The sequence below is a fragment of the Cervus canadensis genome, chromosome 25, assembly GCF_019320065.1.
Source record: "Cervus canadensis isolate Bull #8, Minnesota chromosome 25, ASM1932006v1, whole genome shotgun sequence".
NCBI classification, from domain to species: Eukaryota; Metazoa; Chordata; class Mammalia; order Artiodactyla; family Cervidae; genus Cervus; species Cervus canadensis.
Genome location: NC_057410.1, coordinates 12,313,006 through 12,457,184, shown reverse-complemented (window position 1 = coordinate 12,457,184; position 144,179 = coordinate 12,313,006). Strand labels below are relative to the sequence as shown.

The following is a 144,179-nucleotide window of genomic DNA, read 5'->3' as shown; positions in this document are numbered from 1 at the left end:
ATGAACTCAGTCAGACTGGGCCCCCCTCCATCCTGTTTTCTGCCTTTTTAAAAAATCAATCCACTAATCTCAGGTGATCAGTTCAGTTCAGTTCAGTCTCTCAGTCGTGTCCAACTCTTTGAGACCCCCTGAATCGCAGCACGCCAGGCCTCCCTGTCCATCACCAACTCCCAGAGTTTACTCAAACTCCTGTCCATTGAGTCGGTGATGCCATCCAGCCATCTCATCCTCTGTGGTCCACTTCTCCTCCTGCCCCCAATCCCTCCCAGCATCAGGGTCTTTTCCAATGAGTCAACTCTTCACATGAGGTGGCCAAAGTATTGGAGTTTCAGCTTCAGCATCAGTCGTTCCAAAGAACACCCAGGACTGATCTTTAGGATGGACTGGTTGGATCTGCTTGCAGTCCAAAGGATTCTCAAGAGTCTTCTCCAACACCACAGTTCAAAAGCATCAATTTTTCGGCGCTCAGCTTTCTTCATAGTGCAACTCTCACATCCATACATGACTACTGGATAAACCATAGCCTTGACCAGACGGACCTTTGTTGGCAAAGTAATGTCTCTGCTTTTAAATATGCTATCTAGGTTGGTCATAACTTTCCTTCCGAGGAGTAAGCGTCTTTTAATTTCATGGATGCAGTCACTATCTGTAGTGATTTTGGAGCCCAAAAAAATAAAGTCAGCCACTGTTTCCACTGTCTCCCCATCTATTTCCCATGAAGTGATGGGACCAGATGCCATGATCTTAGTTTTCTGAATGTTGAACATTAAGCCAACTTTTCCACTCTCCTCTTTCACTTTCATCAAGAGGCTTTTTAGTTCCTCTTCACTTTCTGCCATAAGGGTGGTATCATCTGCATATCTGAGGTTACTGATATTTCTCCCAGCAATCTTGATTCCAGCTTGTGCTTCTTCCAGCCCAGCGTTTCTCATGATGTACTCTGCATATAAGTTAAATAAGCAGGGTGACAATATACAGCCTTGACGTACTCCTTTTCCTATTTGGAACCAGTCTGTTCCATGTTCAGTTCTAACTGTTGCTTCCTGACCTGCAGGTTTCTCAAGAGGCAGGTCAGGTGGTCTGGTATTCCCATCTCTTTCAGAATTGTCCACAGTTTATTGTGATCTCAGGTGATAACCATTTACTAATAGGCAACTAGAACATGTTAGGTGACCCTACTTACTAAGGAACCTGGAATGCCCCAGAAAGAGGGATTCTAAATGAAGATTTTAGGGCTTCTAAAAATCTGCCACAGATCCATCTTTCTTTTGTTTGCATGACTGAATAATAGACCAATCAGTTTGGGCAAGGGAGACTCTAGGAACGGTTTATACAAGATCAGTTGCTGTTTTGTGAACTCTTTATGGTCAAGGGTCTTGAATATGATTCTCAGGGTTTGCCATTTTGTTTCCTGCATTCATGATTTTGGGCTTCACCAGGTCCTATGAACACATGCACAAGCTGATAAAGTTCTGGCGTCCTAGGATTGTAGGCCCCAATAATGAGTCTAAACTCATAAAAAAACAAAAACCTTTTGGGGATCCTCCATAGGTTTAGGAAATTTCTTAACTATGATCCTTAGTTCAGTCTTTGATCAACGGGAGAAAGATACCTGAGGTGGTTTGTCTGCAACCTCAGGTATTTTTATCTTAAAAAGTAACCGTTTAATAAAAGTATTTTTAGTTTAAAAAGTAACTGTTTATTTTAAAGTAATCTGTTTAAAAAAATAAATAAATAAAGTAATCTGTTTAATTCCATTTAGCAGTCTCTTCAGAGTAGAAAGGCAGTTCAGACAGAGAATCATAAAAAGTGAGGCAAAGAAGGATAGACAGGAGCAGTGTCATGTTAGTCCTGTTGTCTTTTATTTTAGGTACCTCTTTTATTTTTAATTTTTTATTAACCCATTTTAACAAGTTTTTATATGAAGCTACTTTGGATCTTGAAGACTTTTGGAAGTTTCTGTATCCCAATTCAAATAGGTATACCATTCTGTTTAATTCAGGAAACTACTTTCAAATGCACTTCCTAAATGAATGATTTTATCTAATTGGAGCATTCCCCATAACGGCCATTGTAATTTGTTGGGAGCTGCCGGGATGCACCCAGTCCGTGACAAGGTCATGGGATGAGAGAGGAACCTGCAAGGCAGCTCTTCCTCACACGGGGCTGCCCTGGGGGCCCAATATATCCCCTCCGGAGCCGCGGGGACGAGAAAGGAAACTGCAAGGCAGCTCTTGCCCTCGAGGTTGTCCCAGGGGCCCGGTATGTCCCTTTCTTCCTTCTGTCTTACTCTTGTTGGGCTTTCTATTAATTTTTGGAAATGATGATATATAGTAATAAGGTGTGGCTGGAAAAGTCCAAGCCTTTTTGGAAATGCTCAAGATTGCTCTGGCTCAGAACACGACCATAAACATCAAGTCATAAAAGAAAAGGCCACAGGTATAGTTTGGCTGCTTGCTTAAAAGATTATAATGTTCTAGAATAGAAAAGAGTAGAGGTATTTAGATTTAGAAGTAGATATACTGCTTTAGTTTACTTGCTTCTTGGTTGAAAGGGTTTTCACTATTGCTATTTCCTTGCTGCTATTTGTTCATTGTTTCCCTTTCTTTAAACAACATGGGATATTATGGGTATTTTTGTAAAATTAGAAAATGGGGTATATAGGATTTTAATAGAAGATTTATATTAACCAGTTTTACTGCCATTATCTTACTATTAATAGAGGTGTTTTGCTGCTTTAGAGGTGTTTTTGCTGTTTAATAGTTAATCATTGTAAATTGAGATTTTGTGGTTTCAGGTAAAGAAAAATATCAGGTTTTTCTCATGGTACTATTTTCAGAAATGTCAAACATGTTACTGTAACCCTTCCCATGTATTGTTTTATTGTCCAAAGAATTTACACTATATCTGAGACTTGTGGAACATTGTTTTTGTTAGAGTGAGAATGTTCAGCCATTGAGGCAAGAAGATTATGTATGGGACATTTAAGTATAAACCCTGTAATTGGAAACGTTCTAGATGAATGCTTAGGGGAAAAACATGGGGAAAAAAATATTGACGGAAGCACAAACCAATATCTGATGTAATATGTGGTGACTTAAGGGGGAGGTAACATTCATTCTATAAAAACTGAGCTATCCTAAAAATAAAAAAAAAATGCTACCTCTTCTACGCAACGTCTGTGTGTGTCTGTCTGTCTTCTTCCTCGCCGACGCTACTCATCCCTTGGGTACTCCTAGTCCTGCCAGGGCTGGACCTCGGCAGTAATTCTAGGTTGTTTTAATATTATTTTTCCTATTTTTGTGGATATTTACAGCTTCCAGGATTATAGTTCTTGGACATAAAATAAACAGGTGTGCTGGAAGGTAGCACACTTGGTTCTTTAGAAATTAAAGATCCAATCTCTTTTAGCTGGTCTTTACCTACACAAGACAAACAAATATGTGCACTTTACTGCAGTTTGGGCAAGAAAAAGGGTCTGTGTGTACCACGAACAGTTCCCAACATGGAACCTGGGCCTGGGAAAAAGGATTGAATAAGCAGACCTCAAATAAAATTGCAAACTGATTCCAAATAAATGAGGAATCACAGCTGCTACCAGCAGTTCTCAGGAATCTGGGAACAGAATCAAGGGCTGGGAATTTCCAATCAAATGGGCAATTATGGCTTGGACTACCAGGAGCTCTGATTGTGGAATTCGTGATTCTAGAAAAATAGGGAATGGGCTGGAAAGCCAGTTAGATCAGGAGCTCGACACAAAGAGAGAAACTTACCCACAGCTTTTGAAAATGATGAGAAGGATAATGAACTCAGGTTCACGGGTACCATGCCTGTATTTCTTCTTGTCCCAAATGCCATCAGACATTCACTTCATATCCCACTGCTGTCACCAAATCTGTTCTAAAAACGAAAACTTTAAAGTAAGTTTTAAAGATCTGATTGGCTTTGTTAAATATTCAAGAATCAGGTAGCATCCCACCTACCAAGTGAAAGAGAGTTCCAAAGGGCTATGGGAAGGGAAGGCGTTTTAAAGGCAGGACAAGGAAGTCATAAAGAGAAAAAAGAATTATTTCAGATTAGGTCCTCTTCCTTTTGGGAAAACAAAGTCTTAGTAGTTGAGTTAGCTCATCTTCCTTCAGAGGATAGAGAGGACTTTCCTGGTGGCTAAGATGGTAAAGAATCCGCCTGCAGCGCAAGAGACCCATGTTCCATTCCTGGATTAGGAAGAACCCCTGGAGAAGGGAATGGCTACCTACTCTAGTATTTTTATTTTATTGTATTTATTTGTTTGTTTCGACTATTGTGGGTCTTTGCTGCTGCTTGGGTTTTTCTCTAGTTGGAGTGAGCGGGAGCTACTCTTCATTGTAGGCTCCTCATTGCAGTGGCTTCTCCTGTTGCAGAGCACAGGCTCTAGGGCTCAAGAGCTCAGTAGCTGTGGTTCCTGGGCTGTTGAACACAGGCTCAGTAGTTGTGGCACACAGGCTTAGTTGCTCCATGGCAAGTGGGATCTTCCCCAACGAGGAATCAAACTTGAGTCTCCTGCCTTGGCAGGTAGATTCTTTACCACTGAGCCACCAGGAAAGCCCCCCTACTCCGGTATTCTTGCCTGGAGAATTCTGTGGACAGAGGAGCCTGGCAGGCTATATATAGTCCATGGGGTCGCAAAGAGTCAGATAGGACTGAGTGATTAACACTTTCACTTTCATGAGAAAGATTACCTTATTGGTGTTGACCAGAAGATTCCTGATGGACTGGTTAAGACTACATTTCTGGGGGAAGTTGGAGCTTCACTTAGATTAGTTATTAATCTCTGGTTAATGTGTGGCCTAGCATACGTGACTCTGTTTTGAGCCTGCGCTTTTCTCTTTAAAATGTGAAAGCAGCCGTAGGCAATATGTGAACAAATGAATAAAGTTGTATTTTAATAACTTTTTTATGGACCCCAAAATTGAAATTTTGTATAATTTTCATGTGTCATGAAATACTCTTCTTATTTGGATTTTCATGTGTCATAAAATATCATTCTTCTTTGAATTCATAATCATTTAGAAAGGGCTCTACAGAAACAGGCAACTGGTTGGATTTGACCATTAGGCTATTGTTTGCTGATGCCTGACTTCGTCACTTTCCCAAGGCCATAAAGCTAAAAATGGTAGACCCGAAGCATTAGATCCGTGTGGTGTGACTGTAATCTACACATTTAATGACATCTGCCTCTCATTTTGTAAAAATGTACTACTGTTGATGAATTGAGTTAGTAAGACCGAAAGGAAACATTTAGTCAAAATCAGCAAAAAGGACTACTGGATAGCCTTTCAGTGGAGTGCTGGAGTCTCCAAGAAGGTAGCTGGGCTATTTTATAATTCTCTATGTTGTAGCATAGCAATAGCTATGCAAATAATTCTTGACTAAAGGCAGGCAGCTAAATTCTATCTGGTGGAGGGGCAGTACTACCCTACTGTGAAAAAGTCAGCTCTGTATCCACTTATAAATTCATTTCAATATTCCTTATCTATACATATGTCTATCCTTTTTCCAAAGGATAAAGTGAGAGTCAGAATTTTACCCTTTTGAAATTATCCTCCTAACAGTTTTGAAGGTCTTCATGAGATGCCCAATGGATTCACCCAACAAAGCTGGCTGAAATTTGCTTACTCTCTGTTTTTTTTAATTTTAATTGTATTTCTATGAATTTTGTGTTTTGATTTGTTTATGGCCAATAAATCTTTCCCCATTGGTAACAGAAATGATTGGGAATTTTATTTATGGTCTATTTAGTAATTTTGTAAAGGGATTATTGGATTATAGAGATCTACAGATATTTGTTCATTCTTTTTATGTTTGTATAGCTAATGGACTATTTTGAACTAAATCAAAAGTGAGAGAGATTGGAGATGCTACATTGCTGGCTTTGGAGACAGGGTAAAGGGCTGCAATCCAAGGAACACAGGTAGCCTCTAGAGCGTCCAGAATGAATGCAGCCCCTTTATTTCACCTCTTTTCAGCCTCCAGACCTCCAGAAAATAGCAAATTTGTGTTTTTAAACAAATAAGTTTGTGGTAGTTTGTTACAACAGCAATAGGAAACTATTACAGATTCTTTGACAATATGCCCTCCTTTAACCAGGATATAATTGGCAGGAGAAAGAAGAGCTGGGAGGAGCTGTTACAACAAAGAATCCGTTGGAGGACCCTGAGAGTTCGAAATGTAGTGGCTTTTCATTGGCTGAGCTGTGATACTCTCTCATTGACTGAGCTTTTGCCAGGCAAGGAGAAATTATTCTTCCTCCGGCTGTGTTGTGAAACAGTAACTTTCTATTGAAGTTGCAAAGAATATATTTTCCTGTTGGGTCTGCAGTTACGGTCAATTGATAAGACATAAGAGCTCCCCTTTCTGGACTTTCAACTCCATTTTGTTTTGTTTTTTTGAAGTTCAAACTCCATTTTAAATGAAGTTTCCGTTCATTAATTTTTACTCTGCCATCTGAAGCTTGTCAGTCTTTCCTCTTCTCCTGGCTGACTTTTCCACTTTTTTTCTGTTTGAGCATAGTGTCCTGACTGGACTGCCCACCAAGTTCCTCTTTCTAGTCTGAGAATGACCTCAACACTGGTAGAGAACAGAGATGAGGATGTACACACCTTGAGTGGAAGGAAGTCCTTCCTGAACCAGCGCTCCAGCTGTGCACATCCCAAAAGACGTCCTCCTCTAACTGTGCTCTTGTGACATAATAAGAAATATATATTGGGTCTTCCTCCCCAGTTTCTGGCACAGATCTCCTAAAACCCTTGTAATTTCCTAAGTGATAAGAGGTGAAGGACCATCTTTTGTTATAGTATTTAGTTTTTGTCCCCGGTTCCTGAAATAGCTCTTAGAGCAATAGAGGTGGAAGTAGTGTATTTTGTTATTCATAACAAGCCGCTTCCTACCAGAAATAAGTTTATGTTAATGAAGTGATTTTTGAAAATCCACTAAGGATGGGAGCTTTTCGCCAGGGAAACTGTGTGATTAGAGGATTGGAACTTTCAGCTCCACCTCCCCACCTCAAAGGAGGGGAGAGGAACTGGACATTGAGTTAATCACTAATGGCCAATAGTTTAGTCAATCATGACTACCAAAGGAAACCTCCAGAACAGTCCTAATCAAATGGGTTTGAAGTGTCCAAGTGGTGAACACATTCACATGTGGGGAAGATGGCATGCCTGGAGAAGGCTTGGAAGCCCTCTGCTCCTTCCTGCATACCTTGCCCTATTCATCTCTTCTGCTTCGCTGTTCCTGAGTTGTATGTTGTATCACTTTTTTACAGTTGATTTACAACTTTTTTTAAGTTTCAGGTGCACTGCAAAGTGATTCAGTTACTTATATATATAAGAATCTGCAGATTCTTTTCCACTATAGTTAATTACAAGATATTGAATATAGTTCCCTGTGCTATACAGTAAGACCTTGTTGTTTATCTGAGTTGTATCTTTTATAATAAAGTGGTAAATGTGTTTCGCTGAGTTCTATCAGCTGTTTTAGCAAATTATTGAACCTAAGGGAAGAGACATGGAAAACTTCAGTTTGTTGCCAAGTAGGACAGGAGTTGTGGATAACCTGGGAACCTACTGCTTGGGATTGGCGTCTGAAGTGGGGACAGTCTTCTGGGACTGAGCCTTTACCCTATGAATTCTGACGCTATCTTTAGGAAGATAGCGTCAGAATTGAATTGAATTGTAAGACATCCATTGGTGTCTGCAAAGAACTGGAGAAGAGTTTGGTGTGGAAAATCCACTGGTTTTGGTCTCGTTAGTGTTGTGAGTGAGTAGAAAGAGAAATGAAGCTTTTCTTTCAGCCGTTCTTCCCTCCCTCAATTCTACAAAATAGGACAGTCCTTCAAACTGTCATTTTCAGTCAGTCAAGTTCAGTTCAGTCGCTCAGTCGTGTCAGACTCTTTGTGACCCCATGGACCGCAGCACGCCAGGCCTCCCTGTCCATCACCAACTCCCGGAGTTTACTCAAACTCATGTCCATTGAGTCGGTGATGCCATCTAATCATTTCATCCTCTGTCGTCCCCTTCTCCTCCTGCCTTCAATCTTTCCCAGCATCAGAGTCTTTTCCAATGAGTCAGTTCTTCACATCAGGTGGCCAAAGTATTGGAGTTTTAGCTTCAGCATCAGTCCTTCCAATGAACACCCAGGACTGATCTCTTTTAGGATGGGCTGGTTGGATCTCCTTGCAGTCCAAGGGACTCTCAAGAGTCTTCTCTTACACCACAGTTCAAAAGCATCAATTCTTCTGTGCTCAGCTTTCTTCAGAGTCCAACTTTCACATCCATACATGACTACTGGAAAAACCATAGCTTTGACTAGACGGACCTTTGTTGGCAAAGTAATGTCTCTGCTTTTTAATATGCTGTCTAGGTTGGTCATAACTTTTCTTCCAAGGAGTAAGCATCTTTTAATATCATGGCTGCAATACCATCTGCAGTGATTTTGGAGCCTAAGAAAATAAAGTCTGTCACTGTTTCCATTATTTCCCCATCTACTTCCCATGAAGTGATGGGACCAGATACCATGATCTTAGTTTTCTGAATGTTGAGCTTTAAGCCAACTTTTTCACTCTCCTCTTTCACCTTCATCAAGAGGCTTTTTCCTCTTCACTTTCTGCCATAAGGGTGGTGTCAACTGCACATCTGAGGTTATTGTTATTTCTCCTGGCAATCTTGATTCCAGCTTGTGCTTCTTCCAGCCCAGACTTTCTCATGATGTACTCTGCATATGTTAAATAAGCAGGGTGACAATATACAGCCTTGACGTACTCCTTTTCCTATTTGGAACCAGTCTGTTATTCCATGTCCAGTTCAAAATGTTGCTTCCTGACCTGCATACAGGTTTCTCAAGAGGCAGGTCAGGTGGTCTGGTATTTCCATCTCTTTCAGAATTTTCCACAGTTTATTGTGATCCACACAGTCAAAGGCTTTGACATAGTCAATAAAGCAGGAATAGATGTTTTTCTGGAACTCTCTTGCTTTTTCAATGATCCAGCAGATGTTGGCAATTTGATCTCTGGTTCCTCTGCCTTTTCTAAACCCAGCTTGAACATCTGGAAGTTCACGGTTCACGAGTTGTTGAAGCCTGACTTGGAGAATTTTGAGCATTACTTTACTAGCGTGTGAGATGAGTGCAATTGTGTGGTAGTTTGAGCATTCTTTGGCATAGCCTTCCCTAGGGATTGGAATGAAGATTGACCTTTTCCAGTCCTGTGGCCACTGCTGAGTTTTCCAAATTTGCTGGCATATTGAGTGCAGCACTTTCACAGCATCATCTTTTAGGATTTGAAATAGCTCAACTGGAATTCCATCACCTCCACTAGCTTTGTTTGTAGTGACACTTCCTAAGGCCCACTTGACTTCACATTCCAGGAAGTCTGGCTCTAGGTGAGTGATCACACCATTGTGATTATCTGGGTCATGAAAATTTTTTTTTTTTTTTAATTAACTTTATTTTAAACTTAGTCCTGAAGTGAAGTTGCTCAGTCACGTCCAACCCTTTGTGACCCGATGGACAGTAGCCTGCACCAGGCTCCTCTGTTCATGGGATTTTCTAGGCAAGAGTACTGGAGTGGGTTGCCATTTCCTTCTCCAGAAAATTTTTTTTTGTATAGTTCTTCTGTGTATTCTTGCCACCTAAAATGTTGTTTTAGATTCACATGTAAAACAGAAACACTTCCTTATTATATATTTCTATGTTTTCTGGTCTCCATACAATATAGTTGGGGGGAAGAGCTATTTTTATTTAGAAACAAAAAAGAAAAATTTATGAGACAGCAATATCAGTTTTGTTAAAAAAGAAAAAAAAAAGAGGAAAAAATGTGTGTCTGTAATACGTCATCTACATTGAACGAGTGCAGCGGGAGAAGGCTAATGGCACAACTGACCATGTGGGCATTCACCCCAGCAAGGTGGTTATCACCAGACTAAAACTGGATAAAGACCGCAAAAAGATCCTCGAACGTAAAGCCAAATCTCGCCAAGTAGGAAAGGAAAAGGGCAAATGTAAGGAAGAAACAATTGAGAAGATGCAGGAATAAAGTCATCTTGTCTACAACTTTCATTAAATACTGTTAAAATGAAAAAAAAAAAATGTGTGTCTGTGTACATATAAGAAGACACTGACATTTATGGTGGTCACTGCCAGTGATAGGGTTACAACTGATTTTAATGGTTCACTTGCCTTTTCATCATTTTCTAGCTTATTACAAAAATAATAAAAAGGATACATCATACATAGCATCCTCATATTTTTAATTTTTTCATGGTGCCTCAATAATCCTCCAAATTGTAAGAAATTTGTAAATGAATGAGAAGCATGCAAGTCAGACTGATTTGTCCAGGGACAAGAAATGCCTCAAATAATCCTGAAAACACTTATCAGAGCTTCAAAAACAATGCTAAAGAACTAAGTATCTGGACCCAAAGCCAGACCATGCAGCTGTATTCCTGGTAGATTCCCATGACCCAGAGATGGTACTAAGTAAATGTGCAAGTATTCTGAGTGGGATCTATCATGCAGAAGTTATCTTTTATCACACTGTGCATGGATTTTGCTCTCTTTTTGCTTTCTAAACCATTTCCTTGCACCAATCTCTCTCTCTCTTGGGGTGAGGTCCAGACAAGAGTATGAGAATTCTTAGTTGCCTCATGAATGCCTCATTGGAGTGAAGAAAATGAGATTTCATTTGTGAGGAGGAACCCAAGAGGAGCGATCATTCTCTTCTAACAGCTTATAAAGATGTGAATAGAATTGTTTTTGTTTTCACTTCTTTCTTCAGGACTCTCTCAACAGTACTGATAGGAGACTATGGTCAGCAACACCGTCCCCACTGTACGGGAACAGAATTGACCACCCTATAATATGTCTCTTTGGCAGATTAGTTGTGTTTTGTTTTGTTTTGTTTACCACAGCAAGTGCTTTTAATAAGAACACAAAATTTGCACAAGAGGCACATTCTGGGGAATGTAAACAAACTATCACAAGTAGTAATTCTGCTGGAAGTATAAAATAAGGCTCTCTCAGAGTACAAATATACAGGAGGAAATGATTTAAAATGTGTTTATGATTTATAGTCACATTACATTGTCTTAAACACTGAAAACAAGCATACTAATTAAAAAGCCAGCTAAATGGCAGTTGAACATATATACAAATCTTAGTCCACAAAGTTCATGTAAACAGTTTTAAGTACTTCATTTCAACACAAAAGTAATGAACAAGTGAAGAGATACATCTCAAAGTATTAATTTATGACTATGACAAAAATCAAGAGAACTTATATTGGAAGAGGGTTACATTACTGATAAAACCATGCAGAAGACAGACCACATAACACAAAACCAATAGTGCTGAGCTGTTTTAAGCTGGTTATTTTCTAAGAAGCAGCAGACTTGGGAAGAGGTCTGAAAACCAAGAAGCAAAAGGAGTTGCTGTTTTGTAGGAAATATTTTCTGTAAGGAAAATCTTCATTTGCAAGGGTGTTCCCCTCTCTGTGCCTTGAAAAGGATGACCAAGTCTCTAGAAACATTGATCAATGGAGAAGGCAAAGACAAATCTGTATCAGAATCACCTTTGTTTACTGTGCTTTTCCTGGTAGCCACTCATGACTGACTCTCCCTACCTTTAGCCTCTCTTTTGTCTTTAGCTGAGGATGGTATTTAAGGTGAGAGCTTTGGCCATCTGGGAGAGTTACTCAGTTTTTCTGTTTTTCTATCGTGTATATGCTTCCCATGTGGCTCAGCTGGTAAAGAATCCACCTGCAATGCAGGAGACCTGAATTCGATCCCTGAATTGGGAAGATTCCCTGGAGAAGGGAAAGGCTACCCACTCCAGTATTCTGGCCTGGAGAATTCCATGCACTATACCGTTGCAGAGAGCTGGACACGACTGAGCGACTTTCACTTTGGCTTCCCTGATAACTCAGTTGAAGTATTAAGTTATTGGGTGGGGCTTCCCAGGTGGCGCTAGTGGTAAAGAACCCACTTGCCAACACAGGAGACACAAGAGGTTTGATCCCTGGGTCAGGAAGAACCCCTGGATGAGGACATGGCAATCCATTCCAGTATTTTTGCCTAGAGAATCCCATGGAGAGAGGAACCTGGTAGGCTACAGTCCATAGGGTCACAGAGTCGAACACAATTGAAGAAACTTAGCACACATGCACACATATATATTATTAAATTTTGTTTCATTTTCTCCCGTTAATTTGCTTTATGTCAATTTTAGTTCTTAGATCAGAAAAATCTAGAAAAGTATAGGAATATTTCTTCCTCCCAAGCATTGGTTTCTCTAGGCTGATAACATGGCTCTCTCTACCTGACTTCATTTCCCCCAGAGGCCTCCTTGACTCTTGCTTTGATCCTTTCCTGGAGAGAATTTCCTATACCAAACTTCTGGACGTGCCTCACTCCTGAGTCCTTAGATGTTCAGGAGGAACCCCTGCTACATGGTAACTAATATACAGGCAGAGCAAAAAATATGCTATTTTAAAAATCACATCTCTGCAATTAAGCCCTAGGCTCTTTAACTCTACCCCCAAGGAATGTGATTGTAAGACTCATCACTTCTTGAGTCATCCTCTCAGACACTTTATAATGTGTCAACTGTTTTTAAAAAAAATATTTTGACACTTGTTAAAATGTTAAGGAAGACTTTATGCAAGACTATTGCAATGGAGGTGTTGTAACAGGGGAGAACTATTCAGCTCACCTCCAAATACAGCCAAGACAGCTGAGAATGTATAGCCCATGAGCTGAGTAAGAAATCAGTGGGTGGAAAATTACTAGGAGGCAACATCAAAGGTAGGAAGATTCTAAATAAACTGACTTAGCAGGATTCTTACTACAACTGAGGTACGTATGCTAAAGATAGGACATGGGCCAAGGCCAAACCCTAGTTGAAAATAGGGCTCAGAGGAACCTAAGTTTGGTCAAGGAGAGAATCTTTGTCACAATATTTCCTGTTTTAAGATGTGAGTCCTAGAACTGAATGATGTAACACAGACATGATCTGATCAATACAGGGTCTAGAGGGTTCTGTCCTTTCTTGGTGTGAACGCTAAATTTCTCCAGTTTATAAGGTTGATGTGAGATTTCTGGGTAGTCACAGAGCCCCCTTTTATGGTTGGTTCATAATTAACATTGCAGACAGGTGTTTACTCACAAGAACTCTCTTTCAATCTTTCCATCATCTTACTACTGATGCTAAAAGCTAGACCTCTGTGCAGTGGTGCTGAATCAAATCTCATAGACAGATTTTTGGGTGAAGTAGAAAAAAATAGCTTTATTGCTTTGCCAGGCAAAGGGGGACACAGTGGACTTGTGTCCTTCAAAACTGTGTGTCCCAACCTGGGAGGATTTGGTGAGGAATTTTATAGGAATGGTTCAAGGGTGGAGCTACTGATAAGATTAGGGTGTGTGCACTCCTTTAATCTAACCTCACATGATCTCCTGATGAACTTTTCTGGTTCCTTTAATCTGGTCTCTGATGGTCTTCTCTGGAATGAAGAATGCTAGCATCTTCCATTTATTGAGGGTTTTAGTTCTATAAACAGTTCAAAGATATTGTTATGGGAATCCCTTGAGTAGAAACCAGGACCCTGCCCAAAGACTACACTGTTGTTTCTTGACTGCTCTTCCCTTGTCTCTGCAACTCCTCCCTTCCTTGATCAGCAACTGTTGGTGTCTTCCCTTTGGGACTCAGAGGAGGTCTTGGAAGCAGGAGTCTATCTCCTACAGACAAGAAATGGGGGACAGAAAGGCTTCCATGTCCAGGAAGCCCAGGGGGTCCTGCTCTTTTTCAGAAGTGGCTCCACTCTGGGCCTAGGAATTTATTTCAATAACTGGACATTACCATCCTCATTCGCTGTTCTACACTGCTTTGTGCAATATTTCACAAGTGTATGCCATGATGAGGGATGCTGCACAATTAAATGCTAATCCTGTGAACTTCCTTGAGCTTACAGTTGCTGCAATATCTGACCAGATGCTGTGCTTCAAGTTTTCAAATGTCCTGTTGCATCCCTGTGAGTTTGCTACAGCACTTCAGGGCACCTTGAAGCACAGCTCCAGAATCATGGCCTTGGTAGACACTTCATCCCTTTTATAAATTGGAAAAGGAGTACATCAAGGCTGTATATTGTCACCCGGCTTATTTAACTTATATGCAGAGTACATCATTCGAAACACTGAGCTGGATAAAGCACAAGCTGGAATCAAGATTGCCGGGAGAAATATCAATAACCTCAGATATGCAGATGATACCATCTTTATGGCAGAAAGTGAAGAAGAACTAAAGAGCCTCTTGATGAAAGTGAAAGAGGAGAGTGAAAAAGTTAGCTTAAAGCTCAACATTCAGACAACTAAGATCATGGCATCTGGTCCCATCACTTCATGGCAAATAGATGGGGAAATAGTGGCTGGCGGATTTTATTTTTGGGGGCTCCAAAATCACTGCAGGTGGTGTTGCAGCCATGAAATTAAAAGACACTTACTCCTTGGAAGAAAGTTATGACCAACCTAGACAGCATATTAAAAAGCAGAGACATTACTTTGCCAACAAAGGTCCATCTGGTCAAGGCTATGGTTTTTCCAGTAGTTATGTATGGATGTGAGAGTTGGACTATAAAGAAAGCTGAGAGCCGAAGAATTAATGCTTTTGAACTGTGGTGTTGGAGAACACTCTTGAGAGTCCCTTGGACTGCAAGGAGATCCAACCAGTCCATCCTAAAGGAAATCAGTCCTGAATATTCATTGGAAGGACTGATGTTGAAGCTGAAACTGCAATACTTTGGCCACCTGATGCGAAGAGCTGACTCATTTGAAAATACCCTGATTCAGGGAAAGATTGAAGGCAGGAGGAGAAGGGGACAAGAGATGGTTGGATGGCATCACTGACTCAATGGACATAGGTTTGGGTAAACTCCGGAAGCTGGTGATGGACAGGGAGGCCTGGCGTGCTGCGGTTCATGGGGTCGCAAAGAGTCGGTCACGACTGAGCGACTGAACTGAACTGAATTGATACTAATATCTCTCTGAACAAGGAACTGCCATTCCAGTAAACAAAGGATGTTGCCTGCCATCCCAGTTCTACAAGGATCAAGCCATTAGTCACTGTAGCCACCCACCAATGGTGCACCCTCAGGGGCATTCAGGATGAAGAGAAAAAGGAAGCATTCTGTGCTTTGGGGACTGGCCCTAAATAGTTAAGATGCATATCTAAGGAATAATTTCAATAAATCCAGAGTTTTTTCATCTTCCCATACAAATAAAAGCACTTAAAGCATAAGCTTGAGAGGACGATTTTTTTGTGATTAGCAGTAGTCTTTTGTCATTTGCAGTAATATTTTGATGTTCAACTACATGATTTTTTCCAGCCCAAAGCCCCACTATATAGCCTGACTCCTCCCTTCTCTCTTCAAAACAGTTCCTCAGATCTACCTGAAAGGCTATACTCCTGGCTAGAGACCTCGATAAGTTATAAACTTAACTCCCAACTTTTAAGTTGTAAGGTTTTCTTCAGTCAAAGTTTAAAAAAATTTTTTTCGGTTTTGTTATTTGAAGACTTATTGGCCAGAGCACTCAACTAGTAACTTCTGTACAAAGAGCAGAAAAAGATAATATTTGGGACATTAGAAGTTAATGTCAGTGAAAATAATGAAACATGGGAGAAAGATGAACTAAGAAGGTCTTAGAAAATGAGATGAGAAACCTTGATCTTACTAAATCATTCAACACATGTCAAAGTGTATCACAGAAGACATTTTTTTCTTTTGAATTAGGGCCAGCTTTGGTTATTTGGCTTTGATTGACAGCTGGGATAGTCTGGAATGAAAGGGAGCTGATGAAACTACACTCCCATAGCAAAACATAGGGTTGTTTTGTTTTTAATATTTAAAAACCAAGTGTTAGAAGGAAATAAGAAGCCCAAAATGGGATAATTTGCCCCTTACTACAGCAAGTCAGGACTTAATTGCTATCTCAACCCTTCCCAGAAATATGGCCTTTAAAATAGTCCATCTGAAGTTTCCTGATTATCAGTGAAATGACCTGTATGATAAAGACCCCTGACTTTCCCCACACCAGAAAAGATGATATCCTGGCCCCAAATGATCTTTTCATTTTTTTCCCAGCTAATGGCTTCCTTGTCCCCACCCCTGCTTCTAGAGAAGTTTTCCATTTTGTGCTGCTCCTCTGAGGCCCCTTTTGGTTCCTAGATGGGCTGCTTTCCTTTCACAAATCACTTCATATAGCCAATTAGATCTTCCAACTTACTGGGGGTTGACTTTGTTTTTTAGTACAAGGAAGAGAGAGAAGGACAAAGTGGGGAAGGGAAGAGGAAATTATTGCTCCCTCACATTATATGTGCTTAATCACTCATTTTGTAATCATCTATGTTCCCTTGCTTAGAGGTAATCATGTTTGTACCAAGTGCATTAATACAGGATGTTAAAGAGGCTAAGCCTGGGTCAGAGTTTAGGATAAATAGGATAAAAAAGTCTTTGGGCTTACACGGAGCTTCCCTCTGCCCCATTTCTGTCCCAGTCTTGGTGAAGTGGCCTTGTCCACGCCTGTTCAATTCTTTCTTTAGTTCCATTTTAGGCATCTTTGTACCCTACTCTCTGGGTCCATCTGGACCGGAACATGGTGAAGCAAAGCCTCACAGCAGGAAGGCTTTGACTGTGCTCATAGTTGCTCACTGGGCTCCCCAGTCTCTCCAGAAATAGGGACTGTTGTTCTTACCCAGGAGGAACTTTAATTATCCAAGTGACTGGGGCCTTCATGAGTGGTTTCTTAACAACTCCATGAGTCATACATTCAAAAAATGGAAAAAGCAGATCCTGAAATCCATGAGTAATAGCACTGTTTCAGAATCAGGGGCACATTTTTGCTTCCAGATTCCTGAACTTAGGTTTCACTATTTTAGAAATCTGAGCTGGTGGTAAAAGGAGCAAAAATGAATGTGTTATGCGCCCCTTGGTTCATGATCAGCATTTTCACATAGCTCAGCCTTAGAACAAGAAGCAGTGGCAAGGTTTTGTTCTCATCTCACAAAGCAGCTGCGCTGATACTTAAAGCAGCTGGCTCTAATGTCAGCAATCGACTTGACAACTTGACGTTGGTAATTTCACAAGCTGACTTAAACACTCCAGACTGGCTCACAAGCACTGGAAACAAGGGAAGTACTCGGCAGTCAGTGAGAAGAACCAGCCCCTCATACTCCAGAGGAGAAAGTTTCCCTTGTTATAAACTAAAAGGGAAAAAAGGCAAGGCGTTATATTTTAAATTACTAATTAGCTATTTCATGCTGCAGCCAAAGCACTTATCTGTTGAACCAAATATATCACTGTAATGGTTTTGTTTAACGATGTTTGGAAAGTTGAAAGTCGACAATGTGAAATATTCAACTCATTTGCACCATCATTAAGAATGAATTAGGGCCATGGCATTTAAGAGTTGGATGTTTTGCTGTGACACTAAAAAGAAACATCCTTTGAGCCTTTCCCCAGAGCCCAGACAGGCCTCCTGATTTCAGGAACCCAGAATGACTAAATAAGTGGGATTATGAAAGGTATGGAAATCCAAACATCTGTCCTGAACTGTCTCCTTTTACTTTAGGAGCTTTCAATTTCCAGAGCCAAACTGAAGCATAAACATTTTTTAAGTGGCTCATACAAGGACTAGTTTGCCGCTAACCAAGGGTGACATTAAATAAGCCCACGAATGAGGTGCCTGGCAGGGATACAACTGCACCATTAGAAAAAGTGGGCAGGCAGTTCTGAGGCCTCAGATGGAGTCTAGTTTAAACAGTTAAGAAAGTTAACTTAAGATCAGGGAAAATGGAAAAATATAGGTTCCCAGCCTTTGAATTCCACCAAAGAAGAGAAACAAGAAAGGAATGTATAATATAATTATCTAAACCATACAGACCTTAACATTCAGAAAACTCACCATTCAGAAAACAGAAAACTAAGATCATGGAACCCAGTCCCATCACTTTATGGCAAATAGACGGGGAAACAATGGAAACAGTGCTCCAAAATCACTGCAGATGGTGACTACAGCCATGAACTTAAAAGACTCTTGCTTCTTGGAAGAAAAGCTATGACCAACCTAGACAGCATATTAAAAAGCAGAGACATTACTTTGCCAACAAAGGTCCGTCTAGTCAAAGCTATGGTTTTTCCAGTGGTCATGTATGGATGCGAGAGTTGGACTATAAAGAAAGCTGAGTGCTGAAGAATTGATGCTTTTGAACTGTGGTGTTGGAGAAGACTCTTGAGAGTCCCTGGAACTGCAAGGAGATCCAACCAGTCCATGCTAAAGGAGATCAGTCCTGAATGTTCATTGGAAGCACTGGTGCTGAAGCTGAAGCTCCAATACTTTGACCACCTGATGCGAAGAACTGACTCATTGGAAAAGACCCTGATGCTGGGCAAGATTGAAGGCAGGAGGAGAAGGGGACAACAGAGGATGAGATGGTTGGATGGCATCACCGACTCAATGGACATGAGTTTGAGCAAACTCCGGAAGTTGGTGATGGACAGGGAGGCCTGGCGTGCTGCGGTCCATGGGGTCACAAAGAGTCAGACACGACTGAGCGACTGAACTGAACTAAACTGAACGGATACAGACCTCTGAGGGTCCATGGAGGAAGCCAATAACCACAGGCATTTCCAGGGGCCAAAGGGACAGTGACCCTGCATGGCTCCCAGACATAGAATGGAGAAGAAAGGAGTAAGTGGAGACCTCAGGTTGGGATCTCAGGTGCAGATTCTGTTAGCAACACGATGATAGCAGCACACAAATTCTTTCCCCCCTCACGGCCTCTGAACTTATCCTTCCAGAAGGGCATGCCTCCTATTTTCACATGGCTGGCTGCTTTTAGTCATTCACCCTTCCATGAGCTTTCCCCAACCACTGGGCAATCTCCAGCACATCACTCTGCTTTAATGCCTTCACGGATTTTACCACCATCTGGATTCATCATAGTTGTTATCTCAGTATCTATTAGTGGTCTGCTATGGGGGGGGGGGTGGCGGGGGAGGAGGGAAAGTCAATACATGTAGCACATAACTTCCAAATAATGAAAAATAAAATCTGTAATATTCTTTATTGTATGTGCCATATAGTCAATTGATTTTCTCAGAACGTCATTGAAGATTTTTGCCAAACTCAACTGTGGTTGCATTTCAACTGTGATTTAACAGAGTTGCATCCCATTCCCAATAAAAGTATTGTCATTAAACATGATATGTCATCTGCTATTAGACTATTTCTCAGCCTCAACACACAGATTATGTTCATTAAATTGGCACTTCTTTCGGCTTGGGCACTATTGCTTACAAGAGTGCTAGTCATAGTTTTAGCTTCTTGTGCAGTTGCAAGGTTTGAAATGTTGTTTATCAATAGTTTTCAAAATTCTTGACAATATAATGATCCACTCTCATGGACCAACACAAGCTCTATGCCTCTCCAACCAGATGGTAGAAAGTTTTATGAGAGGATGAAGGACATCTGGAATGTGTCACATGTACAAAGAGCCTTTCCTAATACAAAACATACTAATATCTTCATTTTGATGCTCTTAAAATCTTTCTCTACCTGATTCTTAATCTTTCTGGGATGGAAAGACTGGGAAAAGTGCTGTCATCCCAACTACAGTTGCCCAGCTACTAAAGATGACAATTACCACACTAATTATTAGAGGATTCTAATGTCCAGAGATTTTGGTCAGAGGTGAAACCTGGAGCTACAGACATCTGAAGCAATTCTTTTCACTGACAGACCATCTTTTTATAGGTGTTGTGTCATAGATTTCAAAACGCTGAAAGCATTTTGGTCTCCTGACTCACACTGCTTAACTTTGCCTACTCACAGAGGTCTGCAACTTCCACTCAGTCTGGTCATGTGATACGATGTGGCATTTCTTTAGCTTTTAGGATATGGCAATGTATTTGTTTGCTAAGGAACCATAACAAAATACCACAAACTGGATTGTTTAAATAACAGAAATTGATTATCCCAGAGGTCTGAAGACTAGAAATCTGAAATCAAGCTTTTGTTGGGTTGGTTCCTTCTGAGAGCTGTGAGGGAGAATCTACTCCAGGTCTCTCTCCTAACTTCTAATGGTTGGCTGGCAGCCTTGCACATTCCTTGGCTTGTGGACCCATCACCCTGATCTCTGCATTCAGCTTCACATGGTATTCTCCCCAGGGGCCTGTGTCCAAATTTCTCATTTTAACAAGGACACCAGGCATGTTAAAGAAGGGGCCGAGTACTCCAGCTTGACCTCATCTTAAATTATGTCTGCAGTGACCCTATTTCCAAGGTTGCCATCTTAGGCACCAGGGTTAGGGCTTCAATATGTGAATTTGCAGAGGAGACACAGTTCAGCCCAAAATAGTAGATGCTTTTCTTTCTTTCTTCTTCTTTTTTTTTTTTTTGGTCTAATTCTAAAGACCTTTACGCTAGATGGAATTCTAAGACAAGTAAATGTATTCTCTATCTAGTTAAGAATTTTTAAACTTTATGGGATCTTTCATAGCGTTGGGCTCTTACAACTCTTAGAGATATTTAAAGATAGGTCCTCATGCAGCTCTGTTTTGGAGTCAAGAACTCAGGAGATCACTCTTCTGACAACTCCGTTCAAATCAACAGTGTTCAGTGCTGGATAACATGCTGTAAATGTATATTACATCTTTGAAATACACTCTGAAACCTCTACTGTTTTATTCCCACAGTCCCTCTAGAAATTCAATAAACAGCTCAGTGATTACTTGCTATAAATCAATTCTAAGTTGAGTATTTCCCCCTACAGTTGAACATTTCTGAAATCACAATCTGTTTATGATTTTTTGCACACTGTAGTTTAATTAGCAACATCTTTTTTCATGGGAGGTAAAATAATGATATGATCTTAACTGTGGTGTCTTACTTTCAATGATATGCAGTATTGAACATCTACTATTTTCAAGTGCTACTAAGTACTTAGAATCTAATGAATAGTCACAGAAAGAATAGCCTTCACAGTCTCTTAGGAGAGACAAGTAATAATCTTCACTGTAGTAATGTGGGGAGATAGTTTTTTCTGGGGAGATAGTTCTTTTCAGACTCCTGATTCTCACTTACCTACTGCCCTTTCCATCCACGTTGCATTGTGATTATTGGTTTTCTTGACTGTCTTCTCCTCTAGCAACTGGAGGGCAACTGTCCTGATTTACTCATCCTTATATCCTCATTGCCCCAGACTGAGCATGGCCCATAGTCAATGCTAAATGATTAGATAAATGAAAGCAGCTCTAAGCCTACATTGTGTTAGAAAATCTCACTAAAGAAAACTTAGAATTTATGATTAACTATGAAAACAAACTCAAGTTTATCTGCTTACAGGACTTTCAAGTAGGACTGCCTAGAACGCATATCATTAAATGGCTTTTTTGCTGTGGTGATCCTTGGTAAAAGTTGGAAAATCATAGCAAAGTGTAAGGGTTCTTCTTTGGTTTGCAGTTTTCACAGCCAGCCATCAGTTGGATTGTAAAATCATTCAGGAATGTAGGGGTGTGGAGTGAGGTCTTCCCTGTATTCCAGGGTCCTATATCTCTCTTCCTTATCCTCAGGTTCAGACAAAATTGAGCCTAAGTGAGCTTTGACTAGCATTTTGAAGAAGTGAATAGATGGGCAGTAGCTGAACAGAACAAGATTGAGATTTAATAATGCAAGTACAGCATAAGGTATGTGTGTTAGTTTTCTACTGCTGCGTAACAAATGATTATAAACTTAGCAGTTTAATACAACACATATTTATTATCCCACAGGTTCTGTGGGCCAAGAGCTGGGCATGGCTTAGCTGGGTCCCCTGCTTAGGGTCTTATAAGGCTACAAACAAGGTGTTAGCCTGGCTCAACTGGACAACGATCTGCTTCCAAACTCCTTCAGGTCGTTGATAGACCTCATCTGCTTATGGCTGAAGTCATACAACCAGTTTACTTGCTGGTTACAGCTAGGGCTGCTCTCAGCTCTAGAGGCAACTGCAGCTGCCTATCACATGCCCTCTCCTTAGGCTTTCTCACAACATGGCACTCTACTTCAGAGCCAGCAATGGAGAGAGAATCTCTGACCGAAGGGAGAGCCCAATCCTCTGTTAAGGACATTTACCTGATTGAGTCAAGTCCATCCATGACAATCTCCCTTTTGACTTACTCAGAATCAACTGATTTGGGACTTCAATTACATCCATAAAATCCCTTCCTCTTTGTCATATTCTGTTGGCTAAAAGCAGGTCACTAGTCCCACCGAAACTCAAGGGGAGGGGAGATTACGTAGGGTGTGAACATTAGGGAGAGAATCAGGGGATCCGTTCTAGGATTCTATCTATCTCACCATAGATATCTCCTCACTATAATAACTTGGAAGTTAACTTCACGGAATTCCAGGGCTGGAAAGGACTTCCACAGACTTTAAGTAGATCAGAAAAAGTGAATGCTTATCCCTTTCTAGATCTTCAAGGAAAGTGAGATTCTTTATAATCAATCTTTGTGAATAATAAAAGCTAACACATGTAGGAGGGAAATATGATTCTTACCAGGTCCAATTCCTTGGTAGAGGCTTTCTAGTTTTCTGAGATATGGAGTTGGGAAGGTTGTGAAACTCAGTGTTCAGAGTTAAGTGGAAAAGAATTCCAGGATCAATTATTGATGTCTGCCCAGGAAAGGCTATTGGAAACAAACATATGACATAGTTGCCAATGTTGCAATGAGAAAAGAACCAGGAGGGATGAATGGTCTGCTCCAGACCCATTTCCACTCTAGCAGGTGACTTTGAGAAATCACTTTGCCTCTCAACTCTTGTTTCTTAATCTGTTTAAAAAAAAAAAAAAGAAAGAAAAGGAAAAAAAAAAAAAGTTGCCTCTTAGGGTTTTCTTGACGATTAAATGACATACCTCAGATGAAGTTGTTCTGTAAATATAAACATTAAACAAGTGTAAGATGTTATTGCCATCTAACTTCTTGAAAGAAATTATTCCAGTACATCTTCTGACATAACCTTTGTCCCCAGCACCTTGTTTCTGCTTTCTTCAAATCTCAGGTAGAAAATATATTTCTCAAATTTGCACTTGGTGAGCTGACAACTCCCTGGAATAGATGTCTGTCTTATCAAACTGATGAACAGGATGACAACACCATTGTAACTACGGAGTCAACCCTAACGTGTTCTAACTCCTTTGAGTTTGGTATGTTAAGATCAAGGTTCACCAAAACAAACAAACAACTTTATTTTAGAATCATGTGTGAACCCTAGGATTGCTAGCAGCGTGGCTGTACAGGTACAATAGAGAATCTTGGGATCAGAAAAGCAAGTTATTTGTAAAGTAAATGCAGTGCAACTGCCTTGAACTCTTTTTAAATATAGGAAGTGTCAATTCAGGAGCTCATACCTACAGGCTCAGCTTGTGTCCCTGTCTTCAGTAATTGTTTTTTCTGATATTAAGCTGAGTATGTGAGTGAGGAAACAGTTACCATCCATCAAATCGTGACTACTCAAAAGTGGTCTGTGGACCAGAAGTACTGGCATCACCTGAAAGTTTGTTAGAAATACAGACTCTCGACCTGCAACTCAGACTTGTTTAATCTGAATCTGCATTTGAATGCGATCTCAAGGTCATTCACTCACAGGTTACAGTTTAAGAGACTTGTACTAAACTTTCAAGAGCAAGGTACCTGGGACCATCCCAAACAGCTTGGGGCATCCAGCCTCTTATAATTGGTCTCTATTTTGCAGAAACTACTGTCAATTTATTATTATGTGTTATTGTTGTGATACTATTTTTTAAAAATTATTTTCCAGCTTTACTGACATATTGACTTAACAATGTATAAGTTTAAGAATATAAGTATATGATAGGATATACGTATGTATCGTAAAATGATTACCACAATAAGATTAGTTTACACATTCATCACATCACATACTTACATATTGTGTGCTTGTATGTGGTAAGAGCTTTTAAAATCTATTCTCTTAGCAATGTTCAAACATATAGTATTGGGAACTATAGTCACCATGCTGTACATGGATCCCCAGAGCTTATTCATCTTATAATGAATGCATTCCTAAGTCAAGATTTATAAATGGGTAACTAGTCTTGTGGGAGCCAGGAACACATCAGCAAAAGTTTGCATCATTGTTTGGGAGTTACCTGGCCCTAATGATCATTAAACAATTATTATTGTTATTATTGATTATTAACTACAAAGCCCTGGATGATAGAGAAATGATTTGCTACAAAGTATATTCCTGGGTAGGGTCAACAAGAGGACTTAGGAAACTGTAAGGGCCCAAGACTGTGTCATGCTTCCCAAGTGGCACTAGTTATGAAGAATCTGCCTGCCAATGCAGGAGACACAGAGTCACAGGTTCAATCCATGGGTCGGGAAGATCCCCTGGTGTAGGAAATGGCACCCCACTCCAGTATTCACCTGGAAAATTCCATGGGCAGAAGAACCTGGCAGGCTACAGTTCATGAGGCCACAAAGAGCTGGACACAATTCAGCAACTGAGCACACACACACAAGATTGTGTCAGTTATGCTCACAACCATGCAAAAGGTTGACTTGCCCAAAAGGCACAGATTTCTGCCAGATCTGTGAGGCTCAGGAGCCCTTTCTCTTCTATAAACTGCATCCTCAAAAGTAGAATATGTGATCAAATCTCAAATTCTAAAGGAAAAGGGGAGAATATAGCACAGATAATAGGAGCGAAGAAAGGAGAGGGGAAGACAGGAAAGAGAATTCGATGTTGAAGGAGGTATATGAAAGCAGCAGTAGGAAGCTGGGAAGGTGCCTCCTCTGGTCCCATCTACAACAGTGGCTAGCGGAGACTACTCACCCTCTGCTGTGTGCTGCCCTTGGTTGCTCAGTCGTGTCTGACTCTTTGCAACCCCATGGATTGTACCCTGCCAGGCTCCTCTATCCATGGGGATTCTCCAGGCAAGAATACTGGAGTGGATTGCAATTCCCTCCACCAGGGGATCTTCCCAACCCAGGGATCGAACCCAGGTCTCCCTCATTGCAGGCAGATTCTTCACAGTCTGAGCCACCAAGGAAGCCTTTGCTCTCGTTAGAGCTTTCTGCACATGTGTGCTAGGTCACTTCAGTCATGTCCAACTCTGTGACCCTGTGGACGGCAGCCTGCCATACTCTTCTGTCCATGGGATTCTCTGGGCAAGAATACTAGAGGGGGTTGCCATTCCCTCCTCCAGGGAATCTTCCCGAACCCAGAGATCCAACCCATATCTCTTACGTCTCCTGCATTGGCAGGCAGGTTCTTTACCACTGGTGTCACCTGGGAAGCCCTACTAAGCACCTAAGCTCACCCTTATCGCCTTTGTGATATGCAAATTAGCATCACTTCAGTGGCTTACCACAACAAATGATCTTGCCCTCTCCTTTGAGAAGCTCAGATAGAAGTATTTTTGCCTTTTGTGCACAACTTATTTCTTGGTGTTTCTTTTAAATTTGTACTACCCAATAATTGTCTCATGTGGGTTCATCTCATCCCCAATAGCAGACCGTAAAACAGTGCATGTATTTTGGCTTACCCTTCTGTGAGAAGGTAGTCACTGATGAGAACACATTAAATTTCATGAAAGTTTTCTAAGAAGAAACTTAAAAACATTAGTGTTGGAAAGAGAGAGTTAGTAGGGTAAAGTCATAGAGTAGAGAGTCCAGACATAAACCCACACATATATGCTACACTAATTTTTGACAATGGTGTCAAAGTTACACAAGGGAAAGATAGTTTCTTCAATAAATGGTGCTTGGAAAACTGGCCATCCTCATGCAAAAGAATAAAACCAGGATGCCTGTCTTATACCACTCATAAAAATTAACTAAAAATGGATCAAAGACTTCAATTTATGACCAGAAACCATGAAACTCTTAGAAGAAAATATAGGGGAAAAGATCCCTGACACTGGTCTTGGCAATGATTTATTGGATAAGACAACAAGAGCATAGGCAACAAAAAATAAAGAAGTGGGACTACATTAAGCTAAAGAACTTCTGCACAGCTAAGGAAGCAATCAATAAAGGTAAAAGGCAGCCTACAGAATGGGAGAAAATATTCACAAATCATGTATCTGATCAGGGGTTAATATCAAAATATATGAAGAACTCATACAACTCAATAGCAAAAAGCAAATAATCAAGTTAAAAATAAGCAAAGGACTCAAATAGATATTTTTTCAAAGAAGGCATACAAATGGCCAATAGGTATATGAAAAGATGCTCAACATCACTAATCATCAGGAAAATGCATATCAAAATCATAGTGAAATATTACTTCATGCCTGTTAAGATGGCTATTATCAAGAAAAGACAAGAAATAACAAATGTTGGCAAAGATGTGGAGGAAAGGGAATATGTATACAGTGTTGATAGGAATGTAAAATGGTATAGGCCGTTATGGAAAGTAGTATGGCAACTCCTCAAAATATTAAAAGCTGAACTACCATATGATTCAGCAATCTCTTTCCTAGGTATTGCTGGATATCCAGCAATTGAACTAAAATCAGTATCTCAAATTGAAATGAGATACAAAGGAATTGAAATTAGTATCTTAAACAGATATCTGCATACCCATGTTCATTGTAGCTTTTATTCACAATAGTCAAGATATGGAAAAAACCTAAGTGTCCATCAATGGACGGATGGATAAAGAAGATGTAGTGTTACATACACAATGCAATAGTATTCAACCATGAGAAAGAAGGAATTCCTGCCATTTGTGAAAACATGGATGGACACTGAAGGCATTATGGTAAGTGAAATAAGTTATACACAGAAAGACAAATGCAGTATGATTTCATATGAAGAGCCTAAGAAAGCCAAACTCACAAAAACTGAGTGTACAGTGGGGTTAGCAGGGGTTGGGGCGGGGGTGGGAATTAAGCAGATGTTATTTAAGGGTACAAATTTGCAACTAGGAGATCAGGTTCTGGAGATCTAATGCAAAGTGATCTTAGTCAATAATGCTGTATTATAAAGTTCAAAGTTGCTAAAAGACTAGATCTTAATTGCTCTCACCACAAAAAAGGATGGTAATTATGTGATGTGACTGAGGTGTGAGCTAAGGCTTCCACAGTAATCATATTGCAATATATATGTGTATCAAACCAAGGTGTTGTATTCCTTAAACTTACAGTGTTATATGTCAATTATATCTCAACTTAAAAATTCAAGAATAATGAAGAGTAAGTAAGATAGATTTTGGAAATATACTGCCAGATATTATAAACTTATCTTATGGCTCCCAGAGAAGTGAGGGTGTCCCAAAGGGAATGACCAGTCCTCAGCTACCGTGGGAAGAGGTCGGTTTGAGGGTGGGGACCAGACTTTGGAGGAGGTGCGTGCGTGGTGGGGGAGGAGAGCAACACGTGGCCCCCTCCCAGGCCGTGGGACCTGGAGCACTCCTGTTGGTAGGGGGTGACTGTTCCTAGTTGGTGACCGGGGAGGGAGGCAGAAGTGGGCAGAGAAAAAGGTCTCAGGTTAGATCTTGACTCTGCAGGATCTCTGAATCATTCTCTGCGCCACATGTCCTTTCGACATCCACACAGTCTGTTCTGCACTGGATCAGGGAGGGTCACACCCACAGTTGGGTCAGAGTGATGCAGGGAAATGCTGGGTTCCCTCCCTGAGGTCAGAGAAGGTGCCAGCAAGGAAGAAATGGGCTCAGCTGGGCACTCCCTAGGGGTGTTCCTTGGAAGAATGCACTTAGTCAAAGCACTGTCTCAGTTCCCCATTTGTAACAGGAAAAGAAACAGTATCTTCCTTTTGGGGTTGTCATGAGGATTAGAAAAAAATATGTGCAGAGTGACTGGAATTTATATATTCATTCAGCGTTTACTCATCTCAGGTAATAGGGGTATGCAGTAGGCAAGACAGATTAAGTGCCCACTCTCTTGACTTTACATCCTGGAGAGAAGAGGAGACAGACCATCAGCAGATAAAACACTGTCAGCCAGAGACTCTCAGACGTTGTGTTTGCACCCATCATGTACAGCCAGCACTTCCAGAGCCCAGATTTAGCTGATAAGAGCTTCCCAAAGCAACTTTCAGTTGCTTCCCTTGCTGTCCACCCTGGTCACCTATATCCCTAACAGATACAGCCAGTCATTCGTCATTATGCTTGATTCTCTGAAGCCCCAGTTCTATAACTAGCCCCACTTCTATAACACAGAATTGGGCCTGATGAATTCAGAAGAACTACTGCCATTTGGGTGCATGTGATTTATTCAGAAGAAACCTGTCAAGGGTGAGGGAACCTGTATGGAGATGAGAAGAAGCTAAGCAAGAGCAAGCTCAGATCAAAGCTCACCTCGGCCTGATCACTGGGGACTCTGGCATGCAAACTGCGTCTTCCACTTGTACTTTGAAGGAAGGGGATGAAGCTTTTGTAGCCCTGTCTATCAGTCCTTGGCTGCCCCAAATGAAGAGGCTCCTTAGTCAAGGACGAGTCTGCAGAGAAGGTCATAGGCATAGGCTGCAGCGGTGCCATTCACAGGGGGGAGTCTACGGGCTCACCCCGGTGAAGGGGCTCTAGGCAGAGCGTCCATGCCCTCTATGAATAGTCACAAGGGAAGACGTCAGAGTGACAAGTGTCAAGAGAGAATGAACATTCAGTAACATGAGGGAGACCATGCAGTGACTTTAGCTTGGCTGGCCAGGAAACAACGGGTAGGCTCAGATTTTTTAGAACCTGAGGCTTACTGTTTGGGAGGTAGACGGGGGGGTCTTCTAAAGTAAAAGAATATAAAATCATAAATACAACACTAACACAAATGTGAAGATTTATTCAAAATGAGAAATCATAACAAATTACAAATACTAAAAGCTAATAAATACCTCAAACATCACAAAATCCAGAAAAAAAAAAAACCCAGATGTTCATGTTAATTAACTCCCTGACATATTTCTGTAATACCTTTTCCTCCATGTTTTGATGGTACATTTTTTAACTACTTCTCCATTAGATATTTGATAATAAATTATCTGTTAAGAGAATTAAAGACATCTTGATCTTTCATGCCTAACATGGTAGAGGAAAAAACATTTTTTTTTTTAATTAGTGATATTTTGTTAAAGCTTCTTTCAGTTTCAGAACTTGGTATTTGGTAAAATCATGTGACTTTTGAGGATTATTGTCAAATTTGAGAAAGTCTCTGTTAAGTTTCTTTCATAAATGAGCCATGAACTTTGGGAAGATATACTGCAGACTGGCTTCTGACTCCGCACATTTCAAACTCACTCTCCTCCCATGCTCCTCATTCTTTGGTTGCTGGGCATCATGGAGCATATTCATAGCAAGATGCCTATATATAACGAGGATAAGCAGTCATAAGTGAATCCAGGAAATCCTTGTTATGCGGAGTACATCTAGCAATAATGTACTTCCACAAGGAAATGGCTGCAGATTACTTAAATATCTCCCCTAAACTCAAATGAAATGAGTCCCTAAATCAACTTCCTTTTAGCCAGGTCCTGAAAATGCCCATAGCCATTCTGATGCCACCTGACCAGAGGAAGCAAAAAAGTGGGATATTTGGAGTAAAAAGAGAGTAACTTTTCATTTTTACTGATTGTGCTTAAAATATTTTACAGCATGTATAAAAACACAGAAGCAAGTGAATAGATCACCAGAGTCCTTCCCAAGGCTTAGAAAGGGCCCATGGAAATGAGTCTAGAGTAGGAAATGGCAACCGACTCCAGTATTCTTGCCTGGAGAATCCCACGGAAAGAGGAGCCTGGCAGGCTACAGTCTATGGAGAGGCAGAGTCAGAAACAACTGCGCATGCACGCATGCATGGAAATGAGGGGCTCTGAAATGTAAGCTTCATGCACATCACCTTAAATCTGCCAGGCAGTGAGGGCCTCTTGAAAGAGGTGCCATAGAAGATGAAAACACTTAGTTGACACCCAAAATGTTATTATTAACTGGAGACTTGGGGTGAATCCACTGTGATATTGCAGGGAACTTTGGTGCTATCCTGATCAAATGACTCAGATCAAATGGCAAAAGGACAGGAACATAACCCCTCCCCTGGAAGGCCTCTTTTAAAATAGAAGTGGCCCACATCAGAGATCCTCCCTGAAGTACCCCATTTATGGTTTTCAACCACCCAGCATACAGGCAGTGAATGCTAGCTGTCTAGGTATCTGTTGACTGTTGGTTGCAATCAGTAAAGATTTAAAATCAGTGCATATTACTATAGATGCTCCTTGGAAGGAAAGCTACGACAAACCTATAGCCTAGTAAAAAGCAGAGACATCACTTTGCCAACAAAAGTCTGTATAGTCAAAGCTATGGTTTTTCCAGTAGTCATGTATGGATGTGAGAGTTGGACCATAAAGTGCCAAAGAATTGATGCTTTCGAATTGTGGTGCTGGAGAAGACTCTTGAGAGTCCCTTAAACTGCAAGGAGATCAAACCAGTCAAACTTAAAGAAAGTCAACCCTGAATATTCATTGGAAGGGCTGATGCTGAAGCTGAAGCTCCAATAGTTTGGCCACCTGATGTGAAGAGCTGACTCACTGGAAAAGACCCTGATGCTGGGAGGGATGGAAGGTAAAAGGACAGAAGATGGGATGGTGAGACAGCATCACTGATTCAATGGACATGAATCTGAGCAAACTCCGGGAGATAGTGAAGGACAAGGGAGCCTGTAGTGTGCTGTAGTCCACGGGGGTCACAAAGAGCTGGACACGACTTAGCAACTGAACAGTTAACAGTAAATAGATAGCTAATGAGAACTGACTGTATGGCACAGGGAGCTCTACCCAGTTCTCTGTGGTGACCTAACTGAGAAGGAAATCCAAAAAACCGCGGTTACATGTATATGTAAAGCTGATTCACTTTGCTATACAGCAGAAACTAACACAATGTTGAAAAGCAAGTATACTCAGTAAAATAAAATCAGTATGTTATTTCACTGTGATTTGCATCTTCTCTTCCTTTGCTGGCTCGGGGTCTCTGGAAAGGGTGGTGGGAGTAGAGAGAGTCTCTTGTGCCTTCCAGGTGTTCCTGATTAGGACACGAGTCTCCCAGCTTTGTGATTATTTGTTTACTTGCCTTCCAAAAATAAGCTGTGCCAGGGCAGGGGCCCTGTCTTACTTTATGCATCCAGCACACAGCCCAAGGCATTTGATTCAGGTTACGAGATGAATACATTATTGCCCGCCCATGAATGTATAAAGAAGGAAGATCATTTCACCAGTGTCTTCCTTTTATCTCAAATTCCCCAAGAGCAGGTAAGTTAATACTTTGTTCAATCTGTTCAGTCCTGTAACTCTTGACCCTGAGTGACTTCTCATTTACATAAATAATGTTCACTGTTGGCTGGAAAGCGATTGCAGAATCAAGGAGAAATAACACACAATATGCAGTTTTCATTCTAGTGACTCTGCACCAAAATATGAAACAGATTCTCTTTCTTATTTTTGAGAAAGACAAGAGAGCTGCTTGTCTAGAATCACTGTTCTCTTTGTCAATGAATGAAAGGTTCTTGTGTTTGCAAGGGTTTCACATGATGTACTAAAAAAAAAAAAAAAAAAGAAAGGAAAAAGGCGTGTAAAGTTTTCCATAGCAAGTGTGCTTACCAAATTTGTGTGAACTACTTAATTGCAGAGAATTCAGAGGGATAAACCGCACTTCTGGGCAGAGTTAACAGAAAGGGTGCAGGATGCTGTGGTGTTTTTCCTTTGGTTTCCCCTTTCCTCCCTAGCTTTCACAGATCCAAAAACAACAAAAGCAGCAGCAGCAGCAACAATAACAAAAACCTACAAATTATTTTTTAATTAAATCTGAAATTTTGAAGCTTATTTCCAAGGGACTAACAATATTTGTCATCAAGCTAAATTAATAGCAGGAAAATAAAAATTTTTTTCTTGTCCTTAAAGTACCAACAGTGTTTAATAGAAGCAACTTAAATCCTTCAAAAACTTTCTACGGTTCTCAAATAAACCCCGGATTGAGATAAAAGCCTTCTTAACTCCAAAGATTTCAAAAGAATTACACAAATAACTATTTTTGTAAAATATTAAAATCTAGATGAATCCTGAAACTAGTAAATGAAGATTAACTCTGGATATTTAGAAAAGATCTATATGCGTCAAATATCTATGTGTGTAAAGCAAGATGGGCATTGTCGTTGTTTAGTGGCTCAGTCATGTCTGACTCTTTAGCGACTTCGGACTATAGCTCACCAGGCTTCCCTGTCCACGGGATTCCCCAGGCATGAATACTGGAGTGGGCTGTCATTTCCCTCTCCAAGAAGAGCATTAGTTTCATTAATTAATGAACCAGCAGGGGTGGTAAATGGAATTTTAATAAGTAGAAGTTAATTTATGTTAAAAAATAAATAAGTTAATCCAAGTAGCTTCAGATGACAACCCTCTAAACCAACTGCCCTATTTCTAAGGGTAATTATGAATGATACTAAAAGGTTTTGCTTAACTCCACTCAATGATTTTTCTGTATACTGGTCTACTATGTATGTGAAAATCTGGCACCAGCCTCAAGATTGGGCTTTCTAAAATAAGTTAGCTTCTATCAATCATTAATACTTTGTTTGAGTTGGCATCTGAGCTAGCATGATGTGAAGGCAAGAACTCTTGGTAGGAAGGTAGACTGCAGGGGTCAGGAAAGGTGAACACAAAAACTGGTTTAAGAAAAAAAAAAAAAAAGCAACTGTCTCTGTCAGCAGAGACCTCCTTGGGTGGAACATTTAGAGTGAAATCATACCCTGGACTGTGGCCAGCTCACCCAAGTCAATGGCAGCTTCTAAGGCTTTTCAGGAGATGGCAGATAATCTTTTCTTGGCACATGTTCTCTCCTCTCTCCATGTGGCCCTGGCATAGGGCAGAGGTCAAGCCCATAGTCTGTGTGGCCAGACTTACAATTCAGCTGTATGACCTTGGACAAAGATTTTTTGTCCAAGGTCAAAATTTAGTTTTCATTTATGCATGTTTGCTCCATTAAAATGCAACTTTCATGAGGGTGAGAACTTTCTCTAGTTTGTGATCATAGAAGAGGACCTAGTGCATAGTAGGTGCTCAGTTCTTAGTTTTTTCACAACTTAATTGCTCTGTGCCTTTATTTTGTGTGTGTGTTAGTTGCTCAGTCATGTCTAACCCTTTGCAGCCCCATGGACTGTAACCCGCCAGGCTCCTCTGTTCACGGGATTTCCCAGACAAGAATACTGGAGTGGGTAGCCTTTCCCTTCTACAGGGGATCTTCCTGACTCAGGGATCGAATCTAGGTCTCCTGCATTGCAGGCAGATTCTTTACCATCTGAGCCACCGGGGAAGCCCATGCCTTTATTAGCTAATATTAATAAAGCAAAAAGGGGACAAAAGTTCAAAAACACTTTATATAGTTTTACAAGATGCATGGCAGGGGAAAAAAGTGACTAAGAAGGACCAACAGTATCCTAGGGTCCCAGTGGATGCATTCCTGGGGGAAGTGGGCCTCTAATTTCTGGTGGAGGAGGTCTCATTCCTGGATGGAAAATGCCTACTGGTGTCTCTCAAGTAGGGGAAAGCCCAATGGATGGGCCCAAGGGTGGTCTCATATCATTAGAGAAGCCATAATGCCATGTAATCCATCCCCAATTCAAAAGAGTCCATAGTCTTTCATTAAAAACCAGTATCTAAAAATGGGAAGTATATTCCATAAGTACTTAGGCTGAGTCTTAATTCAGTATCTTCAGAGTAATTTTAGCCATCACTTCCTCACAATGATACAATCTCTTCACAAACCCATACTTATTCACTAAATGAGTGAATGAAGCATTTAACCTCTCTGGGCCTAGTTTTCTCATGTTTAAAATGAGGATAATGGTAGTGAAATATGACACATACACAGGTAACGACCTCTGTCAAAATGTAAGAATAGGGTTTACCCATCCGAGGGGCCCTTCCTGTTCAGAGGAGCATGGTCTCAGGATGTGCAGCTGCTGACAAAAGGGGGCAAATAAAGTCATTGCAGGTGGGTCCTGTTATGTGCATTGTTTAATTGTGTTTACTTGGAGTTCACTCGGCTCTTTCAAGAAAGAGACTTGATCATACAGATGTCCTTATGCTCCTATTTTTGTTTTCTTGACACTAATATTTAGTGAAATGAAAGTGACTCAAATGAAATGTGATTGAGGAAGGAAGAGGGATGGAAGTGAAAATTGTCAGTTGCATTCTGAAGCCCTCATTCTCATTTGACTTCCATGTGGGTGGGAAAATATTTTTAGAATTCAGTATGCTCAGTTACAAAATAAGTGTATAAACATTGGAATCTTTCCTACAGATGGTTGTGTTCCGTTGGGGGAAAAAAATAATGGAAATATTTTTGCAATAGCAAAACTAAATATTAAACACCAATGAATAAATTTAAGAAATACAAAGGCCTACATGAAGAATCCTCTGCAACTTTATTCAGAGGCATAAAGAAGACATTTATATGAAGAGACACACTTTATGGATGAGAAGATTCATTATTATAAAGGCATCAATTCCCTAATTCATTTATAAATTTAATGTGAAACTTTCCACAATATTTTTCTTGGACCTATTCAAAATAATTTTAAATATCAATTTTTTAGACTAAACTTATAAAAATAACCAATATAGTTTTAGCAAGACAGAAGAATATGATAAAGGAAGGATTTGTCTTATCAATTGTCTAACAAAACATATTAAAAAGCATAATACTTAAAGTATAATAAGTAAGACTGCTAGTCATAACCCCCAACATTTATTTTATGGCCTGCTAAGGCTCATGAACAGTAGTGTGAAAAACACTGGTTTACAGATATTTAAAATGGGCAATTTGGTTAAATATAGTATAGCGATAATGTAGAATACATACAGCTATTAAAAATAATGTGATAGAACTATATTTATTGGCATAGAAAGGTGTTGACAACATATTGGTAACTTAGACCTACTAGAATTAATCCATTTTGAAAGAACAACAAAAATATATGCAGAGAAAAAAAATATGAACAGATGAGTGCCTATATGTTAACAAAGGTATAGCCCATTTGTCTTTAGCTTAAACATTTTTTCTAATTTTTTGCTGTTATAAATAACAGTATAAATACTAACTTTATGAAAAAAACATGTTTTGAAATTCCAAATGATGCTTTTGGGATAGGTTTCTAGAAATAGAATTACCATAATACACATTTTTAAGGTTATATTGTAAAATTATTTTCCTAAAGGGTTGCAGCAATTTTCATTCCTATCAGCAATATGTGAACCAACATGTCCTTTTAATCATATTCATATTAAGCATCTCATTTTAAAAACTAATAGATATAAAATTCTAAATATATGCATTTGCTATTTAGATAGGCTAAATTATTTTCACTGTAGTTTTAATTTATATTTCTTTTATTTCCAGTGAGGTTAATCACTTTTCCACACATCAGTTATTTGTATTTCCTCTTTTGTGTATTGTTGCAAATGCTTTCTGGCATTTCCTTTTGAGTAAGAATGAACATTCACACCATGATGACTGCTATGACTCAATTCTTTTTTTAATTTTAATTTTATTCGAGTATATTGATTATATGTTTGTTAGTGTGAGGTACACAGCAAAGTGATTCAATTATACATATACACATATTCATTGTTTTTTTAATTATTTCATAAGTATACAGAATAGTGAGTAGAATTCCCAGTGCTATTTACTTGTCATTTACTTTGACTTGACTCTTTTTGTTTCTAGAGAATATATTATTCTATAACCCCGTATCAAAACTCAGTGTCTAAAATCTTCTCTCATCTAAAGTCCTACCTCATCATACGAAACGTTTTACATTATCTAGGGACCTATATGTTCTACAAATGTATTAAAATCATCCATTGCCATAGATATCTTTCATCCACTCTTGATTTGTTGTTGCTGTCGCTAAGTCATGTCTGACTCTTTGTGACCTCGTGGACTGCAGCATGCCGGGCTTCCCTGTCCTCTACTTCCCTTCCCCTCCACTTTCCTGGATAGTGGAGCAATGTGAACTGCTCAAATTCACATCCACTGAGTTGGTGATGCTCTCTGACCATCTCATCTTCTGCCACCCTCTTCTCCTCCTGCCCTCAATCTTTCCCAGCATCAGGGTCTTTTACAATGAGTCAGCTCTTTGCATCAGGTGGCCAAAGTATTGAAGCTTCAGCATCAATCCTTCCAATGAATATTCAGAATTGATTTCCTTTAGGATGGACTGGTTTGATCTCCTTGCAGTTTGATCTTGATACTTCTAACATAATGGCTTTTATTTATTTCCTTATTTTTGAACTTTTTTTTGTATTGGGGTATAGCCAACTAACAACACTGTGATCGTTTCAGGCGGACAGCAAAGGGACTCAGCCACACAGACACATGTTCTGTCCTCCCCCAAATCCCTCTCCTATCCAGGCTGCCACATAACATTGAGCGGAGTTCCATGTGCTATATAGTAATTCCCTGTTGGTTATCCATTTTAAATATAGCAATGTGTACATGACCATCCCAAACTCCCTAACTGTCCCTTCCCCAGCAATTGTAAGTTTGCTTTCGAAGTCTGAGTCTCTTTTTGTTTTTTAAGTAAGTTCATTTGTATTACTTCCTTTTAGATTACACTTACAAGGGATGTCGGATGATATTTCTCCTTCTCCGTCTAACTTACTTCACTCAGTGTGATACTCTCTAGGTCCGTCCATGTTGCTATAAATGTCATTATTTCATTCTTTTTAAAATTTACATTTCTTTTTTCCCCTCTAAGTGTGCCTCCCCAAAGTAATTTTAACTAATATGTTGGACCATTACTCTATGACTTTTATTTACACAGCATAAAACCCCCCTATGAACAACATTAAACAAAGTTGTTTAGAAAAAAATTGTGCCCAATAGACCTAAAAAAGTTGAATAAGCTTATTGCTGCTGCTGCTGCTAAATCGCTTCAGTCGTGTCCGACTCTGTGCGACTCCATAGACGGCAGCCCACCAGGCTCCGCCCTCCCTGGGATTCTCCAGGTAAGAACACTGGAGTGGGTTGCCATTTCCTTCTCCAATGCATGAAAGTGAAAAGTGAAAGTAAAGTTGCTCAGTCGTGTCCGACTCTTCGCGACCCCATGGACTGCAGCCCACCAGGCTCCTCGGTCCATGGAATTTTCCAGGCAAGAGTACTGGAGTGGGGTGCCATTGCCTTCTCTGAATAAGCTTATTGGCTGGAACTAATTCTTGGTCTATTTTCAGCAATCAATAGAGCTATGGTGGAACTTTCAGGACATACTTGTAAAGCCATAGTAAAGACAGCTATTATTTTATTTTCATGAGTTGGGTATTTTATCAAGTAAAAGCATTTTAGATCAAAGTTTTTCGAACTGTGAGTAGGTAATGAAATCAGTTAAGTGGGTTAGACTGGCTTTTTTTTTTTAATGAAATGAAATTGAAGGGAAACAAAGGGAAAAACAAGAAAAGAGTATTGCATGTAATAAAGGTTAGTGTTAACTTCATAGGATGGGCCAGGTTGCTGTGTCCAATGTATCTCTATTATGGGCTGTGTCACATAGGTATGAAAGCTCAAGACTATAGATAATAGTCAGTGTTCTTCTCACTAAGAAAAATCCTTAATTAACTATGCCCTTACTTCAGCAATTACCCTCCATTAACATAGTCCTTCTAAATTGTTTTATTTTTAAAATTTTTATTGGCGTATAGTTGATTTACAGTGTTATGTTAGTTTCAGGTGTATAGCAGAGTGAATCTGTTGTTCATGCACGTAGATATCCCCCCTTTTAAGACTCTTTTCCCACACAGGCCATTGCAGGGTGTTAAGAGGAGTTCCCTGTGCTATGCACTAGGTCCTTATTAGTTGCCTGTTATATGCAGTGGTGTGTATAAATCTCTCCCAATCTTCCAATTTATCCCTCCTTCCCTTAAGTTTGTTTTCTATGATCTGTAACTGTTTCTGCTTAATAACTTAAATTTGTTTTAACGGGGGTTATTCATTTGCTGTTACCACATGTTAGGCATTGTTCTAGGCACTGAGGATGTCGTGGTAATACTGAGATGCATACTCTCATAGAGGTCCTATAGAACAGAAGAAAGATGATGTACGGCGTCAGTGGTTCTATAAGCAGCATAACAAGAAGGAGCTTAAAGGGAATGCGCGTGACTCAGGTTCAACTTTAGAAAGGATGGTCGGGGAAGGAATCGCTGAGAAGGCAACATCTGAACAGAGTTCAATATTTAATTTTTTAACCTGGCATTTTAAATATTATTTTAAATATAAATGAGCATCTTCAGAAATAATGGTGGACATCTACTGAGATTAAAAAACATATAATCTATTTAATACCCTATTATGATATTTACATTTTCATTCATTTATATATTTAGCAATATCTACAAACTGAGAAAAAGAAAAACTTTGTTCCCGCTCTCAAAAAATGTCCAGTCTAGCTAAGGGGGGGAGGGGAAAAAAAAAAAAATGTCCAGTCTACTGGGCATAAATACTGGGGTATTTATGCAAAGGAAATAGGCAAAGGCACTCAGGATGCAATAAGTATATAAGAGGAGGGGGATACACATTGTAGTTCCCTTCTTGGAGGATCAGGGAAGGCTTCTGGAAGGAATGATGACCTTACTGAATTATGAAAGGTGAAATAAACAATAAATTTAAATAAAGGTAAATAAATCAAAGGTGAAATAAATTTGTTGTAAGTTCCCGGTTTGGGTTGTTTTTTTTTTTTAACTAATCCTCAAAGCTGTAGTTGTGATCATGAGCATTTCAATAGTGTATAATGAGAAACTTTGAGTCGTGACAAGTGCTTTTAACTTCCCATAATACTGGATTAGACATCACCTGCACTTAAAAAATTACAGAAGGTTAGAGAATGTTTACACATCTGTTTCCATTAAATTTAAGTTAAATCTATCTGTAATTCTTTATCTTAGGTTTCCCTCTCTCTGTTCACTAAGAAGGGCAGAGGCATGTTTTTTCCTTGGAGGGACTGTTGCTTCATAACCTGGAGACTATGGAAGTTTATGCTGCAGAACTACATTCTACATGTCAGGATGTTGTTGCAGAGAATTGTGTCTCTTCACTTGAGGTTGTAAAGTGTTTGTCACAGGAGGTTAAACTAGCTCACCAACCTTGTGATAATTAACCTGTAAGACCTCAATGATGCTGTTAAAATTAACTCAACCAGGATAAAAGACTGTGGTTTTTCTGGTCAGAAAACATCTAAAGCTTTTTCCTCCTTGCTCTGATTATGCAAATAAATAAAACTAAATGGGTAAACCTAAAGCAATTAATTTTAAGCACAACTCCAAATCTCATTCTTCCTCCAAAGTCAGCACGCAAGGTGGAGTGGAGGAGTCCCTCATTCCAGATCAAAGAATTGAATACTGTGACTCCTAGGCACTAGCACAGGCAAGTTTGAGGAATTGAAAGTCATTGAGAAGCAAAGCTTGCAGAGGCAGATGAAGATGGCAGATTGAATAGATGCCTGTGATTTCCCTCCCCAACCCACACTAAATCTACCATTGCAAAATGCTCCGGAAATGCCATTTCATAACCACCACCACCCAACTTTTATGTAAAGCATTTAGACAAAAAGATATGCCACTGAAAGATGAACTTCCCAGGTCAGTAGGTGCCCAATATGCTACTGGAGAAGAGTGGAGAAATAGCTCCAGAAAGAATGAATAGGCTGAGTCAAAAAGTGGAAACAAAGCCCAGTTGTGGATTTGTCTGGTGGTGAAAGTAAAGTCCAATGTTGTAAAGAACAATATTGCATAGGAATCTAGAATGTTAGATCCATGAATCAAGGTAAATTGTAAGTGGTCAAACAGGAGATGGCAAGAGTGAACATCAACATTTTAGGAATCAGTGAACTAAAATGGACTTGAATGGGTGAATTTAATTCACATGACCATTATATCTACTACTGCAGGCAAGAATTCCTTAGAAGAAATGGAGTAGCCCTCATAGTCAACAAAGGAATCTGAAAAGGAGTACTTGGGTGGAATATCAGAAACAACAGAATGATCTCTGTTTGTTTCCAAGGCAAGCCATTCAATATCCCATTAATCCAAGCCTATGCCCCAACCTCTAATGCCAAAGAAGTTGAAGTTGAATGGTTCTATGAAGACCTACATGAAGTTATAGAATGAACACCCAAAAAAGATGTCCTTTTCATCATAGGGGACTGGCATGCAAAAGTAAGAAGTCAAGAGATACCTAGAGTAACAGGCAAGTTTGGCCTTGGCGTACAAAATGAAGCAGGGCAAAGGCTAACAGAGTTTTGCCAAGAGAACGCACTGATCATAGAAAACACCCTCTTCCAACCACACAAGAGATGATTCTACACATGGATGTCACCAGATGGTCAATACCAAAATCAGATTGATTATATTCTTTGCAGCCGAAGAGGGAGAAGCTCTATACAGTCAGCAAAATCAAGACCAGGAGCTGACTGTGGCTCAGGTCATGAATTCCTTGTTGCCAAATTCAGACTTAAATCGAAGAAAGTAGGGAAAAACCACTAGGCCGTTCAGGTATGCATGCGTGCGTGCATGCTCAGTCGCTTCAGTTGTGTCTGACTCTTTGTGACCCTATGGAGGTATGACCTAAATCAAATCCCTTACAATTATACAGTGGGAGTGACAAATAGATTCAAGGGATTAAGTCTGACAGAGTGCCTGAAGAACTATGAACAGAGGTTCATAACATTGTACAGGACGTGGTGATCAAAACAATCCCCAAGAAAAAGAAATGCAAAAAGGCAAAATGGTTGTCTGAGGAAGCCTTACAAATAGCTGAGAAAAGAAGAGAAGAAAAAGGCAAAGGAGAAACAGAAAGATATATCCCTCTGAATGGAGTTTCAAAGAATAGCAAGGAGAGATAAGAAAGCCTTCCTGAGTGATGAGTGCAAAGAAATAGAGGAAAACAATAGAACAGAAAAGACTAGAGATCTCTTCAAGAAAATTAGAGATACCAAGGGAACATTTCACGCAAAGGTGGGCACAATAAAGGACAGAAGCAGTATGGACTAACATAAGCAGAATAGATTATGAAGAGTTGGCAAGAGTACATAGGAGAACTATAAAAGAAAGATCTTATTGACCCAGACAACCACGATGGTGTGATCACTCATCTAGAGCCAGACATCCCGCAGTGTGAAGTCAAGTGGATCTTAGGAAGCATCACAACAAACAAAGCTAATGGAGGTGATGGAATTCCAGTTGAGCTATTTCAAATCCTGAAAGATGATGCTGTGAAAGTGCTGCACTCAATATGTCAGCAAATTTGGAAAACTCAGCAGTGACCACAGGACTGGAAAAGGTCAGTCTTCATTCCAATCCCAAAGAAAGGCAATCCCAAAGAATGCTCGAACTACTGCACAGGTGCACTCATCTAACACGCTAGCAAAGTAATGCTCAAGATTCTCCAAGCCAGGTTTCAACACTATGTGAACCATGAACTTCCAGATGTTCAAGCTGGATTTAGAAAAGGCAGAGGAACCAGGGATCAAATTGCCAACATCAGTTGGATCATCAAAAAAGCAAGAGAGTTCCAGAAAAACATCTATTTCTGCTTTATTGACTATGCCAAAGCCTTTGACTGTGTGGACCACAATAAACTGTGGAAAATTCTGAAAGAGATGGGAATACCAGACCACCTGACCTGCCTCTTGAGAAACCTGTATGCAGGTCAGGAAGCAACAGTTAGAACTGGACATGGAACAACAGACTGGTTCCAAATCGGAAAAGGAGTACATCAAGGCTGTATATTGTCACCCTGCTTATTTAACATATGCAGAGTACATCATGAGAAAGTCTGGGCTGGAAGAAGCACAAGCTGGAATCAAGATTGCCAGGAGAAATAACAATAACCTCAGATATGCAGATGACACCACCCTTATGGCAGAGAGTGAAGAAATATTAAAGAGCCTCTTGATGAAAGTGAAGGATGAGAGTGAAAAAGTTGGCTTAAAGCTCAACATTCAGAATACTAAGGTCATGGCATCTGGTCCCATCACTTCATAGCAAATTAGAGATACCAAGGGAACATTTCATGCAAAGGTGGGCACAATAAGGACAGAAACAGTATGGACTAACATAAGCAGAATATATTATGCCACCCCATGGCAAAGGTGGGGAAGCAATGGAAACAGTGACAGACTTTATTTTGGGGGACTCCAAAATCAGTGTAGATGGTGACTGCAGCCATGAAATTAAAACACACTTGCTCCTTGGAAGAAAAGTTATGACCAACCTAGACAGCATATTAAAAAGCAGAGACATTACTTTGCCAACAAAGGTCCGTCTAGTCAAAGCTATGGTTTTTCCAGTAGTCATGTATGCATGTGAGAGTTGGACTATAAAGAAAGTTGAGCACCAAAGAATTGATGCTTTTGAACTGTGGTGTTGGAGAAGACTCTTGAGAGTCCCTTGGACTGCAAGGAGATCCAACCAGTCCATCCTAAAGGAAATCAGCTCTGAATATTCATTGGAAGGACTGATACTAAAGCTGAAACTCAAGTACTTTGACCAGCTGATGTGAAGAACTGACTCATTGGAAAAGACCTGATGCTGGGAGGGATTAGGGGCAAGAGGAGAAGGGGACGACAGAGGATGAGATGGTTGGATGGCATCACTGACTTGATGGACATGAGTTTGAGCAAGCTCTGGGAGTTGGTGAAGGACAGGGAAGCCTGGCATGCTGCAGTCCATGGATCACAAACAGCGGACACAACTGAGCGACTGAACAGTAACAACAAAATGCTACATATTTTACACACTTGTTTTCTGCTCAACTCTGGGAGCAGAATTGACATTAGAATGTCAACTCATAGAAAAAAGTACTTTTGTCTGTTTTGCTCATTAGCACCCTCAGTTGAGAATAGGAGACTGATTGGAAGTTCAAAAAGAAGGCTTTGATCTTCAGTCTAGGTCCAGGGTGAAATGGCTGGATATCTTGCTCAGTCTCCTCTCCCTACCCTCTAACCTCCATATTAGAATTTTCAAATATTTCACTGCGGACTGGTCAGAAATTTCATGACAAAAGTATTCCTATCTCCTATCTTGAGGGTAAGGTTGGGCAAATTATCAGATTCTGGGAGCTGAGTGGAGAGAGAGGTCTCGGAGTTTCTCTATTCAGTGTATTTTAAATCAACTTTTTCTCATTGGTTAGTAGATTCATGGTAGAAAATCCATGTCCCAGTTATCTCGGCTCAAGAAATAGAAGTAAAAAATTGATTATGTGTCCTATGCCTTCCCATTCTATGTCTTCAGTGTCTGCCAGTTCCTTTAGCAATCTCTCCTCGGTCCAGTTTATCAACTTGAACATGAAGATATGTCTTTCACTTACTTTAACTCTTTAACAATGCTCTGTGTGAATATTTGATCCAAGGCTTCCTCACTCATTCTTCCTTGTCTTTCTACTCTCAATGAGCCCCATCTGTTCTTCTTAGTTAGGGCAGGACCTATTCTATACAGAAGTCTAGTTTCCTTTACACAAGGCAAGCAGAAGCCTCATACAAGATGGAAGCTGCATGTATCTCTAAGCAAAGAGAATGAAATGGACAGAAAAGGAAACAGGGAACTAACTAGAAGGCTGGGAGTGCCGTAACAGCATATTTGGATGTTTACAGAAAGTTCACAGAGTTTCTTAATTCTACCACATGTATAGAAATGTTCCAGCTGAGGTTACATGAGCTTGATGAACTTCACTTTTCTGTGAGGTGATCCTGGTAAGAAAAATGGTCTTCAAAATCAAGTCCTTCTTTGCTGAACTCTTCATTAATTTCTCTGGTTCCAAGCTACTGTGCACAGATGAGCTGCAAAGATGAGTCAAGGTCACTATACCAGCATTTACCAGTGGGGACCCTGGAACTCTTAGACTCATGATGTTACCTTCCTTAAACAGTAGCAATATTTTACCTAATGATGGCTTGACTTGCTTTCCAGTCGAAACAGATTTGCTGTTGATGTTAACAGAGAAATTTTATTCAGTGGGATTCTTTTTGAGGAGAACACTGCACTTATTTTGAAGGAATATCTTGACTAAGGCCTTTCGGGAGTACAAAATAAAAGACTGGCAACCCATATGTCCATCAACAGATGAATGAATTGATCAATGAAATGTTGTGTGTACATATGATGGAGCCTGTGCACATATGATTCATCCTTAAAAAGGAAGGAAATTCTGACATATGCTACAAGATGGATGAAATTTGAGGACATTGTACAAAGTTAACTAAGCCAGTTACACACCAAAAAAACAAATATTGTGTGATTCCACTTGTATAAGGTATCTAGAGTTGGTATCTAGAGGTATCTATAAGGTATCTAGAATTTGATAAGGTATCAAATTCAGAGAAGAAAGTAGAATAGGGGTTATCATGGACTGAGGGAGGAGAAAATGGGTTGTTCAATGGGTAAAGACTTTCATTTTCACAACATGAAAAAAGCCTGGATATTGGTTATACAACAATGTGAATATATATAGTTAACAACTGAACTGTAAACTTAAAAATGTTTATGTTGGTACATTTTATGTGAATTTTACCACAACTAAAAATTTTTTAAAGCTACTTGAAAAGACCATGAGGACTCACAAAAACCTACTTGAAAAGACCTGGTGACTCCTGGAAAATTCCACATATTGTGGAACAACTAAGCCCATGTGCCACAACTACTGAGCCCACACTCTAGAGTTCCGGCAAGCCGCAGCTACTGAAGCCTACAAGCCCCAGAGCCTGCACTCCACACCAAGAGAAGCCGTGCAGTGAGAAGCCCACAATACAAAGAGTAGCCCCTGCTCGGCGCAGCGAGAGAAAGCCTGTGCTCAGCATCAAAGACCCAGTGCAGCTAAAATAAAAATAAAAAAATTTTTTTAAAAAACAGGTGGTGAAACACACTATTTAAAATAACCTGATTTTTTTTTTTTTTTTTTTTTGCCTCAGTGTGTGACTGTGGGATCTTAGTTCCAGTGACCTCTGCCGTGAAAGGACAAAGTCTTAACCACTGGACCCCAGGGTGAGTTCCAGAATTTGTGTTTTTTAAATGGTCTCCAAGTATTTATGATGATCAGCCAAGTCTGGTAACCACTAGATGGTAGGACAGGTACTAAAATATTTGCCTGGGCTAGTAAATACTTGGGACTAATATTCTGAAGGGATTTTGAAGTTCTTACTAAAAGATTTGCGAGTTTAAATTAGATGACCCTTGTCAGGAGAAACCCTTATACTAGAAAATTGTTTTACAGTTTTTATTTTCTTTTACTTAAACATCGCAATTACAAAAACAACTTGATTTCCTTCTTCAGATGTTATAGGTAATCAGTATGCTTAATTGTAAGAATATAATTCTTACCTATTCTACAACTACGGAAACGTAGTTTCAAAATGTCAAGTTCACTTGAACAAATCACACTTAGAAAATCTAAAATAAAAACCTAGGCAAGGCCAGCTTCCTGGGCTCAAGACCTGTGCAGCCCCATAAAGGCCCCAGGCTTAGAAGAGCACCATGCTGGGTTTAATTCTCTGTTCTTGCCATCTTGAAATTCTTAATAATTTTTTGACAAGAGACCTCGCATTTTTATTGTGCATTGAGTCCCACAGATTAGTATCTAGTTAGTCCAGGACTTGGGTCACTGATTCCAAAATGTGATGCTTAGCTGGGGAAGGGTCACATGAGTATAGAAGAATTGTCCCTTTTATTCAAGTTTCAATATAGCCATTTTATACAAAATTTTCATACTAATTTTGCCATGTAGCATTGCAATACTAAATACTGAATCTACAATTAATTTAAAGAGAGGCTAGAGCACATTAAAGTTACATCCATGATTCAAACAGAAATCCTCACAAAGACGGATATAATTTTCTCATAAATATTTACAAGTTTCAAACTGATAGACATTAGTCACTCCATTTATCTTACTGTATCCTTATGAATGAGGTCTATCCAGTGTCTATATCTTATTGAAAATCTGTGAAGCTAATGAAGAAAGAAGAATCCAAGAATGCCAAAACTAAATGTTTCCAAGAATGAATCATTTGTTCATTCATATGTTAAAGAAAATGTGACCTTTTTTTCTTTCTAGTTTTACAAGGCCAACACCTATCGGAAACACACATTCTTACATTTACTGATTCAGACAAGTCTCAAAAGCCATAAAAAGGCCATTTGTGTAAATGAACAAAGAATGTATTGATAGGTTTATCTGAGACTTATTTCCAGAATCCTTTCCAAATCAGTAGAGTAACATTTATGTTTATATTGGTATGTTTTAGTGAATTTTATAAACCCTGAGGCTCACTGACTTTTGCTTATAGAGATATTAACTGATATCAGGAGAGAAAATCAGGGATATGGCAGATTGAAATGTTAGTGCATTTATATATTAAACCTGATCCTTTCTCACCAGAAATCGCTATAGAGTCAGCTTTCCCAGAAGGCACTGAGATCTGAAGTCTGTGTTTCACTTCTTTGCTATCCCTTAGGCACTTGCACGGTGTTCATGTATGGACAGTACCCAGTGAAACTTTTCTTCACCCTCTTTCCAGTTTTGGCCTCTGGAGGGATGGACTTCCTCCCTTCTGCTGATTTTTCACCTGTTTCTGTCCTGATAGGGTAGTGCCTCCAGGTCGCCAGCTTTTAATCTCTCTCATACTTCCAGAATAATTTACTTGTCGTTGGTGATTCCCAAAATGAAAATAATCTGATTACTAACTCAGGCTTATGTTTCAATGAATTCATGTTTTAACAAGGTAGCATAAAACTTCTCTTCTCCTTTTATAGTAACTGATATTTCAAGACAGTGGTTCATGGAGTGACTTTGAAGGTTGAAATTTCTGGCTAGGCAATTGAGATTTTGAAACACCCCTGAGTCTCATAATTTATTACATGGCATTCTGTTGACAGGACTGGATTGGCTTTTTCTTAAATATGTTTTATTTGTTTCTTTATTTGATCATCAAACATGTACCGAGGACTTACATAGACTGTGTTGGGACACACAACATGGAACAGGGTGACCACCAAGTCCCTATTCTCATGGAACTTATGTTCTAGACATGTGGGGAGGAACCCTATAGACAAATAATAAAATATTTGGTAATAATAAGTGCTGTGATAAAAATAAGACATGGTGATGTGAAAAGAAATGACTACTTAGGATGTGGGCTGGAAGCTATAGCTGAGTGGTCCAAGAAGGATTCTCTGGGGAGATGATATTGATGTTGAGACCCTAATGAAGGAACCAGCCATGGGATGGTGTGGAAAAAGAACATATCTGTATATGGAAGTGCTAGTGCAAAGGCCCTAAGATGAGAGGCAACTCTGCGTGTTCAAGGTGGTTATAGCTAGAATGTAGGATGATGGAGGGAGATGGAATGGGGCGAGCTATGCAGGGGCCAGTTCTTGTTGGGTCTCAGCGGACAGGGAGAGGCTTCAGGTTTGAATCTGGGTGTAGCTGGAAGCCACTGGAGCATTTTAAGCCGGGGGATGATATATTCTGTTTATGTTTTAAAACAACACCTCCAGAATTTGCATTGTGACTATAATGTCAGAGAGGAGGCATGGAGGGCAGTTAGGACAGAGCTAGTGGTGGCTTGGGCCAGGATGGCACCAGTGGGGGGTGTCAGTAGCAGAGTCAGCGTGTATCTTGGAGATGGAGTCAACAGAAGTTAAGGGTGTATTGCACACGGGGAGGAAGAAAGGAAAGAGACGAATCAAGAATGGCTCCCGGGTGTTTGGTTTGAATAACTGTACTATGGTGTCATTTTCTGAGGTGGAAAAGCTGGGTGGAGGAGGGAGTTTGGTGAAACAGATTCAAGAGGGGGAAATCAAGAATTGTTTTTAGAAAGTGTTGAGTTTGCGATGTCTATTAAACATCCAAGTAGAATTATCAGGTGAACATTTGGATAGTAAGTCTGGAGCACATAGGAGAAGTCAGGGATAAAATTTTAAATTTGAGAGTCATGGCCTATAGATGGAAGGTAAAACCATGGGTCAGGATGAGATTATCTGAGGGAAGGCAAATGAATAAGATGAGGAATCAAGAATGCCACCACTTAAAAAAATACGACAAGCTGGTGAATAAAACAAAAAAGAAGCAGACTCACAGATACAGAGAACAAACTAGTGATTACCAGTGGGGAGAGGGGAGGGGGAGAGACAACATAGGGTAGGGGTACAAGAAGTACAAACTGCTAGGTATAAAATAAACTACAGGGATATACTGTACAACATGGGAAATATAGCCAATGTTTTCTAATAACTATAAATGGAATACAACCTTTTAAAATTGTGAATCACTACATTATACACATGTAACATATAATACTGTCCAGCAACTAAACACACAGACACACAGAATGCCACCACTTAGAGGATACGCACGGAAGTTAGCAAAGGAGCCATCAAGAAGGATAAAGATCTGGACTATGTGTGGCCCAGAAGCCAAGAGAGAGTCATGTTTCATGGAGAGGGAGCGTGGACTCTGCTGGGTGCAGATGAGAGGCTGCATAAGATGCAGACAGATGTGTGGTTATTGGAGGTCTTCGGCAACCTTGACAAGTCAGATTCAGAGCAATGGGACCATAGTGAGGGGAATTGAAGAAATATATGCCATATTCTTCCAGGTTGGGCAATACTGCTAAAGCTCTGCTGGAGCACACGACGGTCTCCCAAAGGTTTTTTTATTTTTCTAAACTATGTGACACACAGAAAATACACAGAAAAAAATGTTGTGAAGTTTTTATTGCCACCTACATAGCTCATAAATCTTGAAATGCCATGAAGGAACTCCTAAATAACTAGCATTAATAAGTTTATGGGGTAGCTCTCCAAGACATCACGAAGGAATAACTAATAAAAGCAATTGTAAAAAGTCTAACAAAACTAGAAAACCTGACTGGGAATCACTCATGCCTGATGAATTTCTATGTTGTAATGCTAACAAAGCTACTATAAACATAGAGTATTGACTTCCATGGTTAAGGCATTTGTAGTATAACAATTCCCACAACTAGCAAAGCATTGGTCTGGAATTGTGACAGACTTTTATTACACTTGTTACAGAGTGCTGCTGAAATCATAGCATACTCCATTTAATTCAACAAAGATTTTTATTCAGCAGATAGTCAAGAGAAGGGACTGTATTGCTGGGGAAGGAGACACAGAGATGAGTCATAAGAGAGATCTCTGCTTCAGAAAGCTAACAAAAACTCTCTACCACCTGGCCACCTGCCCACAAGGGCAGAGACTCAGTCTCTCTGGATTACCACTGTAGGCCAACACCCAGAGGCAGAAGGCGCTTGTCTCAGTCTGTTTGGGCTGCTATAACAAAATGCCGTGGACTAGTTGGCCTGTAGACAACAGAGATTTCTCACGCTTCTGGAGGCTGGGAAGGTCAGGATCATGGCACTGGCAGATTTGGTATTTGGCGAGGGCTTCCTGGTGAGGGGGCTTCCCTGGTGGCTCAGATGGTAGAGAATCCGCCTGCAATGTAGGAGACCTGGGTTAAATTCCTGGGTTGGGAAGGTCACCTGGGTGGCAAAGTCAGACACGACTGAGTGACTTTTACTTTCCTGGTAAATAGACAGCTGTCTTCTTGCTGTGTCCTCTCATGGCTGAAGGGGCTGGGGAGCTCTGTGAGGTCTCTTTCATAAGAGCATCAATACCACCCATAAAGGCTCCACCCTCATGACCTAAGTGAAGTCACTCAGTCGTGTCCAACTCTTTGTGACCCCATGGACTGTAGCCTACCAGGCTTCTCCGTTCATGGGATTTTCCAGGCAAGAATACTGGGGTGGGTTACCGTTTCCTTCTCCAGGAGATCTTCCCGACCCAGGGATCGAACCCGGGTCTCCAGCATTGCAGGCAGACGCTTTACCGTCTGACCCACCAGGAAAGTCCAAAGACTCCTCCCAAAGACTCCACTGCTTAATTCCACCACCTTGGACATTAGGTTTTGAATGTATATATTTTGAAGGGACTGAGACATTTGGACCAGAGCAGCACCCAAGCTAATACAAGTCAGTATTTGTGAATAAATAAATTCAAAGTAGAGAAAGAAAGGTATATCTGTTCCGTAGTAGGTGTGCAATGAATATTTGTTGAGCAGGTATCTTAGGATACATTAAAAAATAAACAGGAAAAGCAAAGGAATATAGGATTAGAACTGCCTGGAAAAATTCTTGAAAAGATTGTGACTTCTGAAATAGGCCTTGAAGGCTAGATTAAGAAATAGAATTAGAAGGAAGGATATTCCAGGCTTTTTCTTCCAGGAAACAAGAAAGAATTGCTTCTGTAAGATTTTTAACTGCAAAAGGAGATCCTATAAAGAGAAAAGAAAAGAGAAAATCCAGACATGTTGGAAAAGGCTCTTTATTACCCCATCGTGACGTGTACTGTTTTGAGTTTATTATCTAACATCGAGTCAGATATTCTGAAGGACAATTTGCATCAATGTCCTAAGCTGGGTCCCACAATAATAACTTGTAGAAAAAGCTGTTTTCTAGGAACTTATATGTACCTTCTTGGCCTGACTGTATCTTCTTGGGAAATAGTAGTTTGGGTTAGATCACCTGTAAATTTTGGATGAAGAGATAATCAGCCATCCAACCTCAGGTAACACAGAGAGCAGAGCTCTTTCTTTTGAGCCTCCTGTAAGCACAGCACAGGTGTATAAGGTCAGCCACAAGTGGGTTTCCACCCTCCGTGCTCTCATGGGGAAGCAGACAGACCTCAGGACCCCTGTAGGACTCACTGACAAGATGCAGCCTCCGTGGAATCTTGCCCGGTCCGTCCTTCTCCCAACAACTTGGAGAAGGCGTGAAAAGATTGCAAATAGGACAAACTGGGGAAACATCTCTCTTCCCTCTCTCCAGCCTGTGCTCCAGCTCAGAAATGTCCCAGGTGTGAGTTTGGAAGAGGGGAGAGAAGGGGGCAGAGACAGCTTCAGGACTGTGAGACCTGCACCAGTGAGACCATCTGAGACTGTGTCTCAAAATTCTTAATGATTTTTGAACATGGAACCTAACATCTCCACATTGTCCTGGGCCCCACAAATTGTGTAGCCCCACCTGGAGATGGGAACTGGCAAGAAGTAGCTTTCAATGAAAAGCAAGTTCAGGCCTGACTCTTACCTGGACCTTAAACTTACTTCTTGACCAGATTCTGGTCAAGTTCTCTCTCCTCCCAAGTCCTCCCAACATCAGAACAAAGGAGCCTTGGAAGACCCACTGACCTGGGTCTGAGGGATCTGAGGGAAGAACAAGAAAAAGCTCTCTTCAAAGATGACATTTCTTTGAAGGCTAATTTTCATCCTAAATCTGTCCCATAATATGTCTGTTGGATACATTTTTTTAAAATCTTTTTTTCCCCTTAATGTTCTTTTCTTTTTACTTTTGGGTGTGCCACATGGCATACAGAATCTTAGTTCTCCAACCAGGGATGGAACCCATGCCCCCTGCATTGGAAACAGAGTTCTGACCACTGGACCACCAAGGAAGTCTGGATACATTTTAAAATAATACAGCATTTGCCCCCAGAAATAATCTTTAAGTGAGTGGTGTTGGAGAAGACTCTTGAAAGTCCCTTGAACTGCAAGGAGATCAAACCAGTCCATCCTAATGGAAATCAGTCCTGAATATTCATTGGAAGGACTGATGCTGAAGCTGAAGCTCCAATACTTTGGCCACCTGATGCAAAGAACTGACTCATTGGAAAAGATTCTGATGCTGGGAAAGACTTAGGGCAGGAGGAGAAGGGGACAACAGAGGATGAGATGGTTGGACGGCATCACTGACTTGATGGACATGAGTTGGAGCAAGCTCTAAGAGTTGGTGATGGACAGGGAAGCCTGGTGTGCTGTAGTCCATGGGGTCGCAAAGAGTAGGACATGACTGAGCGACTGAACTGAACTGAACTAACACGTCAAGAACGTACACTTTCTTGATGATCTGGATGTGAAGTTCTCTGTCCCCCACGGCCAATCACCTCCAATGCAATGACAATAAGCAGGCACACAGGTCTAGGAGAGACAAGACAAAGGCCCAAATCAGCCAGCACCACTCCCAGACTCCAACTTCTTCTCTCTCCTCACGTGGTTCTCCCGTGGCCTTTATGTGATGTAACTCATTGTGTCTTGTTCCTTTTTTCTGCCCTTCTTTCTTTCCCTCTTGTTATATAAAAAAAAGTCACATTTGCAACAACACGGATGAATCTACAGGGTATTATACCAAGTGAAATAAGTCAAACAGAGAAAGACAAATTTTGCATAATTTCACTTATAGGTTGAACATAAAAACCCAAAGAAACAAGCAAACAAAACAAAAGGAACACAGACTTATAGATACAGAGAACAAATGGTGATTGCTTAGAAGGGAGCGGGGTGGGGAAGTGGGCAAAATGGGTGAAAGGGGATAAGAGATACAAACTTCCAGTTATATAGTATTGAAGCCATGCGTTCATGCTAAGTCACTTCAGTTGTGTCCGACTCTGTGCAACACTATGGACTGCAGCCTGCCGGGCTCCTTTGTCTATAGGATCCTTCAGGCAAGAATACTGGAGTGGGTTGCCATGCCCTCCTCCAGGGATAACATATAAGTCACAGGGAGTTAATATACAGCATAAGGAACATGGCCAATAGTATTGTTATAACTTTGTATGGGGACACTTGGTTACTAGACTTATCATGGTGATCATTTCATAATGTATACAAATTTCAGATCATCATTTAGTACATCTGAAACTAATATAATATTGTATATCAACTATCCCAATTTCAAAAAACTCAACATTTGCTAGAACGCAGTCCTAACATTGCTTTTAATTATACAATATTTCACTCCCGGTCTAGGGGCACTCTCACCGCCAGACCAGCTGGCTTCTGAATGGGCCTCCTGGTTCCTGGTGGGGCTCCACTCTCCCGGGCACTGCCTGCCTCCCACTCGCCATCCCTCTTCTCTGCTCTGGACACGAAGTCCACTGGTGGCAAAGGCCAGGAGGGCCAACGTTCGGCATATGCGATATGAACTCTGACGGTGATAACAATTATCAGACTCTGGTTGGATGGCATCACCGACTCAGTAGACATGAGTTTCAGCAAACTCCAGGAGAAAGTGAAGGACCGGGGAGCCTGGTGTGCTGCAGCCCATGGGGTTGCAAAGAGTCAGACACAACCTCCAAGTGAGAAAGATTTCCATGAGCTTAAGCACCTTTGTTAGGGGTAAACACACGCCTGGCCCAGGGATCCTGGAAGCTGAAAGAGGAGATCTGGGAGGATCTGGAGGAGCTGTGGGCCCAGCTTCTCTACATCAACCAGGTGAACCAACAAAGAAGGCTGAGCTGTAACAGCTCTGAGACTCCACCCTGATCTTCTCAGAACAGAAAAAATAGACACTTCACTCCCACCTTCCAAATCTTGGCAAAACATCTCTTGTGGCATAGCAACCCAGAATTATGCAGGGGAAGGAGATCTGGGAAATAGGGTTCCAGCTTAGCTTAATTGCCACAATGTAAATTTACTTCACTCTGACTCCTAGTTGCCTTACTGTTACAAGTAACAAAAGAAGATTTCCATTTCCTGAAAGCCAATATTTATAACATTAATATACTGCACAATATTATGTAGTATGGGCTTCCCAGGTGGCGCCAGTGGTAAAGAACCCGCCTGCCGATGCAGGAGACCTAAGATACACAGGTTCGATCCCTGGGTTGGGAAGATTCCCTGGAGGAGGTCACAGCAAGCCACTCCAATATTCTTGTCTGAAGAATCACATGGACAGAGGAGTCTGGCAGTCCATAGGGTTGCAAACAGCCAGACACAACTGAAGTGACTTAGCACACACATGCAGTATATTAATGCCCTTAGTAATTATTTTCATGCCAGTTGTTTCCCATGATTCTGAAGCAGGAGTGGGCTTGCCTAGGTCAACTATCTAATTTCATGTCTAGTTTTTCTGGGACCACCCAAACTGTACTTGTAGTAGCTTTTCTGGCTGAGTGGCTCTCCCAAAGCTGTTCTACATGTTCTCCAGAATGGAATGTGTTCATGCTTGATTTACTCAAAGAGGAACCTGTTCTCATAGCACTGCAATCTGAAATTTGGAATTGTGAAAATCTAGAGGGTTGGAACAGGCACTTATTTATTCTGTGCACTAGTTATTCACTTTAGTATATGTGCCTCTCTTGCCCTCTGGGGAGTCAGACCATTTTCTACTCTTTTAGTTCATCCGATTTAGGAGCAGCTGTCTCCACCTTCACTCCAGAAGTGAGCAGATGAACAAGGCCACTCATCACCCCTCTTCCTTTTTCCCCAGAGAATGATCATTTAAGATCATGAAACAAGTAGCTTCACACTTCCAGGGAAAACTCCAGAAAATAAATGGTTAGTATTTATCTGATACCCATATTCTAGCTACTACAGATACACAATGAAACCTCAGTTATTTAGGGGCACAAATCAAAGGGACAGTTATAAAACTTGTTTCCATTTTTTTGTTAATTGTGGAAAGGTGAAACAGAAATGACTCATCCATAGTCTGAAGATAATCCCCGACAGGAGTTAAATAAAGGCCTAGCCTTGCAAAAGCACAGAACCCTTAAAGATTTGGGTCCTATTTGTTTGTTTGTTAGATTCTATTTTGGGTCTTGAGAGCTTGCTTTCAGATACTGTGATATTGTGATTTATAATAAAAAAATATGTATTTGGTCTTCATCAAGTTTCTGGCATAGAGCTCCTAAAATGCTTAGAATGTCCTAAGTGTTGAGAACATAAAGATGTCTCTTGTTATGTAAAATTGAGATGACTTTTGCACCTAACTAGGACTTCCCTGGTGGCTCAGACGGTAAAGCATCTGCCTACAATGCAGGAAACCTAGGTTCAATCCCTGGGTTGGGAAGATCTCCTGGAGAAGGAAATGGTAACCCACTCCAGTATTCTTGCCTGAAAAATCCCATGGATGGAGGAGCCTGGTAGGCTACAGTCCATGAGGTCGCAAAGAGTCAGACATGACTGAGCGACTTCACTTTTACTTTTGCACCTAAGGATCAGGGCTGGTTCCCAGGAGAACAAACCACTTGATTAGAGAGTTGGAACATCCCATTCTACCCCCTGGGTCAGGGAGGGAAAAAGAATCAGTTGCCAGTGGCCAATGATTCAATCAATTGTGCCGAGGTAATGAAGCCTCCATAAAACTGAAAAGGAAGGGGCTCAAAGAGCTTCTGGGTTCGTGGAGATTTGGGATGAGTGCTCATCTGGAGAGCATGAACACTCAGGGTCCTTCCCACGTACTCTGCTCTAGTCAGCTTTTCCATTTGGCTGTTCCTGAGCTATATTCCTTTATAGTAAACTGGTGATCCACTAAGTAGAATGTTTCTCCGAGTTTTGTGAGCCGTTCCAGCAAATTAATTGAATCCAAGGAGGGTGTTGTGGAAACCTCCAACCTATGGCCAGTTGGTGAGAAGCTCAAGTGATAACCTAGATCTGTGATTATCTGATGAAGGGTGTTGTGGGCATAGAAGGATGATGGACCAGTCTTGCAGAACTGAATGCTTAAACTGTGGAATCTGATACTATCTCTGTATAGATAGTGTTAACTTAAGACAATAAAAACAGCCAGTTATTTTACCAACAAAATGGGTCTCTTTGATAAACAGCAAAGAATTGCAATTCAGGACACACAATCTATGGAAAACCACAGGCAAGGCCAGAGAACAAAGAAGAGGACCATTCTTTTATAGAGAAGGGGGAGTTCAGAGGAGCTGTTATAAACAAAGAGTTCATTGGTGGAAACTGGAGTTTGAAGAGTAGTGGCTTTTTTTTTTTTTTTAGTAGTGGCTTTTTATTGGTTGAGTTGTGAATGTCTCATTGGCAGCGCCATGGCCCAGCAAAGAGAAATTCTTCCTTCCTCCTGCTGGGTACTAAAGTAATAACTTTCTTCCTGTTGAAGATGCAAGGTAAATCTCTTGTTAGTAATGTAATTGAAGTTGAGTGGTAGGACCTGAGAGCTCCTTCTTCTGGCCTTCCCATTCCATTTTAGATGTTTTTCTTTTTATTAAGTTTCAATAATGTCAGATATGAATTTAATTGAAAGAGACCCAGTTTGTATCCAGAAACTGCTTGTCGGTAGGGAGGAACTTCACACAGTTCAGTTCAGTCACTCAGTTGTGTCCGACTCTTTGTGACCTCGTGGACTGCAGCATGTCAGGCCTCCCTGTCCATCGTCAACTCCCGGAGCTTGCTCAAACTCATGTCTAAGTCAGTGATGCCATCCAACCATCTCATCCTCTGTCGTCCCCTTCTCCTCCTGCCTTCAATATTGCCCAGCATCAGGGTCTTTTCAAATGAGTCAGCTCTTCGCATCAGGTGGCCAAAGTATTGGAGCTTCAGCTTCAGCATAATTCCTTCCAATAAATATTCAGGACTGTTTTCCTTTAGGATGGACTGATTTGATCTCGTTGCAGTTCAAGGGACTTTCAAGAGTCTTCTCCAACACCATAGTTCAAAAGCATCAATTCTTTGGCGCTGAACTTTCTTTATGATCCAACTCTCACATCCATACATGACTACTGGAAAAACCATAGCTTTCACTAGATAGACCTTTGTTGGCAAAGTAATGTCTCTGCTTTTTCATATGCTGTCTAGGTTTGTCTTATCTCACACTTTTATGTTGAAATTAGGTGTTCAGAACCCTTTTAGATGGGCAGCAGCTATCAGAGTTGTTTGGAGAGTAGGGGTGCTGGTAATAGAAAACATGACAATATAAATTATAAAAAATGAAATGATTCATCATCTCAATATTATTTCAAATGGGTGTGAACAAATAGAATAAAAACTACATGAGTATATAAAATAAAACACATTATTCTCTTTGTCTGAACCTTCCATTTCTCCATCCTTTAGGTTTTGGGTTAAAAAGACACATTTTGAAAAAGCCTTCTCTGATCTTCCCTCACACCCGCCAGACCTGATTAGAACCTTCCATTAGTCTGTCTCTTAATATCCTGTAATTTTCCTTTTGTGATACACATCAAAACGATCACTGTGTATTTGCGGGTCTCTGTGACTCACACAGTACAACAGGAGCTCTATTAGGATGAAGGATATGTTTCTCTTTTCCACTATGGTATTCACAGGGCTTAGTGTATTACTTAATGTCAATTATTATTTATTGACTGACTGAATCAATTAATTAAGCAATCAGGAGGAGACAAGAGAATTTGTTTTGGGTTTTGTCTAAATATATTTAAAATTTGATTTCATGGAGATCATTGTTGAATGGACATGATTTGGGCTATTTTCAATAGGATCATTGAAAAGTAAATAATTACTCCTGGACTGCAAAGAAATCAAACCAGTCAATCCTAGACAAAATCAACTCTGAATATTCATTGGGAGGACTGTTGCTGAAGCTGAGGCTCCATTTCTTTGGCCACCTGATGCAAAGAGCCGACTCATTGGAATGACTGAAGGCAAAAAAGAGAAGGGGGCAGCAGAGGATGAGATGGTTAGATAACACCACTGACTCAATGGACATGAATCTGAGCAAACTCCAAGAGATCCTGGAGGACAGAGGAGCCTGGCAGGCTGCTGTCCATGGTTCCACTGAGTTGGACACGATCTAGCAACTGAACAACAAGACCTACAACACACACAACATTGTATAACAATGTTATTCTGATAAAAAAAAATACAATTAATTTAATTAAAAAAAGAAGGAATGAGAATTTAAAAAGTAGATAATTAGATAAACATACAAGTATCAACTATAATCAAATAGTCTCACCTTTGTCATTCTGGCACATACACATCTTTTTCTTTCTTTCTCTACAACCCCTTTTCTTTTCTTAGCAGATATGGAATATTAACAACATTGGAGAACCCTTTCTCAAACACATAGTTTATTTTTTCTTAATGAGCCAAAAGACAGTTGTTGCTCAACATTTAAAACAAAGCAAGAGAAGAAAATGGAACTCAGTGGTTATACTGTTTCCTAAATAGATATGAGTACATTTATCATCTGCTCTTGTGGCAGACAGTTTGATAGTGAGCAAATACAATTCAGTGACCCAATTAAATGCTGCTAAATGTTACTGCCTTGGCTTTGGGAATTTGCCTTATTTGGCCCAGGAAGCTTTCTCTTAAATCTATCCTATAAATTAAGTATAGCAGGTAAACTGAGAATTACTTTTGCACTCAAAGACCATGATTTTGAGAGAAAAAGTCACTTTTAATAGTTGCTCCTAACAGTTAATTATCATGAGTGATTTGGGAATATGTTGGAAGAAGCTGGGATGTAGAAATAAAGAAGAAGTAGAAGCAATCTCTCATATCTTTTGCCTTGCTTATTTTCACTAGGTGATAACAACAACGACAACAATAGCTCCAATTTGGGGCTTATAAAGAATTTATAATATGCCATTGCTTGTACTAATAAAAATTGCAAAGCTAAGTGATTACCCTGGAGAAGGAGGAAAGGCTCAGTAACTGGGAAATGGTACAAGAGGGAATTCTGAAGTAACTGAACCATTTTGTATCTTGACCTGGATGGTGGTTGCATGAGCTGTGTACTTTTAAATTTGAATGTTGACTGCATATTAATATAGTGAAGAATTCTTATTTAAAAAAATTTACAATATGCCAGATGCTGTTTGTTATAAGTCCTTTACATATCACAACTCACTTAAAATATGCAACCCTATAAAATCCCTACAAACCTATAAGATTGGTACCGTGAGTATTGCAAACATGTACACATTTCACATATAAAGAAGTGAAAACACAGGCTAAGTAACATGCTCAAGGCCAAACAGTAAGTGACAGAGTTAGGGTTTAAACTTGGGTGATCTGGCTCATCTCTTGCGTTGCAGGCAGATTCTTTACCACTCAGCCACCAGGGAAGCCCTGGCTCCACAGACAGTTTTTAGCAATGTACTGTATGGCTTATTATGAGTTATATACTGAGGCTCTATCCTTCCTAGAGTAACACTTGTAAATCAGCAAGCATATACTGAGCACTGCTCTAGATGCTGTGGAGGGCACAACTCACTGTAATTGGGGTGACTTCCTGAACTAAATTAGATACATACCACGTTTGTTTAGATTTTTCCTGACAGTGGTTGTCAGTCAGTGTGTTAGGATACCCTGGAGTGTCAGATCTAAGCTTTGATTTGATTAAATTTCCATTTTGCTTCACTGTCAGTAGATAGATAAAATGTTGAGCCAAAAAGGTCATGCTATACAGTGTAGAATGTGGTCCAAACCCCTAAAGATAAGACGTAAGAGGCAGAAGGTAATGTCAAGCCAACTTCCAAGAAAGATCACAGGTTTCTTTGAACATATGAGATTCTTCAGTGGAGAATTTTGATAGAATGTAAGCTACATAAGGGCAGGGATTTGACCTGTCTTGTTCACAGTTGTACTCCCTAGGAGATAGCGCAGTGCCTGGCACAGGGTTAGCAATAAATAATTGATAAAAGAATGAATGAATGAAAGAGAGGAAGGAAGGAAGGAGGGGAGAAAGGAGGGAAAGGAGGAAGGAAGAGTGGGGCAGAGCAGCAAACAGGTCTGCTCTCACAGTGATACATGCAGCACTGGAGGGGGACCATGGGAGCGTGATAATGGTGGATGCCTTTGTAGTCACTGCTATCTATTGTCAAACTCTTCCAGGAGCTATGTCGTGCTCCTGATGACTTTGCATTTTTCAGCTCTTTCTCTCTGTGTGCTATCAAAAATTCCAGAATTCAGAAGTTTATCATGAACACAGATGTGTACACAAATCCTTTATAAATCTCCCAAAGGAATGCCAACATGTTTACAATTGTACCTCCAAGATAAAAGCACTATTTTGCTTGGATTACAAGAGAAGCTTGCCTAAGCAAGCAGAAAACACAATCACCATCTCTAATGAAATACTTATTAAAAGATGTACTGCTCTCAAAAAATAAAGGAGCAAAACCAAAAACAACAACAACAACAAAAAATGTACAGCACAGACTACAGAGTTCTTGTTTCCAACAGAGTGCTTGAGTTGAGCTGTGTTCTTTAAACTTCTGGGTCCCACTGTTTAGACATCACTCTGAGGTTGCCTAGGAGAAGGACAGAATCTTGGACCTTACTGGAAACCATCTAGCTTTCCACTGACAACTTTCATGTCAATGACTAAAAATAGCCATCTTTCCATCCTACAACACTGTAAAGTCACTTCTTTTTACCAAGAATTAACAGATCCAATTTAAGCAGACATAGAGATTTGATTTGGGGGAGCTAGTTTGCAGGAGGTAGGTGGAAGGCTGAGGGAGGGAAGTCAGGCTAACAGTAAATACCCAGCATCTCTCAGCTATATGGAAAGCAGCAGGCGGTGGAGTCACTGAGTGGCATTAATATGAGTTATTATATTCTACAGGCGAACTGTCAAGAAAACTAGTCTTTTTTAAAGACAGTTTGTGGGGGGTTGTTGCGCTGGTTCTTCTTCGCTGTGAGCAGGCTTTCTCTAATTGCTGGCGAACAGAGGCTACTCTTCGTTGCAGTAATCGGGCTGCTTATTGCAGTGGCTTCCCTTGTTGCAGAGCACAAGCTCTAGAACATGAGGGCTTCAGTAGTTCTGGGGCCTGTGGAAATCTTCCCAGACCAGGGATTGAATGCGTGTCCTCTGCATTGGCAGAAAAGATTCTTAACCACTGGACCACCAGAGAAGTCCAAAGACAATTTTTTAAAGAGCAGTTTTAGGTTTACAACAAAATCGAGAAGAAGGAGGTACAGAGATTTCCCATACAGTCTCTGCCCCTAAATGTGCATAACCTTTCCAGTATCAGCATCGTTCACTAGAACAGTAAATTTTCTATCAAGAATGAACCTACACTGACACATCATAAACACCCAATCATCCATAGTTTTATCTAAGAGTTCATTCACTCTTGGTGTTGTATATTCTATGGGTTTGAACAAATGTGTAATGATGTGTATCCATCAGTATAATATCATACAGAAATCCTAGGTGCTCTGTTTATTCATCCCCCACCCCTCCAAACCCTACCCTGGCAACCACTGATCTTTTCACTGTCTCCATAGTTTGGCCTTTTCCAGAATGTCCTATAGTTTGAATCATATACTATGTGGCATTTTCAGATTGGCTTCTTTCTCTTAGTGATATGCATTTAAAGTTCATCCATGTCTTTTATGGCTAGATAGCTCATTTCTTTTTAGCACTGAATAATATTCCACTGTCTAAATGCACAATGGTCTATCCATTCACTTACTGAAGGACATCTTTGTTGCTTCCAAGTTTTGACAGTTATAAATAAAGCTGCTATAAACATCTTTATGCAGTTTTTTTGTGGGGCCATAAGTTTTTGACTCATTTGGGTAAATACCAAGGAGCAAGATTGCTGAATTGCATGGTAAGAATATATTAAGTTTTGTAAGAAAACACCAAACTGTCTTCTAAAGGGACTGTACCATTTTGTGCTCCCACCAGCTATGTGTGAGCATTCACACCCTCATCAGAATTTACTGTTATCGGTGATCCTGATTTTGCCCACTCTGACAAGTGTGTAATGATATCTCATTATTGTTTTAATTTATATTTCCATGATGACTTATGATGTGGAGCATCTCTTAATATGCTTATTTGCCATCTACATCCCTTCTCTTGCAAAGCATCTGTTAAGATTGTTGGTGCATTTTAAAATCAGGTTGTTTATTTTCTTATTGTTTTAAAAGTTCCTTGTATATTTTTATATAACAGTCCTTTATCAGATGTGTCTTTTGCAAATAATTTTTCCCAGTCTGTGGCTTGTCTTTTAGCTCTCTTGATATTGTCATTTTACAGAGCAGAAGTCTTTAATTTTAATGAAGTTAAGCTTATCAATTATTCTTTTCATGATTCATGTCTTTGGTGTCGTGTTGGGGAGGAAGAAATTTTCCTCTATCCTTCTATCCTATTATTCTGTGTTTAGCTGCTCAGTCGTGTCTGACTCTTTACAACCCCATAGACTGTAGCCTATCAGGCTCCTCTGTCCGTGGGATTTCCCAGGCAAGAATAATGGAGTGGGTTGCCATCTCCTCCTCCAGGGGATCTTCCTGACCCAATGATGAAATCCACATCTCCTGTGTTTCCCCCATTGCAGGAGAACTCTACTGCTGAGCCATCAGGGGAAGCCCTAGATTATTCTGGCTGGTTTAAAAATTTAAATGACGTGAGACAGATTAACAGGAGAAAATCAAACCAAAGTTTAAAGATGTGTATATGTGGAAGAGACCACAGAAACTGAGCCACTTGCCAAATGGCTGAAGCCTCATCTTGAATACCATCCTCAGTTACAGACAAAAGATGCTGAGGGTGGGAAGAGTCAGTTACAGGAGGTTACGGACAGTGATCTATTTGTTTACTCTTTCACCAGTACCTCACTGTCTTGATTAATGTAGCTTTATAGTAAGTCTCGAAGGTGGACTGTGTTAGTCCAGCTTTGTTATTCTCCTTTAATTAATTGTGTTGGTCCTTCCTTATGCCTCTTCAAATTTACTTTAGCCTCAGGGTGTTGATAGCTACAAAATACTTGCTGGGACTTTAATTGATATTGCATTGAACCTACAGATCAAGTTAGGAAAAACCAACATCCTGACAATATTGAGTCTTTCTGTACATGGACACAGAATCTCTCTCCATTTATTTAGTTCTTTGATTTTGTTCATCAGAGTTTTGCATTTTTCATCATATAGATCCTGTACATATTTTGTTAGATATATACCTAAGTATTTCTTTTGGGAGGATGCCAGTGTAAATAGTGGTGGTGGTTTAGTTGCTAAGTCATGTCCGATTCTTGTGACCCCATGGACTGTAGCCTGCCAGGCTCTATCCATGGAATTCTCCAGGCAAGAATACTGGAGTGGGTTGCCATAATGGTGTTATGTTTTAAATTTTAAATCCTACTTGTTCTTAGTATGTAGGAAAGCATTAGATTTTTATATATTAACCTTGCTACCTGCAACCTTGCAACCTGCACCTTGCAACAATCACTTGTTAGTTTCAGGAGATGTTTTTGTTTATGTTTGTTTTGTCAATTCTTTCAGATTTTCTACACAGGTAATCATGTCACTTGTGTAACAGAGACAGTTTTGTATCTTCCTTCCCAACTGTGTTTATTTTATATCCTTTTTGGAGGGGGGGGCTGATTTCATTAGCAAGGACAGTCAGTAAGATATTTAAAAAAAAGTGGCCAGAGGGGACATCCTTGCTTTGTTCCTGATTTTAGAGGAAAAACTTTACATCTCTCATCATTAACTCTGATGTTAGCTGTAGGTTTTTTGTAGATAGTCTCTATCAATTTAAGAATGTTCTCTTCTATTTCTAGTTTACTGAAAGTTTTTAATCAAGAATGAGGTTTGGGTTTTGTCAAATGCTTTTTCTGCATCTATTGATATGATCATGTGGTATTTTTTTTTATTAGTCTATTGACGTAATAGGTTACCTTATTCAATTTTCAAATGTTGAACCAGCCTTGTTTACCTGGCATAAATCCAACTTGGACATGATATATAATTATTCTTATACTTTTTTGGGATTCAACCTGCTAATATTTTGCTGAGGACTTTTGCATCCATGTTCATGAGAGATAACAATCTGTGGTTTTCTCTTCTTGTAATATAATTGTCTAATTTTAATGCTGGCATCATAGAATAAGTTATGAAATATTCCCTTTGCTTTTATACTATAAAAGAAATTATGGCAAATTAGTAAATATTCTTCCTTAAATATTTGGTAGAATTCACCAGTGATCCATTTGGGCCTGGTACTTTCTGTTTTTAGAAGGTTATTAGTTATTGATCAATTTCTTTAATAGCTATAGGCCCAAACTTGTCTTTAATAAAAAAGAAATTTAAATGTTAACTTGTAGAAAATTGGTAAGATGCTAATTTTTTTTAATGTAAGGGGGGCATGGCAACCCACTCCAGTATTCTTGCCTAGAGAATGCCCATGGACAGAGGAACCTGGCAGGCTACAGTCCGTGGGGTTGCAAAGAGTTGGACACGACTGGGTGACTAAGCACAATTTAGTTATTTTTCATTGCACTGGGTCCTTCTTGCTGCGCATGGGCTCTCTCTAGTTGTGGTGAGCAGGCGTTACTCTCTAGTTTTGGTGAGTGGGCTGCTATTGCAGTGGCTTCTTTTGTTGTGGAACATGGGCTCTTGGGCGAGAGGGCTTCAGTAGTTGTGGTCCACAGGCTTAGTTGTCCCAAGACATGTGGCATCTTCCCAGACCAGGGACTGAACCCATGTCCCCAGGACTAGCAGGTGGATTCTTTACCACTGGACCACCAGGGAAGTCCCAGAGCTAATTTTTTTGTCTAAGAGAGATACAAATAATTTTTGTCCTTTGTAGATGAAAATGATTCCCACTCTGTAGAGAACACAGCACCAAAGGTGATAGTTTATTGCTCTGCAGGACATTAATCAGATTTATATCTAGCAGTAATTTAGAATGGTTTCAATATTCTTTTTTTCTTACACTGATATATAAAAAACATTACTTCCCATATCTTTTTTTGAACCAGCTTTGTTTCCTGCTGACTTCTTCAATAATAAACTAAAAGAAAAGCTTGACCTAGGGCTTCCCTGGTGGCTCAGTGGTGAAGAGTCCACCTGCCAAGGCAGGAGACATAGGTTCGATCCCTGGTCTGGGAGGATCCCACATGCTGTGAAATATACTAGGCCTGGGAGCCACGACTACTGACCCTGAGTGCCTGGAGCATGTGCTCCGTAACAGAAGAAGCCGCCAAGGTGAGAAGGCCCTGCACTGCAACTAGAGAACAGCCCACGTAGCAAAGAAGACCCAGCACCACCAAGAATAAATAAGTAAATAAAATTATTTTTTTAAATAAAAACTTGACCTGTGTTTACTCTGTATTTTTACTCTGTGTGAGATTTTTTTGAACATTTCAAAATTATACTTTTAACATTTTATCAGAATACAGTTTGGCCAAAGATTTTAAACTGCATGTCTAAGAACTGACCCTAAAGAAATAAGGATGTGCTCAAAAATTTAGTTCTAAGACCATTTACTGTGTATAAGGGTAAAATATCAGAAACAAGTGTGCAGCATAAGTCACTTCAGTCACACAGTCTGACTCTGTGCGACCCCATAGACGGCACCCCACCAGGCTCCCCCGTCCCTGGGATTCTCCAGACAAGAACACTGGAGTGGGTTGCCATTTCCTTCTCCAATGCAGGAAAGTGAAAAGTGAAAGTGAAGTCGCTCAGTTGTGTCCGACTCTTTGCGACCCCATGGACTGCAGCCCACCAGGCTCCTCTGTCCATGGGATTTTCCAGGCAAGAGGACTAGAGTGGGGTGCCATTGCCTTCTCCATTAGGGGACTACTTAATGCCTAAATTTATTTTCAGAGTGGTTGTTACTGGGTACGAGGAATTTGTAGATTTTTAATATTTCTTTTACCTTGTTCATATTTTCATGTGACACTTTTGAAAGAAGGAAAAAGCAAGATTGAAGGTCACAAAGTCTAGTTTCACTGGTCTTCCCATTCTTGTTGGCAATCAGTGTGGTATTTAACCCCTGACTATAGTCACTAGTCACCAGGCTTCCCTGGTGGCTTAGTGATAAAGAATACACCTGCCAATGCAAGAGGCAGGGGTTCCATCCCTGGATGGGGAAGATCCCCTGGTGAAGGAAATGATAACCCAGTCCAGTATTCTTCCCCAGGAAATCCCATGGACATAGGAGACTAGTGGGCTACAGTCCACGGGGTTGCAAAAGAGTTGGACACGACCTAGTGACTAACCAACGACAAAAAAAAAAAATAGTCACTATAGTCTTCCATTCTGTTCTAATTCCTGCCACTATCTTAGGGAATTTCAGAGTCCCACGACAGAATCATCCACCTGCTCCCCAAGCTTTTAAAATTCCTTAATATCCCATTTCCAATGTCTTTCTTTGCTTCTGCGATTCACTCCAAAGAAATTTTAGATCTTGTCTTCATTGAGAATTGTTTCTCTCTGACACATCTGTGCTTTTTGCTCTTTCAGGTGAAAATGCCTTCATTGTTTTTCTGATGAAAAGAAGTAACACATGTGTAACTGCAAACTGTTTTCAGAAAATACAGAAAGATTTTAAAAGAAAAATCAGAACCTTGCAACTCAAAGCTTACCACTCCGCAGTTTGTAACCCTTTAAACATTTGCTAGGAAAGGTTTTGTTTGTTTGTTTGCTTTCCAAAGTGGGAACTGACTATTCATTTACTTTTACAATCTGCTTTTTGCCACTCAATTACTTATCTTTCCAAACCAATAAGTGCAGACCCACATCATCATTAATATGACTGAAAAATAATTTATTGTAAGGCTTCAAGGAGATCAAACCAGTCCATCCTAAAGGAAATCAGTCCTGACATTGGAAGGACTGATGCTGAAGCTCAAAGTCCAATATTTTGGCCACCTCACATGAAGAACTGACTCACTGGGAAAGACCCTGATGCTGGGAAAGATTGAAGGCAGGAGGAGAAGGGGATGACAGAGGATGAGATGGTTGGATGGCATCACTGACTCGATGGACATGAATTTGAACAAGCTCCGGGAGTTGGTGATGGACAGGGAAGCCTAGCATGCTGCAGTCCATGGGGTCACAAAAAGCTGGACAGGACTGAGCGACTGAACTGCACTGAAGGCTCTAATATTCTTCATCTAACCCAAGATGTCTCAATCTCAACACCAGAATTTGGGGCTGGTAAACCCTTTGCTGTGGGAAGCTGTGTTGTCACTGAAGAATGTTTAGCAGCATTCCTGCCCTTCACCCACTAGATGCCAATAGAACTGTCCTCCTCCCCCACTCCAAATCAATCAAAAATATCTCACACCTATTCCGAAATGTCACCTGTGACCAGTATTAACCCCCACTTGAGAACCACTGATATAATCAACCTGCTATTGTTTGTTTATCTACTTTGTCACAACTGGAAACAGGTGCTTTCATGAAACTTCGCTCGATCATCAGCCTGGATGGGAGGGGAGTCTGGGGAGAATGGATATATGTATGGGTGAGTCCCTTCCTTGTGAAATTATCACAACATTGTCAATCGGCTATACCCCAATACAAAGTAAAAAGTTAAAAAACAGTGGTGCTTATAAATATCCTAACATATAAACTTAGAACTTCTCCAAACTACTTCTATAGCTTAAGTTTTTATCAAGGAAGAGCATATTTTAAATTTTGAGGTCCATTCCCCAGATTTCCTCCCAGAAATATTGTAGCAATTTATTATACCATTAAAACAGCAGGAATGTCATTTTCCCAGATCCTGTCCATTTCTAGGTACTATCAATTTTTTAATCTTTCTTGGTGATAAGCAAAACAAAGTATTAGTTTGCCCTTCTAATGTGTAATTCTTTGATTGCTAAGCAGGTTAGTAGCTTTTACTATGTTTATTGACCATTTGTGTTACTGCTTTGGTGAACTACCTATTAATGTCCTTGCCCATTCTTGATTTTGTAAGGGCTATGAATTCTTCCAGTTTGCAATTTTTTTTGGTAACCTTTGAGATTTCCTGAATAAAATGTATACACTTTTATGATGTTAAATTATCTGCCTTATTATGGTTTTACCAATAGTGGTGTCGTGCTTAGAAAGATCACCTCTGAAGTCTTAACTGTAGTGTTTGAGTCTTTTATGCCAACCTTATATACCTCCATATCTTTCACACTCTAACACTGAGCCTTTTTGACCTGTAGACCACTGCAAATAAAATTTGAATGTACATAGGGATCATCTGGAAATCTTATTAAAATGTATCTTCTGATTCAGTAGGTTTGGAGTGAAACAAAGGATTCTGCATTTCCAGCAAACTCCCGGGTGATGTCAGTGTTGTCTGGACCACACTCTGAGTGGCTAGGTTGTGGCCCTTCAGCCCTCAAACCCCTATTCTCCCTACCTCCTTTATCTGACTTTGGCTTTCTCCTGAATTTGCTTCTCTTCCTATCTACTATGAACCCCAAGCACAGCAATTTCAACTATACCTCACTCCTTTGTTTATCTGGAATAAGAACCCTGGCCATCTCCATCCCAGTATGGACCAAGCCATATCTTCTCCAGTCTCCAGCCACATCACCACTAAAAGAAATCACATAACTGCCACTTGCTTCTGTAACAAATATATGATTTTTAACATCAGATCAGAAATCCTTCACTTTGTTCCTCGACAGTTCCCTTTCCCATTCTTTACAGTAATTTTGCCTAAATTTAATCTCCTCAATCCTATCCCACCTCCTTTCAGGCCTCTGATGAATGAATGACAAAGAACTTCTTAAAGTCATATAGTAGAAATAACAGAAGAGTAACTGCTGCATACTTTTTTTGAGTCCGCTCAGCAACTCAATAACATCATCATAAGATTTTCCAACTCTTGGAAATTTTGCTTAAAGATTTATGAATCAAACTAGGTTATTTACTTAATAGACATCTCCCAGTTATTTAGGTAAGTACAATTATCATTTCCATCTTACAGACTAGGAAACTAAGGTACGATGAGTTGACACAACCAGTGAGTGTCAGAACAAGGACGGAAACCCAGATCATGATGCTCTTAAACCTCTCTGCCTCCTGGGAAGGTTCCTAAACGCTTGGTATATCTATCTATCACAAAGAAGAGTGACTAGCAATTTTCAACTCTGGAAGGCACATTCCATTCACATTCCCAGGCCTCGGAAATTCTGTTTAATTTGTCTGGGGTAGTGCCCTGGAACTACTGTTTTTAGCCCGTTAAAGGAGAATGTTATCCTAAATCAGTGCTTTTCAAACGTTTTACACTTACTGGACCCTTGGCAGAAGTCTCCTGTTACCCTGAGAGGTGATGTATAACAGGTGTGTGAGGTGTTTGCCCTCCCTACACACCCTCTCAGGTTTTGTTCAAGTCCTTGCTGTCCCTTCTGCAAACACAGACCATTCCATCCTTTCAGAAAGAAGCACTTTAGGCCCTGAAACTGGCCTGGGCAGCGTTGGAGGAGGGAGCGTCGACATTACAATGATGACTCTGATGCCTTCTTGCATATGATTTCCAATTTGTCAGTGTTCAATTTAACTCTGATTTAGTCAAACTTCCCTGGTGGCTCAGCTGGTAAAGAATCCGCCCGCAGGGAGGGAGACCTAGGTTCGATCTCTGGGTTGGGAAAAGCCCTTGGAGACGGCAACGGCTACACACTCCTTTTCTCTGGCTTGGAGAAGTCCACGGACTATATAGTCCATGGGGTCGCCAAGAGTCGGACACGACTGAGCGACTTTCTCTTTCTTTCATACACTATAAATATTTGTCGGAAATTTTCCTGGACTCCACAGATCCATTTAAAACTTCGGAACACACGTTCTGAAACTGCACGAGACCGCAGGGCTGCGGGTGCCTGGAGCGTCTGAGAGCTCGGCCCTGGCGAGTCGAAGAGCGTAAGTGCCCGCCTGCAGCTGCGGCCGCCCGGGACTCACGGCGCATCGTGGGGCTGCAGGTGCGCCCCGGGCTTGCCGGCCCGCACAGCCCAACGCGAGAAGCCGTCCCAGCCCTTGCTGCAGCTGTTGGGCGGAGCGCGGGGAACCCCTACATCAGACGGAGCCGTGGCCGAGATGAAGATACTTCCAACCTGGGGCACCGGCAAAAACTAAGACCGCGCAAGGTAACTCAGTTTCGGGAAGCGCTCAGCCACGCCTCGGCACAAGCCGCCGCGCCCTGGAACCCTCGCGCCGCGTGGGCGCCGGCGGGCTCAGGTGAGAAGCAGGCAGAGGTGCCCGGGTCGCCCGGCTAGACCCCGCCCCGGAGTGCCTCGCGCGGTGTCTGAGTGGGCTAAAGAGACGTCAGTCAGATGTCGAGGGCGGGACCTGAGCTCGCCCGCCCCCTGGCCCAGCTATAATGTCTGGTCTCGGCAAGCGGCTGCAGCCAGGCGGCGGTGTGCGCCTGGGCAGGGGTGAGGCTTGGGGTGCGCGGGGTCAGGCGCAGCTGCTGCGACTGTCGGGCGATGGAGGGCGGTGGGGACGTGGGGAGGGGCTGGGTGGGCTACGGGATGGTGGGCACCTGGGGCTGCCGGTGCTCTGGGTGCGCTAACTCCCGAAGGTGTTGCTTCCAACTTTTACCTCTTTCGGAAGCAGCGAGCTTTAGTGTCGGGAGATCTGATACTAAGAGAGCAGAGCGGAAGCTAGTAACATTCACATTTTCCGTCCACCCCACCGCCTTCCTTTTCTGCTCAGCTTTATTATTTTTATTCATCTCTAGAACATGGACTGCGCCCGCCTCTGGCTAGGGCTGCTGATGCCTGCGGCAGCTGCCCTGGACTTCAGCTACCACCACCAGCCAGAGATGGAAGCGTTTCTGAAGAATATTGCCCAAAACTACAGTTCTATCACTCACTTACACAGTATCGGGAAATCTGTGCAAGGTAGGGTGCGTCTCCTGTGCTTCCCAAAACCTCTAGTCCTCACTTTCATTCATCAAATATACTTTAGCTTCCTGTCTCCTTTCTATGAAGCTGCTCAGAGGGGCTCCAAGCGGATCCGTCACTGTCTTGCGTGTAGGTTGCCTCTCCCTTTGTGTGTTGCGTTGCTTTTTGTCAGGGGAGTCCTACGATCTGAATTTTACTAAATGTCTCCGCTGTCCTTCGGGGTCGTTGAATGCTTTGCGTGAATGACGTTCTGATTTTGGATTTTGCAGACAGATTTCCTGGAATGAATATTTTAGCCTTTAGTTTTCTAGATAAACTTTTGCAGAGGAAGTCTGTTTACCCATCTCAAGTTTCCCTTTTTGATGGCTTCTTTAAATATGATTCAGACTGTTAGGATCCTGTCTTCAAGTCTCTTTTAAGTCGAAATAGTGCAGTTCTGTTGGTGAGATTTCTATATCATGTATAATTAGCCCTACGGCTTAAAGTTATGTGAAAAAGTGACTCTGGTACTGATTAAAAGGCTGTCTTAAAAATTATTTATTGGAATAAGACAATTGCTGAATAATAAGTGTACCATAGCAGTGACTGGTATTGCTCCTAGTATTTTCATGCTCATCATTTAAATACTTTTCTAATTTGGAAGCCATATACTGAGTATAAACATATACATGTATATTATATTAATTCTTTTTTAGTAGATAGGAAAACTGAATCATAGTGAAATTAGTATTTTGCCCAAGAACACCCAGATCACAAGTGAGTTTTATAACCAGGATTGGCATTCAGTTCATTCTGCTTCAAGGCTTTGGGGGACAAGGCAAATAATTTTACCACGTATTATTAATCTTATATTGGTACTTCCCCCAAAACATACCGGTTGACTTAATACTTAAGTTTTGTCAAGTGTATATAATTTGGATCTCAACTCTTCTTTTTTTTTCCCACACCAGAATAATACTTTAACAATCTGCAAATCTGTTCTTTTGGGTTTAAGTCCTGCAAAATGAGTGGTAAATCAAAGATCTGTGCCCGAGTCTCTTGGATCTCAACTCTTTATAAGGTGTGTTTCAACCCCAACTGAATTTTAGCTCTGTGTTTTTCAGCCAATTTAGGAGTCTCTTAATCATTAATGATTACTGAAGATCTTAATGATTCTGAAGTAATCATTTCCCAAAAACTTAAGGCCATGGTTTATATTGTAAGCAGTATTCCATAAGTTTGCTTATATGCAATGCAACAGAAAAATCCTAGGCTTGTGTGTAATGGCATCTTTGTATTTAAACAGCATTGCTAAAGAGTTGGTGCCAGAATTATTCTATATTGCTCTATAATCCAAAATTATAGAGATTGAATGTATGAGAAAGCATATTTTGAATCAGTGTACATACATAGCCTTTTGAAATTGTTTTCCCCTAGGGGTAAAGAAGAGCAACTTTAAAAGATCTAAGAATACTAATTATATCAATAAAGGAAATACAGAGCAGAGCTGACTTGAGTTATTGTTCAGTCATCGTTTAAACCACAAGGCAATGTGAATGTTGTTAATTTTTAAGTACTAAATGAGTTCGCTTTTATTTTTTCAAGCACAAAGTGCTTGTGCAAGAAAATCAGGCACTCTCTCTCAATGTCAGCCAGCTATTTTGAATTACCCTGCATGCTATCAGACTATAGCAATAATGAAAGCCAGCAGGCTTAATTGTTTTTACCTGTGTGCACTCTTGCAGTTAAAGGACTGGGGAATTATCATGTAAAAATACAATAATGCTAGTTTAGGTCAAAGGTTTGTACTGAGTATGCTCTGAATAATTACTCTGCTTAAGAAAAATCCCAAATCTGCTATTGGGTTCCGAGCAGGAGGTGAAACTGTACATTGGGACTGGGAGCTGGTTGCCAGGGCATCCTTGGATGGTTGTTGGTACTCTTTTTGCTAGATGGACAGTTTTCCCTGGCCATCTTGCCCTCTGATGTAAGATGCTTGCCTAGCAAACATGATTTACTATATGTGTTACTTATTTTTCTTTTTTTATTATGAATGTGGACAACCTGCCTAGAAGGGAAAGTAATATTCCTACCTTGCCAATTTATTTTTAGCTTATGTAAACGCCTGTCACATGTATTTTCACTGCTGTGATCATGAATAGTCTGTTTTTTTCTCCTAGTTCATATTATTTCATTATGTATTTCTATGAATTGAATGGTTTGCTACTGTGAATTGGTTGCTATATAATATTTTACCCTTGATTATGTTAATTTCTTCGTCATTCTTTGAGCCATCTATGTAGTTTCTGGTGGCCTGTTATAAACAGTGATGCTAAAAAAAAATGCATGTCGTGATTAATGGCCTCCTATTATAATTGATTATTTTTCCAGTTTTTAATTTTGAAATGTTTGAAACCTACACAAAAGCTGAGCACACAACATCACTCATTATTAGAGAAATGCAAATCAAAACCACAATGAGGTACCATCTCACACCAATCAGAATGGCCGTCATCAAAAAGTCTACAAACAATAAACACTGGAGAGGGTGTGCAGAAAAGGGAACCCTCTCACACTGTTGGTGGGAATGCAAACTGGTACAGCCACTGTGGGGAAGAGTGTGGAGATTCCTTAAACTGAGAATAGAACTACGATATGACCCAGCAATCCTACTGCTGGCATACACCCTGAGGACACCAGAATTGAAAGAGACACATGTACCCCAGTATTTATTGCAGCACTATTTACAATAGCTAGCACATGGAAGCAACCTAGATGTCCATCAGCAGATGAATGGATAAGCAAGCTGTGGTACATATACACAATCGAATATTACTCAACTATAAAAAGTAACACATTTGAGTCAACTTTAATGTGGTGGATGAAACTGGAGTCTATTAGTGAAGCAGGTCAGAAAGAGAAACACAAATACTCTATATTAACGCATATATTTGGAATTTAGAAAGATGGTAATGACAGTCCTACATACAGGGCAGCAAGAGACACAGATTTACACAGAACAGACTTGGGCTCTGTAGGACAAGGAGAGGATGGGATGATTTGAGAGAATAGCATTGAAATGTGTATACTACCATATGTAACATAGATGACCAGTGGAAATTTGATTCATGTGTCAGGGCACCCAAAGCCAGTGCTCTGGGACAACCCAGAGGGATAGGGGTGGGGAGGGGGTGGAAGTGGGGTTCAGAATGGGGGAACACATGTATACCTGTGACTGATTCATGTTGATACATGGCAAAAATCATCATCACAATACTGTAAAGTAATTATCTTCTCCTATCTTTTTAATTATTCCTAAGTCCCTTTGTCTAGTGTGTTTGGCACATATTCAGTGATTTTTATGTTTGTTTAGTGGCTTGAATATTCGCCAAAGGAAAGTCTTGTGAAGCAAGCAGAAAAGTGTGCCATTTGTGTCCTGCCATCAGATAGTCCCCTTTAAAATACAAATGCATTTGTTGTATCAATAGACTCCCCAGCTTTTCTCTTCACATCCCCTCAAATTAGTTCTACGACCATTTTAAATAAGATTTCCTACATCTATTCTAAGAATCTTCTCTTTCCTCTTGCTAAGTCTAACCTTTATCTGAATAAGGAGGGTTGCAAAGGTCAAGGGTTAGATAACAATATGTTATAAAGTGCTTTCCATGTATTGGGTGTTTTATTTATTTTTTTTTTTTGTATTGGGTGTTTTAATACATTATTTAAATCTCAACGTCTCAAAGTAGGCATTAATGTCATTTACAGAATGGGTCCAATGAGGTAGAGATAAGTCAATTAACTTGCTGAAGATCACATAGCTGACAAGTGTTAGGTCTCAAGCACATCTTTCTCATCAAGGAAGCAGTTCCACATAGATGTGGTTGCATGGAGATTGTGGTAATTAGTGGAGAGTTTCAGAGTCATGTTTTGGGCACATTTGATCTGAAAATAAAACTTCTGCCAAGATCCAACACAGTAGTTAGTTGCCACTTGTCTGTTGAGCAGTTGAAATGTGACCAGGCCAAATTAAGATGTGCTACAAGTGACTCTGAAGATTTAATACCAAAAAGTAAAATAGTCCATTAATATTTTATATTGATTCCTTGTTAAAATGTTTTAAATATATAGGCAAAATAATACATATTTAAAAATTAACCATCTGGTTTTAATTTGGTTAACATGGTTGTGGTTTCTAAAACATTTTAAATTACATATGACTTGCACTGCATTTTGGGCTGTGCTGATCTGGACAGAAATTTGTTATGAGCAATTTTTTTTTCTGAGTACAGAGGGAACTCAAGTTCATTTAGAAAATTGGGAAGATAAAACAAAGCACCAAGAAAAAAAATTAAAATCTCACCATCCAAAGGAAACATGTAGTAAACTTGAAAGACTATATGCTCTTTGTGTTTTTATCCCCTCCCACTGAGCCAAATGTCCTGCTTGCCTGTGCAAACATATTTCTAAAACCTAACTTTTAATGTCTGCTTCGTGTCCTATCAATGGATGTACTATTGTTTATTTAACTTAGACCCCACTGATGAACATTTAGTTTGTTTCTAAACTTTTCCTGTTATTAAAAAAAAAATGGAGGTTCAAAACGGAGGGGACATATGTATACCAATGGCCGATTCATGTTGATATATGGCAGAAACCAACGCAATATTGTAAAGCAATTATCTTTCAATTAAAAAATAAATTAAAAAAACTTTAATGCCATAGAGAACATCTTTGTAGCTAAGACAACTAAAGTTGCCAGAATGCATACAGGCTTGGTAACCACAAGGCCCAAGTTCAAATTCTAGATCCTCTCTTTTGTAGCAATGTGACCTTGGGTGGTTAGAATAATTCCTGGAACATGATAAAGTATTACCTAAGCGCTGCCGTTCAGGATAAGGCCTGCTATTGGAGATACATTTCCAAAAAGGAAGTTACCAGCACTTAAAGCAGTTTTATATATTTGATACATGTAACCAAACTTATTTCCTAAAAGAGTGTATTGGTTTGATAATCGCACAAGAAATGTATGCCTAACTCTTCTAAATCTTGTATCAATGATAAATCAGGCATTTAGTGGCTTTAAAGATTTCTGTAGTATTTGCCAAAGGGTATAGAGTTTTGGTCATCAGGATGAATATGTCCTAGAGATCTACTGTACAGCGGGGTGCCTATAGTTAACAATATTGTTTACTTTAACATTTGCTAAGAAGATAGATATGCTAAGTGTTTTGATGATGATGATGAAAGATAACTGTAGCATAATTTTTTCATGATTGTTTAAAGTATAAAGGAGAATTTATTTCTCATGCATTTCCCCCACGAACTCTCACTGTCCTATATTCATTCAACAGATATTTTATTGAATTTCTCTGCCAGGAATCTTCATAACATTGCATATGCTCAAAGCTCTCCCTAGAATTGGCTGAGATTCCTGCCCCACAGAGGCGTGCACTGTGTTTACGTACATTGTCTACTACCTTTGACTGGGTAGATTTTGGCTAGCAATCTACCCTCAGAAAGAACATTGTATTTAAGACTTTTGCCACAACATTCAGCTTTCTGTTCCTCTGTTCATTTCTCAGGTGTGATCGGACAGCCAGTTTGCTTGAGATCCTGCATGAAATGCTTTTTGTGATGTAAATATTGACATATTGAGGACTAAATACCAAGAAGACCACTGAAATCTAGGAATTTCAGCTGTAATATACATGTTTGTGATTTCAGGTTACATTGAGTTAGCCTTTCCCCTTCTTTAACTTGAAATATAAAGTCCTTTTCTGAAACATCTTAGGAATATCAGCCTTGTTTTATAATCACTCAGTTTCTTAAGGACACTGCTCTTTTTTTCTTACAAGGAAATGATTTAGATTTCCACCATATTTGTAGGATGATATTTGAAGAGGATGAGATAGAATATCCAAAAATAACACAGAATTTTACTCTGCTTCTTGTGTCTAGGAACCGTTTTTGTTCCAAATCTCAAATATATCCAAACACCAATACTCTAGGGCCATTTGAAACTTAAAGGATAGTGACAGCCAACATTAATTGAATTTACTCTTTACCTAGCACTTTATATATACACCTCACCTAATCACTCTAGCAAGAGTGTGAAACACCATTATTACCCTTCAGTTCACATGGGAAGAATTGAGATTGAATGAATCATCCATAGACAGTAAATGACAGAGGAGTGATTGGAACCAAAGTCTGTCTTGCCCAATAGTGAACCCTTAAAAGCCCTTTGCTGAAAAAACATTTCTCCAGTTACCTTTTGTCTCTTTTTGTCCCTTTCCCCTCCCCCGCACATCCTTGCCTCTCCCCTTGCCCTGATCCCTCTGATTCTGAAAAAGTTGACAAGCATACTCTGTCATCCAAGAAAAGGCCTATTTTAAATGTTTTTTTGTGCTGAGTGATATTCTCTAGAATTCCTTGACCCCTTTTCAGTGTTTGCAGTTTCATCCAAAGCAGTGTGAATTCCATATTTTGGTGTAGACTTAATTTTTTTCTTTATACCAAAACTGTTTGATTATAAGGCAAAAGGAGACGGCTGAAGTTCTGGTTTGCACACTTTTGGGACATCCACCCACCTAAAGGCCATCTCTGGAGTTGATAATAGTGTTTCTCATTAAGAGCAGTACCGCCCCCTAGGGGGAATTTTGAAAATTGAGAGATGGTTTAGGCCATACCTTTGAAGTCTTTGGATGGGGGACGTTGCTAATAATGCATCATCCTGGTGTTATTAACAATACACAGAATTGTCATGCATAGTGAAAAATCATCCCCCATACTTTCTAATGTCTTCCATAAGTGAAAGACAAGCTTACCATCATCTGAGCCTAAAACCAATTATTTTATGTACAAACGCAAAATACTTTTCCCTCACAATTTTAATATGTAGCAAACTCTCCAGGAATGTAACTATAGGTAAATTGAGGAAAATTTTATTATGTTCTTCAAAATCAAGGAAACTTGATTTTGAGATATTTCACATAAAATCCTGACACCAGTGGGCACACAGCTGTATCAGTCTGCATTTGTAATAAATGCCTTCACTGCGAGTCTCAAGAATTGATATAAGCATCTTTTTCATTGTGTCTTTTAGTGGATGATGCCCAAGTTTTTACATATTGATAAGATGTTTTATTAGAAATTGCTTTCTTTTTATTTTTCCTTGACATATAAATCTTTTTGAAATTACATAGGCAAATATTTTCTGTGAATTTTATGCCAGCATAGTAAATAAAGGAAGAGTTGCAAAATATTGAATGTGAAAAGAGGCATCAACTGATAGGGTTTGAAACTGTTGGTCTAAAACCACAGATGCAGACAGCTGATAAGGACCCTCTTCAGATTTGTGTAGTCAGCGTCCAAAAGGTATTTGGTTTCTGTTCTTAACCAAAAAACTGTGTGTCCGGAGATAACACCATGGTGATGAATAGAATCTAGAGTTGAGAACTAACTGCTGTTCACCCTGTTTCCTTCCTTTATTTTGTGCATTTGTCCGTTTCTCAAAGAATACAAAGTCAGAAAGTAAGATAAAAATATTAAAGTAAAAAAAAATTGAAATATGGTTGATTTACAGTGTTGTATTTCAGAGGTACAGCAAAGTGATTTAGTTTATACATAAAATATGTGTGTGTGTGTGTGTGTGTGTGTATATATTTCAGATTCTTTTCCCTTATAGGTTATTACAAAAAAAGTTAAATTTTAAAGATTATATCAAAAACCAACATGCATTTGGGTTAATGGAAAGAGATTAAATCGGAACTTCCTATCTAGTGATTTAAAGTAATTGGTACTCTTTCTAGCTCTAGAGTCTTTCAATGCAATATAAGATAATAGTTTGCTGAGAGGGTAGGAAATCCTTATTTGAGTTTGGGTGCAAATAAACAGACATTAAATACAGCGGACATAAGTTCCACATTAAAATTTTTTTCTCATGCCTGTTTTGTAAGGACTGCTGCATGTAAGATGGTTAAAAAGTGCATATTTTCTAGTCTGTGACCTTTCCCATACGTAACTATCAAAAGCTCAACTGGAGGTTTAGTCTCTACGGCATCACAAAAATGCCACCAACTTCAAACAAGTTGGCTTCAAACTGGCTCCTCAGACTTATCCTGAACCTCCCCAGAGCTTCCTGAAGATAACAGCCTTCATGGTGGGGTATAAAGGCATTAACAACAGGGTAAACCCTTCAAATATGCAAGTACTGTCACAGAGTCTGGGAGAAGAAAGCAAACCTTCAATCTGTATAAACAAAGAGCTCTCAGTTAGTTGTTGACTCGGTTTTTTAAAATTGCTCCGATGGAAATCTCTCCGGGGAAAGCAGAACCACACGGACGCACAACCCGCGTCACCTGAATCGACAGTTCCCCCGATCCTTAACTGACCCCCCTTTCCAGCGAGTGCACAGGGAGACCACGAACACAGTCAGGGGAAAAGTGGCACAGTGTCACATTTTCAGAGCAGGAATGGATGGTGGAGACCACTTGATCGTTTACTCAGTTGATTGAGCTTAATTCAAAATGCCATCTCCTCCTGGAAGCGTTTCTCTAGACGCTTGGGCAGAGTTGGTCTCTTCCTGAGCATCGTCCAGCCCCTCTGTCTGTATTGCACCCAGAGGGCAGGGCCCAGGCCTTGCTCATCTGTGTATCATAGTCCCAAATACGTGGTGATTATATGTGACAGGCGCTCTGAGGGTCACAGCTGAAGAGTTTTTCCATGCATTGTAAAGGAAACTTTAATGTAAATACACTTTTATACAGTATAGTATATAACATGCTATGTGTATGTATATAAGATGTTTACTTTTATGTATACTTTTATATACATTTATGTAGTTGCACGTACTATATGCAACTTTATGTAGTTACATATGTAGTATGTACCCATAAGTGTCAAGCAAATGAAATTGTTTTCTGGCCACATAAAGTATTTTGCTCAAACTACAGTAAAATACTATGATAACTTGGGGTAGTGGTGATGGAGGACTCACAGTCACTGGCGTGTAGGAGGAGGCAATAGGGACATTAGTGTCCTTCAGGCAATAAAGGGGAACTGAATTGCTCTCTGTCAACCTAAGGGGTTTTGTCCCCTCTCCCCTCAGCCCCCCAGATACTAACCAAACAGGTGTTAAAAGAGTAAATAAATATAAAAGATACACACAGACCCCTTTCCATTAAGAAGAGTTTAAGTAAATATCCCTGGTTTTATTTGAACAGTGCAAAAATAATTCAAGTGTATTTAGAGAATGTAAAAAAAGAGAAAAGGACCATGTGATGAAGCCCTCTCCACCCCCACCCCACCTCCACACACACACAAATGTTAAACAGGTACTTGGAATCCCTTAATTTTAAGTCTTTTTTTCCCTTCCAAACTCAGCAATGCTTTACAGATTTAAGATGTACAGGTTTTGGAAATACAGAGGTAGATTGAAGGTTGAAAGCATCTTTGATTTTTAATCCCTATTAAGTATTCATTTCCTTGTTCATTGTTGGTAACTTAGTCAAGCCCATCCATTAAAATTCTTTTAAGGGGACTGTTCACTCTTGTGAAAGTGTAGACACCTGGGGACGTGTGGAGAGTATAGCTCATTTTAACATAGAGCACTTCCACAGAAGTTTTCCCATCATTTTCATAATTAAATATATTTGCACCTTGGTAATAATACAAAAAGGCAACCCACTCCAGTATTCTTGCCTGGAGAATCCCACGGACAGAGGAACCTCGAGGGCTGTAGTCCATGAGGTCACAAGAGTCGGACATGACTTATCAACTAAACCACCAAACCACCACCAACAATACCAAATGCATGTGGAGTTAAAGCTGAAATGTAAGTTGCTCAGTTGAGGAACACACTTACTCTTAGAGATGGAATAATCTTGCTGTCCTAGAGATAAGCCTGGCAGGGTTATCATTTGTTACCAGTAAATTCCTTTCTGTTTATGAAAAAAAAGACAAATTTGGAAATGCCACATTCTAGCCTGAGCAAACATTTGGTTGGGCTTGGTCATCTTCTGGGTTTTAGGAACATATACTTCTAAATGTACCGAGCGTGTCTTCAGATTCAGCAGCACACTGGAGCTCACAGTGTAGGGGTGGGCAGAGAGTGAGGAGGTTTTGAGGGTAGAGGATTCTACTGTATTCCAAGAACAGAAACGAGGCCAGAGGTGCCGGAGCAGTGAGCAGGGGGAGAATGGTAGTGGGTGTGGCTGGAGAGGGGTGCAGGGGACAGTGCATCGAGTGCCTGGTGCACCAGGTCAAAGAAGGAGAGCTTGAATTCTCTTCTGAGAATAATAGGAAACTACTGAATGGTGTTAATCAAAATGGTGTCATCTGATGTGGGTTTAGAGAAATTGTGACTTCGGCTGCTGTTGATGTTGTTCAGTCGCTAAGTTGTGTCTGACTCTCTGCGACCCCGTGAACTAGAGCACGCCAGCCTTCCCTGTCTTTCAGTATCTCCTGGAGTTTGCTCACACTCGTATCCGTTGAGTCAGTGGTGCTATCGAACCATCTCATCCTCTGCTGCTCTCTACCCCTTGCTGATGAGTAGAGAGTTAATTAGAAAGGGGAAAGTATAGACAGAGGGAAAATAATTCTGTGATAATAATCCCAGGCACCTGTTAATGGTGGTGTTGTGGATGAAGACGCTGTATTAGAAATGGAGAGAACTGGAGGGATTCGAGATTTGCTTTGGAAATAAAACCAACAATGCTTGCTAATGGATTGGAAGACAGTAGGCAGGGTTCAGGGAAAAATAAAAGATCCAGGATGGCTTTCAGGTTTCTAGCTTGTGCAGCTGAGTGTCTGAGGTATTATTTACCAAAATAGAAAACACTAGAGAAGGACAGGTTTGGGTTGAAACCAAGAGCTCTGATTTAGACAGTTTTTAGAAATTTGAAACCCTTAAAAGATATTTAGTGGGAATGTCCAGTAGACGGGTGTATAGGTAGAGTTTGGAGGAAAGTTTTGACTATAGAAATAAACTTGAGAGTCATCAACATGTAGATGGCCTTGAAACCTATGTGATTAAAAAAAAAATAACGAGAGTAGAGAGAAAAGAGGGACAGCATAGAGCTGTAGGATACTGTAATATTTTGAATTTGATAGAGATAGAAGCCAGCAAAGGAGATAGGAAAAAAATCAGCAACGAACTAGGAAAAAGATGAAAAGCAGTATCATAGACATCTTGAAAGAGCAGCAGTTCAAGAAGTAGGCTATCGGATGGGGAATACATGTAAATCCATGGCTGATTCATGTCAATGTATGACAAAAACCACTACAATATTGTAAAGTAATTAGCCTCCAACTAATAAAAATAAATGGAAAAAAAAAAAAGAAGTAGGCTGTCTTGGGGTCCCATGACCACCCACTAGTAAATTGCCAAAGGACCCATGACTCTACAAAGTCATACTCACAGCCAAGATTAATGAAGCAAAAGGCACAGTGCAGGCACAGCGGAATAATGATACATTAGCAAAGACTAGAGAAGTCAGATGGGCTTACCTGTTCTCAGTGAAGGTTGCACAGATGCATGCTTCTCTCCAACCTAAAGTCTGTCTCCACTCACAGAAGCCCACTTGAGTCTTGGAGGCCCAGCGTTCTTCACAAGAGCTGGTCGCATGACTATCGTGACCAGCCAGGACACATACCCACACTAGATACCAGGTACCCCTTATGAATATTACTGTTTACTTTAAACAATGCTTTCAGTTCAGTTCAGTCGCTCAGTTGTGTCCGACTCTTTGCGACCCCATGAATCGCAGCACGCCAGGCCTTCCTGTCCATCACCAACTCCCGGAGTCTACCCAAACCCATGCCCATCGAGTCGATGATGCCATCCAACCATCTCATCCTCTGTCTTCCCCTTCTCCTCCTGCCCCCAATCCCTCCGAGCATCAGGGTCTTTTCCAGTGAGTCAGCTCTTCACATGAGGTGGCCAAAGTACTGGAGTTTCAGCTTCAGCATCAGTCCTTCCAATGAACACCCAGGACTGATCTCCTTTAGGATGGACTGGTTGGATCTCCTTGCAGTCCAAGGGACTCTCAAGAGTCTTCTCCAACACCACAGTTCAAAAGCATCAATTTTTCAGTGCTTAGGCCTGTATATACTGACCCTCTGTCTTGTGGGTACAGAATAGCATCACTAACTAGTGAACATTGAAGGAGTTTAGTGCTCAGAGTTTGGTTAAGGGCATTATGATGAGCTTATGAGTTTAAGTGTTCTAGAGATAAGCAAGGAAGGAGTAAAACAGACCAGCTATGTTAATTCTTTCCTTGCAGAGGTCCTGGCCAACCATGTTGGATGTGGTTATAAGTGAAGTCTGAGAGCCGTAAAGTTAAGTGATAGATCCCAGTTGTGTTAGTTAATCTCTGTCTCTAGACAGATTCATTCAATTTATTCAGCAAACATGTACCAAATGCTTACTATAGTTTGTGACACGTGCTGGCATAAAAATACAGAGGTAAAGAAGTCAAATGTGGCCCCTGCCCTGATGGAGCTGATGATCTGAGGCGTGAATGGGAAGGAAGAGACTTCCTAATGAATGCAGATGGGATTCACCTTAGGGGATAGATGGCAGGGGACCTGAAGGATAGAAGTGAGTGAGGTGAAAGGTGAAAGTTAAGGCCATAAATAGTGTGTTCAAAGGTCTGGTGGTGAGGAGGCATATGGACCTTGTGGAGCAAAAGTTGATTGTGGCTGGAGAGGAGAGCATGAAGGGGTGAGAGGAGGCAAGATGGGCAGATTGTGGAAGACCTAGCCTACGTTGTGAAAGACTTCATGCTTCACCCAAAGGGAGTCGCCATCATCCTAGGGACTCCTGCCTGATAGGTTTGTTTTCTTAAGCAGAAAATTTCTGATTATTTTACAGTTCACTTTGCATTACGATAAACATTCTCTTTAAGAAGTAAAGTGGAACAGCCATGTCTGGAATAAGAAAAATAATGAGAAAATATAAACACGCCAGGGTCAGTAAACCAGAGCACCAACAAAACATAATATTGAATCTACAAAAATAAGAATAATTTTTTTTCAGAACTAATCAGCATAAAAAGTTCTGATTTAAATACCACATTTGGGTCTGATTATTCACTTAAATCTTAAAGATCATTTTTAGTCACACAACTTAGAAGCATGTTAATGATGCATTGCACATAGTGTCTTTTTTGCCCTCACAGAGCACAGATCACACAAAGAGATTTTTTTTTTTAATCAGTCATTTTGGAAACAAATTATAGTTATGCCAGACTTATATACCGAAAGTATTTAATAATAATTAAATCTATAATTCAGAGAGAAATGTTAGAGTACCTAGGAATAGATACTTAAAATTTTTTTCCCGACTGTATTGAGATTATAATTGGTGTATAATTTTATGTAAGTTTGAATTATGTGATGTGATGATTTGATACACATGTCCTATAAAACGATAACCAGAAAAAGATTAGTTAACATCTCCTCCTCATGTTTATACTTTTTGTTTTGGTGGTGGTGAGAATATTTTGTCTGATCATTCATTCAGCAACTCTATATAATACAGTATTGTTCCCTATAGTCACTGTGTGTGTTAGTCACTGAGTCGTGTCTGACTCTTTTTGCAACCCCATGTGACTGTAACCCACCAGGTTCCTCTGCCCGTGGAATTTTCCAGGCAAGAATACTGGAGTGGGTTGCCATTCCCTCCTCCAGGGGATCTTCCTGATCCAGGGATTGAACCCAGATCTCCTGTATTGCAGACGGATTCTTTATTGCTGAGCCATCGGAAAAGCCTGTAGTCATTGTACTGTATGTTAAATCCCCAGAATTTATAACTGGATGTTTGTTTCCCTTGATCAACACCTCCCCATTTCCCCTGCTTCCCAGTCCCTGGCAACCACCAATCCATTGTTTCTGTGAGTTCAGCTTTTTCAGATTCCACATGTAAGTCAGATCATAGCTGAGTCTTAGTTCACTTAGCATGATGCCCTCATTTCCTCCATGCTGTCTTGGGTGGCAATATTTCCTTCTCTTTTCTGGCTGAATAAAATTCCATGCTATGTACATGCCATGTTTTCTTTATCATTCATCCATCTGTGGACGTTTAAGTTGTTTCCATGTTTTGGCTATTGTGAATACTACTGTTTTGAACTTGGGGGTGAAGATACCTCTTGGAGATACTGATTCTGTTTCCTTAAAGTAAATACCCAGAAGTGGAATTACTGGGTGATATGGTAGTTATCAGGGCTTCCCTGTGGCTCAGACAGTAAAGAATCTACCTGCAATGCAGGAGACCTGGGTTCAGTCCCTGGCTCGGGAAGATCCCCTGAAGAAGGGAATGGCAACCCACTCCAGTATTCTTGCCTGGAGAATCCCCATGACAGAGGAGCCTGGCAGGCTACAGCCCATGGAGTTGCAGAAGAGTCGGACATGACTGAGTGAATAACACTTTCACTTTACTTTTTCTTCATGGTAGGTATAATTTTAATTTTTTATAGTGGCTGTACCAAGTTATGTGCCTACCAACCATGCACAAGATAGAAACACTTTCTATTTTAAAACGATACTGGAGTTACCATGAAATACAGTTGACCCTTGAATATGATGAGCTTGAACTGCATGGGTCCACTGTGGATTTTTTTTTTAATAGTAAATACTACCGAACTACATGATCTGCAGTTGGTTGAATCCTCTGAGGAGCCACAGATACAAAGGACTGACTAAATTACACGCATGACTTTTGACTGCTCAGAGGCTTGGCATCCCTGACCTGTGTGTTGTTTAAGAGTCAGCTCTACAACCACTCAAACTTTGCAAGTGTTGGGTAGCAGCACAGACAGGGAACTTAATCTTGGTCTCATTTTCCAGCAAGTTATTGAATAGGAGCAGCGAGGATGAGAACATGAAAGACATGCAGCTGCTGTTTACTGAGAACCTGTCATGCGCCAGGCGCTGTGCTAGACTCTTTACAGATTTTCCTCACTTAAGCTACACAAAAGCTCTAAGTTATTTACATTCCTGTCTTAGAGCTGAGAACAAACAGATTTCATAGATGAAGGAACTGATCCAAAATTGTGTCTTAGTAACTGATAGATTTAGGTTAATAATCCAAATGTGTCTTCCAGTAATTCATTTATATACTTGGTCAGCAATTGATTTATTGCCCTCCTGTTGTCTATCAGAACCTTGGCAGGAGGCTGCAAAGAACCTGGACCTTTCTCTTTAGGAACTAGGGCCGGGGCCTTACACCTAGTCACCTTAGTGGGAAAAGCACCCTAATAGGGCTGTAAACGTTGAAAGCTGCTTGGGAAAGTCGAGAAAGATTTATCAGGGAAGCTGATAATTGGACAAAGCTGTGACTATTCCCAGGCAGACAGGTGACAGGGTGGGAATTCTTGGTGAAATGAATGGAGAAAACAGACTGGAGTGGGGGGCAGGGCGAGATTGTACTGCAGGCGGCACCTGGGGCCCTGAATGCTGCCCTCGTACACAGTGAAGGATAAAGAATTGATGGTGGTTTCTTGTTTTGTTTCCTTACTTTTTAAATTAATTTTTATTGCAGTTTAGTTGCTTTACAATGTTGGGCTAGTTTCTGCTCTACAGCAGAGTGACTCAGCTTTATGTATACATATATTCCCTCTTTTTTGGATTTGCTTCCCACTTAGGTCACCAGAGAGCATTGAATAGAGTTCCCTGTACTAATAGGTTGGTACAAAAGTAATTGCAGTTCAGACCATAAATTTTAAATCATTATAACTAGGCTCAAACACGTCTTTATCAATCAAGATAGGAACCATTACAATCAATACATTTTTGCCAATGAGAAATAAGTTTATTCCTATAGCATAAAAATCCATGCTTTGGGATTCCATAAACCCTTAGAAAGCATTTTCTGCCTCCTGCTAGTTGTGATATTGTTTCCCTGCAAAAAGTTGTTGAGATGCTTGAAGAAGTGGTAGTTAGTTGGCAAGAGGTCGGATGAATACGGCAGATGAGGCAAAACTTCGTAACCCAATTCATTCTGTTTTTGAAGCACGGGTTGTGAGACATGCCGTTGGGCATTGTTGTGGAGAAGAATCGGGCCCTTTCTGTTGGCCAGTGCCAGCTACAGGCATTGCAGTGTTCGGTGCATCTCATCAATTCACTGAGCATGCTTCTCAGATGTAATGGTTTCACCAAGATTCAAAAAGCTGTAGGGGATCAGACCAGCGCAGACCACTAAACAGTGACCGTGACCTTGTTTGGTGCAAGTTTGGCTTTGGGAAGTGCTTTGGAGCTTCTTCTTGGTCCAGCCATGGAGCTGGTCATCACTAGTTGTCATATACAATCCACCGCTCTTTACATATCACAATCCATTTGAGGAATGGTTCATTGTTGTGAGGAATAAGAGAAGATGACACTTCAAAATAATGATTTTTTTTATTTGTGGTCAGCTCATGAGGCACCCACTTATCGAGCTTTTTCACCTTTCCAATTTACTTCAAATGCCACACGACCGTAGAATGGTCGACGTTGAGTTCTTCAGCATCTTCTCATTTAGTTGGGAGAGGATCGGCTTCGATGATCCTCCCAGTTGGTTGTTGTCAACTTCCGACGGCCAGCCACTATGCACCTCGTCTTCAAGGCTCTCGTCTCCTTTGCAGACTTCTTGAACCACCACTGCACTGTACATTCGTTAGCAGTTCCTAGATCAAATGTGTTGTTGATGTTGTGAGTTGTCTCCACTGCTCTCTGACCCATTTTGAACTCAAGTTTAAAAAAAAAAAATCGCTCAAATTTGCTTTTTGTCTAACATCATTTCAATAGTCTAAAATAAATAAAAAATAGAAAGTAATAAGTCCTTAGCAAAAAGTAGAATACGAGAAATGTGCATGAAAGTGCTACATAACATAACCACATTATGCTTAAGAATGTATTCCAATATCTAACAGCAAATTTCAACAATGCAAAACTGCAATTACTTTTGCACCAACCTCATATATAGTAGGTTCTCATTGGTTATCTATTTTATGCATAGTAGTTTATGGAGAATTGATGATGATTTCTAATATGTCTTAGCACCTAGGGTATCTTAGTTTGTGCTCACTGGAAAATACAAAGTTTTAGGAAGATTGTGTCTTTGTGAGTTCGGTTATGGTTTTTTGGAAACAGATTGTTCAAAGGACAGTGATAAATAGGGAAAATATTTTGACTCACGTAACTCTTCACTAAAATTGCATAGTTTGTAGCCCCCAGGGAACTGTGATTCCACAGAACGTTTTGTTCTTTGTCCTTGGGAAAACATGTTTAAAAAGGATTAGGGACTCCCCTGGCGGTTAAGACGTCACCTTCCAGTGCATGGGGCTTGCCTTCAGTCTCTGGTTGGGGAGCTAAGATCCCACAAGCCTTGTGGCCAAAAAACCTAAACATAAAACAGGAGCAATATTGTAACAAATTCAACAATGACTTAAAAAATGGTCCACATTAAAAAAAAATCTAAAAGTAAAGGAATAAAAAGGGGTTTTTGAGCATTAAAATTGTATACTTTATTGAATGCTTGCTACATACTAGCTACTTTCACATATTATTTTAAATCCTGATGTCAATCTGGGAACTAAGTAGTGTTATCCCTGTTTTAGGGGCTTCCCAGGTGGTGCTAATGGTAAAGAACCTGTCTGCTGATGCAGGAGACATAAGAGACATGGGTTTGATCCCTAAGGTTGGGATGATCCTCCGGAGGAGGGCATGGCAACTCACTCCCATATTCTTGCCTGGAGAATCCCATGGACAGAGGAGCCTGGCGGGCTACAGTCCATGGGGTTGCACCGAGTCCAACATGGCTGACACAACTCAGCATGCACGCATCCCTGTTTTACAGATGGGAAACGGGCTTGGGGAGAAGTTGCATAAGGCAGTTTAGCTGGTAGGCAGCAGAGCTAGTAAGTCAAACCTAGGATCAAAGTTCTAGTTCCTGCAGTTTTCAAATGGTCTCGGAACCAGGAAAGTTCTGTCAAGATGACTCGGCAAACTTCGGTGGGTAGAAAGACAGACACCAGGTTGGCTCCTTAAACCAGAGCAGCTCAACTTAACTTCTTACACTAGATTTTTACATAAGAATCTATTGGAATAAAGCTTCTGTAACCCAGGGACAGGTAACATGAAAGCTACTGAATTGACTATGGAACCTTTGCAAGGATAGACTGAGAAAGTGCCATAAGCAAGGCAACCATGCCAGACCCTGGCAGGTGCCAAGGATTATTAATTCCTGCCATTTGGAGCATTCTCTTCTAGTTGGACATATATATGTGATGGTTTACAAAGGGGCTTTTCAGGACCTTCTGAAACTGATAAAAACAAGATTGTTAGAAAATACGGTATTTTGTATTACATATATTAAATATATTCTATCAATATCTTGGCTGATCACCTATATGTTGAAGTAGGCAAAAGATTTCACTCTTGAGCCTCCCCATGCCCACATCATAACTGTATTCTGGGCAGGTGTAGCCTCTCTTGTTATTGTTGTTTATTCTCTAAGTCGTGTCCAACTCTGAGACCCCATGAAAAAACTGTTCAATTTTGAGGTGGAAACTCTAGGGAAATAAAGTAAGCTAATGAAACAGAATACTTTCCCAATATGAGAAATTAATGACCAAGCATTTGATTTTCAAAACATCCTATACTCATAGGAATCAGTGTGATCTTAGAGGCCATGAGTGACCAATGAGAAGTTTAATAATGTCCTCTCTTTATGAACTCTTTTTATAGCTGCCTTTAAAAATGTTCTCATTTGGCAGTCATTTAAAAAGTAGATGTTTTAATGCTCACTTCCGCAGCACATATACTTTAAAAAAAAAAAAAGATTTTAAAATTAGGTGGTAGAGTGAAATTTGAGTGTTCTATCAAAGTAATCTTAGTAAGATCTTGGTAAGAAAGGGTTGTTGCTATCAGATATTGAAACTGGAGAGCTATCAGAATAGGGTGAGACACTGTATTTATATGCATACCAATAAATATAGATATTTGTAAATAACAATAACAGTTTAGGTAGTGGTTACGAATATAGACCCTGTAGAGTAGAGATTGCCTGAATTCAAATCCTGGTTATGCTATTCACTATTTGTGATCTAGAATGAGTTTCTTACCTTCTGTGCCTATTTCATTTTTTTATAAAATGTAAGTAATAATATCTGCCTCATAGGTGTTGAGAGGATTAAATAAGTTAATAGATATTAAGTGCTCAGAATGTGATTCTGTTGTTGTTCAGTTGCTAAGTTGTATCCAACTCTTTGCAACTCCATGGACTGCAGCACACCAGGCTCCTCTGCCCTCCACTGTCTCCTGGAGTTTGCTCAAATTTATGTCCATTGAGTCGGTGATGCTATCTAATCATCTCATCCTTTGTCTCCCCGTTCTCCTTTTTCCTTTAGTCTTTGCCAGCATTGGGGTCTTTTCCAGTAAGTCAGCTCTTCGCATCAGGTGGTCAAAGTATTAGAGCTTCAGCATCAGTCCTTTCATTGAATATTCAGGATTGATTTCCTTTAGGATTGACTGAATGTGATTGCCACATTGTAAATGCTACAGAAGCATATTCTGTTATATAAATTGGGGTATTTAGCATGGTACTGACCCATGTTTTGGAGTTTAAAACACTCAAAGCTACCCTTTATTGAGGGCATCTTTGATGTCAGGCACAAGGGAGGCAGTATTTGTTCTTTATCTCATTAAATCATCACAATACCCTGTAAGGTAAATACCAATTGACAGATTTCAAGACTGACATGCCAGCAATTTAGTAACTTGCTCAGGGCCCCAAAACAAGTCACTGGCACATTCAGACCTGAGCTTTCGGTCTCTAGAGGTTGGCTCTGGCACACCTAGCGGTTTAGGCTGACCTTATTCCTGCCAGCACAACCTTGTAACCTGGGCCATACAAGTGCTAGTGTCCAGGCTAGACCCTCCATTTTACAGAAGAGAGACACAAAACCATAGGATTAAGTCAATTTCCAGAGGTCACCCTCTAATCAGACTGCGAAGTTCAGATTAGGAAACCAGATAAGGCTGTGTCTCTCTATTCAGGGTCCAGTGCCTGTGGTATGTTTGACCAAAAATTTCAGGATAAGCTGTCAGATAGCAGGCAACTGATTCCATTGGCATCTAGCACACGCATGCTCAGATACTGGGGGGCAGATCATCCTTTGCTTTAACTGCTTTGTATTTATATACTCGACAACTTGAATGAACTTAGGAAGATGCGGAGTTTTTTGTTTCTTCACTTCTGCATTTGCTTTGGAAAATCCCTTCTCTCTCTCAGTTCGGTTCAGCTGCTCAGACATGTCCAACTCTTTGCGACCCCATGGGCTGCAGCACGCCAGGCTTCCCTGTCTATCACCAACCCCGGAGCTTGCTCAAACTCATGTCCATCAAGTCGTTGATGCCATCCAACCATCTCATCCTCTGTCTTCCCCTCCTCCTGCCTTCAATCTTTGCCAGCATCAGAGTCTTTTCTAATGAGTCAGCTCTTCGCATGAGGTGGCCAAAGTATTGGAGTTTCAGCTTCAGCATCAGTCCTTCCAATGAATATTCAGGACTGATTTCCTTTAGGATTGACTGGTTTAATCTCCTTGCAGTTCAAGGGACTCTCAAGAGTCTTCTCCAGCACCACAGTTCAAAAGCATCAGTTCTTCAACACTCAGTTTTCTTTATGGTCCAACTCTCACATCCATACATGACTACTGGAAAAACCATAGCTTTGACTAGACAGACCTTTGTCGGCAAAGATCCTTATTTTTAAAGAAATAGAGAGTCCTTACCTTTTCTGAGGTTTAAAATCATATTTAACAATGATGTAGTAATCTTCGGAAAAGACTCGCACATATTTCTCTTTATCACTGGTACTCAGCAGATGAGAGCTTTCTATCCTGTTGTTTGGTCACTCAGTCATGTCCAACTCTTTGCGACCCCATGGACTGCAGCACACCAGGCTTCCCTGTCCTTCACCATCTCCCGGAGCTTGCTCAAACTCATGTCCATTGAGTCAGTGATGCCATCCAACCGTCTTGTCCTCTGTCATCCCTTTCTCCTCCTGCCTTCAATCTTTCCCAGCATCAGAGTATTTTCTGATGAGTCAGCTCTTCACATCAGGTGGCCAAAGTATTGGAGCTTCAGCTTTAGCATCAGTCATTCCAGTGAATATTCAGGATTGATTTCCTTTAGGATTGACTGGTTTGATCTCTTTGTAGTCTTAAGGGACTCTCAAGGGTCTTCTCTAGCACCGCAAGTTGAAAAGCATCACTTCTTTGGCACTCAGCCTTCTTTATGATCCAACTCTCACATCCATACATGGCTATTGGAAAAACCATAGTTTTGACTATATGGACCTTTGTTGGCGAAGTGATGTGTCTGCTTTTTAATATACTGCCTATCCTCCTGTAGAGGAACACGTGTGCATAAAGAATATATGAGGATGTATATTTACAGCATTAATAATAAAAAAGATACAGTCATTTAATTAATGCTATTGAACTGTATACTTTAAATGGTTAAAATGACAAATTTTATGTTTTATGCAGTTTTTGAAAATTAATAATGTAATATTCCAAAACCATTGAATTATATACTTTAAGTGGGTGAATTGTGTATTAAGTGTATAATACTTGATAAAGCTGTTCAAGAACAACTATACATTCAACAGAGAATTGATTAGGTGATGCTATACCCAATCAATGGAACTTTCCACAACGTTTATAAAAGAATGAGTTAGATTTTTTCTTTTGACATGGAAAGATTCCAGAATACATATGAAGGAAAAGATGTCATATCCAAACTTTTTTCTATTCATTTATGTAGAGAACATCATATGCACATGTCTTCAGTTTTGTTTTATGGTTATTGCTTTGTTAATATTGTTATGCAGCTTGCCTTTTTCACCTATGTGTTTGGGGGGGCGGGAATGGATTGGTACCTGTAGTCATACCTCATTGTTTTAAACTACTCCATACTATTCATGGTTTGATTTTACCATAGCTTATTCAGTTACTTCCATGTTGATGAGTATTTAGGTGACTAAACAACTTTCAGTTATCTCAAGCAGTTTTGTGATTGATGCCCTTTGAACGAGCACATGAGCTCAATAACTTCCTGAGGGTCAGCATTGCAAGGTCAAACGGTATGTGCAATCTTGTACTTGGTAGATGCACATGCCCTTCAGTAGGATGTCTGTTGGGCTTCCTTGGTGGCTCAGTGGTAAAGAATCTGCCTGCCAATGCAGGAGTTGCGGGTAAGATCCCCTGGAGAAGAAAATGGCAACCTAGTCCAGTAGTCTTGCCTGGAAAATCCCATGGACAGAGGAACCTGGTGGACTGCAGTCATGGGGTTGCAAAAAGAGTTGGACGTGACTTAACGACTAAACAACAAGAATGCATATTTACACTTCCAGCACCACACACGTGTGTACATTTCCCCACCTCCTAACCAACACTGAAATTTTTTTCCAATCCAGTGGGTAAAATATGTCTCCATTTAAAATTGTGTTTTCATGATTGAAACTTAAAAGGAGCGTGTTTTCACATTTTACTTCACATTAAATAAACATCAGGGTACTGCTCTAGATGCTGGAGACAGCAGTGAACAAATTCCTGCTCCTATGGAATTTACATTCAAAGTTTATTGGCCATTTTTATTTTCTCATGCCTATTGCCTATTTTTCTGTAGGCCTTCTTAGGTATTTAGGATAGTCTTTGTTATATGTGTGGCAAATATTTTCACCCATTCTGTGGCTTGTCTTTAAACGTTATTTTCAACATCATTTGCCTTATAGAAGTTTTACATTTTTATGAAGTCATATTCATCAATCTTTTTCTTTATGCTTTTATGTTTTATGTCTCATTTTAAAAGGCCATCTTTACCCCCAAGGTCATAAATGTATTCTATACTTTTCCTAGTACTTTGTAATTTTAGTTTTTACATTTAGCACCTGAGTCCATCTGGAATCTATTTTGGTGAATGGAGTGGTGTATGGATGGATTTCACATCCTACAGTATATATTTTTAAATGTTAAATTTTTTTTAAAAGTATGCATGATTTTTGTAAGCAGAAAGAGTAATGATGATTTTGAAAACATACTTACAAGTGGATTCCAGAGGAGGAAAGGTAAAGTGATGGGAAAAGAGGGCTGTGGCCTGTGGAGTGGATTTGGGTCATAATGAATCTAGATATGGACAGAAAGAAGAGCTCTGGCTGACCTTGTGTCCTGGGAGCTACAACAACTCAGGAAATACATGAGTCATCTCAAATAAACACTATGTCAACTTCAGAATCCAAGAAGGAGAAAACAAGCCAGAGTGAATCAGAGACTGGATTCTTTGGTGTTTCTGTAGTAATATAATAGAATTTGTTAATTCATCATCTGGGACAAAAATGAGTTTGGGTTAATATCCTATTTAAAAATAATCCAACACTACATGAATGATTCACTTCATTCCCATTAGTTCTGACTGCCAGAGGTTAGTAAAAGTGGTATATTGATTAACACTCTCTTAGATATAAGAAAGCAAAAGTGGCAGAAATAGGGTAACCAATGAACAAAATTCAGGTAGGTAATTCTTTAAACGGGGGGAGGGGTGGAGTGTGATCTGGTCTGGGCTAAGCCACGCAAAGCCACTTTGGTACCCTTCTTCCTTTGGCATTAGATCCATATGATCCTTTAGTGTCTGTGTTACACTGATGAGTTTAAAAATACCAATCCATTTATCAAACATGTATGTTGATTGCTATGTGCCAGGTTCTGTTTAAGTGCTTTTCAAATATTAGCTCACTTACCCCTCATAACAACCCCATGAGATACAGAAATAGGCCTTATCTTACATATGAGAAAATAGAGCTAAGGAGGGGCCCAGCTTCACATAGGAAGTCGCAGAATTGCAGTCTGGACCCATGTGGTCTGGCTCCAAGAACACACACCTGCTCTGTGGGGCATCCATGCTGGGCTGGTGTGCTGCATTCTGAAGGAAATGTTCTCAATGTGGTTTGCATCATAGGATGGGATACTACACAGCCCTGAGAAGGAGTTACATGTACATACAACAATATGAGTAAATCCACAGTTGGAAATGGATAGTGCCTGGAAGTAAGCACGAGTGTGCTTCTACATGCTGGCTGAACATCTGTGTGCTCAGTTTATAAAATCCCCAGTGAGCTGTAAAATGTATAGTTTCCTCTATGTATACTGTATTTTACTGAAGAGGTGGTGGTGGTTGTTTTTTTTTTAATGGTGTATATTATAGTCAGCTGAGGAATTAGGAAAAATGCAAACTCCTGAACTCATATCTAGAGGTTCCCATTCTGGATGGGGCCCACAAGTTTGCAGTTTTAACAAATACCCTAGATAACACTGCTGCAGGAAGCCCAGAGACCTGCTCATAAGAAACACAGTGATGCTACCGACCTACTCTGCTCTTGACCTATTTAACCCTGGCCAGCAACAAGACTGTGCAAGATGAGCAAAAGAATTATTCATGGGACCTCCCTGGTGATCCAGTAACTAACACTCTGTACTTCCACTGCAGGGGCACAGGTTTGGTCCCTGGTTGGGGAACTAAAAATCTTGCATGCTGCAAGGCATTGGCAAAAAAAAAAATTTTTTTGAGAAAGGTTGAACTTACACTGTAGGATATAGGGTAGATAGAGATGTATCTTAATGACTTTAGAGTCACAAAAATGCAGAAACACTGTATAAAATGCCCACAACAAGGTTTCTCTGAATCCCTTTCATGCTGGCATGAGAGGTATCTAAAAACCCTCCCTCATGTTAATGGAAAGAGGGTAAACTCCAAGCCTGGCTCTTTCTACTCAAGTTTATCTCCATTAGATAGAAGTGCACAACTTTCACCATTCACATCCTCCACTACCTCTTCTTCCCCTTCTATCCAAATGCACGTGCCATGGTTCTGCCGAGCTTCCCCTGTGGGCCTCTGTCATACCATTTCATGCCCACTTACATGTGGGTTATGTGGGGAGGGCCGTTTGAAGAGCATGAAATCACTGGCCTTCAGGAGTGCACCTGATTCTGAGGGATGGTTGGGCACGTCTCAAGGTGTTGCCCTATTAGTAATCCTGTAGCCCAGCGTGCTGGCTTATTGAGCAGTGAGAAACCCTGGCACATCTTTTGGCCCATCCTTTCTTAAGAATCTGCCTCATCTGTACAGCCCAGTTATTTGACTGAGAGTACTGAAGTGAGTTAGGTGACAGCTTGAATAAGGGCCCTGTCTCCAAATGTGTCAGACTCCACTGAAGTAAACAGAGGCACATTGTCAGAGGGGATGAAGACCAGCCACCGTGTCCCTGCCCTAGGAGATGTGGACGCACCAGGGCCACACTGACCCGTTGTAGGAATGTGTCTAATAGCGTCAAAAAAGGGATTTCTGGAATGGCTCCTTACAGCTATTGGGACTTTTCACTAAGATTCTTGTGTCACAGCCCCTGAAAAAGAGGGTGCCTTTCAAGAGACCGGACGTGCATCATACACTTATGTGATTGATCACAGCTTTTGGACATGGCATCTGGCCCACTCTCTCTTGAGAATAGTTTACCAGTGAGCCACGTGCTATGTGAGCAAGACGCCTCATATCATTGTGAAATTGGAAGGGCACAATTGTTCATTAAATACGTATAAACTAACAAAGATCAAGATAAGATGTCCTTTAGTGGGTGAGTAAACTTTGGTGGCTGATTAAAAGCTGCATTTCCTCATGCTTCTTTGGAAATGGGCATTGCTCAACCCACATTTTAAGGTAGAAGCTGACCTGAGATGCAAGCTGATTATACAGTCTGAAGCAGAGAAGTTGGCTCTGGGAGATTTTCTAACCTTGAAGTGTTCAGTGGCAGTGATCCATGTAATCTTGGGTCTGCTCCGGCAGACAGCTCAGGGCCTAAACATACGGTGTTGTTCCCTTGGACATATTGAGCCAAAGCTGCAGCTATAGGTACAAGATGGCATTGTTAAAGCTATGATCTTCAGCTTAAGATTTATGATCAGTCAGTTGTACATGCACAGCCAGAGAAACAGTTGGGAAGCTTAGCAACTTCCAAAATAAATCCTCATTTCTTTGTCCATGTGGACATAGGTCTACTTTGCAGATAATGTTGACTTTGAATGGTAAGAAGGGTCTCAAAACCTCTTCCAGACACGAAAGCACGTTACATTCCCAAAGCTTCTTAATTAATGAGTCTAATGCCATTATTGGAGAAGTGACTAATTGAGAATTGCTCTTGTTGGGAGGGGAGAGCGATGTGGGAGATGAAGCTGTAGGTTTATTTTGGGAGTCAGATGCCTCATGGATTCAGGAGTTAGATGCCTCAAGGTCTTTGTCCCAAGAAAGAGAAACAACTATTGCATCTAAAATGGTAACAGAGGAAGTTCTACTTTATGTTGGAGGAGCAGTGTGGAACAAATATTAGCCTTAGAGTAAAACAAAAGTCAGTTTGACTCCAAGCCGTCAGAGCATATTCTCTCAACTGTAAAATGAGCATACTACTTGCCTTACCTATCTCATGGGGTTTTTGTTGAGGATTAAGTGATAAGATGACATGTGAAAGTATGTAAAACACTTTAGAAATTATTAAAATATCAGGATTTTAAGCAGATATGGTTTCCTGAAATCTTTGAATTCTTCCTCGGATTCCTTGATTATGACATCATTTAAATATGCTACCCCCTCTGTAACTCTAATAATCAAATTCTCAGTGCAAGACTAGAAAAGCCCCAAATCAATAGAAATTCCTACTAAAGCAGCTCACCTTATAATGCCCCTCAGTGAGTGACAATTGTTGATGGGTCTGCTGAAAGCATCATTGCTGACTCTTGTAAGCTTGAGAAATCCATTGATAATTTCTGAAGGTTGGGTGTTGCAAAGATGTTAATGCCAAAGCAGTGATTCTTGTGGTTTTGTTTGGAAGTAAATATTTATATTTGTATTGAGTTTGCAATGAATTTAACACGCTGCTTTGTTACAGAAGTTAATCAGCACCAGTTTATGGCTTAAATGATGTAGAACTATAATGTTAAATGTGCTCATATTCTTCTTGGCTATATCAAAAAGAAACAGAAACAGGGACTTGCCTGGTTGTCTAATGGTTAAGACTCCATGCTGCCAATGCAGGGGGCATAGGTTCAATCCTTGGTTGGAGAACTAAGATCCCACATACCATGCAGCATAGCCAAAAGATAGGGGAAAAAAAAAATGTAAATAAATCTCATACTCACCACTCTTTTGAAAGAGGTTGAATGATTATCATGTAGCTTCTTAAGTTTGTTGACAACAAATTTATGCTGTGATTTTGTCGAAGGATAAATGAAAGGACCCTTAAAAGCCAGAAACTTTCCAAGTTGACATTCACAGGCTTTCTCATCCTTGCCTTCTCAGCAGCCAGGGCCTGTCTCTGCCTCCCCTCTGCGTCCTCAGTTGTAGCGGTCTTACTGCTCTGTTCTACCCAAAGCCCGAACAGGACTGTGACCGAATTCAGGCGAGAGAAAAGTTCCAGCTGTCTACATCTTTTTCTCCCTGATCCAAAGCCCAATCCTGAGGAAGACATGAAACTCACGATTAATGCTGCCCACCATCCAAGCTTCTTATTCTATGTTAATCACTTGACCTTTGCTAAGTTAATGACTTGGTGACCAGAAAACTCAATGAATACATAAATCATGTGATTTAAAAATACTTCTTTAATTTTTTTCTGGTTGTAATAGAAATTTAAGAACGTCCTTTTGTTAACATTCATGTTTGCATCGAGATGATTTTTCTTTCTCAATATATATGGAGATCTAATAAGCTATTGTGGGCTCTTCCCTCGTAGTCCAGTGGCTAAGACTCTGAGCTCACAATGCAGGGGTCCAAGTTTGATCCCCGGTCTGGGAACTAGATTCCACAAGTCACAACTAAGAGTTTGCATGCTGCAACAAAGACCCAGTACAGCCAAATAAATTTTTTTAAAAATAAGCTATTGCGTCTTGGTTTTGGATAGTTTGCATAGTAACTTCTTAACTCCCTTTCTAGTATAGTTTTGTGTTTTCATCAGGAAGAGGGAACCTGTAAATTTCTCACCTTGGGGCCTCCATCCCCTACCTACCCCCAACCATGACTTCACCTTTCAGGTGAATAACTGACCTCTTCTGACCCTGCATCTCACTTTGCAAACTATGGAAACCAGTGAATCAGGCTATGATTTTTTTTTTTACCATTATCTTTTACAAATCCTGTCCCCTGCAGCTTTTATTTTGAAATGTTTCAAACCTATAGAAAGATTGCAAAAAAATTAAATATTCAGTTTTCATTTTTATATCCACCAGCTATTAATATTTTGCTACATTTGCTCTCTCTCTCTCATGAGCTCTATCTATGGGTTTCAGTGAACTATTAGAAATGGTAAATAGTATGCTTACTTACAAACATCTAAGCATACATCATCTAAATATGACTTCTTCCTAACCACAGCACACCATTATTGAATGACGAAAATAATTACTCAATAAACAATATAGTCCATTTTCAAAGTTCTCCAACGGCTCCAAAAATGCCTCATATCATTTTTTTCCCTTAGAATCCAATCAGAAATTGGAAACACACTGCCTATAGTGCTCTATCTCTTTAGTCTTGTAATCCGGGGCAGTCCCCCCACCTTTTGTTGACATTGACCATCTCCCATTGGACCAGTTTTTTGTCATTGACTGATTCCTAATGAACCAGTTCTGTATCGACGAGCACTGGGGTTGCCCGCCTACAGGGATGAGTTGGCATCTCTCCCTGGCAGGACCAGACTGGGAATCTTAACATGATTTCCAGCCTCCGTCTCCTGGAGACTATTAAAATCTGAGTGATGGCTTCAATCACTTTGGCAACAGACCACATAAGAACGCATTGTGAAGGATGCATTTATGGTTCAGCACCGCTGGCCAAGGCAACCTGCTTCCTCCCCCTCCCTGTGGCCGTGCTGCTTCCAGGCTCGGCACCAGCCTCCGGCATTTTGCTCTGGGAGTTCTGAATGAGGTTCAGTTCTTGGGCTTAAGTAAATCCACCTGATGTCTGGTGGTATGAACGTTCGAGACAGTTTTCATGCTGTCACCATCGATTTTGAGGGACATGTTTTCTCAAGACAGCCTGTTCATTCTGTGAATCCACACTTCAATTTTTTTTTTAAAAACTGTAGCTGATTTTGGCCTACTTGAACTGATCTGCACATTTTCTGAAAGACACATTTTTGGGGGATGATTGGTTCTGTCCATATGTTAGGGATACTGTCTACAGTTGAAATTTTTCTTTAATTGCTCTGATGCTGCATCATCTCCTAGGGCCTATAGTGGTGGTGGTGGTGTAGTCACTAAGCCGTGTGTGAGTCTTTGCAACCCCGTGGACTGTAGCCCACCAGGCTCCTCTGCCCATGGGATCCTACAGGCAAGAATCCTGGAGTAGGTTGCCATTTCCTTCTCCGGGAGATGTTCCCGACTCAGGGATGGAACCCAGGACTCCTGCATTGCAGGTGGATTCTTTACTGACTGAGCACCAGGGAAGTTCAAAGGGCCTATAGTATCACCCATCAATTCAACTCAAGGCCCTCAAACAAACATGTGCTCATCATGTTTCTGGCACTGTTTATAAAGTTTGTGAGGATTAGATGAGATAGAAATCCCATGAGGTATAGGTACCATCAATCCTATACCATAAAAACTAAATCCACTCAGCAAGATTAAGCAATTAACCCAATACCCTATGGGTAGTAAGTGGCAAAGCTGGGGGTTTTAACCCTGGCAATTTGATTCTAAAACCTGCACAAGGCATCGTTACAAAAGGTGTCACTAGAGGGACATTGCATATCTTTCAAGAACTCTCAGATGCTATTTGGAGGCATATGTTCTGTTGAAATTCTGGTTTAGATGTACTTACTAAATTATTGACCCAACTGTGAACTTAAATCTCAGAATGGTAAAAGCAGTGAGAAATCTACTTCTGTTAATCCCACAAAAGCACCAATGGTCCTACTTCTAGGTCAAGTTTAGACCTTAAAGGAACTTCATTTTGGCAACTTCGGAGCCTCTCCCACTGTCAGAAGTTCAGCATATTTCTGTCTGAACCCTGGCTTCCTTTACTTTCAAATGAAAGCCTTTTAAATACAAACTCACCAAGTAGGATGACTGAGAGAAAAGGTCTTTGTTCTTCTAAGCAGCTTATGAGAAAACTAGTAAAGAAATTGCCATTATTCCCTGCCACTGAAGGATGAGTTCTTATGGTAGCAAAAAACAGGCAATTAGGACAAGCAGGCCTCCAACAAACTGGGGTTTGAGGGAGGGGGCATGGAAGAAGGGCTCAAATGGATCTGAACGGACCTCATTGTAACATACAGCTGTGTGACACCTACAGGAATGTATAAGAAGTAAAACCACCAACTGGGAAGAAAGAACCAAAACACTAACACTGAACCAGAATTCCCCTGGAAAACCTTAAAAGAGAACCCACCAATGGACAATAAACATAGTGCTAGCTATAATGATTGACCTTTTAAAATAGCATTTTTAAAAAATCTCAAGTACTTGTTTGTACTTTAAGATGATATTTAATTTGACTGTTAAAACCAAGCCTTTCTTCAAAACGAAGATCTGATTTTGTCTGACCTCTCCCCTAAGGGACCAAAAGCGGAAGCTCGCAGCTTTTTATAGTATGAGGCCTCTAGAGATTTTCACTTTGGGGATTTAAAACAAGTTTCCTGTGTCTCTATGAAAAAAAGACTAGAAGGGAACATAAAAAAATTAGGACGGCTGGGACATGAGAATTATGGCTAGCTTTTAAAAGTTAATTTAAAAAAATTCTCTTAATTTTATAGCTTAAAAATTAAAAATTTTTAGAGGAAGTGGAACAGATTTATCAGCTTCTGACCTGGGAATAGAGTGGGAGGAATAGAGAAGGTAGAGTTGGAAGAGGAGGAAGGCAGAGGAATTTCCTCCCATCTTCTTGTTTGGGTTGATGGTTGGTGATTAATGAGATAAGCACTCTGCTTCTCTGGGAATCGTGACTAGTCTTGAAATTTTAAAAAAAAGAGGAAGAAAGGAAAATGCTTTCCAATTCATTACATCTTCAGGTTTATTCCTTTTCTTGTTTCAATTGAAAAAGATAATGTCCCCAAGCAATCAGAAGAATTTCTGATTTAGAAATTGAAACCCCCAAACTTCCCTACTGACCTGTTCAGGAAGCAATAACGTGAAACTAACATCTCCATTTCTCAGGTGTCATTTCACGGCATTAGTGCCACGGGGACAAATAAGTAAGCAAATGAAATCCCATCTCCCCATGATGACGGATGAGTCTAACCGGAAGCCAGATATTTTGTTTGGATCTCAGCAGTCTCTTGTATGGAAATATCCCCAAGAAGGTCTGAAAACCCTGGGATTGATCTAGAAATTTGGAACATTTTCAGAGCCCACACCAGATAGTTCTCTGTAGACTAGCTATAAGCCTTTTCTTCAGTCCTGGACCCTGGCTCCAACTGAACTTCTTTATTTGATCATTTTTCCAGCCATCCATTCATTTAGCAAGCATTTATGGGCCACCTACTATATCTGTGCCAGGCATGACACTAGCTACTGCCAGCACAGAGATGCACAGTCCGTTGCCTGCGGGAAAACCTGTGGTTTTAGTGTTAGGAGAGGGGTTGCAGAAGCATGTGGGAGATGTTCAAAAGGGAGAGCAACTCAGGCTGGTAAAATATAGGATCAAGGAAGAAGGGTAAGAAAGGTGATGGATGGGAGGAGTCTTTTGGTTGAGCCTTGGAAAGCCAAGAGGAAGCCGGCCACTTTGATCAGATAGATAGAGGACTATCCATGCGGGAGCAAGAGCGTACATTTACAGGCATCAAGGCTGATGATAGCTCCCATTAGAATCACACATGATTAAATTAAGAGTGCCTGGTATGAGGAATTGTGGTAGGAGGCTAGAGGCAGCAAGGCCACAATCCATGAGAGGCCGCTTGCCATGCTGAGGGGCTTGGATTGTACTTTGATGTCATGGGAGGAAAAGGGACCAAAACTCGGGGTCTCGGCTAGAATTTAGAGCTACCAGAGGCAAGAGGCAGCCCCGTCAGTCCCATGGCTGCTTCCATGCAGAGTAGGGCACTTGCTCTTGTCACAGTAACAGAAGGACCTCTAGGTCGCCCGGTTTCTTTCTGCACCACTGAACCCCTTCTTGACAAGTTCCTCCTTTCAGAAGCAATGTCAGGAATTCCGACGTTACACAGTAAATGGCATTAAAGCTCCATGAGGTCATATGGCTGACTGGGGATTGGAATCATTGCATCTTACCAAGGATGGGTTCACAGCTTTGCATGTACAGAATCAGACAGACTGGGCATTCACATGGGCTGCCCAGACTTCTCAACTCAATGCAGAAGCCCCAGTGACTGCTGGGCCATTTGCCATGTTGGGAGAGTGTGTGTGTGAATTTTTTTTTTGTCCCAGAAAAGGTCTGAGTAGAACAGATGAGTTTCGTCCATGTCCTTCCTCCTATTGCTACCCCACCTACCCGACTTTTTCAGCCTAGTCAGCTTAGCAGACAAATCTCCGAAGTAGAGCTGTCCCCAGATTCCACAGCTTTGGGGCAGAGCCACTGAGGCTTGCCAGTAATCCTTGAATAGAGAGCAGTCTGGGAACAAGCTGGTGGTACACTAGTTTGCAGACCAGTCTGAGATTTGCATCCCAAAGGAAGGAGATGATAGCTCTAACTTCTCAGACCATCCTCATAGGGTCCTCAAAACCTCCTTGTCCCATTTCCAGTTCTCCAGAGGGGAGAAAGAAAAATCTCAACATCAGAAATGGCACATGGCAATTTATGGGCACAGGTTTACGTTTCTTTGATCTTTTCTGTACCTTAGGCAACTGGAACAGTGCAGCATAATGGTTAAGACCAGAGCAGGCTCTGAATAGGCTATCCAGCTCCATCCTTTGTTACTGTGGTTCTCAAACTTTATGTGTATTTTTCATTGAAGGATAATTGCTTTACAATGTTGTTGTAGGGCAGAAACCAACACAATGCCAATCAGCCATAATTATATGTATGTCTCCTCCCTCCCGTCTCCCACCCCACCCCTCTAGGTTGTTATGGACTGCCAGGCTGGGCTCCCTATGTCATATAGCAGCTTCCCACTCGCTGTTTTACACATGATAATGTAAACACGTCAATGCTACTTTCTCAGTTACGTCCTACCCTCTGTCCCCCACCATGTCCACAAGTCTCATCTCTGTGTCTCTGGTTCTCAGACTTTCACCGTGTCCGCAAGTCCGTTCTCTGCATCTGTGGTTCTCAGACTTTAGCGTGCATGAGGATGCCCTGGGGAGCTCGTTAAGACACGGACTGCAGGCCCTCACCCCCAGGGTCTCTGACACAGTACTTAGGGGTGGAGTCTGAGAACGTGCATTTCTAACAAGCTCCCAGAGGACTTGATGATACTGGTCTTGGGACCACACGTGAGAACCATGGCCCTATGAGCTTCCCTAGGATGGCACCTCCACCTGTGTGAAAGGATAATCTTTGTACCCACTGCTTATGGTTGTCAGGGCTAAGTGAGCACATATAAAGTGCTCTGAACTGTGAGTCATACTACCGTGCAAACATAGCCATTCTGGAGACTTTCTCCCTGTTTTGTTTGCAGTTGTTTGTGTTGTTGTCATAAGCCACTTAGCAGGAACTTCCTCTTCCACTTCCAGGCCTGAGGTCACGGAGATTGCGTGTTTAACCCGACTGAAGTTATGTGCTATTTTTCAGCTCCTCTGGGACGTTATTTGATGCCAGGCTTTGTCTGTGTGGTCATGGGAATGAGGATAAGTGAGACTGAAGGTTTGGTGTTGGAGCGTTGGCTTCTTTTTTAGGGAAGACGGGAGGAACTCGCCAGCTTTACATCAGTCTTGCCAATAGAGCTGTTGGTCCCACTTATGTATGAAGACGCAAACTCATGCATCAAGCAAGGTCCCCCAAGCTTTGACTTAGGTCAAAGGGTAATTGTAAGGACACAAAGAGAAATATGCTAGTCTGGGAAACAACTGATCCATCACCCTGGAGGCTGGTGCCTCATGGGTTGGACCTTGCATATCACCAGCCTTGTCATCACTGCAGGTCTGTCTGCTCCTGGGACCAGGCCACCCACACAGGGATTCTACTTCTCACTGGGTGTGTGTCCAGAGAGTAGAGACACACTCGGAGTAGAGAGAGTCTAATGGGGTCGTTATATCAACACCTAGTATGGACCATCCCTCTAGGGTAGCCCTCAGTTCAGGTGTCTTGCTATGGCTCAATGGTCATAGACAGGTAGCAGCCTGGAACTTGTTCCAGGGACAAATTATGGCAGTGTGATGCTGAAAGAACTGCTGGGGAACTATCACCCCAGAGTGGGATTGGCCCTGACCTACCTATTACTTGCTGAAGAGCCTAGGGTCTGGAATCAGACAGACCTGGGTTTGAATCCTGGTTCTGCCACTTTTATCAATGAATTGTGGGTATCACCCACCACACAGAGGTGTTGTAAAGATCAAGTATTATAAAGTGTAAAGATCAGGTATTATAAAGCTCAGCACACAGTATCTGAACTTAATAAACAATAAGATTTAGTGTTTCATTTTTAAAAACTAGAAAGATGGAAAAGTGAAAACAAAGTCTTGGTTTTATAGCCCTATCACTTAGCCCATTTTTACTGACAGTGTGCTATTTTCAATTCTTATAGGGACTCATCAATTATTTCATTTAAGGTTTTATATGCTTTGGAGCTGTTTCATTCCATGGTATTTTGTTAGTGAGTAGTCTGTTTTACATAGTTGTAATTATATAATTTTGTACTTTGATTTCTTTACCATGGTGAAATATTTTACATTAAAAATTCTGTACACAGCCACTGTGGAGAACAGTGTGGAGATTCCTTAAAAAACTGGAAATAGAACTGCCATCTGACCCAGCAATCCCACTGCTGGGCACACACACCGAGGAAACCAGAACTGAAAGAGACACGTGCACCCCAATGTTCATCGCAGCACTGTTTATAATAGCCAGGACATGGAAGCAACCTAGATGCCCATCAGCAGACAAATGGATAAGGAAGCTGTGGTACATATACACAATGGAATATTACTCAGCCGTTAAAAAGAATTCTAATGAGTTCTAATGAGATGGATGAAACTGGAGCCCATTATACAGAGTGAAGTAAGCCAGAAAGATAAAGAACATTACAGTATACTAACACATATATATGGAATTTAGAAAGATGGTAACGATAATCCTGTATGTGAGACAGCAAGAGAGACACAGATGTATTGAACAGTCTTTTGGACTCTGTGGTAGAGGGCGAGGGCAGGATGATATGGGAGAATAGCATTGAAACTTGTAAATTATCATATGTGAAACGAATCGCCAGTCCAGGTTGGATGCATGAGACAAGTGCTCGGGGCTGGTGCACTGGGATGACCCAGAGGGAAGGGATGGGGAGGGAGGTGGGAGGGGGTTTCAGGATGGGGACACATGTACACCCTTGGCGGATTCAGGTCAAAGTATGGCAAAACCAATATAATGTTGTAAAGTAAAATAAATTAATTAATTAATTTAAAAAAAATAAAAATTCTGTACATAATTTAAGTGGACATGCTGTAATTTACATAAATTACTTATAGTTGGACACGTAACCATGGAGCATTGTTGAATGAATGATACTGCATTTGTGTAAGAAAATATCAAACAGTCATTTAAAAAGGTGTAGTCAAAGTATATTTGTTAATAAAGAAACATGTTCATGATTGTATGTAAAATGAGATGATTTTACCTCCCAAATCTATCTGGACATTCACTGCCTCCATCTGAGCAGCTTTCAAACTTTTAATGGGCCTCAGAATCACCAAAAGAGCCTGTTAAGTGCAGGTTGGGGACCCTCCCCTTTGAGTATGATTTACGAGACAGGGCTCAGGGATTGGCACTTTTCCAAGGGTCCAGTGATTCTGATGAGGGAATGACACTCCCTCAATTTCTCCCTGTTGATACTGTACTTTGTTTTTCAAGCTTCTCCTCCTCCTTTCTCCTGAATGCCTAGAGTGTTCTGTTTCCTTGCCTTGTGGATCTTTGTGAAGCCTTTTGAATGGTAACGCTTTTCTGGTCCTACAAGCAAACTCAGTTGGGTGCCCAGTTGGACACCATGTCCCATCCCTGGGCTTGGAGTCAAGCCCCCAGAGGATTCCTGGACATAGATACTGACAATTTTGGAATCCAGGTTTTCTTTACTTTGTAGCGAAGAGAAAGTGGCTGAGCATTTCAGAACTCTTGAGCACACCTGGTGCTCAAGAGTTCAAAGTTCAAAGTAGGTGCTCAAAGTTCAAAGCAGGAACTTGGAGGGATAAAGACAGCCTGTCCAACCTTGATAGAAAAAAAAAAATCTTGTTTAAATTAGCCTCACCTTGGCAATCAAGCTGTGAAAAGTCAATAGTTTGTCCTTTGTGCATTTAGTCTAAGCCAGAGATAACCAGTATTCATTGGAGAGGCTGGTTAAAAACTTTCAAGAGGCTTAGCTTTCCAAAAGCATTGGGTGAATATCTTCAGGTTTTTGGGCTGGTTTTCATCCCCAGGCTTGGCGCCATGGAGGGTTATTCAAGGTAAGTTTCTCATTTTGCTGTTCACTTAGGAGCCATTCATGCTAAAATTGAGATTGAGTTACTACCAATATTTCTTCATTTAGATTTTACTGGTTTGATTTCCCTACTTCCTTGGACCAAATTATACACACACACACACAGAGACACACATGTTTTTTTGGCTGTGCTGGGCCTTTGTCACTGCATGTGGCTTTCTCTTGTTGCGGAGCACCAGCTCTAGGGTGAGTGGCCTTCAGTAATTTGGGCACATAGGTTCTAGGGTGCAGGCTTAGTAGTTGTGGCGCTACGTGCTTAGTAAGCTCAGCAGCATGTGGAATCTTCCCAAACCAGGGATCAAGCCGGTGTTCTCTGCGTTGCAAGGCAGATTCTTAACCTCTGGACCACCAGGGAAGCCCTCAAATAATATTGAATACCTATGTCAAGTCAGGTTTTTCTTGTCTTACACTCTACTTCATATTACAGGTCAGCTTTGCAAATGCAGAGTTAGAAAACAATTGAGAAACATTATGTCAGGGTGATGGGCTTCCCTGGTGGTTCAATGGTAGAGAACCCGCCTGCCAATGCAGGAAACATGGGTTTGATCCTTGGGTCAGAAAGATGCCTTAGAGAAGGAAATGGAAACCCACTCCAGTATTCTTGCCTGGGAAATCCCACGGACAGAGAAGCCTGGTGGGTTATAGTCCACGGGGTAGCAAGAGCTGGACACAACTTAGCAACTAAACAACAACAATGTCAAGATGATACTGAATTTTTTTCCCTGCTTGTGAGGGGACCAGACCATATTCTGTGCAAATCTGTGGTTATTCTAGCCTTGAAAGCATTAATAGCTACAGAAAAGAATCCCCCCGAAGGAAACCTAAAGAGCCAAGTTTAATAGAAAAAAGCTCAGAAAAAAGCTCTTATTTACTTCACATGAAAAATGGTAACATGCTGAATTTGAAGCCCTAGGTGATCTGAGAATTGGTAATATGGGGGAATCAAAGATTCTGGTTAATAAAGTGGTTCTAGTGGGAAACCACCAAATGGACTGTACTGATGCTTGTCCACACGGCTAACTTGGAGTCAGTCTTCAGAACCCTGGTCAGAAGTCAGCTCTAAAACCCTGCGTCTGTGAAGTTTTATGTGATCCCACTCCTTGGAAAAGTTTCTTCCTTTATTCTACAGTCACACCGGTACCTTATACACACGCTGTGATCATATATGTCACAGTCCAGTGTAGTGATGCTTGCATCAGAGACTCACTGGGTATACAGAGCATGACCATCGGTAGGGTTAAATGCCTGGGTATAACAGTACTAAATAAATGGATGTGAATAAATGACCGGAGTTGTCTGCACTGAACAGGTGGCATCAGTCAGATAAGCTGCCCTTTGGGGATGTTTTTTTGACAATTTCTGCAATTACTAAATTTAAAGCATTATCCTGTCAAGATGAATTGTCCTCCAATTGTTATAATAATAAATTAAGAATTAATGATGGAAAAGACAAGTCCAGTATCTGCTTCTCCCTGAGTTCTTTATGGTAAGCGAGTATGCCCCCATCTATGGGATCCCCAGATTAAAGGAACTACACTAGAAATTCTGCAGAAACGGGCTCCACATTAGCCCACAGACTGCTGTTAAATTCCTTTCCTGGGTTCTTGAATTCCACGGAAGGTTCAGCTATTACAGATATGTGAACTTTGTATCTGGGAGCTAGATATCAAATATACATCTCCTCAAATCTCTAGTTTTAAAGTGTATTAAAAAAAAGAATGTGATTTTAGAATCGAAAGAAACCTCTGCATTTTGCTGATTAGGACACCAAGCTTCTTGAGCGACAGGCTGTTTTCATTAGTGTTAAGAGCTCTAGAATTAAGTCATATAGGCCAGAATTCAGGTCTTGGTTCTGGGGCTCAAATCACAGCCTCTTACTGGCTGTATGATCATAAGCAGTTTATTTAATATTTTTTGAAGGTCAGTGTTTTCATTTTGTAAAGTCTGGTTAAAAATCTATCTCACTGGGTCAGGACAAGGGATTACCTGAGTTAATATGAACCAAAGATGCAATGGTAACATCTGCCCAGTGTGAATCTTCCATGAAGTTTAGTCTCTGCCCAAATCTCACCATCCCTGGCAGAGTTAGGACTTACAAGTTTTCCCTGAGGCATTGTCAGCATAGTTTGTGGTTCCCAGCTTACATGACAGGACTCAGTACTCATCAAGGACACTCACTGCTGAGAGGCTTTGTTACATGATCATTTGTATACAACAAGACTCAGGATTTACTGTAAAAACAATCTCCCTTCTGAGTTACATGTTTTCTTGCTGTTGGTTTTTTTCACATTCCTTGCACTGAGAGTTCTGGCTCCCTCTCAGTCAACTATCAATTATTATTTCTGTGTTATTGTGTGAATTAGAAAGATCTCTTCTATAAGGCACCAGGAACTCAGAGCACACTTTTTGGAAAAACAATTTTGGACAAATCAAATCTATGTAACCTACTATGTCTACTAAACATTTTGGAAGAATAAGATCTATATAACCCACTAAGTCTTCAATTTTTAAAAGTCACATTCTAGAATAAGAAGTTAAATATTTCTGATGATTGAAAGGATTTTGGCTGGCAGTAAACTAAAAGCATTCCGGGCACAGAAATGTTAGTTGCGTGAACTGAGATGGTCATGAAACATTCATCAGGTGGGAGAAGTAGCATCATTGTTCACTATTCTCCTTCTACCGGAGTTCATTCATCATTTCAAAAGGCTACTCATTTTTCTGTACTTATCTCCCCCGTAAAGGCAGAAACCTGTGGGTTCTCGTCGTGGGACGCTCTCCAAAGGAACACAGAATCGGGATTCCGGAATTCAAGTACGTGGCAAACATGCATGGAGATGAGGTATGTACGTGGTTTGAACGTGTATCTGACGTGTCACCCAAGGACCCTCCCTTGGGTCTCTTGCCCTCTGTAAGTGCAGAGGGGGCAGCAGACACTGTAGCAAAGAATCTGGAAGGGTCTGCCTGTAAGGCCTGAGAGGACTGAAGGAGCCATGAGCCAAAAGGCATCACAGCCGTTTGGTTGTTTACCCAGCGCCCCGGGCAGCTAACCGGAGCTTGCTTTTTGTTTGGGGGCTGGAAGAAGGACAGCTGTCCAAGTCCCTGAACGCCTCCTGGGTTGGTTTTCCCCACCTCCTGCTCAGCATCAGGGTGAGCCAGCAGAAGAGTGATATATTTGAACTAAGAAGGTCCCAGCTGGCTACCCAGCCTCCTACTAGCTGGCTTTTTTAATGCTTTTGTCACTTTCTCTTAATCCAAAACTTAGCATTTTTGATGCTTAAGTTTAGACCATCAAGCTTAGGGCTCTGTCATCCCCACCATTCCACAAACCCTTAAATTCCATCATAACATCTTGCTGTTTTCCAGCTTATCAGAGATCAACTCTATTTTGTTTCATTTATGTTATTTATCTTATAGTTTGCAAAATACCCTTTTACCACTCCTGGCTGCCCAACCATTCGAGCCAGGCATTTGAAAATGTTCCCCAAAATTTCTCACCTTACTTCCTCAGAGTATATTTTTGTATGTATACTTTCATATATATTTTAGTATATACTTTTGTATATGTATTATATGTACAATAAAATATATTTTAATATATATTTATACATACTTTTCGATATATAGATATTTTAGTATATACTTCCTCAGCTCTCCTATTTTTGAGAATATGACAGCTGCAGGATTTTCTCTTTCCCAGGACCCCACACAACTGGGCAGTCTAGTGGAAGGGAAAGATCGTCTCCAGTCTTGACAGTAAAGAAAACTGACATATGATCTGTGTCACACCTTATCAAACACACTTAACTTTAGGGAATGTCAGAGAAAATGCATAATCCTTTAAGTAGGACCTGCTGACTTGTTACAACACTTCCAGATCTACAATAGTGTGGCAGCCTGCGCTGCTTGAATGCTGTGCTTCCTGTCCCAACTCAACCCTCCCCAAACCCAGGCTTTATAGGAGCAGGCTCCACCCTGCGTGACACACAGCTCTGCCTGTCCTGTCCAGACATGCCGCTCAACCCGTCCTGACCAGCGAGGGGACTTCTCGTCACTGGAGCTCAGGTGCAAACGTTTGCCTCTGAGAAAGTGGCTTGGCTTGTGTTTGAATCTGATTTATGCGTGGGTGGAAGTTACTTTTCTGAGTATAATAGGCTGTGCTCAAAAAGGCTTGATGTTGCTGGGAGTCTGAGCAAACTTGTTTTTAATAAAACAACTATTTATGATAGACAGCACCCCAGACTTCCTTTCCCTTTTGCTATCTGGTCAATTGATTGGGTCCCATGGAATCCATTTTTAATAAGAGTCATGTGGCCCTCAATTGACTCCAGTAGCTTATTTATTGAATTCCTAGCATTTCGAAAGGTTGCACTCTGCTGCTCAGAATTTATTCCTCTCAGTGGAAACTTCTAAAGAAAAGCAAGAGTCCTTCCTCTCGTTCACCCCTGAATTTGCTTGTACTTTCCCAAATTTCTGACATCTTACCCTCCAGGTAGGTAATGTATCCAGTCAAAGCAGGTTCACTCATTCACCTTGATTCTTTGACTACTGCCAAGGACTGAGATTATGCAGGGGGGGGATGTCAGTGTGTTCTGGGTGTGGAGACCTGAAGTCCTGTCAACCTGTGTGTCCCAGCTGTTAACAGTGTCTGACAGCTTTGGGGGCCACTGAGAAACTTATTATCCTGAATTTAGATCTTGTGTGTTACACCCTCCTGGTGCCGCCAGGAGCTGGGGAAAGGGATGGCTTAACCCAGGAGCAGAAGGGTGACTTGGAGTAGCTGGGTCTAACCAGCTTCCTTATCCTTCTTCTTCTCTTAGAACTTTTGGGACTAAAGAGCATTTTCAAGGCCCACTATTAAAAAGCAGCATATATAACATTTGTGGGCAGTGGTTCTTAACCTTCTTTGGGTGGATTCCTTGCTATTCTGGCACTAGCTTTGAATGCTGTCCTCAAGGTGCATGGACCTTCTAGGAGTCTGTGGACCTCAACACTCAGTCTTACACAATACACTACCCAGTTGTGGATTGTTGCTTCAAAATTTTTTTGCAATTTTTCTTATAAGTGCTGGAACACTCATTTCCATCTATCTAGCAAGTTCCAAGTTGACTGAATTGAAGTAAAACTGATAGAGATTTATTTTCTGCTTTCCTGAGTTCTTACCATCTTTTTTTTTTAACTTTTAATTTTATGTTGGAGTATGATGGACATGAGTTTGAGTAAACTCCGGGAGTTTGTGATGGACAGGGAGGCCTGGCGTGCTGCAATTCATGGGGTCGCAAAGAGTCGGGCATGACTGAGCTACTGAACTGAACTGATAGTTGATTAATACTGTATTACTTTCAGGTGTATAGCAAAGAGATTCAGTTATACATGCATCTATTTTTTCAAAGCCTTTTCCCATTTAGGTTGTTACATAGTACTGAGCAGAGTTTCCTATGCTATACAATGGGTCCTTGTTGGTTATCCATTTCGCATATAGCACTGTGCGTATGTTAACCCCAAACTCCCTAACTATCCTTCGCCACTCTACACCACATTCCTCCCTCGTAGCCATAAATTCATTCTCTGTGAGTCTGTTTCTGTTTTGTAAATAATTTTGTTTGTATCATATTTTTTAAGATTCCTTTTATAAGCAATATTATAATTGTATATAGTGTACACAATTGTAGCTATTGTATAATTCCTCTTTCTCAGTCTGACTGACTTCACTCACTCTGACAATCTGTAGGTCCCTCCTCAGGTATTGCCATCTTAATGACCAGATGAATTATCAGAGAAACACTCTAGAAGCCGGTGTGCTCACCCAGCCTTTCAGGCTCTTCATTAGGGATTCTCCACACTCTCACAAAAGGAAGCGAAAGCTAAATGAAAGGCTGGATAAGTCAATGGAAACACTTTTGACCACATTAAAAAAAAAAACTTTAGTCTCTCTAAGGCCTCATGTTCAAAGACTTAATTTTAAATGAAGGGAGACCTATACATAAAACATGAATGAGTATTTGAGACATTTATATTAAGGTTGAGAAGAATTAATTTGAATAATATGTGGCATAAATTTGCTTTTATAGAGACAAGAAAATATTGTCCAAGGACCTTGTTTAACTCTCTCTGAAATTTTATCAGTTTATCTCACCAGTTTTAAGATTATCTGACTCTTAATCAGTTCTTTTTTGTTTGTTTGTTTGTTTTGGTTTTTGGGGGTTTTTTTAAATCAGTTCTTTATCACACTTCCAAGATTTTTATTTCACCCTATACAGTTAAGAATTTGTGGCTTGTTTTGTTGGAGTATGGAGGCAAACAAAATACATTAGTCACACATTTGTGTCCTTGAAAGAATCATGATTTTGTTTTTTATAAAAAGAACATAGGTTTTCTTTCATTTAAAAGAACTAGAAAAATAAGAGTAAATAAGAACTATTCAGGATACTGTCACTTAGAAATAGCCATCATTATTATTTGCCAGATGCTATTCTACATATCTCTTTATTTCTGTAGTAACAGAATGAGAGGAATCAAAAGGAAATAAGATGTGTCATAATGTGTTATCTTTAAGAAGTATGAGATTTAACAACTTGAACTTAACAGAACTGAAGTGAAATGAAAATGATTGGTGAACTTGTTATTTTCTCAAAATAAGAAATTAATTATCAGAAGATTCTTCTGAAGTCAAAAAATTAGGAAAAACTGAAGTTATAATGATTTTTATATATTATTAGACTTTGGGTAATATCCTATGACCCATTGCTATGAAAAGTGAATAAATTAGCACTTTGAAAACTCATCTCTCCCCTCCTCTCCCCTAGCCCCCACCCTTGCTGTTAACTATAAACCTTAACTTTTACCTTCTATCCTATATTCACACCACCACAGTTGCCTAATTTAGTTGTATAGCTTAATCACAGCTCCTTACTCTTTGTTTTCATTTGCTTGTGGGTGGATGAATTTCATTGCCAACTCCTGTCTTGAGTTCAAGCATGCTTGAGAATGTATGATTCAGAGAGTTAAGAGGAAATTTACTTTTAGAATCCTGTGGGGATTCCAATATGGCTCCCTTCATACTTGATCTGGAACTCAGATTGGCCTCAGGTTTTTCCTGGTGCATCCCTCTAAGGGCAGCATCCTGCCGTCTCGAACCAGCATTTAGAAATCTCACTTCCTCCTCCCTTTCCTTGACCCTTTTCTCTTCCTCTCCCCTTGCCAGGAAAGCCCCCCTTCAACTAACCACACAGTCTACTTGTAGAGCCTTTCACAACTTAAAATTACCAGCCCCTCCTCCTCTGGTTTTAGGGAAGGCAGTAAGGAGCTTGCAAATGTGCTTGAGCTTCCAAAACACTGAATTGGAAACCAGTGTGTGACTCACTTGACTTTTTTAGTTATTAGTTTGTAAGGACCTTTTTCAACCTACAATTTGGACTATAAAAACAAAAATCACAGTAGTGGAAGAAGACAGACATGAGTGGGGAAAGAAAAAATTGAAGTCAGAATGGAATTTATTTCCACTCTAAATTTTATGGCTATGTATAAATATATAATTCACATATTTAAATTTTTCTTAGTTCCATTTTCAATTATTCTGCGTCCATTAGGATAACAAATTCATAAGATGTGATCTCTTTGCTTGCCAGCAAGGGATATAGAGTGCAGTATTGTTCCTTCTTTGTCACAGCCATGAATTGCTACAGTGGAGTCATAATTGAAGATTCTTTTGTTGCCCGTGGCCTTCATTAATGCACTGGCAGCACCATCCTTATTTAACCACCTGCTGCACTGATTTCCCATATCCTAACCCCTCAACAACATCTGATCACATGTAAGAGGTAAATACTCCTTACTTAGAAGCAGAACCTTTGAGCTCAGGGTTACAGGGGAAAATTAATGTAGGCTAATCAGATCTTTACAGAATAAGGCTGAAAATGTGAATTCCTTTTTTTTTTTTCCCTAAAAAAAGAAAAGAAAAATGGGAAATCTCTCCCTTATACAGCAAGATTTTTCACAGGCCTTCAGCTTCCCCGTCATTGTTGGTACATAAGGTAATTTTAGGTGGATGTGACTATGTTTATTTTCATAGTTGTGCTTTTATTTTACTGTATAATTAAAAACATGAAATCTAGCAAAATGATAATTATACAAAGTTTATCATTTTTAATGTAAGTAAAAAGCAAGCCAGTTTACAGAAAATGCAAACTAAATAATAGTATAGATAATATGCAGATATGGCAAAAAGTTGTGAGGATGATGTGCCAACAAAACATGAGACCGTGGAAATCAGAAGTACAGAGGTATGGCAAAAGTTGCACAAGTGTGCAAGAGGGGAATTTGAAAATAGAAGAACTTGGAAAGAGGGCAATCTGGAAATCAGAAACCTATTTAAATTATGAGCATTGCAAATTTGGATTTTTCTCTGTTAACATCTACATGTCTGCTGCAGTGGTCCTCCATGTATCATCCACCGAGACAGGCCCCACAGCTCTCCCATGTATCACGTGTGCTCATGAAGATGCTCCACTCCCCTGCATGATTTCTAGCTTCCCCTCTCTCCCTCACTCCAGGAAGTATTTGGAAGACAAGTGAATTGAAAAAAGGACAATAAGAAATAGCCTTTACTCCACTCTAATTCATTTTTAAAAAGTAAATTATTAGAAAATTAACACACAGAAATCCCTTGCATTCCTATACACTAACAATGAGAAAACAGAAAGAGAAATGAAGGAAACAATACCATTCACCATTGCAACAAAAAGAATAAAATACTTAGGAGTATATCTACCTAAAGAAACAAAAGACCTATACATAGAAAACTATAAAACACTGATGAAAGAAATCAAAGAGGACACAAACAGATGGAGAAATATACCGTGTTCATGGATTGGAAGAATCAATATTGTCAAAATGGCTATTCTACCCAAAGCAATCTATAGATTCAATGCAATCCCTATCAAGCTACCAACGGTATTTTTCACAGAACTAGAACAAATAATTTCACAATTTGTATGGAAATACAAAAAACCTCGAATAGCCAAAGTAATCTTGAGAAAGAAGAATGGAACTGGAGGAATCAACCTGCCTGACTTCAGACTCTACTACAAAGCCACAGTCATCAAGACAGTATGGTACTGGCACAAAGACAGAAATATAGATCAATGGAACAGAATAGAAAGCCCAGAGATAAATCCACGAACCTATGGACACCTTATCTTTGACAAAGGAGGCAAGGATATACAATGGAAAAAAGACAACCTCTTTAACAAGTGGTGCTGGGAAAACTGGTCAACCACTTGTAAAAGAATGAAACTAGAACACTTTCTAACACCATACACAAAAATAAACTCAAAATGGATTAAAGATCTAAATGTAAGACCAGAAACTATAAAACTCCTAGAGGAGAACATAGGCAAAACACTCTCTGACATAAATCACAGCAGGATCCTCTATGACCCACCTCCCAGAATATTGGAAATAAAAGCAAAAATAAACAAATGGGACCTAATGAAACTTAAAAGCTTTTGCACAACAAAGGAAACTATAAGCAAGGTGAAAAGACAGCCCTCAGATTGGGAGAAAATAATAGTAAACGAAGCAACAGACAAGGGATTAATCTCAAAAATATACAAGCAACTCCTGCAGCTCAACTCCAGAAAAATAAATGACCCAATCAAAAAATGGGCCAAAGAACTAAACAGACATTTCTCCAAAGAAGACATACAGATGGCTAACAAACACATGAAAAGATGCTCAACATCACTCATTATCAGAGAAATGCAAATCAAAACCACAATGAGGTACCATTACACGCCAGTCAGGATGGCTGCTATCCAAAAGTCTACAAGCAATAAATGCTGGAGAGGGTGTGGAGAAAAGGGAACCCTCTTACACTGTTGGTGGGAATGCAAACTAGTACAGCCGCTATGGAAAACAGTGTGGAGATTTCTTAAAAAACTGGAAATAGAACTGCCATATGACCCAGCAATCCCACTACTGGGCATACACACTGAGGAAACCAGATCTGAAAGAGACACGTGCACCCCAGTGTTCATCACAGCACTGTTTATAATAGCCAGGACATGGAAGCAACCTAGATGCCCATCAGCAGATGAATGGATAAGGAAGCTGTGGTACATATACACCATGGAATATTACTCAGCCATTAAAAAGAATTCATTTGAATCAGTTCTAATGAGATGGATGAAACTGGAGCCCATTATACAGAGTGAAGTAAGCCAGAAAGATAAAGAACATTACAGCATACTAACACATATATATGGAATTTAGAAAGATGGTAACGACAACCCTATATGCAAAACAGGAAAAAGAGACACAGAAGTACAGAACAGACTTTTGAACTCTGTGGGAGAAGGTGAGGGTGGGATATTTCAAAGAACAGCATGTATATTATCTATGGTGAAACAGATCACCAGCCCAGGTGGGATGCATGAGACAAGTGCTCGGGCCTGGTGCACTGGGAAGACCCAGAGGAATCGGGTGGAGAGGGAGGTGGGAGGGGGGATCGGGATGGGGAATACATGTAAATCCATGGCTGATTCATGTCAATGTATGACAAAAACCACTACAATATTGTAAAGTAATTAGCCTCCAACTAATAAAAATAAATGAAAAAAAAAAAAAAACCCTGAAATGGAAAAAAAAAAAGTAAATTATTAGATACTTTTTAAAAATTAACTTAAACTCTTAAAAAGATTTTGCAGCATACCATTGATGGATTGCCATGTGCCTGAAGAAACAGTGGTCTGACAACTGGTTTTGGTTTTAAATATCATCTGTAGTGTTTCTTGTTGGGGAATTTGTACCTTGGGGACTGTTTTCCTTGTTTTCCTCAAGTAGCCTCTTCTCTCTTTAACACCTACAGGCTGTAGGGCGGGAACTGCTGCTCCATTTAATTGAATATCTTGTAACCAGAGATGGAAGAGACCCTGAAATCACAAATCTAATCAATAGTACCCGGATACACATCATGCCCTCAATGAACCCAGATGGATTCGAAGCTGTTGTAAAGCCTGACTGTTTTTACAATGAGGGCAGGTAAGAATGGGCCTATCTTTGTAAAACATAAGAACACCACAAAAGGCTCCCATCGGATCGGACACCTTGGCCCTGTCCAGAGGAATTAACGAAACGTCCCATAGCCTGTGTATGTCACTGCCATGCTGGAAACCCTTCGGGGCCACGCATGGCTTTGACTGTGAGACGTGAAACCCTGAATAAGGCTGCTTTACTCCGGTGCCTGCCCACCCTCCACTGCTCCGGCTTTATTGCTTTTTCCACTGTCACCCTGCTGCAGCCGCTTAGATACCTCTTCACCCCTGAAACTACAACTACAGGCTTCCTCTCACCTCTGGTATTCCCACCGCCTTGGGCCCACCCTGGCCTGTTGCAACAGCATCTCCTCAAAGCCTCCCTCCCTAACCTATTGGATATTAGGTCCCCAGTTATACTCATATCACCTGGCCCCTGACCCTCACAGCACAATTTTAATGTCTCATTTCTCCTTTAATGTCTAGCTGAGGGCAGGAGCCCTACCCATAGTGTTCATCACTAAGAAATCCCAGGGCCTGGTATAGAACCTGGCCCCTCGATAAGCAGGTTGATTTATTAAGCCAGCCCAAGAACTAACATAAAGAAGAGTGAGTCTTGTAGTATTTCTGATTTAAAGTTTATTGTATTTTAAATGGCCTCAGGGAGTTTGGAATTTCTCAAATGTCTGATAAACACTGATATTTGTGCAATTAAAATTTTGTTTTTACCAGAGATAAATCACCACTGGATTCCCTTCCACTTTTAAGGGTTGTTTTTTTTTTTTTTTTTAGCATATTTAAACATGGCCAAGTCTTCCCACGTGGCTCAGTGGTAAAGAATCCATCTGCCAAGCCAGAGACACAAGTTTGATCCCTGTGTCAGGAAGATTCCCTGGAGAAGGAATGGCAACCCAGTCCAATATTCTTGCCTGGGAAATCCCATGGATAGAGAAGCCTGGCAGGCTACAGTCCATGGGGTCACAGAGTCCAACAGGACTTAGTGATTAAACAACTATGACAAACATAGCCAATCCACTTTTCAGAAATATATTTGCATAAAATAGCATGTTCCTATTATTTCTGATAACAATTGCTGTGGAACCAACTGCCCCCAAATTGAGGAAACAGCCACCTTTTTATTTACTCTCCACTCTGTAAGTTGGGAATTTGGGCAGAGCAGGGTCCGTCTCTATGCCACGATGACTGGGACCTCAGCGGGGGTCTGTCTGGGACCCTGTGTCTTGAGTTTCAGTTCTGGCTCTCACCTGGGTCCCTCATTCCTTCATGTGGCCCCTTGATGTATCTAGCATTGGGATCTCAGGGTTCCAAATGGGAGTGTCCCGAGAGCAAAAGCCCCGAAACACACATACTTATCCAACCTCTGCTTACATCCGAATCGCTCCTGTCCCACTGGCAAGAACAATCACACAGGAGGGAACAACATAGTGCATGAATACCAAGTGCAATTCGTCGGAGGCTGACAAGGCAACCATCTGCTGCTGCTGCTGCTGCTAAGTCGCTTCAGTCGTGTCCGACTCTATGCGACCCCATAGACGGCAGCCCACCAGGTTCCCCCATCCCTGGGATTCTCCAGGCAAGCACACTGGAGTGGGTTGCCATTTCCTTCTCCAATGCAGGAAAGTGAAAAGTTAAATTGAAGTCGCTCAGTTGTGTCCGACTCTTAGTGACCCCATGGACTGCAGCCCAGCAGGCTCCTCCATCCATAGAATTTTTCAGGCAAGAGTACTGGAGTGGGGAGCCATTGCCTTCTCTGGCAACCATCTACCACCTCTGTATTCATATCTGGAAAAACAGCTGGAGCCCAGAGCAAAGGTCTATACTCTACAGGAATTTGCTCCCTCATATAACAACAGTAAACCCTTAAAACTTCTTTCTTTTAAAGGGATAATAGTAACTTCTATGACCTGAATAGAAATTTCCCTGATGCTTTTGAGTTTAATGAGGTACCAAGGCAGCCTGAGACCGTGGCAGTCATGAAGTGGCTGAATACAGAGACCTTTGTCCTCTCTGCAAACCTCCATGGTGGTGCCCTGGTGGCCAGTTACCCATTTGATAATGGTGTTCCAGGTAAGCACACATGGGCCCTGCTCTTGCATTCTAAATCCAGAGTGAGACTACAAACTTTCCACCTGTAAATGGGGATACACTCTTTCTCTCCCTACTTAATTTTTCTGGCGGGGGTGGAAAAAGCCTCATTCTCTCGACTCTGAGCTATCCTTCCTACAATTTATAAACAGTAGATGGGTAAGGTGTCTGAGCTGACAACGAAAAATGGGATTACTTGACATTCATCAGTGAAATAGTAAAATTGTAATTTAGATTAGCACACAAGAGACAACATGGCTGGAAAAAAAAAAAAAACCTAATCACATAAATAATAATTCCTGACTCCTCTTAAAACTGTGGGATGAGGTATGTACCAAGGAGTTAAAATATTCTAGTGACTTCATTTAATCCCTACAGTACCTAAGGAAAGTTTACTGATCTCCTGTAATCAACAAGAATGACTAAGAAGGTATTTAACTTTTAAGCTGATTGAGGAGGAGTTTGGACATGTATGTGGTTATTTTGTGTGATATCCCTTCTGTTATGTCCATCAAAAACTGGGAAGAAGAGTAGAGAGAAGCATTCATGGAAGTGGGTAGAGGAAAGTGGAAGTGGGTAGAGGAAATTCATGGAAGTGGCTCTAGGAAATTAGAGCCTTTGTGTGGGATTTGATGGTGCAGGGGCTAATATACTGTATACGTCCACTACATCAACTAAAAGGTCCTGGTCTGTCTTCCATGTGCAGCCACTGGAACATTATACTCTCGGAGCTTAACCCCTGATGATGATGTTTTTCAATATCTTGCAAACACCTATGCTTCGCGGAATCCTGACATGAAAAGGAATTCATGTAGAATTAAAACAGGGTTTTCTAATGGAATTATAAATGGATACTCCTGGTATCCACTGAAAGGTGAGTTTCTCTTCATTCTACTCTTCTTCTAGTTGTCTTTACCTAGAGGTGCCAGCTGGCCTTTGTTGACCCCAGCAGCTGCCAGAAGTTCGTCAGGCACAGTGGAGCCCCTTCAGCCGTGTCTCTGTCAGCTAATAGCACAGAGCCAGAAGGGGGACGACCGTTTGAGAGATGCTCAGACATATTCCCTACTGCCAAAGTTTCCTGAGTTCAGACGCTTGTTTAGCATTCACTTTGGAGCTGGGAACTGTGCCAAGAAAGATGAGCAGGACACAGATCTTAAGCCCAAGTTTAACAGAGAAGAGCAACATCTAAGTTAATTGTGATGGCAGTGTCATATGAACAAGAACAGAGATTTAGAAAAGGGACAGTGTACCACAGGGGTGTAAAGCCGAAACACAGCGGGAAGGAGTGAAGGCCTTGGAGAAATGTAATTCTTATGTCTCATCCCGTGGGGGCAGTTGCTACTTGTGTGTTAGTCACCCAGTCGTGTCCAACTCCTTGCGACCCCAAGGACTGTAGCCCACCAGGCTCCTCTGTCCATGGAATTATCCTGGCAAGAATACTGGAGTGAGTTGCCATTTCCTTCTCCAGGGGATCTTCCCGACCCAGGGATCAAACCTGCTTCCCTATGTCTCCTGCAATGGCAGACAGGTTCTTTACCATCTTAGCTCCCGGGAAGTAAAGGGTGCTCCTTACAGCCAGGCAGTTATTGCCACGCAGCGGTAGGGGGCAGTATTGCCAGATCTTCCAGTTTGTGAAGCAAGACGGATGTTTCCCTGAAGTCTCCTGATTTTTTCAAGCCACTTTGCAGACTGAACAGACGAGCCCCCCTCTAGTCTTGCTCCCTTGGAACAGGATAGCCAGGCGAGGGAGGGAGTGAGGAGTTTGCCATGGAGGGAACATGGCAGAGGGAATGTTCTTGTCAGAAGGAAGACTATCAGCAGAAGCCCAAGGGTGTCATAGTCCTAGTCTGGAGACTCAAAGAGAATAGGAGGGACCGGGGATGGAAGGGTGAGAGGGGAGACCGTGGGCGGGGACCAGGTTTCCACCACCTCGGTGAAAAGTGCCCCCTTTCAGGCTGGCCAGCAGATCCAGCCAGCAGCAGGCCGCAGCCTGCATTCCCACACACGGGCCACTTCCTCACTTGTCACCGTAGCCGGGACTTTTATATCTGGGCAGGTTTCTGCCAGCTTTCCAGGGGACATCAATAAGCCTAGACGATGACTGGAAGGCAGCAGGGTCAGCCAGATGCCACAGTAGCCCAGACTTCCCTCCCGTGTCCGAGAGACAGGCTCCCAAGACGGAGCCAGATGTGCGGGAGATGGACTAGGAACCTCGTTTTGCTGTGGTGAGTTGTTCCCGAGTTGCCTTTGTTGGCCGGGCCTGACTGGCCTTATCCAGAGCGGCACTCACTCTCCACAGGAGGCATTCTCTATTCCATGCCTGTTTTGCCATTTAAGTTCTTTCTACCTGAGACAGTCATCCAGTCAAGGGCTTTTGTTCTGTTTCATTTCTCTCTTCCTTTTTTTCTCTTCTATTTCTTGTTGAAAATGAGCTTAGAAATGCAAAACTTGTGAGTAACGGAAAAGGAAGAAAAGAGTAATTCTTCCTGGCTAAAACTGGGACCTACATGCGTGCATGCATGCTAAGACGCTTCGGTCCTGTCCGACTCTTTGCAACCCTATGGACTGCAGGCTCCTCAGTGAGAGTGACAAATAGATTCAAGGGATTAGATCTGATAGACAGAGTGCCTGAAGAACTATGGACAGAGGTTCATGACATTGTACAGGAGGCAGGGATCAAGACCATCCCCAAGAAAAAGAAACGCAAAAAGGCAAAATGGTTGTCTGACAAGGCCTTACAAATAGCTGAGAAAACAGAAGTGAAAGGCAAAGAAGAAAAGGAAAGATATACCCATTTGAATGCAGAGTTCCAAAGAATAGCAAGGAGAGATAAGAAAGCCTTCCTCAGGGATCAGTGCAAAGAAAGAGAGGAAAACAATAGAATGGGAAAGTCTAGAGATCTCTTCAAGAAAATTAGAGATACCAAGGGAACATTTCATGCAAAGATGAGCACAATAAAGGACAGAAATGGTTTGGACCTAACAGAAGAGGTGGCAAGAATACACAGAAGAACTGTACAAAAAAGATCTTCATGACCCAGATAATCACAATGGTGTGATCACTCACGTAGAGCCAGACATCCTGGAATGTGAAGTCAAGTTGGGCCTTAGGAAGCACCACTATGAACAAAGCTAGCGGAGGTGATGGAATTCCAGCTGAGCTATTTCAAATCCTAAAAGATGATGCTGTGAAAGTGCTGCACTCAATATGCCAGCAAATTTGGAAAACTCAGCAGTGGCGACAGGACTGGAAAAGGTCAGTTTTCTTCCAATACCAAGGAAAGGCAATGCCGAAGAATGTTCAAACTACCACACAATTGCACTCATCTCACACGCTAGCATATACTTGTTTTTACAGAATAAATGTATTTATGAAAGGCTTGTAGAAATAGTTTAAAAGAAATTTCACTCTAGTTTCTCCCTGTTTAAAATGTAATTTAGAAAAAAATAAAATGTAATTTAGGGAAGAAATGTAATATGAAGAATCCTTTTCATAGTTGTGATTTTTAAAAAGGACCCTTCCCTTACTCCTCGGTTAATCTGGATGCACAGATGAACATCAGTCAGCTCTGATTCAGTTACCCATATGGGAATATTTAGGATTGCTTGGTCATGTCTGGATACTAAAATGTCAAGCTGTAATTGTACATGCCAATATGTCAAATTCATCTTTTCCTGTTTACATGTACTGTCATTACAACTGTCTAATTCACCTGTCTCCAAGGTATGTGATACTTGACTTCATTCCAACTTCATACTTTTTAAAAAACTTAAATATGTTTGTGTTTAGGTGGAATGCAAGATTACAACTACATCTGGGCCCAGTGTTTTGAAATTACGTTGGAGCTGTCATGCTGTAAATATCCTCGCAAGGAGAAGCTTCCAAGTTTCTGGAAGGATAACAAAGACTCGCTGATTGAATATATAAAACAGGTGCACATAGGTTTGTAAGATTTTCTTATTAAGTCCTATTAACATAAAATATAGCATCTGGCAAAACCTTTGCGTTGAGAAAATGCAAGCCCCTATTTCTGCTTTCTGGGTTCAGCCTCATTTTTAGTACCAAAACTAACGGTTCAGAATTCTCTCTGCATGAGCATCTGTAGCATGTGAAAAATGCAGCACCCATCAGCTCATATAAGAGAAAGCATGGTGTGTGTTACTTTAATATGGGGGTGTAAAATCCAGAGTACTTCTAATTTTACATGTTGAATGACCTGGAAATCTGGCAAAAGATCGATAAAACAGGCTGTCACTCTGTTACATCATCACCCATTTAGAAAGAAGCCAAGTTTGCTTGTCATTTGCCAGACCCAGAGATCGTTGGACATGCCATTTTACATTTTCTTCTAGAACTGGGGTGGTGACCTAGCACCACCTCTCAACTGTGCCAATGAGCAGGTCCTGGGAGTCTTTGCAGCCTGTTTTTTGTTTTGTTTTGTTTTGTTTTTTGATGCCTGTCTGACCTTTATGAGAGATGAGCAGACAGTGTGAGAAGAGCATCATTCTCAGACATGTGCAACAGACTCACCAGGAGAGTTTGTTAAAACATGGCTTGCCAGGCCCATCCTCAGAGTTTCTGATTTAGTGGGTCTGGAATGATTGACATCTTCCCTGGTGATGCAGACACTGCAGGTCCAGGGACTACTCTTTGAAAACCATTGCATGGGAATAGCACATCGCTTGTGGTGATGGTGGAACCTTGGGCAGGGTGTGGAAGGCCCTTCTGCATGGCCCGTGTTATTGTTCTCCATTCAGAACAGTTGGGGGAAGCAAGGCGTCAAGAATTGGAGTAACGGTTATGCTACCATATGAAGCCAAAGTGGAGAATGTGTGTGTTGAAGAAGTTTTCATCATGGACCTATTGCATAATTGCAGAATCCCTGGATTTTCTGCATGCTTCACACCAAAGCTTCCCACCTGCTGCAAAGAGATGGGGTAGTTGAGGGGTACAGGGCTGAGTGCAGGGACAATTAGAAGCTTCCCTTGGCCATACATCCCGAACATGGATATTCCTTCCCCCTTTCATACTTGACCCCCAACTTCTTGCCACCCCAAAACAAAGTACAGCAAGATGATGTATTTTTTAAATATTTATTCTTATTTATTTGGCTGTGCCGGGTCTTAGTTGTGGCATGCAGGATCTTTAGTTTTGGCATGCGAACTCTTATGTGCAGCATGTGGGATCTGGTTTCTGACCAGGGATTGAACCCAGACCCCCTGCATTGGGAGCACAGAATCTTAGCCACTGGACCACCCAGGAAGTTCCCAGAAATATTATTTTTGAATTGGCAGGACTGCATCTAACTGGCTGAGACATCAATGGAGTAGGTTGATGGGGGAATATTACAAAATGTAGTATTACCAGCATCTTAGTGTAACTTTTACCAGCATATTAATAATTTTTATTGAGCTTATTATTGGGTCTTTTTCCTTTTTCATTATGTCACCAGACTCTGTTCTGGTGTTTCTGCTTTTGACTTTCTTCATGAGGCACATTTCTACTTTTGCTGTAGCTTCTACCTATGCCAATCTTTTAGTGTAAACTCTAAAAATTCCGCCTTCAGAAGAATAAAACTGGGAGGGCAACAGAACACAAAATACACTCGATGAACTTCAGACTAGCTGCAAAGGTTAGGGTACTCCTGGGCACTGAGTTAAGGTGGGCTCTGAAATATCATGCTGAAATAATATTGTCAGTGAAGGAGCTTTGTAAACTGTTAAATCACATACAAATTATGGCCTAAGCATTGTTATTAATTTAAAGCATTTACAAGTCCATTTAACTAGATTTTATAAAGAATATTCATGTATCTGTGTGTCCCTATAATCAGATGTGCACAGTTCACTTAAATCACATGTATTAAGGTATATTAACACATCAACACTGCCCCCTTGTGGTTTAAGACAGGGTTGTTTTTTGGGGTTTTTTTCCCTCCCTAATTTAATAATGAAACCCTATTTCAAAATACTGATTACAGCATGGTTACTGTTATCTGATAGAGAGGTTCTCTCCATATTGGTGCCCGATGGGAAGCCAAAGAGTATGTTTGTGGATAATGGAAGCAAACATTTCTTTACCATTATTGCTCTGGTTTAAGAAAATTATTGAGGTTTGTCAAGGTGCATCACATTCATTGGTTCAGGTTCACCACTTGCTATGATGCTAATATCTGAGATTTCCAGGTGGGTCAAAGACTCTGGTGAGTGGTCCTTGTCTGGGAAGGAAAGGCCTCTTGCTCTAATGGAAGGACCTAGTCTAGAGCAGGGGTCCCCAGCCTCTCTAGTGCCTGATGATCTGAGGTGGAGCTGATGCAGTAATGATGGAAATAAAGTGCACAGTAAATGTAATGTGCTTGACTCACACCAAAACCATCTCTCCACCCCTGGTCTGTAGAAAAATTGTCTTCTGTGAAACCAGTCTATGGTGACAGAAGTGTTGAGGACCGTCGGTCTAGAGGGCAGGAGCCTGGGTAAAGCCTAAGCTGTTCTGTTATCTGCCTGTGTGAAACCTTGCAAGTCACTTGCCTTGACTGTTTTTAGTCAACTGATAACTGGGACCAGCAGCATATGCCTTGCCTCACCCCAGCTTATTCAAAGGTTCTGATTGATCATTCTTTCAATTAAATCTCACCTCCAACCTCAGTCTAAACTCAGGCTCTGTTGCTGTGTCGTCAAGCTTAAGAGGGTTGACCAGGCTCGGGCTGAGATGAGGGTAAGGCAGACGTTAAGGCGAGTCTGAATTCTAGGGACCTGGAATGTCCCAAATGGTCCCTCTTTGGGGAGAAGTAAAGATGATCAAGACATGACATTATCTGCTGCTGTCCTCTTCCCCTGAACTCCTTAGAGCAGAGCTGAACCCAGAGGTTAGGGGATGGCCCACAGCACCCAGAAACCTAAGCAGCCTGGGCCCGAGAGAATCTGGTATGTGCTGAGTGCCAGAAGCCTGAGAGACACAGATAACGCATCTGTCATGGGATCCAAAGTCAGTGACATCTGTGCTCATCAGGTGGGGACATGGGAATGAACAGTCCCCCGAAAACCACCAGCTCAGACTGCGCTCTGGCCAGTTCTCGCCCAGAATGTGCTTTTCATCCACGGAGCCTGATACATCCCCAAGAGATATACATTTATTTATCCCCCTCGTTTCCAGGTGTGGCCACAAAATTTAAGTCTCAGATTTCATTCTCCTTTGCCTATTACATGAACATTTTTCAAAATTTTGCATTTTGTTCTCTTGATGTCATGGTGCTATTATCTGCAAATTTTTGGATCTACTGGTCTTTTTTTTTTTTCTGTTTTCAATTTTAACATATAGAAATAAATCATCTCTTTTGGTAAAACACTTATAAGTGAAAAGTTTGGTGGTGCCTGGACAGAATATTGAAAAGACATATAAGATCCAAAGATAGCTTACATTTGGCTGGTGGTATGGGGCTATCCTCTAATAGAAATTCTGCAGTTAAGCATGGTCTGTGTTTGTTCAGTAACAGAGTGATATTCAGATATTCCCAACTTGAACTCTGTCTCTAGGTTTGGGTAAGGGGTATACAGAAATGAATCTTTTTAATCTTTAGAGGACATTGAATGAAAGTCAAACTCGAATATGAAGACTTTAGCAACTGACCTGAATCCAAATTACTGTTCGTTTCCCCGTACTTGAGGATAGGCAGACCATAGGTCCCTGGAAATCTTTCTTCAGTTTCACAGATTATATAGGGGGGCTGTGTGGGTATCTAAGGTCATCCAAATACACTGTTCATAGGCTGTCAAAAAATTCAGATCTGTTCTGTTAAAGCATAACAACCATTTCCAGCCAAGAAGGAAATGCTAACCGTTTTTTTATTTGAAGTATAATTGATTTACAATGTCTTAATTTCTGCTGTATAGCAAAGTGACTCAGTTTTATATATGTATATATAACATATAGTTTTATATATTTTTTATATTCCTTTCTGATTTATCGCCGGATATTGAATATAGTTCCCTGTAGGACCTTGTTGTTTATCCACTCTATACAGCCTGCATCTGCTAATCCCAAACCCCCAGTACATCCCTCTCCCACTCCCCTCCCCCTTGGCAACCACAAGACTGTTCTGTATGTCTGTGGTCTGTATGTATGTACAACATCTTCTTCATCCATTCATCTGCCAAAGGACATTCATGTCTTGACCTTTGTGAACAGTGCTGTTAACATATGGGTACATGTATCTTTTTGAATTATAGTTTTGTCTGGACATATGCCCAGGAGTGGGACTGCTGGATCATGTAGCAATACTGTTTTCAGTTTTTTGAAGCATCTGCATACTGTTTTCTATAGAGACTGCACCAACTTACATTCCTACCAACACCGTAGGCAGGCTTCCTTTTCTCCATAACCTCTCCAGCATTTGTTATTTGTAGACTTTTTAATAATGGCCATTTTAACCAGGGTGAGATGGTATCTAATTGTAGTTTTGATTTGCATTTCTCTAGTAATTAGCAATGTTGAGTATCTTTTTTTTTTTTTTTTTAGAAATGATTTTATTTATTATTTTTTTTTATTATTATTATTTTTTCCAGTGGGTTTTGTCATACATTGATATGAATCAGCCATGGATTTACATGTATTCCCAATCCCGATCCCCCGTCCCACCTCCCTCTCCACCCGATTCCTCTGGGTCTTCCCAGTGCACCAGGCCCGAGCACTTGTCTCATGCATCCCACCTGGGCTGGTGATCTGTTTCACCATAGATAGTATACATGCTGTTCTTTTGAAATATCCCACCCTCACATTCTCCCACAAAGTTCAAAAGTCTGTTCTGTATTTCTGTGTCTCTTTTTCTGTTTTGCATATAGGGTTATTGTTATCACCTTTCTAAATTCCATATATATGTGTTAGTATGCTGTAATGTTCTTTATCTTTCTGGCTTACTTCACTCTGTATAATGGGCTCCAGCTTCATCCATCTCATTAGGACTGGTTCAAATGAATTCTTTTTAATGGCTGAGTAATATTCCATGGTGTATAAGTACCACAGCTTCCTTATCCATTCATCTGCTGATGGGCATCTAGGTTGAGTATCTTTTTTATGCCTGTTGGCCATCTGTATGTCTTCTTTGGAGAATTGTCTAGTTCTGCCCATTTTTTAAATCTTTTTGAGTTGTATGAGCTATTTATATAGGAGGCTTAGTCACTAAGTCATGTCTGACTCTCGCAACCCCATGGACTGTAGCCTGCCAGGCTCCTCTGTCTATGGGATTCTCCAGGCAAGAATACTGGAGTGGGTTGCCATTTCCTTCTCCAGGGTACCTTCCCGACCCAGGAATTGAACCCAGGTCTCCTGCATTGCAGGCAGATTTTTTACCAACTGAGCTACAAGGGAAGCCCCACTGTTTACATATTCTGAAGATTAATCCCTTGTCAGTTGCATCATTTGTAAATGTTTTCTCCCAGTCCATAGGTTGTCTTTTCATTTTGTTTATGATTTCCCTTGCTGTGCAAAAGCTGGTGAGTTTGATTAGGTCCCATGTGTTTTTGTTTTTATTTCTATTGCTTTGGGAAACCTAAGAAAACTGCTATGATTTACATCAGAGAATGTTTTGCCTATGTTCTCTTCTAGGAGTTTTATAGTGTCATGTTTTATATTTAAGTCTTTAAGCCATTTTGAGTTTATTTCTGTGTATGGTGTGTGTTTTAACTTCATTAATTTACATGCAGCTGTCCAGCTTTCCCGACACCACTTACTAAAGAGACTGTGTTTTCTCCATTGTATATTTCTTTTGTCTCCTTTGTCAAAGATTGACCATAGGTTGGTGGGTTTATTTCTGGGCTCTCAATTCTGTTCCATTGATCTATATATCTGTTTTTGTGCCAGTACCATGCTGTTTTGATTACTGTTTGCTGATTTTTTTAAAGTACCATGGAATGTTTTTCTTGGTATCTTCTGCCTTGCATCCTAAATCTTTTTAAACTTTTTCATATTGGAGTATAGCCAACAATGTTGTGATAGTTTCAAACATCCTGAGTCTTATTCTAGCATTATCTTAGATGTTAAATGATGGTGTAAAGTCAATTTCAAAGATAGCTTACTTTTCTATGAGTTTTGGTGTGGTTTTTTTTTTTTTTGGTTTTGAAGAAGATGAAAAATACAAAAGATGCCAACACACATACTGCCGGTACCACAAGCTATCTTGCATAAATGCAAGATTTTCTAAGTGGTAGGAAGACTATAAGCTAGTTCAGAGACCTAAGGAAGGAAGATCTAAGCATAGCTTCTTTCCTCATAAGGAAGATCTAAGCATAGCTTCTTTCCTCATATATTCTTGCTCTTGAGGAACAAAGTTGAATTGAGATCCCAGCATATATATCTATTCAACTTCAAACTTACATAGCTGTGGTCTTTCTATTCCTTTGTATCATCTTTCTTATCCAAATAAGAGAAGGATTAAGAAACAGATTAATATTTGTTGAGCCTCCTCTTGTATTTGATCTTCATGACAATCCTGGAAGGTATATACATATTATGTCCATTTTATAGGTGATGGAATTGAGGCTTGAGAATGTTTAGTGACTAGGGACATAATGGAAATCTCTCTTCAAAAAAAGAATGCCACTGAAATTCAATGAATAAATACAGAGTCAGGTACTAAATTATGACTGATGTTTAACAGTTGAGTACTACTTGAAGACCAAAAGGATACATATGACCCTTGAACAACACATGTATGAACTGCATGAATACACTTATATGCGTGGGGTGGGGTGGGGGACTGGTTTTGTTTTTTCACTAAATATGTACTCTAGTAATACCCAATTCATGGTTGGTGGACTCTGCCAGTGCTGAGAGAGCCAACCATAAAGCTATATGTGGATTTTCAACTGTGTGGAGGGTCAATGTCCCTAACACTTGCATTGTTCAAAGGTCAGCTCTAATAGGAATACGTATAAATGGAACCTATATTTTTTAAACGCAAAAGAGGAAAAAAATCAAAGTGGAGGTTTACATTTGATTACATTGAAAAAAATGAGAAGGAAATATGGAATTTAGTAACTTTTATCATTGTGGCCTCTTCTCATTTATGTCATTAAGATAACATGACTTGTCAACGAAGTAGACAAACTGAGGTGGGAAAATAGGATTTAAAATGAGAGGAGTCTTAAAATATATATGGCCTTTGATTAACTAGATTCTTGAAATTTCAAGGTGTCAAGAATATACCTTGGTCTAATGTATCATTTAAGGCCTAACTGTATTCTTGAAATTTCAAGGTGTCAAGAATACACCTTGGTCTAATGTATCATTTAAGGCCTATGTTTCCTTATTGATTCTCTAACTGATCTGTTCAGTGATGAAAGTGGGGTATTAAAGTCCCCTACTATTACTGTCAATTTCTCCTTTTACGGCTGTTGGTATTTTCCTTATATATTGAGGTGGTCCTATGCTGGGTGCCTATATATTTACAATTGTCATATCGTCTCAGATTGATTCCTTGATCATTGCGTAGTGTCCTTCTTTGTCTCTTAAAACAGTCTATGTCCACCATTCTGCCTTCTGGCTTACTCATCCATTCTTCTGTTACTCCACTGATTCCTTCTAGGATACTTCTTCATTTCAGTGATTTTTATCTCTTTGTTCTCTAGCTCTAGGTTTTTGTTGAACATTTCTTGTATCTTCTCAATCTATGCCTCCATTCTTTTTCTGAGATCTTGGATTATCTTTTCTATCATTACTCCGAATTCTTTTTCAGGTAGATTGCCTATCTCCCCTTCAATTAGTTTTTGTCCTGGCATTTTATCTTGCTCATTCATCTGGGACATAGTTCTCTGCCATTTTGTCTGACTTTCTGTGATTGCAGCTTCCATTCAACAGGCTGCAGGGTTGTAGTTCTTCCTACTTCTGCTGTTGGCCTCCTGGTAGATGAGGCTGTTTAAGAGGCTTGTACAGGTTTCCGGGTGTGAGGGACTGATTTTTGCCCATTGGTGGGTGGAGATGGGTTTTGTCCCTCTGGTGGGCAGGGCTGTGTCAGGGGGTGTGGTTAGTGGGCAGCTGTGTGCTCAAGAAGACATTAAACGGTCTGTCTCCTGATGGGTGAGGCTTTTGATTATTTGGCCTGAGGCTTCCCAGCATTGGCGCCTACAGGCTTTTGGGTGGGGACAAGTCTTGGTGAGAAAATGGCAGCCTTCCAGAGGGCTCGTGCCAATGAAAACTCCCCAGAACTACCACTGCCAGTGTCCCTGTCCCTGCAGTGAGCCACAGTCATCACCCCCACCTCCACGGTAGACCCTCCAATACTAGCAGGTAAGTCTGGCCCAGTCGATTATGAGGTCTTGGCTTTTTTCCTGGGTCCTGGTGCATATGAGACCCTGTGCGTGCCCACCAATAATGGAATTTTTGTTTCCCCCAGTTTTGTGGAATTCCTGCTATCAAACCCCACTGGCCTTGAAAGCCTAGATTCTCTAGTGATGACTCCTCCCCATTGCCCAACTCCCAGGCTGGGGTGCCTGATATGGAGCTCAGAACTTTCAATCCTATAGAACTTCTGTGGTATAATTATTTTCCAGCCTATGGGTCACCCACCCAACATGTATGGGATTTGGTTTTATCGCGATTATACCTCCCACCTACTGTCTCGTCGTGGCTTCTTCTTTTTCTTTGAAGGTAGGGTATCTCTTTTGGTAGATTCCAGTTTTTTTTTTTTTTTTTGTCAGTGGTGTTTCCATAAGAGGTGAGCTCTTGTCCTTCTACTCCATCATCTTGTCTCCTCTCTAATCACAGTGAATTTAAATGTGCAGTTCTAAAGGTCAGAAGTTCAATACCAGTCTCACTGGGCTAAAGTCCAGGTGTCAGCAGGACTGGTTCCTTCCAGAGACTCTTGAAACATAGCGTTGAAAATGAGAGGGCATGCGTCCATGAGACCCACAAAGCTACAGCAGACTGAGAAACGGTTCTTAAAGGAGTCACACGGACTTACCCGGCCACCCCCAGGACCTGGTGCTAAGGCAGCTGATGGAAGAGTGCCCAGTCTTTCTGTGAAAGCAGCCTATTTGCCTGTCTGAAAGCTTCAGCCTGAGGGGCAGTCATTTCACTCAACACATATCTAGGGGTCAGCTGAAATACTCTCCAAAGACGGAGGCTGCCTTCTTTGCCCTGTCCCTTCACCTCCCTCCAGGATCCCAGTGTCTCCTGCAAAGGAGTTTGTACGCTTGTTTGGTGCACTGTTTTCTAGAGTGGCCACCCAGCGGCCACCCCTTCATTTCCTGGTTCTGTTTGACCAGCAGGACTTGTGTGCATGGATCCCACAGGACTGTAACAAACAGAAAAGGAGTTCTTAACCAGCTATACCCAGGACACAGCGGAGAGGCAGCAGTTAAAGAAAAAAAGTCTTTTGGTGAAAGAGGACTGTTAGTGTATCTTCATAGTCGTGGCCTAAGGAGCAGGCTTCTAATTAAATATACACCTAGTGGCTGATTACAATCATCTCTAGATGTCACTGGGCACCATCTTCACTCCCAACTTGTGCCCTACCCCTGGTCACCAATGTCTTCAAGAAAGGAGCTTGTATACCCATCTAGCCCCTTGGCTTTTGCGGCTACTACCCAGAGAACACTTTCTTTGATAGCCTGATTCTCACAAGTTCAAAGAGATGATATCAAACAAAGAAATGGTTCTTAACTGGCTGTCACCCCAGGGCTCAGTGCAAAGGCAACAGACAGAAACACTCATCTCCCAGTCTTCCCCTGAAAGAGATATATTTGTATACCTTCAAAGCTGCTGTCTGAGGGTTTGACTTCCAGGACACCTGAACCTTTGTGCAAAATATTCCCCTTTGAGGCACTAACAGGTCTTGGCACACTCTCAACTACTGGAGTCATTAAGACTAAAGTAAGCAGCTTGGGTAATCACAAAGATTTGAGACAAAACCCAGAGCTGGGGCAGGGTTGAATAGTAAGTTCATCTCTTACATGAAGCCACTCCGTCAAGACTGGGAGCGATGGTTGTTTTACCTAATGCATATAAACCAACACAGGGTCAGCACAGAACTACGTTCCAAATCAAAGAGCAAGATAAAACCCCAGAAAAGAGCTTAATGAAATAGAGGTGAGTGATGTACATGATAAAGAGTTCAAAATAGTGGTCATAAAGATGCTGAGTTCAGCAGAACTGTGCATGAACAAAATAATTTCAACAGAAAGAAAATATAAGAAAGTACCAAATAGAAGTCATGGAGCTGAAAAATACAGTAGAGGGGTTCAATAACACACCAGATGAGATAGGAGAAAGGTATGTAAATCCAAAGACTGGATGAATTCCATTGTCCTATCAGAGCAGCAAAAATAAAATGAAAAAGAGTGAAGACGGCTTAAAGAACTTATGGGACAACATCAAGCAGACCAACATTTACATTATAGGGGTCCCATTATAGGGGTCTCCAATATATGGAGAAAGAGAAAACTTACTTGAAGGGAAAAAAGGCTGAAAAGTTCCCTAACCTGGAACTTCCTAGAAGGAAGGAGACATCCAGATCAAGGAAGCCTGGAGAATTCCAAATAAGATAAACCAAAAGAGACCCACATCAAGACATATTGTAATTAATATGTCAAAAGTTAAAGACAAATAAGAGATATCACCTTACCCCTGTTAGAACGGCTGTTGTCAAAAGACAAGAAGTAACAAGTGTTGGCAAGGATGTGGAGGGGAGAGAACCCTTCTGCACTATTGATTGGAATGTAAGTTGGTGCAGCACTAGGGAAACAGTATGGATCTTCTAAGAAAAACTAGAAATAGAACTACTATATGATCCAGTAATTCTACTTAAGGGTATTTATCCAAAAGAAATGGAAGCAACTTAATCAGATGGATAAGTAGATACAGAAAATGTGATATGTTTAAGTAAGTCCTGGGGGGGCAGTGTACAGCGTGGTAAATATAGTTAATACTGTATTGTATATACTTGAAATTTGATAAGAAAAGTTATCATTACAGGAAAAAAGTGTAACTATGTTAACTGAGCATATTTTGGTGGATATTTCACAGTACATACATATATTTAGCCATGTGGTATACCTGAAGCTAATATATTTTTATTATATCTCAATTTTTTTAAGTTTACCATCACTTCTCAAATACTCTATTAACTCAAGATAGCTAATAAATATTGGACTTATTTTTCTTAAACAATTATAAGAATTTTTTTCTTATGCCATAAAATGTGGTATTAACACTTAATTCTTTTTTTGTCTTGCAGGTGTAAAGGGCCGAGTTTTTGATCAGAATGAGACTCCATTATCCAATGTAACTGTAGAAGTCCAAGACAGAAAACATATCTGCCCCTACAGAACCAACAAATTTGGAGAGTATTACCTCCTCCTCTTGCCTGGATCCTATGTAATAGAGGTAAGTATACAATGCTAGTTACTGTTATTAAAATACTATAGAACTCAATACTTACTCACCTAGAAAGAATCTAAAATAAGTCTGGAATGTGTAAAAGGAGATACATCAGGACAGAATAAAAAGTCAATGTCAGATCTGCATCTGTCAGAGGGAGTGGGTAACGTGGCAATAGTAAAAACAAACTCAAAATCATGTTTTTTCCCCAACTGGAAATTTTTAAAATAGAAGCCAAATCACATTTCTCGTGATAAAAAACAGAACAAACCCTATAACAACCACCAACATAGTCAAAGTTCTTCCAAGGTTCATGAAATACCAATTTAACACCTATTCCATGAACCATAATTTCTTCTATTAAAAAACTGGTTGGGACACAAATTCCTTAGAATTCATTACAGTTAAAATTTGATCCACAAAGTTTACCAGTATATTAAGTGACACATATTTTTGCAGCCTTCTCATAAGCAGATGATGGTGAGTTTTCAATCAATGCAAGTAAAATTCCAGATTTTAATTCTATTTAGATGAATGTTTCTAAGGCTTTTCTTCTGTAAGGAGCCATGGCTTAGTTTGAGGCCAAGTGGGTTTATGCAAATGAACTAAATGAATAAGTAGCTGATTTAGTAGGCCAGATTGTGCCTCTTCCTTTTTAATGTGGCTTTATCTAGAATGTCAAGTTATATCTAGTTTATTTAGTAGGTCTAATGACAGCCATAGCAGACATGCCATACAGAGCCATTCCTGAGAAGGTAGTCACTTATTCTGTAGTAAAAACCGGCTTTGTAGGTACTTTGTCTTTAGGACATAAAAAAAGGCATGATTTTCAGTTCGTAAAACTGTAGGATTAAAAACTCCTGCTCCATAGGTGATCCCCAAAGTGCCCAGCACACTTGGAGTGAGGTGCTCATCCTTTTCTTGAGTGTCTCTCCTCCTACTGAGGAGATAACAGAGCTGGAAAGACCCAACTCACTATGAATCTTTGCCTAAAAATGGCCCCCTTTCCCCTGTTATTTACTGTGACATTTTCGTTATATGAGAAAAAGGGTTTTTCTTGCGGTGAATCTAAATTGTTTTTGTGTGGTCCCATAAATAAGCCACATCTTGGATATGTATGTGTACGTATAACAGATTCACTTTGCTGTACATCTGAAACTAAAAACTTGTAAATCAACTATAATAAAATTTAAAGTTAGGAATCGTTGATTTCCAATTAGACTAATGCAGCACAAATCAGCTTTAGTTACTAACTCTAGGACAAAAGGGGAAGGTAAGACTGTGGAAGCTGAAATGAATAACTAAATACATGCTAGTTAGTGGTCATATAAATGTTATTCCCCATTCTTTTCTCCCTCTACCATATATAATGAAAGCATTTCGCAGTAAATAACAGCCCATAGTTTAGCACTTGTTGCTATTTTCCTGATCATTTCCTCCACCAAAAAGATAAATCTAGCTGAAGATTCAGATTCATGGACAAAACCGGGTAAAATCAAAGCTTTTTAAGGAAGCAGTAACATTTTATATATATATATATACACACACACACACACACAAATATATAAAATCAGTTGCAGGAAAATGGAATAAATTGAGAAAAGTTTTCTGACTTATAAATAATCTTGATTCCGAATCAGATTGGGACAAAGAGAAACAGTCAACTCTTTTACCTTTGCAATCCATGATAAATGATGGGGACAGAAATCAGTCTGTTGCTTTCGAATTCTGACATCTCCAGATAAAGGAACTGTCTTTATTTCACTTTGTAATTCTGGGCAACGGCATTAACAACAGTACTCCGTATCATTAGGATAGCTCATTCAGCGAGCAGGACTGAGGCTGTCTCTAGCCCGGGTAGACCTGGCAGGTTGTTACCTGTGTTTCATAAAGGCTGCATTTTAGTGGTGGGTATCAGAGTTTTCCATGCTGGCTTCACCAAACATCTGAAATCACTCAGATAACTGTTTCTTGTTTCCTCTTAGGTTACAGTCCCTGGACATGACCCACATCTCACAGAGGTGACTATTCCCCCCAAATCCCACAACTTCAGTGCTCTCAAAAAGGATATTTTACTTCCATTCAGAGGGCAATCGGATCATATCTCAGAATCAAATCCTTTATGTCCCAGGATTCCTCTTTACAGGGAACTGGAAGGCCACTCAGCTGCAACAAAACCCAGTCTGTTCTTATTTTTAGTGACTCTTTTTCACATATTGTTTAAATAAAGCAAAATGTGAAACTCAACCCCCATCACCACCTGGAATCAGGGATTAATCATCCAGGTTACTGCAACTCTTAACTCCCTCTGTGGGACCTTGATTGGATAAACTCCATGATGCTTCCCTAAGAAGAGAAATCTTTGTTTGCAAATCCTGCAAGAGCAATGTATGATGATAATGAAAGGAATGATTGTCTTAACGTGGACAATACCTGCCCATCAAGTACTGCTCACTTACATTTAATCTTGAAGTGGTCTTAGAAATTTATAAGAAGTTAAACTTGAGAAGCTAAAGTTCCTGCAAGGGAAAAAAATAAAGAACTAATTTTGTGTACAGACAGCCATTTGAATATAAGCAATGAAGATGAATATTTATTGATTACCTATTACATACATGGGTCGGGAAGATCCCCTGGAGGAGGAAATGGCAATCCACTCCAGTATTCTTGCCTGAAAAATCCCATGGACAGAGGAGCTTGGCGGGGCTACAGTCCAAAGGGTCGCAGAGTCGGACACAACTGAGTGAGCATGTAGCATATTATTAATACATGCAAGACCTTGCCATGTGTGCCCTGTGTGAAAAGATAGTGCCATATATAATTTTCAGTATAGGGAGAAATGATATAGGACTGGGAATATTAAGTTCTGCCAATGTTCTAAGAAATGTAAGAGAAAATAGGCAACCCTGTCCCAGAAGCCCAAGAAAATACAGATCTGATGGGATGACAAATTTGTCTACAGAGCCCCCAAAATAATAGGTTAAGTAAGGGTCGCTGCCTTTCTGAAACCAGATGCCACAGACCTCGGTTATGCTGATGACCCCCAAAGGCCGGACTTCAGACTCAGGTCTGACTGCCCACTGGACACATCTACCTGGATGTGACCCGTAGATACCTCAAACTCATCATGTTGAAAAATTGTACATACTTTTCTCCCCAGAGCTGCTTTTCCTCCTGCATTCTCTCAGTTACTGACAGCACCAAACTAAAAACTTGGAAGTCACCCTTAATACCTCCTCTTGCTCCTTCATCCCCTCTATTCAGTCAGTCACTGACTTTCATTTACAATAACAAACAACAAATAAAGATTGTTATCAAATAACAATATGAAAGGAATCTGAGAGGATTCAAATTATTACTATTCAAATTCAAATATGAAATCATTCCTTTCATATGTTATCAAATAACAAAGATTTCAGATAACAAGATTGTTATTTGTGTTGATTGATGCTACATTCTCTTCATGGCTACTAACACCACCAGGTTGAGGCCATCATAACCCACCTGCACCACGGCAACAGCTTTCCTGGTCTCTTGCTCCCAGCCTTCTCCTCTTCAAATGCCACCTCCATGTAGCTCTAGGGAAAGGGGTCTCTTTCAAACAATCAGCAATCACCTATGAGTAGTAGTTCCTACACACATAAATGCCGTGTGTGTTCCCTGTGTCTGCCAGTGCCATTCTGACCCACTGCATTTTCTTTCCCACTCCACCTTTAAAACTCAGTTAAGGCTGTCTATTGGGTGCAGAGTTTCTGTTTAAGGTAAGGAAGTTCTGAAAATAGTGATGATGGTTGTACAACGTTGTAAAGTATTTAATACCATTGAATTGTATACTCAAACTGGTTAAAATGGTAGGTTTTATGTATAAGGACAACAACTATTATATATTAAAATAATGCTTCATAAGGTGCTTTGTGATAAAGTACAAAGTGAAGGTTTCAAGGCAGACATGCTATGTAAATTACATCTTTCTTACTTGATGTGAAACTACAACAGAAATAAAGACTAGTCTCTTAAGAGTAAACAAGTAAAACTTAAAAGATCGATGATTCCCTTTAAAAAAAAGGAAACCTCAGTTCAGGTTTCAATTCCCTTGGGAAACCTTTGCTGACCATTGTCCCATTTCACGCAATTTCACTGCACCCCACAGACCCATCGGTTGATCTGAGGGCCCTGCCTCTTTGCTCCCCAAATTACACACATTACTTCTGTTACGGGACTTACCACACTGTATTATGATCTCCTACTTCCATGGCGGATTTTATCCGGTAGAGTGTGAGGTCTTTGAGACCAAGGTCTACTTGTTTGGAAAATTTATTTATTCTCAAATCCTAGCACACGGCAAGAACTGAATAAATGAACTAAGTGATCCAGCAAACTGCTATTCTTAAAACATTCTATGTACGAATTAGGTTAAGGGGGTCGGGTGGTTATCAAACAGAAAAATATAGCAACTGTGGCAAGCAGATTTCTGAGTGCTGTGTATTCCTCATGGAAAGTGAGTTGCTTTAGTTCTTATTTTAAATGGAAAGTTCTATACGATCTGGAAACAAAAACTATACCGGACTTGGCACACGCTTGAGACCTACAAATGAAAGGGAGATACATGGGCATTTAGGAGCTGTTTCTGTGCCAGGCTGATTCCACATGTACAAAATCATACATGTTAAAGTAAAATTTGTAGACTTCTTTTAAATCTGGTAATAACCTGAATATTTTTATTTTTATTTAAATAAGCAATAATTTGTTATATGCTTGAAAGTATATATTAATATTGCAGAAAATTATTTTGGTTTATTACATACATTGAATCTATCAAGTTGTAAACAATTATCAAGCAGGCATTTAAGCATTCTAACTTTTCTAAGAGGGCAATTTTTGAAGGGACATGAACCAAGATCTGATTTGGTTCTTAAGCCTTAATGTAACTTTCTCTAAAGGAAATAATGTTTGCAAAATAAGAAATTTTATCAAAACCATTTAGAAAATTTCCAAATATAAACCAAACCTGAATTTAGTTCAAAGCAGGTTTGAGGTACTTATTTTGTAGCAACAGCTCTGTCTGTGCTTGAAAGTGAAATTTGCTGCAAGGATTTAGTATAGCAGAATCCCAGCTACATGTTCCACTCATCAAGTGACCTGTTCAAAAGGAGAAACAAACCATGGAATTCTGACTACAAACCAGATCCCCACATTCCCCTGCATAACACCTTTTCTACTGTTCCCCACCCTCTTAGGCTGGTGGTTATGCTCCTCAGAATCTCTAAGTTCAGGTATAACTCCTTTTAAAGAGAAACCAATACGGCAAAGATTTTCAAGATAGGAGAAAAGATAGCACATGTAAAAAAAAATAAAAATGGTAATTAGAAGGCAGGAGCCCCAAGATCCAGCCCACCCAATGTTCAGCTTCCTTACCTGTAAAATGTTCCGTTTCTTTGCTTGACTGTGATTCTATGATGACCAGCCACAGTGGTGTCAGATGCCACACTCTGGTGCCACTACTGGGTATTGCCCAGGTGGAAGAAGGATAGTTAACACTCGAGAGGCATAAATATTTTAAAGGCTGTATAACTTATCAAAGACCAATAAACAGAATTGGCCTGAAAGCTGAAACACTGGCTAGCTAGAATGACCATTTATAATATTTAAGAAAATGTTCATGAAGTTAGCTTTTTCTCATGTACCTCCTTATTATAATAAATATTAACATGAATGGATTTAAATGGTGGGGAGTGTTTTAGAAAAAAGTCTCTACAGATTAAGTGTCAGTGTTGATTTTAGTGCTTAATTTATCAAGACTTGAGCTATTGGTCGCGCAGTCCTAGGGAATATAGAAAAATGAACATAGCTTATTGTCTCACTGTAACAGGGAAAGTTGCTTATTGAGAAATTTGGTTCTTATTCTACACAGTCATAATACAGTTGATGCCTATTTTATGACTGATTTAGACTGGGTGGAAGGGGAGAAAATTATGGTTCAAGAGAAAAAAGTTCACAGCACCTAAAGTAGAAATTTGGGGAGACAGTCTAACTTCATTACAGACTTTTACATTATATCATTGATAAGCAGATATTGTACTGTATTGATCATAAATTGTTTTATCATACTTTTGCATATGAACTACTCCATAGCCTTTTATAGATGTTGCATAAGATGATTTTACAAGTTTTCTCAGTGACTTTCTTTTGTACTATAATTAAGAAATTAAAACATACAAATTGTCTAAGACTATAAAGTCTTGTTGGGTAGGGGCCATGACTACCTCTGAATTCAGTAAAAATCAGAATATTTCTGATTCTCAATAAAGAATTAATATTCCTATAAACAATGAGTGCCACTTCTTTCCATTACGTTACTTTGAAAACACATACTTACACCAGTGTACAAAGTCCACAGACCAGAAAGAACTGATTGTCATCAAATAAAGCCTGGGAAAGACCAAATCTAATGACCTTTTATGAGGCAATAATATTGCAATAACTCTTCAAAGCCTAGATAGCCCTTCCAGAAAAGCTTATATGACATATACTCATCCAAATTAGTTTGTGCATGGGGCGGATAATAGATGAAAGGTATGCCTACTGACACAAAAAATCAAATACACAAAAAAAATCAGACAAAAAAACATACCACATACACAAAAAATCTTTGGAAAATTCCCAGTGCACACTAATGTAGTAAAGGGTCTGAGAAATCATGCAGGAAAAAAGTGGATTCCTCCAACAGACTCAGCCATGGAAACTTTTCTTGAATAATTTAGGCTAGTACCATCTCTTAGAACTGACTTATCAGATTTCCAAACACATTTTGGGAAATGCTAATATAGGGAAGGGCCTTTTGTCCTAAATAATGTCTTATTGAGTTCAAAGTGCTTTTGAAACACAGAAAAAGAATTTGCCTCTTCTAGGAACTGGAAAACTAATAGCCCTAACCCTCATTCCTTCATTGATGCAACCTCTTAACATTGAATTTCTAGTCATACGGCAGAGAAGTGGGACGTAAGTGTCTATATGCCCCCTGGAACATGCTAAACAAATAATAGTTTAAATGAGACAAGACTGAGGAGGAACTAATTTATAGGTACCAATTTTTAAAAAGTGACAAGTGTCTCAATTTAAAAATAAATTGGGGACAGTTTTTCTATTTTCAAAAGGAAAGGAAAAGCAAAGACCTTCCCTGGTGGCTCAGCTGGTAAAGCGGCTGCCTGCAACACTGGAGACCTGGGTTTGATCCCTGGGTTGGGAAGATCCTCTGGAGAAGTAAATGGCAACCCACTCCAGTTCTCTTGCTTGGAAAATTCCATGGATGGACGGGCCTGGTAGGCTAAAGTCCATGAGGTCGCAAAGAGTCGGACATGACTGAGTGACTTCATTATATAGAAATGCCCTTAGCAGGAGTTTCCTGGTATATCTTACCTAGACTTTGATACTTTAAAAAAATTCTGGCTGCATCACAACCAGGGTGAGATCATAGTTACCCAACCAGGGATTGAACCCACACCCCCTGCAGTGAAAGTGTAGAGTCTTAAACACCAGACCCCCAGAAGTCCCTAGATTTTGATACTTAAAATTTGCAGCTCCTAATAGCATTCATTACTCTTATTACACCTTCCAAAGCAAAATAAAATTTTTAAATAAACTAAGTTTTAAAATAATAGACATAGAGGAAAAAAGTGTAAAAGAAGGTAAACTCTAAAAAGGATTAGCCCCGGGGGCTTCTCTGGAGGCTGAGTGGTGGAGTCTGCCTGCCAATGCAGGGCTCGATGCCTGATTCGGGAAGATCCCACATGCTGTGGAGCAACCAAGGCTGTGTGCCACAACTATTAAGCCTGGGCTCTAGAGCCCAGGAGCCGAAACTACTGAAGCCCACACACCCTAGAGCCTGTGCTCCACAAGAGAAGCCACCGCCGTGAGGAGCAGCGTCAGCACTGCAGCTAGAGAGTGATGCCCACGCACCGCAGCTACAGAAAGTCTGAGGACAGCAGCGAAGATCCAGCACAGCCAAAGATAAATAAATTAAATGTACTAGTCCACATTTTGGGATGGTAGTATGTTTTCGTTTTTCCTACTTATTTTTGAAATTTTCCACTTACTACTTTTGTAATGAAAGAAGTGTTAAGTCACTCAGTTGTGTTTGACTCTTTTGCAATCCCATGGACTGTTGCCCACCAGGCTCCTCTGTCCATGGAATTCTCCAGGCAAGAATACTGGAGAGGATAGCCATTCCCTTCTCCAGGGGATCTTCCCCATCCAGGGATCGAACCCAGGTCTCCCACACTGCAGGCAGATTCTTTACTGTCTGAGCCACCAGGGGAAAGAAATACGACTGATTTAAAGAATGGAACCTCAAATTTCAGAACACCAGCTTATGCAATTGCTACACATTCTTACATATTCACAGAGATTTCCAGAGCTTATACGAAAATAATAGTTGATTTAACTTAGGTTAAATTTTTTCCTAACTGATCAAGGCAAGGACATGTTCTTCAACATGAAAGCATAGTATTATTACACACAGGGTTTATCTCATGAA

The 144,179-nt window shown here is 40.5% G+C and overlaps 1 protein-coding gene and 2 long non-coding RNA genes across 4 annotated transcripts; all 3 read left to right on the top strand.

The window, feature by feature from the left end:
- Nucleotides 1-9,864: 9,864 nt before the first annotated feature.
- Nucleotides 9,865-28,641, top strand: LOC122427737. Its single transcript, XR_006265526.1, has 3 exons — nt 9,865-10,034; nt 28,578-28,579; nt 28,632-28,641. It is a non-coding gene; the product is annotated as an uncharacterized LOC122427737 (long non-coding RNA).
- Nucleotides 28,642-69,991: 41,350 nt separating this feature from the next.
- CPM (carboxypeptidase M) lies at nt 69,992-141,972 on the top strand. Of its 2 annotated transcripts, XM_043446595.1 has the most exons (9): nt 69,992-70,033; nt 70,339-70,501; nt 109,883-109,980; nt 118,006-118,178; nt 120,075-120,259; nt 120,984-121,151; nt 124,067-124,219; nt 135,504-135,652; nt 137,632-141,972. In XM_043446595.1, the coding sequence occupies exons 2-9, from the start codon at nt 70,342-70,344 to the stop codon at nt 137,872-137,874; spliced, it is 1,329 nt and encodes a 442-aa protein (XP_043302530.1). In that variant the 5' UTR covers nt 69,992-70,033; nt 70,339-70,341; the 3' UTR covers nt 137,875-141,972. The 2 variants fall into 2 exon arrangements, with proteins under 2 accessions (XP_043302530.1, XP_043302531.1); XM_043446596.1 differs by lacking the exons at nt 69,992-70,033; nt 70,339-70,501 and adding an exon at nt 106,904-107,103.
- LOC122427264 lies at nt 73,239-76,270 on the top strand. The gene is made up of 2 exons (XR_006265374.1): nt 73,239-73,294; nt 76,066-76,270. It is a non-coding gene; the product is annotated as an uncharacterized LOC122427264 (long non-coding RNA).
- Nucleotides 141,973-144,179: the final 2,207 nt, after the last annotated feature.

Bases quoted from the DNA above. Each gene is read 5' to 3' on its own strand.
- CPM (XM_043446595.1), top strand. From the start codon at position 70,342: ATGGACTGCGCCCGCCTCTGGCTAGGGCTGCTGATGCCTGCGGCAGCT. The intron at 109,981-118,005 runs GTATGTACGTGG...TAACACCTACAG, and splicing joins CAAACATGCATGGAGATGAG to GCTGTAGGGCGGGAACTGCT. The intron at 135,653-137,631 runs GTAAGTATACAA...GTTTCCTCTTAG, and splicing joins CTGGATCCTATGTAATAGAG to GTTACAGTCCCTGGACATGA.